The sequence below is a fragment of the Eublepharis macularius genome, chromosome 12 (genome assembly GCF_028583425.1).
Source record: "Eublepharis macularius isolate TG4126 chromosome 12, MPM_Emac_v1.0, whole genome shotgun sequence".
In the NCBI taxonomy this organism is placed as follows: domain Eukaryota; kingdom Metazoa; phylum Chordata; class Lepidosauria; order Squamata; family Eublepharidae; genus Eublepharis; species Eublepharis macularius.
Window position 1 is genome coordinate 80,180,280 of NC_072801.1, and position 122,002 is coordinate 80,302,281.

The window sequence follows — 122,002 nt, forward strand, 5'->3', positions numbered from 1 at the left end:
CTCTGTACGGGGGTCTTCGGGCGGTGACTGGCCCAGATTTTCCATTCATGGATGTTACTTTAAACATTTTCACCCGCCTTTCCACCCCGCGTAGGGTCGCCAAGGCGGCGAACAATAAAGGCACTCACGCAAGATCAAAAGCACACCTAAGTGGGTTAAAACAAGGCAAGGGGCGCCGAGGGGCGGGGAGGGAATGCCAGACAAACCCCACGGTCCCCCCGCCGGCGGAAGGCAACGATACGAGGGGACAGGCCGGCCGGCCTCCGCCCCAGTTTCAGCCCCGTCCAGGCGCAGACGGGGCGGGGCCCCTCCTACGGGAGCGGGCAGCCCTTAGCCGCGCCGGCCCCAGCGGCCTCGAAGCGACCCGGCAGGCGTCCGTCGGCGGCGCAAGGCGGGAGCGAAAGGGCCCTCGGGCCGCGCCAGCCAGACCCAGCGGCCCGACAGTCTTCAAGGGCAGCCCCCACGCTGGCGCGGCAGCAGTCCAGCCCGCCGAGCTCCTCGCCCAGGGGCGCCCCGGACGCCGCCGCCGCCGCCGCCCCCTTGCCGAGCCCGAGTCGCGCCGGCCCTCCCCGGGCGGTGGGCGCGCGCGTGCTGCGCGGGGCCGTGCCCGGGATCGGGGTGGGAGCGCCTGCCGGGGGGGGGGGGAGGGCAGGGGCGGCGCCGCCTGCGGCTCCTGCAGCTCTCGCGGCCGGCCGGCCGGCCAGGCGGGCGCGTCGCCCCTTTAAGAAGCGCGGCTGGCGGGCAGGGGCGGGGCGCTGGCCGTCTCGCGACATTCCCTGCCCGCGTGCTCCGCCCCTGCCCTGCCCGGCGGGCGCCGGCTCCCCAGGCGCCCTCTGCCCCGCCGCCCCCGGCCGGCCAGGATGCCGCGGCAGCCGCCGCGCGGAGGGGCGCGGAAGGAGGAGGCAGGTGGGTCGCCCGGGCGGGGGGGGGAGGGCTGCCCGCGCCGGGACCTCCCCCGCCCGCCCGCCCGCCAGCCAGCCAGCCAGCCGAGCGCCCGGGCCGGGCCGGGCCGGGCCGGGCCGCGAGCGGGGCCTGCGTCCGGGAGGGGTGGGGTGCCCTCCCCCAGCCCCGCCCCCAGCCCCGGGGGCCCGGGCCGGGCCGGGCTTGGGCCGCCAGGAGGCCCGACCCCGGGCGCCTCTCCCCGGGCGGCATCGCGGCGCTTGGGGCCGCCCGGGCGGGCTGGCGCTGGCCCCGGGCGCCTCGGCTCCCTGGCTCGAGCTGGGCGTGTTTTCCGCCCGTGGCCCGGACGGGGCAGCTGGGCGCGGGTCACTTTCCTCCTCTCTGCCGCGAAGGGTCCCGGTGGTGGCCCGCCAAGCAGAGCTGGTCCCCGCGTGGATCCCTGGGTTTCCCGGGCACGCCTCGCCAGAGTGACTGCGCCTTCCTCGGGGGTCTGGAGGCGGGCGCCTCGGCTCTCAGGAGCTCCTGGCCGCTCCCGGACGCGCGTCTTGCCCTTGGGCTGCAGGGCAACCCGGCTACCCGCCCCCGCCCCGCCGCTGGGCTGCCCAGGGTGGGCCTCAGCTGCACGTGAGCAACGATGTGGAAAGGACTGGGAGCTGCGGAATAGATCCAGGGCAGCGGAGGGAAGCAGGTGCTGAGGAGGAGGAGGAGGAGGAGGAGGAGCTGTTTTTGCCCCCCTCCCTCTCACGAGGAAAGGGGCTGCAAGGACCCCCTTGGTAGCGAAGAGGCCGGATCCCTCTGCTGGTGCTGGACCCCCCCCCCCTCACGCTCCTGTATGGCTTTGGGTTCCCGGCACTGGAGAGGTGGGGAGGGCTGGACGCGTAAAGGAGGAGTTGCTGGTCCCCTGGCTATTTTTAGAGGGGTGACCTGTTCCAGCGTTTGATGGGAGTACATAGAAACGTCCCTGAGCTGTGCTGGAGGTGGCAGAGACACACTTACTGTGTTCTTCTGTGGAGGACGGGCTGTGGCAGCTCCCTCCTGGGATTATCAAAGGGGGGAAATGACCAAGGCTGATGCAAATGTCTGCCGGACTCTGGAGTGGCACAGAAGCCAGAGCCTCTAGCATAGATGGAGCGTGCAAGGGAGCAAGGGGCAGCAGCACGTGTGGCTCTTGCCGGTTGCAAACCCCTTCTGAGGCTCGCTTGAATGCAAGGAGGGCAACGGAGACAGCCCTGTTCTGGGGAAGGCGCGTGGCAACGTCATGAACACGGAGGGTGCGTCTTGTCTGGGGTCTCAAGCAACTGTCTTTGTCCCTGGAAGTTCTCACCCCGGCCTTACAGGCTGCCTTTGTTGTTTAGATTTCCGAAGAAGGGAGCAGTCCTGAGCGCCGGGTGTCCAGAGATGGCTTTTCCTCTTCACCCTGCCACAGGCTGATGTGTTCAGAGGCCATTGCGGGCATCCCAGGCCGTGGAGCTGGTTGTCTGGAGCTGGAGGCTGGCTGCCATTTGGGAGAAAGGTGAGAGGAGGAGGAGAGCCGCGTCTCCGTGGGGAAAAGGGCAGTTTTAATTGCATCATTCTCACATCTCACAGTTCTGGGAAAAGCCCCCCGGGGCCATTTGGTGCCAGGGGGATATCTGACGATTCTTTCGTGGTGGTGCTTCATTTCTGGCTGGCTTATTTATCTACCATGTTCTGCTTTTCTCAGGGAAGCTCAAAACAGATTACGTAGTCTAATTTGGTACAGCTCATATGATGAGACGTCGAATGAGCAATGTACTAGGAGCAGGATTACAGCAATTTGTGCAGCATCTGCCGTAACAGTAACGAAGGAGGCATCCAATAATAACACATCGATAAAGCAGTGTTATCGGAGTTGTGGACTGACACAAGAGGTTGGGATACAGAACCATAACTACACGCGCATACTTGATCTTAGCCAAAAGGCCAAGAAGGAATAAACCAGTCTTGTTATTCTAAGCAAAAGTGTTGAAAGTGGGAAGGGTTGGTCTCCCCTTTTGTCTTGGTCTCCCCTGCAGGGACCAGATCTGCCTCCCTTCCAGGTGGAGGCTTGGAATGGTTCCATTTTTCAGTTTGGCCTCTGAGGCTCCCTGGCTCAAGTTGCCTGGAAGCTGTTCTGGCAGGGCAGTTGGTGTCGGGTGGTCTTTGGGACAGGGGCTTGGGGCCAGGGGTCCTCCTGAGCATGAGCTGTTTGTGCTTCTGAGTGGGGAAGCAGAGCTGGGCTCCCAACCGTTGCTGGGGAAAATAGTGCCCCCCCCGCCCCTAGCCTGTGCCCGCCTGTGATGAGAAGGCAGAGCCAACTCTTTGGATTTTTCCTCCTGCTTTGCGTGTGTGTGTGCGCACGCGCCGTCCTGTTTTCAGCAAGTGTTCCCATCTGCCCTCCTGTTCCTGCCCTCATGACTGCTCGTTGAGGTCCAGGCAGCTGATCAAATATCTCCTGCTTTGCCAGGGGCCCTCAGTGACCCCCGCCCCCCGGGGAGCTTTGTGTCAAGGGCTGAGCCTGCCTAGGAGGTTGCTGGTGACCTTCCAGCTGTGCCCCTCCAGCTGGTTCTGCAGGCCCGGGATTTGGCCTGCAAAAGGCCATTTGGCTTGGGTTGCTCAATGCAGGGAGAAGGGCTGCTCAGGGACTGGCCACAGTTAGAGGGGCAGGGAACGCTGCGAGGCTTGCTTGCCTGCTGGGTCTGGCTGGCAGGACAAGAAGGCAGAAGCACTGCCGGCCTGCTCCACAAGGCAGGTCTCTGTTGGCTTCCTTGTGAGAGCTGCACTGCCTTCCCCTTCCCCTTCGGCCTTGTGGGCTGGCAGGCCCAGTGCTCCCTTGGTGTCCTCCCTTCCTTCCAAGGACTGACCTCAGCCCTTTTGGCCTCTGGGCCCCCTGGGAGGGGTTCTTCTTGGCCGCTTCATTCTTCACCTCTGGGCAGCTCCAGGGCCCACCCGTCCCCCTCCCTGCTCTGCTGCCCTGCTTCTGGTCACCTGAGGCTGGAAGCTGCTCACTTCCAGTGCCTTTCCCAAGCCTCGGTTTCCCTGTTTGTGTTACGTAAAGACGGGGGTGTTCCCTTGTCACAACACTCTGTGCTGCTGTAGAAGTAGCCACTCTCCAGCAAAAGAACTTCAGAGGGTGAAAATGTCAAAGTAGAACTCATTAAGGAGTTTGATACCATCTCCCAAAGAATCGCCGAGGATCTGGGATTCCGTAGCTGTTACAGCGGCTAATCAGGTTAGCAAAACTTGGGAGACTGCAATATTGCCAATTATTTATTTGAAACATTTGTATGCTGCCTTTCTACCCAAATAGGGTTCCAAGGCAGGAAACTTTAAAACAGTAAAAAAATTAAAACAAAATTTAAAATACTGTAAAAATAATTCAGTAAAAACTCACACATAAAGACACAGTGCCAAGAACAGGGAGGAGGGCTAACAACAGTTGTTAGGGAAATGCCAAATGAAACAAAAGTCTGGCAGAATAGAGGGGGACAGGCAAATCTCCCTGGGGAGGGAGTTCCAAAGTTTGGGTGCCACGACTGAGAAGTCCCTTTCTCACCATCTGGCCGCAGATGGTGAGGGCTCCCGAAGCAGGGCCTCCACAGGTGGCTGGGGTGGATGGATAGGGAGAAGGTGGTCCGTAAGGCAGGCCCGGCTCCTGAATGGTTCCTTTCCTTTCCTTGATTGCTTTTGCATTTTGCATAAGTGCCCCTCGCTTTGCCCTTCCCCTGCCCTTCCCATATTTCATGCCCCTCCTCCAGTCCCCTTCCCAACCTTGAATGCAGAAGTCTGCCATGGGAAGAAGGCCTGCTTCACACCTTTGGCCAAGTGGGTTCTCATCCAGCATGGCAAGTTGTGCTAGAATGAAATCTTGATTGTGAGATGCCCCAAGACTCCTGTTTATTTTACTGTGAGACGTGGACACAGCTCCTCCTCGGGAATTGTTCCCTCTGTTACTGGTGGGGTGTCTAAAAACAGGCCTTAGGAAGATGGTGGCAGGTTGAGCCTCATGGGACTGGTTGGTGAGCTGTACTGGCAGCCCTTCCAAGGGAAAAAGAACTTGCGAACCTCTTAATGGCTGCTTGGTTTTTTGGATGCCTTTCAAGCGTGCGGCTTTTTGCTTTCTCTAAATACTGGGTGTGCCGGTTCTGTCGGCATGCATTCATGAGCCGAGAGCGGCAGGACTGGCTGCAGCCGCATCCCTGCCTCAGCAGTGTCTGCCTGTCCGTCTCTCTCTCTCTGCCTCAGCGGCCACCACTGGTTGCTCCTACACACTCCCCTCCTGCGGGAGACCCATCCCGCCTTCTCGTCCCTGCGTGTTGCCCGAAACCAAGAGAGGTGGGCTGGAGGTCCTTCGCAAAGGACGTAGATCCCGATGGAGTTCTCACACCTCTTGACAGCCTGTCAAACACGCAGCTCCGGATCTGGGCGTGGCTGTCGCCCATCCCCCTTGCCCGATGCTGGGGCTTCCCTGCAGTTGCTGCCCAGTCGGGCTGTGCCATGAGGCAGGTGTGGGCAATTGGCAGCCTTGCCAGCATAAGGGGCAGAGTGTTGTAAGCGGAATTCCCAGGGGGGGGGGGACGGTGGCTCAGGGGGTGGGGGTGGGGGGTTAGTGCTTGACTCTTTGCAGTGGGAAGGTCTTGGGTTGCTGGAGAAGCGCTGGAGGATAGTTCAGCTTTCTCAGCTCCAGTGCCACACTCCAGGCATCCTTGTACTTGGGCTTTCTTTTTGCAAGGTTTAGGGCTTCATGCTGCCTGTGCATCAGAGGTAACCTGCTGGCAGCCTCTGGAGGGACGCAGTCTGTCTGGCTGTCTGCCCTGGTGGCCCTTTCTGGCAAGGCCTCTCACCACAGAGGGTCTGCTCTGCTGCAGGTTGGCCATTCCCCCCCCTGCCTCCATTGTCTTGTCCTCCTCACCCAGCTGGCTGTAGCCGTGTTGACTTGCCCTTTGACGTGGCCAGACTTCTTTGTCTCCTTTGCCCAAAGGCCTGATCAGCAGTTGGGTTATAGAACCTGTCGGGCTCAAAGTGAGTGATTTTATTTAACAGGTGCCTGGTTTTCACAGCCCTGGAGGCAAAGTGCCTCCAGAAAAGCACGTGAAAAAGAGTTCTAGGGAACTTAAAAGCACCCATCTGCTTTGGGGGATGTTTTCGCAGTGTGTGGATATGGCTGCAGCTCAGATCTGTGTGGGACGGGGTGCTGCCTGCCTCCTCTTCCTGTGGCAGGATGGATGCTTCAGCTGTGCTTTTCGCTCAGAGGTGTGTCCTTTTCTGCCAGTAATTAACGTTACGTGACGGCCCAGAAGCCTTAATGAGAGGCTCCTCCACCTTGGCTCCCCACCTGCTGCGCTGCGCTTTGGGCAGCTCCTTCGTGCTTGGGATGCCACAGAGAGACCAGCTTGATGATCAGCTCGTAGTGGCTGTCGTGCCTTTGAGGGGGCGGGGGGGCTGGTGGGTAGACCTCCGTTTGGGGGGCTCTCTGCAGAAACCGACCTTTGTGCCTGAGCTGCCCTGGTTGGGCATCTGTGCGGGCGGAAGGCGGAGGAAGAGCTGGCTAGAGGTGTCCTCCCGAGTGGTGCTTGGAGAGGGGCTGCGGTTCCGTGGCAGAGCACCTGCTTGCAGAAGGCCTCGGCCTCCCGGGCACCTGAGCTGCTGGGAAAGAACTTGCTCTGCCTCAGACCTGCGGGAGGGGACAGGAGCGAGTTGGCTTAGCTCTAGTGGCGTTTCAGAAGCACTCGGCTCAGTGCTCGTTTTCTGCCAATTTTGAGAGGCAGCGCGGTGTAGCAGTCACCTGGGCAAGCAGTTACCCAAGTTCAAATCTCTGCTGTGCCGTGCAAGTCTCTTGTGGGTGTCCTTGGGGTGTCCTCGACTGAACTTCTCAGGGTTGTTCTGAGGTGCAGTGAAGGAGAGGAGAGCCATATAGGCCGCTTCGGGTCCCACTGGGGAGAAGAAAAGGGCAGCTGGTGAAGGGCTGTGGAAACTGGGAGTTGGGAGGAGGAGCCGTGGGAGGGAGGGTCCGGAGTTGCCTGGCAGAGGAGGGAGGGGCCCGTCACCTGGTGGAGAAGCGGCAGTCACAAGGGGAGCTCGAGGGAGGCCTGGCCTGCTGGGTAAGACCTGTTCTGGCAAGGCCGCTGTTTCTTTGGAGTGGATCTCTGGGCCAGGCGACACCTTGAGGGTTTTTAGGAGTTGCAGGCACACAGAAACTGTGGAGAACGGGGCTCCTTTATTTTTAAAAAGCCTTTCCCTGCTGCTGCTGTGTGGCTGCAGGGAGCCTGTGCTGGAACACGGAGCCAGCTCTTTAAAAACCGACCCTGTGTGTTGGCTCTCTGGGCTCTGATCTCTTTCTCTGATCAGCAAAGATGTGGGGGGAGGGATGCACCCCCCCCACGTCCGTTCACAGCCTTGCCTAACGCTTCCCTTTCCGAGGAGGGCCCAGTGCAGAGTGGCGGGGAGGGGGGCTCTCTAAGCCTGCCCCCCACTGGCCATAACAGGGTTTTCGCTTGGGTCAAAAGCGGTCCAGCCTATGGAGCCAGTTTTCTTTTTCTTTTTTCAGGCTGGAGTAGGAAGTCTGAGCTTTGCAGAAATTGAAGTTTACTCTAGAAGGGAATGCCCCAAGCCAGAAAGATACTGTTGCTTCGGGCTCTCTCTGTGTCCTTTGCTTCCCCAGTCTGCACAGTCCTTTTGCAGCCAGGGGTGGCAGTCAGAGGGAAGAGGAAGGAGGGCATGTGGCGGCAGGGGGGCTCCCAGCACGGAGCTGAAGCAGCCAGTGCTTTAAACATACGAGCCAGTGTTTCTGCTGTGTGGACTCAGGAGTGGAGGATAGGGATGTCAAGGGCCCCGAGAGACTCCTGGCACTTCAAAGGCCTGCAGATAATTCAGGCAAGATGATTTTTTCCAGGCTTCAGACAAGCGAGAGCAGGAAAGGGCGTCTCCTGGCCATGCTTGGATGTTCCAAGGAGGAAGGGGGGCGGGGGGGGCATGCAGGGAGCGGTCCAGAGAGAGCCCAGCCAGTGGTGCTGCTTAGCCATTGGGCTGCTCTTCTGCCCTTGCAGCCCTTTCCCCCTCGGAGGCTTCCTGCCCCATCTCACCTGACTCCTGGCAGCCTTTCCAGGTGCCTATTTTGCAAAAATAAAGCCTTATCCTGTGGGCAGGTGAGATTGCAGCAGGTGTGCTTTGGCCGCTGCAGGCCTGGGCCCAGCAAAGACCCTGGAGAGCCCGTGCAGAGGCCCTGCCCTTGGCAGGCGCAGTTGGGGTGGCAGCTGCCACACTTGGCTCTGTGGAGAGGAGCCCCTCTCCTCCCTGCCTCTCACGGCCGCCTCCGCCTGCCTTTGGCTGAGTCAACACAGGGATCCTGGGTGTCGGCTGCTGGGGGTGGCCGGTGCCCGTGGGCTGGCCTGCCCCTCTTCCTTAGGCTTGCTTTGTGGTGAGTGGGAGGCGGTTGGAGGGGGAGGCGGTGGAACGGGAAGGGCGTGGTTCTCCAGGGTTCTGGCCCTCTGGATCCGGCTGGGCCGGGCCGGCTGCTGTGGCTGGGAGGAGCTCTCCGAACAGGAAGGATTTCTTTGTTGGAATTCCAGGGCACTTGCTCACTTTTGCAGGGCGTTCTCTCTGTCTCGCTTCGTTCTTTCACACTCACGCAGATACAGATACACACACAGCAGCACACGCCCCTCTGCAGGAGTGCAGCTCCCTGCCTGGCCGTTCTTCTGGTTTGGCAAATGAAAAGTGTGGGTCTGACGTGCCCTAGGTTTTCATTCTTATTTTTATCTTGACAAAATGGACGTTTTAAAACGGCAGCAGATACTGTTGGGCTGGGGGGTTTTCTTTAAACTGCGTTGCTTATAAAACGAAATGCCCCTCAGCCCGCAGCTCCTGTAAGCCAGAGTTCTGCAGCTGGCTCAGTCAGGCCTGCTGTGCAGGCCACTACCTGGAGGATTGTGGGCTGCCGTTGAACGTGGGGCTTGTCTTCTGGGCTGCCGTGCTCTCCTCCCAGGGCATTCGTATGTCTTTGGGCTGGTTGTCGTTGGTTTGTCCCACCCACTGGATGACAACGTTTCTGGGTATAAAAGGCATTCTGGGGTTCTGAGGCTGCTGAGTCGCACCCCCCCCCCCTGGATCAGGCCTGGCCAGCATGTGCGTGCATGACTGGAGGCTCCTGGTAGGCTCCTTTGGCGCCTGAGATGCTGCCACGAAGGACTTCCAAAGACATTCTCAGCTCCACACCTGGTCAGTGCTCAGGACGTCTGAACAGTTTCCCCAGCTGTGCACCTGAAACGCCTACCTGGTCGCTGCCTTTTATGGCCCCTCATAGTGGGGGGCGGGGGGGGGAGCAGGCCTCTCGTCTTGTTGTCTATACTGCCTGCTTCGTGTCTGTAGAGTGACGCAGCCCAAGCCACCTGATGTTTACACAGGATTATCACATGAGCTGAATTTTTGAAATAACTTGCTAGATCTCCTCCTCCTCCTCCTCCTCCTCTGGAAGCTTGCAGGGAAGAAGTGCTGACAATTCTGGGATGTCTTGGGAGAGAGCAACTCCCGGGCTCCCTTCTGAGGCCAGGTTTTTGCATGAGTCTAACAGCTTGGTTTGCTGTGCCGCCCCTCCAGAGAGGGGGTGCCATAGGGCAGTGGAGACCTATCCCTCCGGAGCGCTCGGGGTCTGAGGGTCAGGGGTTGCTGGGGTGTGGCACTTGGCATGCAGGGCACTGTAGTTCAGGCTCCAGGGAAAGGCTGCGTGGGTCAGTGGCTGTGTGGGCAAAGCCCTTTCTAAGGCTTGAGCCCTGGAGAGCCATCGCCAGGCAGAGTAGCCTGAGGCGAGCTGGAGGGACTAAGGGCCTGCCTCAGGAGAGGGCTACTCTCTGGGGTCTCTCAAGGGGTGAGGAGTGCCTGCGCCGTGTGTGGGTCGCAGGGGAGGAGTTGTGTGCCTTGCGCTGCAGCCCCGGGGGGGGGGGAGCACAGGCAGGTTTCCTCCCTCTTCCCACTCCAGCTCTGCTGGGGAGCAGCTGTCTTGGCTAAAAATAATCCCCTCTGAGCCATCGGCAGCCATCATGTGAGCAAGCAGTTTGATTTCGCTCTCCCTGCACTGGCCCTTTGATGCCCTTGGGATCCCGTTCCGGTAGGGAGGAAGTGGCCAGGCCACTGTGTGTCGTGTTTTTCAAGGAGACTCAGCAGCGGGGGGGGGGCGCTCCTTTCCCCTCCCAACTGGCCTGCATTCTCCAAGGATCAGCAGGCACGTGTGTTATTTTGGGGTATGCTGGCGTTTGAATGCGGGTTCTGCCTGTGGTGTGTTGCTTACCTTTGCTGCCCCTTTGCAGCCTGCCCCCCCGCCCCGCCCGCCCCCCAACTTCTGCTGGTGCTGTTTTTCCTGTAGGAGAGTGTTAAATGGCTTCATGGAGACGCTGCAATGAAGCTGGATGTTCAGGGAGAGGTTCATAACTCAGTAAGAGAGACTACCCTTTGCACACAGAAGGGCCTGGAGCCTTGACTATCAGAGCTGGGGGAGAGACACGCCCCCCCCCGCCTGAGACGTCCAAGGCTGTGGGGGCATCGCTGCTCCTCCGTGGAAGGCTTTGGCCTCCCCCTCATTTCCAGGCCAGTTGCTTCCTTGATGCTTCTGTGTATTGAATCCAAACGTGGCGACAGCCCTGCATGCATAGCTCCTGCATCTTTTAGGGGCGCAGGCCGTCCTGTCGGAGGCTGTTTCCACGGCCAGAGGCAGGGAGGGAACTCTGACCAGGAGGGGATGCTTTGGGTGGAAGTCTGGCTGATCGGGAGTGCTGGTTGGGGCTGTGCTTGGGCTGAAGATGCTGGCTTGCGTTTTAGGAGATGCTCTTGGATTCAGCGTTCTTCCGGGATGTCCAAGTGGCAGGGCTGGCCAGGGACAGTTGGGCTCGTGTGTCGCCTCTGCCCTGTCCCAGCCACAAGTTCCTCATGCCGTAATACTGGTGCATCGTCAGAAGAGAGCTGTGGCTCTCGAAAGCTTGTGCTACAATAAAGTTGGCTCATCTTAAAGGTGCCACTGGACTCTTTACTCCTTTGTAACTACAGACTAACACGGCTGACTCCTCTGGATGGGTGCCTGGATAGGCTCTCTGCGGGGCCGCCTTTGAAAAGTGGGCGGACACGGTGCCTGGCTGGGAAGGTGGCTGCTGGGCGGGGGGGGGGGGGGCGGGGGGGGCTGCTCAGAGCAGGGATCTCTGACTTTGTCCCGTTGCTGCTGCTTCTGAGGGGTTCCGCAGTGCACTTCGAAGTGCTGGTTTGGGGCTGTGAAACCCAGAGAGGCCTGCAGCCAGGATCTCCCTAGGACTGCCGTCTGCCCTGTGGACCTGCCTGGATGATCTTAAGAGGCCCTTCTTCGTGTCTCCAAGCGCACTTAGGAAATTCCCTGTCGGCGCAGGTTTTCGTCACTCCACGCTGTTGGCTTTCTGGCCCAGACAGCACCTCTGGGATGTTTCCCCATCTGGACAAACAAAGCAACTGTGGACTGTGTGCGTGTTGGAGAAGTCATATGGTGAAGGCCCACTGTGGGCCTGATCTACCTCCAGCCCCACAACTACTATAGGGATAGGAAAATGGGCCGTGGATCGTCTGTGTGTCCTCCAGTCGCGGCCTTGTTTTTCTGGCCAGCGTCTGCAGCGGCTGATTCTGCCGGCTGGCTGTGGTCCGCTGGTTGCTGGCTGCCCTGGGAGTCCGTTTTGGATGGAAGGCAAGCCTTTGTGCTTGTGCGGGGGGGGGGGGATACCTTTCCCTCCCTGCTTAGTAACTGCAGCGAGAGGCTCTTGTCGTGCCAGCTCTCCTCCAGTCAGGAACTCCTGCCAGGCACCATTGGTGCTCGCTGCCGCTCTTGGAAAGGTTAATCCGGGAGCCCCCTGGATGTCAAGTCGATCCAGTTCTCCTAGAGTGCAGCAGTGACCAGGGCTAGAGAGCAGCGCCGTTGCCTTGCCTTTGGCAGTCTCTGGTTGCATGTTGCAGGCAGCCCAAAGCAGGGTTTCGGTTTAGACTTGGCTTCTGGCTTGCAGAAGTCAAACGTTGGTGAATTCAAACCAGGCCTTATAATCCGGCAGCACCAAAGGACGCCGCCAACAGGTGCCTGGGTGTGAAAAGGGAGGCGGTGAGCGCTTGGCACTTGCTGTGACTCATGGCTGGCCTTCACTGTCCTACGGCGTGCCAAGCGGTTGTTTTCCCCCAGGTGGCTTGTACAGACTCGCTTGTTCTCTCCACCTTGATGCAAGCGGCCACTTTCTTCTGTGGCTTGTGATGCTCTGGAGCTGTGTAGAGTCCTCTGGTAGACTCATAATGTATTAGACTACAGGAAGCAGAGAGGAGGCGTGAATGGATAGTTCCCACGATGGAGGGAAGTGAGAACGGGGTCTCCCGGAGCTCCACTGGGCTGATGCTGTCTAAGTGGTCCGCAGTTGGGATCGGCAGCCAGGAAGCCCAGCCCGTGGATGGTGACTGTCCTTGCCCCAAGCGTCCAGAGCTGAAGTGCCTCTGGCTCACTAGGAAAGGGATCTTGGGGTCATGGGGGAGAGCTCCGTGTTTGCTCAGTGGGCAGCGGCGGCGGCGGCAGCAGAGAGCACGAACTCCACAACAGGGAAGATTAAGAAGGGGACTGAGAACAGGCCCACCAGGGCGGTCCTGCTTTTGTACAGGCCTGGGGGTGGCCGCCTTTGGAACACCGGGCCGGTCTGGTGGCCATCTCTCCAAAAGGACGTGGCAGAGCTAGTAGAAAAGTCTCGGGGAAAGGGCGGCTTGGATGAGAGAGGGCTTGCAGCACTTCTACTGTGAGGAAAGTTGAAGGAGTTTAAAGTGGGCTTTTGGGGGCGGATTTTCTGCTTAGAAAAAAGGAGACATGGGGGGGCAGGGTAGAGATTTGCAAAATTTTGCCTTGGGTGGAGAGAGTAGCCCGAAAGCTGTTTCTCCCTCACCTACAGTACTGGAACACCCAATGCAATTAATTTATTTGATTTTTACCTGCCCTCCCTGCAAGCGGGTAAAACCTGCTGTGGGTTTGGAACAGTCAAAAGGAAGCGCTTACGTAACTGTGGAACTCATTGCTCCAAGACTTGGTGTTGGCCACTGGCTCAGACAGATTGAGTGAATTTGGTGGGACTGGGGAAATCGACCCCCCCTCACCCCCCCCCGGTCCTGGCTCCTCATGGCGTTCCCTTCTGCTTCACGGTGGCCCCCTTTCTCTGCCCTCTCGTCTAGTTCTGCTTCCTGCTGACACCCCCCCCCCCAGTTCTTTTGCCAGCTGCTTTTTTTGCCTTCTTCCCTCGCTGGCGCTCCTTAGCCGTTGTCTCCTGGCTCTTCTCCATCTTTCATCTCTTTGCTCCCCCCCCCACTTCCACATTGCCTCTTCCCCCATTGCTGGGGGCCCCCATGGCCGTGCCAACTGGTTTTTTGATGTTTTGCGTTGTTCACACGCCTGCCTTTTCCAGCTGGGGCTTTCTTCATCTGGCTGATTCCTCACCCCGCCACACTCCTGCATCTCTCCCCCCCGCCCCCATCACTCATCATTGGCTATTGGGTTTAGGAGTTTAAACGCCAATACTTTAAAAAAGAACTTTACATTTTTCCTGAAAATCTGGGGCTTGCCCCTAGTCTCCAGTTCCTTCCTTGCCCACGTGTGTTGATCCGCCAGATGGGGGCCAGCCAGCCCTTGCTGTGAGCTCCATGCCTAAGTCTGGGGGGACAGAATGGCAAGCCACACTTGGCTTCGGGAGTAGATTTGCCCTTTAACTCCTGGTGGGTTGCTGAGGGAGAGGCGCTCAGCTTGGCTTGTTCTTGGGTCATTATGATAGCCCGTTCAACACCTGCTTGTTTGGGTCTCGGAAGCCCCTGGAAAAGGAGCCCCACGCTTTCCTCCTCGGTCAAGGAAGGGTCTGCTGTCGGTCTCTTCTGTTTAGTGCCCTTTTAGGTCATGGCCCCAAAATGTGCACGGGGGGGCCCTTTTCATGGGAAGGAGAATTGGTAGCCTCAGGGTGTGGGTGGAGACGTGTGGCGTTGCCTCCCCCTCCCCATGGCCAGTTCTCAAGCCAGGAAGCCAGTTCACGCAAGTTGCGTAGATTGGCTTGAATTGCCGAATGATTCCCCCTCCAAAGTCTGGAGTCTGTGAGCTCCCAGCAGGGGAAGGCCTGAGAGGACGGAGGCAAGAGCCCAGCCCCAGGCACTGGTGGGAGGCACAGGTGCTTTTAGCCGCCAGATGGCCACGTGGCTAGCTGAAAAGCGAGGCTGGCCCCTCTTTGGGTGCATGGGCTGCTCCTCCCAGCTGTGTTGCCCCCCAACCCGCCGGCCCACGTTTCCATGCCCGTGTGCTCTTGTTGGGCGCTAGGGTGGCAGCTGCGCTGGGGATCTTCCGCCTCATGAACGTTCTGCAGCTTTCACATCAATGGTGGTCACGGCATCACAGCTCAGGAAGGGCTTTCTCCCTCCCCTCTTTCCAAATGGGACTTGTTGGTGTTGCCTGTGGGGTGTGGCTTCCCTCTCTGTCTTAGATCCAGAGGAGTTAGCCGTATTTGTCTGTAGTAGCAAAAATGCATCCGACGAAGAGAGCTGTGGTTCTCGAAAGCTGATGCTGCAGTAAAGTTGGTTAGTCTTAAAGGTGCCACTGGACTCTTTTCTCTTTTACTCTCTGGCTGGCATCCCCTTGAGGGATTCACTCTGCAAGTGCCTGGGGTTGTGGCACAGTGGATGGGGGAGGGAGGAATTTGGGGGGCTGGAGCTGCCCTTGGGGTCAGGTGGTCCCTGGTCCTGTTGTGGCTCAGCGTGCAGAAGCCCCCCCTTCTCCTCCCCACCTTTGCTCAGCCCTCCCTCCCTTCTGTTGAAGACTTCTGGAAGGAGGTCTTGGAAGATGAATCCCAGGGCACGCGTTAGGGAGTCGAAGAGGCCTTTGGGTGGCCCTCCTGCTCCTGCCGCTGGGGCAGGGAGATGGCGAGCTGCCGTGGAGCGCAAAGGGTTCCCTGAGTTTCAGAGCCACCTGGCCGCCTCCCTAAGGAATGCATGCTGAGAGGCTAGTGTTGCCCAAAGCAGGCGGAGAATGTGCCTTAGCAGGCTTTGGGAGCTGGCCGTACCTGTTGCGGGAGGTGGAAATGTCTGGGGCCAGACGCCGGGTAGACAGGGGAGGGCTGTGGCGAGCCATGTGTGTGGGAACCGTTGAATATTGGCAGGTGTATGCCCACTTGTGTGTAGTAGTGGGCAGAATTCTACTTCTGTCAGCTGGATGGCATGAAGCGGAAATTCTGTGCCCTGTCCAGGGAAGCCCTGCCGCGTATCCGATCCCGCCTCTGCCCTGTCCTGTCCACCGAGGCATGTTCAGCCCTGGGAGCCGCTTCATGTTTTGTGCTTGCCGGGCGTGGCTGAGGCTCAGAGCCCACGGAGGCCGGGCTGCAAAAACGCGCAGGCTGTGCTCGGCAGGTAAACAGCAGCTCAGCCGATTCCTCCGCAGTGTGTGGTTCGCGTTTGCAGAAGCGGAAGGTTTGCTGACTTCAGAATATTTGGGCCTTGGGAAGAGTGGCTGTGAGCCGCTTCCGGATACTGCAGCTGTCATTAGCTTCTGTGGCTGCCGTGTGCACTGACCCCAAGGAGCGTTGCGTGTGGCTTGCAGGAATTCCTGGCGGCTGGAGTTCGAAGGCGTGGCGTGCCCGCCGAGGTTCTGCAGCCCCGTTTGCTGCCCTGGAATGCAACGCGCCATCTGCTGCTGTTGTCAGATGGCTGTTGCTCAATGTTTGGTTTCAGAAGGGAGACAAACCTGTCCTTAAAACCTTGAGTGTTCCTCCCTGGAAACTGTTTTTCTTACAGGCCTCCTCACAGGAACTTGTACCTTCATAGGAAGTTGCCTTGGAGCATGTCCAAAGTGATTTTGGCTCACTTCTGAGTAACCCCAGCGATCTGATAGGTGCTTCTGGATCCCTCTTTCTTTCAAAAAATTGCCCCTGCCTGCCTGACTGTTGCTGGGGGACAGGGAGGAGGCTGGGATGTCCGGTTCTTCGCTGCGGGAGCAGCTTGCGGCTGGGGCCGGGTTGCCTGTGGCGGGGCCGTTCCAAGGCCTACTGAATCCATTCTGCTGCCGCTATAGGGAGCCGGGGTCTTTATCATTCAAGCAACAAAGCCAACTGGCCCATTTATTGTGGCAAAACACTTCCTTGGCCAGAACCCGCTTCGTGCCAAGTGCGTAAAAGTTTTACTCTCAGCTGGAAGACGGGATATAAGCCCTTCAGGCATCCGGTGCTCATGTCACAAGAAACTTGCCTGTCTCCAAGGGGCACGCGACTCCCTGCCGTAGTCTAGCTGAGGCGGCTTTCTGGGATGTTTTGTATTCTTGGGTTTTGTCCCTCTTCTGCAGCGCTCTGCCTTTCCTTTAATTGGAAGTGCCTTGAATGGTGCAGCACCAGACTTTCTATGCGAAACTCAGCCGTCCTTTACAGGGGAGCCTTGGAAGGAGATAGGCCGTGCACATCTGTGTCTGACTTAGGGGGGTGCAGCAGGCCAAGCTCTGGGTGGAGCTAGGAATGTAACTTTTCTTCTTCTTCCAGAAAATGGACATATTTATTTATTTCTACTTTATTTATAGTCCACCTTATAGCTGGTGTTCATGAAGTGCCTTGTACGCTTCCTAGGAAGTTGGCGCGAAGTACCTGAAGGCCTTTGACTTGTGAAGGTCTTGGCAGGTGACGTGGCACAGTCAAAAAAGCCTGTGGGGGAAAGTAGGGGGCGTTTTGTTTTTCTGAGGAATATTCAGTTTTTCAGTGGAAGAAATGGACATTTTTGGCAAACACTGAGAGAGACTATGCGATATTTCCCTTTGAAATGGATGAAATGCTTTTAAAGACCAGGTTTTACATGCTCAAAATGAGTAATATGAAAACTATATGTAAGGCAACGTGCAGCATTAGTGAATGATAGTTTTTGCGTACATTGTCGGCCTGCACAACACACTTTCAAGCATATATTGTTCAAATGTGACTAATTTTGTCATATGCCCAAGTGGTAATGCAGAGATCACTTTGTTCTGAAGATCGATACGCTTGATACCCAAAGATGCGGCTAGCTCTGCATTGACTGTATGGAATGGTTTCTGTCTGATTAACACCCTTTCTTTTCTTTACTGCAAAATATATTCTATATAAACGTTTGTTTCTTAACTGCCTCTCAGATGGCAAAAACGAAGATAGATGTCCTTAGGAAGCAGGTGCAGAGTTCTCTCTCTTTGGTATTGGGTTATATTCGCAATTTTGCTTGTAGAAACCCAAGGCATTTATGCTTTTAAGCGTCATAAGTAAGCCAAATAGTACAAATGTACATATTAAGTTATCGTTGATGCATTTTATGTTGTTAAAGCAGTAAATTCATCTTAGGATTGATAAGACAGTCTGTATTGTATAGTGATTCCAAATGTCTGTGTTTTTCCGTTCTGGGCGGGAGGGGAAAAAGTCTCTCTCACTCTCTCACTCACGCACGCACGCACGCACGCACGCACGCACACGGGACAAGAACAGAAGTTGTCAGCCGAGGAAGAAAGAACAGTTTCAGCAGCCCCGCCTCCTGCCGCAGACTCTCTCGGCTTTTTCCTGCTAGGATTGGTTTAAATTTGAGCACTAGAGCAGGGACCCTGACCTGGATAGCCCAGGTGAGCCTGATCTCATTAGATCTCAGGAACTAAACAGGGTCGGCCTTGGTTAGTAATTGCTTGGGAGACTTCCCACGAAGACCTGGGCTGCAGAGGCAAGCAACGGCAAACCACCTCTGTGAGTCTCTTGCCATCCACCAGGGGTTGCCATAAGTCAGCTATGACTTGACGGCACTGCCCATCACCACACTAGAGCAGGGAGCAAGACGTCGCCTCCTAGCAGCAGCTGTTTGCCCGCTGAAGCTGTGCTTCCAGGCCTGCTCTGGCCCTGTCTGGCTGTCTGGGTGGGGGGAGTGGAGTGCGGGAGGCTGCTGGATGGGGGCACCGTCTTGTCTTCTCCCGAGGGGGAAGAGGCAGAGCTCTGACCCAGCAGGATCCATTTATTTACTGACCTCATTGAGACCCTGGTGGGGATTCAGAGTGGCTGGCAGCATTCTCTCCTCCTCCATTCTCTCTCTTATCATTTACTTGAGACGGGGACGCCCTTTGTGACGCCCTTTTTAAAGGAACCCCCCAGCACAGTTTCAGTGGTCCCAACAGCCAGCTCCCCCCAGAACACGGAGCAACAGCTAGAAGCCACAGGGAAGCAATGCGGGCGCTCGGACGTGCAGCAGGCGCGGCCGACTGGCAGAGGCGATTGTACAGCCAGGCCAGGCTCTGGCTTATCTCCCGTGGGGCTGAGCCGTGTGCCTTGCCTGGGGCTTGGCATGGAGTGCCCCCAGCCTCACTTGCGCTCATGGCAAAAGCGCTGGGCCCTTCCTGTTTGGTGCACAGGCCGAGTGCCTGGAGCTCTTGGAGTGGCTCTGTTACGGTTCTTGGGCAGAAACGTTTGTCCCTTGAGCTGGGGGAAGACTGTGCCCTGTGTCACCTGCCTGTCAAACTGTCTCCTCTCTTCCCTCCCCATCAGGTGAGCTGCAGCTGAGCCTGGCCCAGAATGGCTGGTGCTTCCGTCAAAGTGGCTGTCCGGGTACGGCCTTTCAACGCCCGCGAAATCAGCCGAGATGCCAAATGTGTGATCCAGATGCAGGGGAAAACCACCTGTGAGTTGCCTTACCCGTCTGTGCCTGTCCTCTTTTGCTTTATTTATTTTATTTAATTAATTAATTAATTGCACCCCGCCTTTCTCTCCAGTGGGGACCCACCCAAAGCAGCTCACGTCATTCTTCTGCCCTCCATTTTACCCTCACAACGACCCTGTGAGGTGGGCTCGGCCGAGAGGGTGTGACTGGCCTAGGGTCACCCAGTGAATGCTGGGGAAGGCCTTCCTCTGCCGGAGAGGTGCTGCCCCTCCGAGGAGACACTGTGGAGCTGGCTGGTCCCCAAGGGGGCCTGGCTTGTGAGGAAGCTGCCCAGGCTCTGGGTGTGGGGCACCCAGGTCAGCTGCTCTCTGACGAGTGAGGCTTCTCTCAGAGACCCTGTGGAGGGCTGGCCTGTTTCCACGGCGGGGACTGGGGCTCAGGCCATCACCTGGCTCGAGATGCAAGTGGTGGGTTGAATCCCTGTCAAGTGTGTGTGAGGTCGGGGGCTTCTTCCCAGCTGTTGCTCCTCCTGGTCAGGGAAGCTGGTGAGAGGCAGGCTTGGAAGGAGGGGGAGGGAAGGGGGCACGGCCTGGGAGGTGGCCAGGAACTCCGCCTGCCCCTCGTGCTCTTCCTTTGCAGGAGTAGTGTGGCAGTGGCCCCAGTTCTAAGAAGGGGGCTGTCAGTGGAGCATCTAGTCTGGGCCTCAGCACAGAAGGTGACACCCTCTCGGCCTCTTTGCTGCTGCTCTTGATTAGTTGTAGACCATGCACTGAACACGAGTCAGCAGTGTGATGTGGCAGCTAAAAAGGCAAGTGCGGTTTGGGGCCGTATCAGCAGAAGCAGAGTGTCCGGATCACGCAAAGTGATGGCATCGCTCTGCTCTGCTCTCGTCAGACCTCTCCTGGAGTACTGTGTTCAGTTTTGGGCGCCAGAATTTCAGAAGGATATAGACGAGCTGGAGCATGTCCAGAGGAGGGCAAAGAAGAGGGTGAGGGGTCTGGAGACCCAGTCCTAGGAGGAAAGGCTGAAGGAGCTCGGAATGTTTAGCCTGGAGAGGGGATATGATGACCATCGTACTCGAAGGGCTGTCGTCTGGAGGGTGGCACGGAGTTGTTTTCCACTGCCCCAGAAGCTCGGTCCAGAGCCAACAGCTTGAAATTAAGTCAAAAGCACTTTTGGCTAAACATTTGGAAGAACTTCCTGACAGTGAGAGCAGTTCCCTCAGTGGAACAGGCTTCCTCGGGAGGTGGTGGGCTCTCCTTCCTTGGAGGTTTGTAAGCAGAGGCTAGGTGGCCACCTGACAGCAAGGCTGATTCTGTGAACCCGGGCAGATCGTGGGAGGGAGAGCAGGCAGGGGTTGCATCAGTGTTCAGTTCTCGTGGCCCTTCTTACACGCCCAGGGTAAGGCTGATCACCCCCTTGGGGTCAGGAAGCAATTTCCTCCAGGCCAGTTCGGCTGGGGATCCTCACGGCGTTTTGCTGTCTTCTGGGCACGGAGCAGGGGTCACTGGGGGTATGGGGAGGGGAGGCAGTTGTGAATTCTGTGTGTTGTGCAGGGGGTTCGCTTATTTAAGGGGAGGGGCCATAGCTCAGTGGGAGAGCCACTGCTTGGCAGGCAGAAGGCCCCAGGGTCAGTTCCCGGTATCGCCAGTTGGAAGGACCAGGCAGTGAGCGATGTGAGGGACCCCCATCCGACCTCTAGAGAGCCGCTTCCAGCCTGAGCACGGAGAACGGGCCGTGGCGGACCAACGGGCAGCTTCATGTGTCCAAATCAGTTACAAGTAAGAGACCGCGGAGGAGATGAAGCGGAGTACCTGGCTGAGCTGAGGGAGGTGGTCTCCGATGCGTTGCTGAGGATCCCGGGGTGATGGCCCTTGGGGACTTCCCCGTGTGCTGAGGCGGCCTTGTCAGATCCGGCCCAGGCTTCAAAGCTGCCAGGGCGGCCGCCAGTCTGCCTCTGATTGCGGTGGGCCCCACACGGGAACAAGGGCCTGCCCTGCTCGCCATCGAGCTCGCCTGGGAGCTGGAGGTCCACGTCCGATCACTGCCCCGGAGAGAGTGGTTGAGCTTGCTGCCTCCTCCGTGCAGCAGGGAGGGACTCCGGCCCTCAGGGAGGAACGGATCCTGATGGTTTCCAGAGGATTTCAGGAGCCTCCCCGGCCCCATGGAGGACCTGGTAACTGTGTGGAAAGTTGGGCAGGCTGGCCGGGGCTGTAGGCAGCAGCGCCGCTCCTTGCTGTCCTCTCCCATGCTCTGGGGTGCTCCCGGCTCTGTGGTTTCATGGGTTTAAAAACCTGCCCTGGCTAAGGGGGAGGCAGCCAGTGGGGAGCCAGTCTCCAGATGACCTTTTCCTGGGGAAGGTGGCAGCATGCGGTGGGCAAGCAGCTCCAGAGGTTCCTGGGTGGCCCGTCTGCCCAGGACCCGTTTCGCCATTTCAGTCCCGCTCCAGGCTTGGCTTTGGAGCCAGAACAGCTCCGGTGGCACTGGGGGACGATCCTTGTCTGGAGCTGGAATACAGAGTCGGCCCTTTGGGAGCCACAGTCTTGTGTGGCTGGTTGAGCACGCAGAGTTTCCGTTGGGGGAGTATCATCTGGGCCAGATCGGACCTTGGGAGCCACAGGGTTCTGTTCTCTTCCCCATACTCTTCAGTGTCTCTGAGGCCGCTGAATCGGCTCCTCTGGCGCTTCGGGGTTGAGTGTCCTAAACTCGCAGATGACTCCCAGCTCCGTGCTTCATTATCCAGACCCCAGACGCTCTCGTCTCGGTTCTGAGCCTGTGCTGTGAGGCTGTGGCCAAGTGACTGCAGCAGGTGAAGTCGAATCCAGACAAGACAGTGGAGCTACTGGTCAGGAAAGCTGACGTTGTATACGGGGATCGGATCTGCTTGTGCGGGATGGAGCGGAGGGGGCTCCTGCAGAGAAGGTTGAGGGCCTGGGGGGTGCTCACAGACCCAGCCTTGCCGTTGGAAACGCAGCTTGGCAGAGTGGCCGGGAGCGCCTTCAGCCAGCTGCTCGCCTTTCCCAGACTCGGCCAATAGGGCCATTCTGACCTCTGCTTTTGCACCCGTGCTGTTGGATCTCTCTACCATGATCTGCTTTCGGCTGCCCTGGAAGAGAACCCGGATACCGCAGCTGGTTCCGAATGTGGCAGCCTGATTCTTGTCCGGTGGCAGCCAACGAGAACCTTATCTGGCCCATCTCAAGGCAGCTCTGGTGGCTGCCAGTTCGTTTCAGATTCCAGTTCAAGCTGCTGGTGATGACCTGTGAAGCCCCTCGTGGCTTCAGACCCACACCTGCAGAGTCTTCAAGCTGCCACTGGCTGGCTGTTCCCCCTCTTAGGGGGCCCGGCCTGGCCTTGACCAGACCCTGGGCCTTTTCCACAGCAGCCCCCACTCTAGAATAGGCTCCCTGGTGAGGGGCCGGGGGGAGGCCTCTCCCTGGAGGTCTTCAGGCGGTGCTGCAGGTTTTGTTTGTGTGCCGGGGCTGTCAGTGGGTTGTAGGCAGCTGGCATCTTTGGGGGATATTTAGAGGGGGGGGGGTGGTATTTGGTTTTAATCTGTAATGTTTTAATTGTTGCCTGTTAAGTTGCCTTGAGCAGAAATGCAAGGTACCAATATTTTAATAAATAATTAAAAAACACACTAAAATACAGTTGTAATTGCCAGGAGTCCTTTTGTGGCAGCTTGCGACAAATCCGCTCCTGTTTATATCGCTTCCTTCTTTCAGGGACCTCAGCATGGTGAGAGCCAGTTTGGCGTGGTGGTTAAGAGCACGGGACTCTAATCTGGAGAGCCGGGTTTGATTCCCCACTCCTCCTCTTGCAGCCAGCTGGGGGACCTTGGGTCAGTCACAGCTCTCTCAGAGCGCTCTCAGCCCCACCCACCTCACAGGGGGATTGTCGTAAGGATAAAAATAACATGCTTTGTAAACTGCTCCGGGTGGGTGTTCAGTTGTCCCGAAGGGCGGTATAGAAATCGAATGTGATGTTGGTTTTATATGGCTCTCCCTCCCCGCAGTTGTATTCCCACAAGGGCTCTATAAGGCAGGTCAGGCCAGGAGTGCAGTCCGGCCCAGGGGCATCCGGGAAACTTCACGACCGAGTGGGGGCTTTAACTTGGGACTCCGAGCTCCTAGCCCAACCCCTCTGACCGCTGGGCTGTGTTGGGCTCTGCGGAGGTGCGCTGCCTTTCTCCCCACCCCTCTTCCGTGGTCTGTAAGGCCTGATTTGGACACAGCACTGGGGGGGGGAGCTGCCCGCTTTCGGCAAGGCGCTGGCATGAACAGTGGGCGCTGCCGCTTCATCGGTGTCTTGTTGCAGCTGGGCCTGACTTGGCCCCAGCCGGAGCGCGTCCGGAAGGCTTTACTAGCGAGGAGGGGAGGGAAATAAAACGAGGGACGCCTGAAACATCGATGGTGAGTCCTCTTGCAAGGGAAGGAATGCGTGGACTCGTACTCTGGCTTTACGAAACGTGTACTGAGAGGAAGTTGTAGGTCCAGAATCCTCATAAAAGAGTTCTGGCTTTGTTTTGATTCTGGTTGGCTGTGCAGATTTACAGCTTATAAAAACAGGACTGTAATAACAACATTGGGGATTCAGTTGAGTTGAATTAATCCCATTGCCCGGTAATGGGGGTGGTGGAGCGGATGGGTGTCACAACTGCCAGAGTCCAGGGCGGGGGCGCGTTGTGTCAATACTGCGGCCCCCCCCCGCTCCAAAACTACTTCTGCTTCAAAGCCTGCAAAAGGGTAATTCATGCAAACAACTTTTTGAAATCTCAGCCATCTTTGCTCACGGGGTGTAGCTTTAAACTGAGCCTGTCTGCCAGAAAAGGCGGGGACTCTTTCAACCCCCCCCCCCCACTTCTTGACACAACTTTTGCCTCAGCATGATCTTGTTGGGGCTGGCCTTGGAAGCCACGGCTGCTTGTCCTCTTCTATATTTAGTGCAGCAACAGCTGAGAGGCCTTTGCAGGGGGTGCAGCCCGGTCACACAACGCTGTCTGAGGTCTCTGAAGTCAGGAAGGGACATCTCCGCCCCCCTCCCCCAAATATGCCCTCCCCGATTGCATCCGCCCGCCCCCTCCAGTAAAGAGGGCGGCTTCAAACCTGCAGCTATGCGAGTTATGCCGGGAATGTTTTTCCTCCCCGTGCGGCTGCTCCTTGGTCTCCCTGGGAAGCTACAGGTTTCCTCGAAGGCTTGAGGGTGTGTGCCGGTCGCCTTTCCCCTCTGACACCTTCCTGTCCGGGCTCCCCTTGGAGGGGGCCTTGCAGCCTGTTCCCTTTCGGCCGTGGCAGGCCCAGCCCAGAGGAGCAGCCAGCAGAGTCCACCATTCAGGCCAGAGTGACACAGAGCCTCCCCCTGCAGCGCCAGCCACCAAAGGAGAGACTTCGGGAAGACCGCGGGGGCTTTGGTGAGCCTCCGTGGTGGGGCTTTTCTCATGCTGCATCCGTAGGGAACATAGGAAACCAAGCCTCTGGCCCCACCAGGGGAAAGCGCTTTGAGCCAAGGGGGAGTGCCACCGTTTGCGGGACAGTTCTGTGGGATTTCTCTCCGTGGCGTCTGCAGAGTTAAAGATTTGTGTGGGTTGGAACCAGGCTTCTCTACCTTTCCATCTGCCGGCTAGTGTCGTGATTAGGGGTGTGTGTGTGTGTGTGTGTGTTCCCAAACATCGAACAGTCTCTCTCTCTCTCACAAAGGTGATTCTGGGGCAGACAAGAAGAATTCTTTATTCGTTTATTTATTTATTGGGGATCCCAAATGGCTTACGTGGTCTTCCTCTGTTCTCTAATCCTCCTTTCCGCTGGGAAAAGTGGGAGAATCTGGTGCACGCATCCTAGAAGCTGAGAGACGGAAAACAAAGCCCCCTACCCACAGTTTTCCATCTGTGTCTCTCCCCTTCCTCCCCCTGCGTCTCCACATCTTCTGCGACCGCCGGTGGTGAGGGAACATGGGTGGCGGCTGGCAAGCGCGCTGGCTCCCAGGGGAAGCCGGCCATGTTGCTGAGGAGCCCCCGTGGAACTCCAGGATGGTCTGGAGCTTGGTGCGAAGTGCCGTGCTGCGCTCCGAGAGGGGAGGGAGGGAGCCTCGTTTGTGGGGCAGCGCCTGAAGGGCGGGGTCTTTGTCAGCATCCATTGTCAGGGTCATTTGATGCTGGGTCGTTACAGTGCTGGCGTTTTTGCTCTGTGATTATGAGGAGGCACCAAAGGGCAGGGGGAACCCTGAAGCCATCCACAAAGTATCCAAAGCAAGAGAATCGTAGAATTTTAGACTCACAGGATTAGAAGGAGCCTCCGGGGTCATCTAGTCCAACCCCCCGCAGAGTGCAGGACATTCACAACTGCCTCCCCTCCCCACACCCCCAGTGACCCCTGCCCCATGCCCAGAAGGTGGCAAAACATGGTCAGGATCCCCGGTCAAACTGGCCTGGGGAAAATTGCTGCCTGACCCCAAGGGGGTGATCGGCCTTACCCTGGGCATGTAAGAAGGGGCCACGAGAACTAAGCACTGATGCAACCCCTGCCTGCTCTCCCTCCCATGATCTGCCCAGGTTCACAGCATCAGCATTGCTGTCAGGTGGCCATCGAGCCTCTGCTTAAAAACCTCCAAAGAAGGAGAGCCCACCACCTCCCGAGGAAGCCTTTTCCACTGAGGGAACTGCTCTGTCAGGAACTTTTTCCTAATGTTCAGCTGAAAACGCCTTTGATTTAATTTCAACATGTTGGTTCTGGTCCAAACTTCTGGGGCAACAGAAAACAACTCTGCGCCACCCTCTATACGAGAGCCCTTCAAGTACCTGAAGAGGGCTATCCGATCACCTCTCAGTCGTCTCTTCTCCAGGCTAAACATTCCGAACTTCTTCAACCTTTCCTCTTGGACTTGGACTCCAGACCCCTCACCGTCTTCGTTGCCTTCCTCTAGACACGTTCCAGCTTGTCTATAGCCTTTTGAAATTGTGGTGCTCAAAGCTGAAGACAGTTTTGAGGTATATGTGTATGTAAGTGCTAAACTATAAATCCAGTAAATAAATCATGACGCCCATGAAGTTTCTTTCTTTCTGAATAGAGAGCAGATCTAAGAGCATTCGAGGATGAAACTGAAAGACCAGGTGGCGGAGTGGAGCATGGCTAGCCAGGGGGCAGCGCTGCAGGAGCAATAGACTGAGGCAGTAAAGCTACTTGAGGCTCAGTTTCAGGAAAAGATAAAAGAAATAATAAATTGTTGGTGGAGAGGCTGGTACTGGAATCAATCCAGAGAAACAATTTCAAAATAAGGAGGCAGATAACCAGCGCTCAGCAAACAGAGAGCCGGAGTTTTAGGTTGAAAATGGATTAGAAAAAGGAGGCAGAGATTGTAGATGCCGCCACCCAGGCTGTTTCCTTCGGGCGCAATCCGGAGAGTTATTTGGAGGGGGAAAGGGATCACGGCCTTGCAGAGTTAAGGGACGTCTTGAAACCAGGTTGTCAAGAAAAAAATGCGCCTGACCTACACTTCAGAGTTGTCAAAGGCAGTGCAGGAACCCCAGGCGTAGCCCCCAGGGCTCCTTGTCATACTGCCGGATCTGAGGCAAAGACGCCGTTTGCCTCCTGGGAGGCGACTTGTGGCCCTTCCTTGGTTCACAACATGCCGCTGCGTCCCCTTCCTGCAGGATTCCGGAGTGATCACGTTAGGATCTCGATGCAGCCGTTAAAGGACAGCCGGGTCACACGTGATCCCTTGTTTGGAAAGCTGGACTTGGTTGTCAGTGAGGCAAGAGAGGAGCAGCCAAAATGGCGAAGCGTCGCCTGGTCAAAGCTGGGGAAGAGCGTGCCCTGCAGTAGCTGCTCGGAGGAAAGCTGGCCCCCCCCGTCCTTCAACAAGGACTAGAAGCCAGCTGGGAAGAAGTCAAGGCTGCGTGGAAGCCGAAGTGGATCTTCTGAAGCCAGCTGTTCAGAGTCCCAGCCCAGGTTCTCACTGCCGAGGCGGAAGAGGTGGCTGGGTGAGTCGGAGGTCTGGAGAAGGAGCGTCTGTAATCATGGATTCCTCCGTGGAAGAAAGAGGCACAACCGGGCTGGGTGCCGCGCAGCAAGGGCGTGCCAAGAAAGCAGTCAGGTGGGAAACGGCAGGTGGCCACTCCAAAGAGAGCAGAAGGGGCCCACCAGGCCCACAGCCAAAGGCAAAACGTACTGAAAGCACCCCATCGGAGCGGGGCGGATGGATCGACACAAACAGGGCTGGGTGACGCGAGGGCTGCTTCTGCCAGCCATCTCACTCCTGAGAGAAAGGCCGGAACGTTCCACTTGGTGGGAGAGAAACGTTGCGTGCTTTGGGGGGGGGCGTCAGTCTGTGCGGGTGGAAAAGAGCCTCCCAGGAGTGTCCCTGGGGCAGCTGGAAGAGCAGTTAACAAATTCACGGGAAACTTGCATTGAAGGCCCCGGACGAGAGCCCTGTACCCTACGAAGGATGGATTGACGACCGATTCCAGGTGCCGCCCCCTGAAGAGGTCTTGACTGCCCTGTCGTTGTTAGCCACACAAAATGGAAAGCGGTGTCATTGAGGAAGTGGTCCAGGGCCACCGTAGCGGCTCAGCCCGTGCAGTGCCTAAAGCCCCTCCTTGCAGTCGAATGAAGCTCACATTACCGCAGGTTGACACGAAGAGGTGGTAGAGACCCTTGAGACCCTTCTCCGAGGTCAAAGTCCTGCTCAGGTCTGTGGACTTGAGGGTGGAGAGGGGGCCGCGCGGCTCCCAGGGGAAAGACGGTGCCTGTCGGGTGAGGGCTCCACGCAGGGCCTGGCCTGGGAAGTCTCATGACTGCACTCGGACCTCACCCGAAGGCCTTTGCACGGAAGGTGCTCTGATCCGGCTGCCAAGTGAATCAACCTCAGCTTCTGTTTTTGGGGTTGCCAAGACTGTGATGGGGAGGAAAGGGGGCCTGGTGTAGCCCGACCCTGTCCGATCGCAGAAGCCGAGCGGGTTCAGTATCGGCTGGGCAACAACCAAGGAAGACAACGGCAAACCTCCCCTGCCTTCTCCCTTGCCTTGAAAGCCCCTTGCTGGGGTCGACTCCCCATAAGTCGGTTGCGACCTGACGGTACATACGACCACAAGATTGGGATGCCACATAAAAAGGGGGGGGGTCTTGGCTGCAGGCCCTCTGAGGGTTCATCTGGCATTGCACCCAGAAGACGGAGCTTGGAGTGCCTGCAGGGCCGCTTCTTTGCCAGCCCATTCTGAGCCAGTGCGTCCGCCTGTCTCTTTTCTCCTTCCTCCTCTTTAGCCTCACAACAACCCCGAGGGGGAAGTGAAGTGGAGAGAGAGTAGCTTGGCTGAGGTCGCCTGGTAAGCTCCCATGGCAGGGTGGGCATTTGGACCTGGCCTGATCGGGCACAGTAACAGCCACACACTGGTTCTGGCCTGGCTGTCTGCACCCAGTGGACCTTTAAGCAAGAAGGTTTTGGCTGCACCCCAGGGGAGGTGGCCAGACTCTGTCCCTGCCCTCTTTAGGGAGGGAGGAAGCAAACTTGGTTTACCTTTACAGTTCCTAAGAACAGTGTGCGAGGAAACGGGTTGTATGGATTGGAGGGGCTGGAAAGGCTGTTTGGGCCAAGCCTTCCAATCAGATTTTCAAACTTCCATCCGGGAAGAACCTGTGTAAATGCCGCCCGTGGGTTGCCAGCCAATGCCTGGCTGCCTGGTTTTGCCGTTTTTGGCTCCCTGCCCGATCCTGCATGAATGGGACGCGTGTCTCTGATGAAAAGCCACCATTCTGTGCGAGCCGAGCCGGGCGTGTGGGGGGGAAACCCAGGGCTTGACTCCTGTTGCGCTGCTTCCCGTGTAGGGGAGGGGTATTGTGAACCGCTTGTCTCCGTGGAGAGTTCTCGCTGGCTCCCTGCAGGGGTCGAGTGAATCGGAGCGGCCCCCTGTGGCTTCAGGCCCAAGCCAAGTCTTGCTGTTGCAGCTCTCTGCTTGAGCTGTTGCGGGCGGGTTTGCCTGAAGCATGTGGGAAGAGCTGGTACACTCGGGTGGTGTTGAATGTCTTCCCCTGATGACTGGCATAAACAACAGAATAAGAAAAGTGGCCACCTTACCATGGAGCTTTGTTTTAAATTCTTCTGGGCATGTACAGAGTGCATTTCCTTCAACATCAAGTAGACATTCATTGCATTCCAGGGGAAAGGTTGTGGCTTCCAGACAGATGGCAGGCCCTGTGCCACTTACCTGCTTGCTGCTCAGCCCTGGGAGGAGGAGGGGGATGCCCTTGGGCACAGCCTGAACACCTGGGGCTGTCCAGTCTACCTTTCTGGTTTAAACCCATTTCTTGTATTAAAAAGGTCCTTTCTTTTCCCACCTGCCTTCCTTTCTCTCCCTATCCGCTACAAGAACCGGCATCACGCTTTGTGGCCATGCCTTCTCACAGAGTTCACAGACTGGTCTTGGGTTCCAAACTGAGTAACAGGCTTGGGCTACGAAGGTGCTGTTGGCATAAGACAGCCACCCAGGAGCTAGGAACAAAGCAGGAGGCTGGGGTGGGGCGTATGCGGACAGGGACAGAATGCTCTGCTCGTGGGTGTGTCTGATGTTTGCGCATGAGGGTGCATGGCCCCTGACCATAACTTTCACGATCAGAGTGCTAAAATTGGAGGGGACTTAGAGGCCATCTAGTCCAACCCCCGCTCAACGTAGGAAGTCCAAACTGGAGCCTCCCCACAGGCTGCTGTCCAGCTTCCATTTGTCCTCCCCAAGAGGCAGGTCTACAAAGAGCGGACGTGGAGTCATGCTTAGAGAGCTCCGAGTGTGGGTATTAATTGTCCTGAAGGGTGGTATATAAATCGAATGTTGTTGTTATTAAATCTTCACTGTGGAGCTTGCTAGGTGAACTTGGGCCAGACACCTACTTCACAGGGTTGTTGTGAAGAAGAATAAGAGAAAAGACAGGGCTCCTGGGCAGATCCCCCAGGTCCAGCATGTGGCCTCTCCCCTTTCCAAAAGGGGTCAGGTTGTGGGTGACGGGAAAGACCTCTGCCAGGGGTGCTGCCTGTCAGAGGAGATGCAAGACTGACAGCCTTCACTGAGGGTGGGGCACGCCCGCGGCGGAATGATCCCTGCACCTTACTAGGCAGTCTGTATACCTTGCCTTTCTCCTGAGACCGAAGGCAGGTGGCAACAATACACACAAGACAAAAACGTTGATATTAAATTCATGAGTACACGCTTAAAACGGGTAACTAAAAAAATAACCAAAGCAGAGTGATGCAGTTAGAACAGCTGAGCCTGCCCCGTAAACTCTTAAACAATTCTGCCTTGCGGAGGGAGGCCCGAGGGGAGGCGCCTGCCTCGCCCCTTCCGGGGGGCTGTTCTGTAATGCTGGGCAGCAGGACAAGAGCCCCCGCAAGAGCAAGGGGACCCCACTGTGGGGAGCGTAACTGCTGCCCGGAGCCATCCGCCTGCAGGCAGCCCCAAGTTTGGCCCCTGGCACCTGCAGCCGAAAGGATCAGGTAGCTGCTGATGTGAAGGATCCTGAAGAGCCACCGCCAGACAGAGTGGGTGAGCCTGGCCTTGCGACACCGAGGAGGGTCCCGCCTGGGAGGGAGAAGGCAGCTTCACACATCCTCCGAGTCTCGCCACAGTCTTCTGGCTGACCTCGAAGCCCTCCCTGAGTGCTGGTTGGTTGCTAAAAGGAAACTCAGTTATGGCTTCACAGGTGATGCGCAGAACTCTGCAGGCTGGAAGGGGAAACTGCCAAGTGCTTCCTTCTAAAGCTTAGCCTCAGTCCTACCCCCACAATTTAGTGGGGTTAACCTTTGTTAGCAGTTAAGGCTTCACTCGGGTGACCTCTCCATGAGCTGGATGGAAGCGAGCGGCACTGTGGGAAGGCGGCCATGTCCCGTCAGGCTGCTGTCACGGCCACTGTGGCGCTCTCTCTCTCTCTCTGTCACGCACGCCCCCCTCCTCTTCTTCCATACAAGGGATTTTGCCATGCTTGCAGTGGCACGTGAAGGCAGGCGGCACCGGGGTGCCTTTCCTCTGGACCACTTCACACTCTTCATCTGTTTTGTTCTCCTCTCTGCAGGCATCACCAATCCCAAGCAGACAAAAGATGCCCCCAAGAATTTCACCTTTGATTATTCGTACTGGTCTCATACCTCCGTGAGTGGACTGAGCTGGGCTGGGAAGGAGGCGGGTGAGGTGGGGAGGCGATGAGACGATGCCAGGCCAAGGTCTGGTTGGTGCAACAGCTGAGCTGGGGCAGGGGCAGGGGCGGGGGTGTTGGCCGTAGCTGGGCTTGGCGCCCCAAGCAGAGAACTGGAGAAGACGGCGGACCCCGTGGGTGGGCCCCCTGGCAATGATGGCCTGCCTCTCGTAGGAGGAGGACCCCAATTTTGCACCCCAGTGGCAAGTCTACAAAGACATTGGAGAGGAAATGCTGCTTCACGCCTTCGAGGGCTACAACGTCTGCATCTTTGCCTATGGGCAGACGGGGGCCGGCAAATCCTACACCATGATGGGCAAGCAGGAGGCGGGCCACCAAGGCATCATACCCCAGGTACAAGTGGGGACGGGGTGAGCGCCAGGCGGGCGCTGGGGAGGGAGCCGAGGGGCTCTGTCCGAAGAAGGCCGGTCTGGCCCAGCTGAGACTCCTTTGAAGGAACGGGGGTGGGGATTGCTTCGGATGGCCCTTCTCTTTCTGCCGGCTTCCCTCAGGGTCTGCTCTCTGGGGCGGGTGATTGCGTTGCTGAGTCGAGTCGCTGCTGGCTGCCTTGGGGACCCATCCTCTAGCCTAGTTTGGCTTCATAGTTGCTTTCCTGAGGGGCTCTTCCGCTCGGAAAAAATAAACTGGAGCCTTGTGCATGCTTGAAGACGGGCTAGCGTTTCCCCCTAGCATAGGACTTGGGACCATGAGAGCCAGTGCTAGGCTCCAAGCCTGCCAGCCAGAGGGATGGTTTCTGCCGCCCAACTAAACCTGGCTGCCCCTCTGAGCTCCGGGCAGCGCTGCTCGTTGCGGCCCGAGTTGACTGGGTTGATCAGGAACCAGGGGGGTGTCCTCCCCCCCCCCGTCCACCTTGAGCCACGTCCCTCCTGCCAGCTGTTGGCCCCTCTGCCTAGCGTGCTCTCTTTCTCTCTCTAGCTCTGCGAAGACCTTTTTGCCCGAGTGAATGAGAACAAATGCCCCAACCTCTCCTGTTCCGTGGAGGTAAGTGCCGAACTCTTCCCCTTGTTCTCAGCCCCATGTTTGCCGAGTGCCCCTTCCATCACTTTCTTCCCTGGCCCTGCCTTTGTCCCAGGTGAGCTATATGGAAATCTACTGTGAGCGTGTCCGTGACCTCCTGAACCCCAAGAGCCGCGGGAATCTGCGTGTACGAGAGCACCCCATCATGGGGCCCTACGTGGAAGACCTCTCCAAGCTTGCAGTCACCTCCTTTGAGGATATTGCTGACCTCATGGATTGTGGCAACAAAGCCAGGTATGCTCCTTTGCTGGCAGAGACTGCCAGGAGTCCTGGTGCCCACCAAGGGGTTGTGTGGGAAACCAGGGCTTGGTGGTGGTTCCTGTTTGGGGCTCCCAGTATATCAGCAGCAAGTACGGTGATGAGCCAAATCCTCCAGTTCTTCCTACACGTGGAGGGGGTGACCCACCCAAGTGTTCCTGGTGTTTGACGCTTCCGTGACGTGGAAAGCATCCATGGCTCAGTGGGGTGGGGGGTGCTTCTCGTGCCAATGCGCGCCTGCACCTTCCTCCAGGACTGTGGCTGCCACCAACATGAACGAGACCAGTAGCCGCTCCCATGCAGTCTTTACCATCGTGTTCACTCAGCACCGGCATGATGAGCTCACGGACCTCGACACGGAGAAGGTGAGGGGGCGTGGCAGTCGTGGGAGGGAGGGGCGGCTTGTGCCCACGGGGAGAAGCAAGCGCTCCTCCAGGCTGGGTGTTCTCTTGGCTTGTGCCTGTTGCTGCTGGGCAGGCTGTGGCACCTCCATGCCAGGAGACCCCAGTGGAATCCAAAGCAGGCCGGTGCCGTGCCTGGAGTGCTGGCTTTGACCACCTTTGGCCATGAGGTCGGGGGCTGAGCCTGTCTGTTCTATGCACTAGGAGGCAGAGCAGTGCAGTGGTTAGATGGTCAGGCTAAGAGCTGGGCGATTGGCTTCAAGTCTGCATTCTGACATGCAGCCTGCTGTGTGGCCTTGAGCTGGGTGCTTTTTATGAGCCAGACCTACCTCACAGGAATGTTGTGTGGATAAAGCAAAGGAAGGAAAAGCCACGTTTTCTGTCCTGAGCTCTTTGGACGAAATTTTTTATCTTGGGAGCTCTTTGTGATAAAAATGTGTTAAATAAAGGAGTAATCTTGATTTCCTCCAAGGAATTCAGAATGGTGCACGTGGTTCTCCTGCACCCATTTTATCCTCCCAGCAACCCTGCATGGTAGGTTAGGCTGAGTGTGTGTGATGGGCCCACGGTCACTCAGCAAGCTTCCATGGCACAGTTGGGCCTGGAGCCGGGTCTCCCAGAGCTTAGCCGTTACTGCACCCTGGCGCCGACTGGCAGGCCTGGCATTCCGCCGTGCGTCATGCTTGAGCTGTGAAGAGGAGCGCTCGGGCTGCTGTTACCCAGAGTTGGAAATGGGGCCGTGATCTGGGTTAGGGAAGGCCGCGTCCCCCAAGCGCTTCGTGCCTTTCAGGTCAGCAAGATCAGCCTGGTGGACCTGGCTGGGAGTGAACGTGCCGATTCGTCCGGAGCAAAGGGCATGCGGCTAAAGGTGGGCAGGCCTGGCAGGATCCCGAGTGCCGTGCTGGGGGCAGGGGGGTGCCTGCCTGTGCATGAGACGGGGGGATGGTAATCTCTCCTCCTCCCTCCCTCCCTTTCCCCCCAGGAAGGTGCCAATATTAACAAGTCCCTCACCACCCTGGGGAAAGTGATCTCGGCGCTGGCAGAGATGGTGAGCAGGCGCTCTTCCGGGTCTCGACAGAGTTCCGGGCTCCTCCTCCCTCCCTCCCTCGGGCAAAGGGGTGTCCGGTCCCTGCAGGGTGGAACGGTGATGCCTCACAGAGAGAGGCGTGGCGGGGGTGGGGGCCAGCCAGCTCCCAAAGCACCAGACTTCCCACAGTCCCGAGGGATGCCTGGAAAAAGGTTTCTGGGGAAGTGGCTCGTAATGTCTTGCAAGGCTCCTCTAGAAGCCGTCGCCAGTAGATGGGCCAGAAGTTCTGGAGTTCTCCTGCTTTGCTGCTGGGTGGTGGGAAGGGGAGTCCCGGCCTGCCATCTCACCTCTTCCAACTTTGCCAGCAAAACAAGAAAAAGAAATCGGAATTCATCCCTTACCGGGACTCGGTGCTCACGTGGCTGCTGAAAGAGAACTTGGGTGAGTGTGTTGGAGGCGGTTTGGGTCGAGGCGGAGGCTGGAAATGCAGGGAGGGCTGGAGAGCCAGGATTCGGGCCACCCAGGCAGCTCAGGGGGTCACAGAAAGGGAAAACAGATGACGGGGCAGGCAGGACTGAGGCTTCTAAAGCGATGCCTGGGGTGGGGAGAGCGGCCGGAGGGGACTTCCTCTCCCGAAATACGAGACCTTGGGGCACCCAGTGAAGTTTCTGGGCAAGCGTTCAGGCGTGGGGCTGGGGAGAGGAGCGTGGGTGCAGGTCCTGGGGGGGGAGCGGAGGGTTCCTGAGCTGAACGCCTCCCGAGCCCCGTGGTGCCACCGGAGGGGTTGGATCAGGGGAAGGAGGCTGGAAGGAGCCTGAGCTCTTGGACGTGGCTCCGTTCACGCCACGCCACAGCCAGAGGGGAGGACCTGGGCATATTTCCCCTTGTCCTGACTCTGCCCCACTTGCGCCTCCTCCACCCGCTTGTCTTCCCTGCTCCCCAGGAGGCAATTCCCGCACGGCCATGATTGCTGCCCTCAGTCCAGCTGACATCAACTACGAGGAGACGCTGAGCACCCTCCGGTGAGCCCTGGGCGGAGAGGGCAAGGGGAGGGCAAGGGGCGTCAAGAGGAAGGGGCCCGGCTGCCTTGGCTTGGCAAAAAGCAGCCTCGTCGCTTACTCCCCTTCCCTGGGCTGTCTCGCTCTCTCCCAGGTACGCCGACCGCACCAAGCAGATCCGCTGCAATGCGGTTATCAACGAAGATCCCAACGCCCGGCTCATCCGCGAGCTCAAGGAGGAAGTGGCCAGGCTGCGGGACCTCCTCTCTGCCCAGGGCTTATCGGCCATCACTTTCCGTGGTACGAGCGCTGGAAATGGGACAGAGGGAGGGGGATCAGCACACGCTGTGCCTGCTTAGGAGCCCCACCTTCTTCTTCCTTCGTGTGGCCCAGGGCTGAGCAGACACAGGCGAGCCCAGAATGAAGTCCCTGCTAGGTTCCTGCGAGCAGCGGGCCAAGACTGGGGAGCCCGCCCCCCCTGCAGAGCGGGAGACGTTGGGGTTGGCTTCCTCCAGCCACTGCCTTCACCGTGGTCTGATGGGAGGCGGGTGCGGCTTCTGACTCGGTGTGCTTTTCAGGTTCAAAGCCCGATGACCTGGACGGTGGCGCCAGCCTTCCCCCTTCGCCTTTTGTGCCCACGGCTGAATCGCCCCTCTCCCTCAATGGGGAGTCGGAGCCCTACTCCAGCCTGGAAGATCAGATTATCTGCACAGAGGAGGCCATGGAGAGGCTGCAGGTGGGTTGGAAGAGGCTGCCCCGTGCGGCGCCCCAAGGCCAGTCATTCGGCCAAAGTCTCCAGCCGGCATATCCCTCTCTTTGAGAAGGAAGGAGGCAGAAGGTGCCATTTGTTGAGAAGCGGCCAGGGCAGGGATCAGGGCAGGATCGTTCATCTCGTTTCCCGAAGTAGAGCGCGCCATTTTATGCGTGCATACACGCGAGGAGGGCCCCACGAGCTTTCAGCTGCACTGGAGTCACCGCTTGTGTTCTGAGAACGCCAGAGGAACTGGTTGGGGCCTGCCCGTCTGGGTGGCACTCCCCCCCACCCCCAGCAGGATTCTGCAGAATTTCCTGCCTCGTGCTGCACCCACCGTCTAGCAGGACAGCGACTCTGGTGCTCCCGTAGGCGCACTAATGGTCCCAAGCGCAGTCCCTGCCCTCTCCAGTTGAGAGGGTCCCTGGCTGAGGGAGCAGCCGTTTTGGAGAGCCTCTGCCTGCCGGGGTGGGCAGTGTGGCACTGAGTGGTTTGCCTGGGTAATGGCTCACATTCCTCCGTAGCACCGACGATCTTCCTTAGGCCCTTTCTGCTCTCTTGCAAGCTACCAATCTTGGTGGTTCAGCTGCCTGGGTGGAAACTCTCAGCAGGCCAGCGACGCCAGCTTGTCTTTGATGCCCTTTCCGGAAGTGCAAGCCAGGCAGCCTGCCTCACCCCAGACCTCTGAAGCTGCCTGGTAGCGAGTCCTTCCCGCGGTCCATCCAGCCGAGGACACCCTTCTCTGAGCGGTGGTTGTGGGACATCTGCAGATGGAACCGAGGTTGTCTGCACACCAGGCAGGGGCTCAGCCACGCAGCCTCGGCCCTGTGGTCTCCCAGCCCCCCTCACCACCAAACGTGGCTTCAACTGCGGGTGAAAGTCCCGGATAGTGAAGGGGTGTGCGTGGACCCAAGAGGAATGAATCCAGGGTCACTTCCTTGTTTTTGTAGGAGACAGAGAAGATCATCGCCGAGCTCAACGAAACATGGGAAGAGAAACTGCGCAAGACGGAGGCGATCCGGATGGACCGGTGGGTGCGGCTGAGGCATGCCTGTTGTGTGCGTGCGCGGAAGCAGGGAGCGTGCCTCCTCCTCAAACGCCTGAACGGATACAAGGGGGACTCGTTTTCTCTGGCTTCAGCCTGGAGCAGAGGCCCTCATTCCTGCCTCGGTGCAGAGCTGCATGTTCGGGGCAGTCCAAGTCTGCTTCCGGGGGGGGGGGGGTGCGTTCCTTCCGAGTTCCCGCCTCGGGCGTGCCTGGGCTTCCCTTCCATCCCTTGGCTGAGGGGGTCGCGTGCGTTGTCCTTCCTTGCAGGGAGGCTCTCCTGGCGGAAATGGGTGTGGCTCTCCGAGAAGACGGGGGCACCGTGGGAGTCTTCTCTCCCAAGAAAGTAAGTATGTGTAGCAGGGGGGCACAGCCCGGTGGCCAGCCGTGGCTGCTTTCAGGAGCCAGAGTGCGTCTTCACACGTGTTCCTCTCGGGCAGCTGTCTGGCAGGCCCTGTAGGACTGCTGTCAGAGTGAAATAGAATTTAAAAGTTAGCAAACTTTGGGGAAAGGCCAGTTTGTCCCAAGATAAATGAGAAGTCAAACAGCATCTTCCAAGACTTAACGACGTTTATTTCCTGGTTTGCTTCTGAGAGGCACAGCTTGTTTCTTCTGAAGACTCACGAAAGTGCATCTGGAAATAAATAGTGTTATACTTTAAAGTGCCCCATGGGACTTCTCTTTTATTTAGCTGCAACAGAGTACCCCTTTGGAAGCGGTTTGTTCTAGGTCTTTGTGAAGAAAGCTTGCTCTGAAATGTCTCTGTGGGGGTGGTGACCAGCGATGCAGTTCTCCATAGTACCTTGCCAGGTGTTCTAACACTGTGGTTAGAAAGGAGCAGGAGGCGGGGGAACACGCACACACGCGCGTGAGAATGGGCCACCTGCAGAGGCAGCCCCCCTCCTGCACCCCCACCTTGATTCCGTGTCCTTTGCAGACTCCACACCTGGTTAACTTGAATGAGGACCCCCTGATGTCGGAGTGCCTGCTCTACCACATCAAGGATGGCATCACCCGGTGAGAACTTCTGGGCTGTGGCTGGTTGGACGGTGAGCGTGCTGTGGGCCCCTCTGAGCTGTCCCCAGTTATTCCTTTGCGCCTCCCCCCCAGCTGCCACCCCCTCTGGATTCTTCTTTTTGTGCTGCAGAGTTGGCCAGGAGAACGTGGACATCAAACTGACGGGGCAGTTCATTAAGGAGCAGCATTGCCTCTTCCGCAGCGTCACCACAGAGTCGGCAGAAGGTAGGTTGCGGGCCTGGGGGACGGGGATGTTGAGGCTTCGGTATCCGCAGCAGCAGAACCAGAATAACGACTTTTCCTCTCCCGTCTCTTATGCTTGCGTGGAGCAGAGTGGCCTGGCTGCAGGCGAGTGAGCCAGCAGGTAGTAGGAGGCGGTTGGTGGGGCCTGGGGCTGCGTGACCAGATGACGCGCGTCCTGCTCCCGCCTCTTTGGCCTCCCTCCTGTCTTGTAATTCAGCCTCTGGGGTGTGGGGCTGACTTGAGGTTAGCTGTAGCGCAAAGGCTGAGTGGATGCAGGACCTTGTGCCCCACAGCTGGCCTGGCGCCGGGGGGGGGGGCCTTCCAGAGAGAGGCTGTGCTGATCTCCGGCTCCTTCCCCTTTCAGTTGTCGTCACTCTGGAGCCGTGCGAGGGCGCAGAGACCTATGTCAACGGGAAGCAGGTGACGGAGCCGCTGGTGCTGAGATCAGGTAGCGTGCGGGGTGCCCGCTGGAATGCCCGCCAGCCCATCAGGAGGGGGCCTGGGCTTGGGCCGCCTTTGGCCAGCAGGGGTTGGTCTTGGCCGAAAGACCAGACGGGCAGGCTCCCTTTGGGTGACCCACCCAAGACAGCCCTCTCCGGTGGCAGGTCGTGGGCCGCCCCCCCCCCGAAGGTGGCCAGACCCGTGAAAGCTGGCGCAGCTTTGGTCCACTGCACTGGGCCAAAGAATCCCCCGCTGGATCCTGCCATTTGGGACCGCCGCCTCCGGACGAGCCCTCGTCCCGCCCCCTCGCGCCTTGCTCCGCCCTGATGCTGAGCCCCTCCCCCGCCTCTTGGTTTTCACCTCTCAAGGGAACCGAATCGTGATGGGCAAGAACCACGTTTTCCGCTTCAACCACCCAGAGCAGGCGCGCATGGAGAGAGAGCGGAACCTGCCCCTCGAGAGCCAGCCGGAGCCGGCGGACTGGACCTTTGCCCAGCGGGAGCTGCTGGAGAAGCAGGGCATCGATATCAAGCTGGAGATGGAGAAGAGGTGCGCGCGTGCGCGTGCCCGCGTGTGCTGCAGACGCGGAGGGGAGAAACACGGCGGCTGCCGGGAGACCAGCCCTCACAGCAGCCGCAGAGCCTGGAGGCCCCGCGTAGCCTGCGAATGCCAAGGGGGGTGGGGGCAGGGGGGCTCCGACCGGCCTGCACACCCTCCCGGAGCTCATCCGCTGCAGGCCCCTCCACCAGGTGGTCACACGGAACAGCAAGGAGGAAACGGGCTTTCGGGTGCCTCTGAGTGGGGCATGCAAACCCCAAAGAGCTCGGCTGGGAAAGTTTTTAGGCTGCTCCCGGCACGAGTCTTCAAGGTGGCTAACAAGCGGGCTAAGAGCAAATTGTTCAAATGAAAATATTACCACCCATCTAAAATGAGCTGTTATCAGGACACACAGCCCCCCACCCCCATTTCAGTCCAGTTTTGGAAGGCCACCTAGAAAAGAAGTGAGGTGTGGGGGCAGCCAGAGACGGCCCCCATCTGGGGCAGGGAATGCCACAAAGAGCCAGTGGGGCTGGTTCCTGGCCGGCTGGGCTGGCGGCCAAGCCCAGAGTTGTAGTGAGGCCTGCTTTACCGTACCGTGACAACGGCTCCTCCTCCTCTCCCTCCCCCCCCCTCAGGCTCCAAGACCTGGAGAACCAGTACCGGCGGGAGAAGGAGGAGGCCGACCTTCTCCTGGAGCAGCAAAGACTGGTACGGGGCGTGGGGGGTCAGGATGGATCCCCGTGCCCTGCTCAGAGACCCTTGCAGGCGCGGGACCGAAACCTCTCCCTTTTGTGTTGCCCCCTGAGGGTGGCTGCCTCTGAGTGAGGCTGTGTTGTGGTGGGGGGGGGTGGCGGGGGGGAATCTGCCCTCCGTCCAGCCCTGCCCTTTCCCTCCCTGGCAGTATGCAGACTCTGACAGCGGTGACGACTCGGACAAGCGCTCGTGTGAGGAGAGTTGGCGGCTCATTTCCTCGCTGAGGGAAAAGCTCCCAGCCACCAAAGTGCAAACCATTGTGCGCCGGTGTGGCCTGCCGAGCTCAGGCAAGAAGCGGGAGCCATTGCGTGTGTACCAGATCCCGCAGCGCCGACGAGTGGCCAAGGACCCCCGCTGGCTGACGCTGGCCGACCTCAAAATGCAGGCCGTCAAGGAGATCTGCTACGAGGTGGCGCTCAATGACTTCCGCCACTCCCGCCAAGAGATCGAAGCCATGAGCATCGTCAAGATGAAGGAGCTTTGCCGCCTCTATGGGAAACGTGACCCCAATGAACGGGACAGTTGGCGGGCCGTGGCCCGGGACGTGTGGGACACTGTTGGGGTGGGTGAGGCTGATGGCACTGCTGGCAGCAGCGGCACTGGGGGTGGGGCCTCCGATGGCCGAGCCAGCACCCCCGGCAGTGATGTCGAAGACCTCCGAGCTCACATCGACAAGCTGACCGATATCCTTCAAGAGGTGAAAATCCAAAACAACATGAAGGACGAAGAGATCCGTTCCCTGCGAGATCGTGTGGTCAAGATGGAGCGCGTTATACCCATCTCTGCCCAGGTGAGCTGCCCTCCGTGATGCCTCACCGTGGCCCCGTGCCGTGCGGGGGACTACAGCGCACTTCCGTCTTGCACCCTCTCTGGCTTCAGACTGAATGGGAATGAAAGACAATTGCAGTCCTCTGGCTGCAGAGCAGATTTGCGTGTCTTTCCACCTCAAGAGCCTCTTGTGATTTTGCTCCCTGCTTGAGCGTTTGAAGGGAGGTGACCCTAGTTCATGTTTTGCAGATGGGGGTGGGGTAAAGCAGAGGGAATGCGTCGCTTAAACCCCACAGAAGCAGACCTGAGCCCTTGTCCTGGTCGTTCGCTCTGACTCGGACATGCTGGCGCTTCAGGTGACCGAGAGCAGCTTCCCCTTCGACCCAGTTTCTGGGGCAAGGACTCGCACGCTCTGCATGCAAAGACCTGTGTTCTGCAGTGTGTAAATGACATGCACACAGGATGGGGATGCAGTATTGGTGTGTGTGTGTGTGTGTGTGTGTGTGTGTGAGAGAGAGAGAGAGAGACCAGAGTTGTTCCCTGGGTGCAAAGGGGTTCATTTGCTCCCCTCCCACCCGCTCCATGCACTCGCATGGCTCATCTGGGAAACGGCCCCTTCCCCACGGCCCCTTCCCCAGAGTATCATGGAGCTGAGGGTAGGGATCGGGGAGGAGGCTGCAAAGGGGGGGGGACAGAACAGACTAGACTGCAAGTGCCTCTTTCTCTGCCCCCTTCACTGCAGGAGGATGAAGACCTAGAGAACGAGTGGGGCTCCTTGCTGCTTGCAGAAGGCCTGGTAGCAGACAGGGAAGCAAAGGAACAGCCCGGCAGCCAGGAGGAGGCGGAGGCGGCTTCTTCCTACGACCGGGTCTCCCGCCTGATGGAGAAGGACCCTGCCTTCCGGCGGGGGCGCCTCCGCTGGCTTCGGCAGGAGCAAGCCCGGCTCCAGAATCTGCAGCAGCAGCAGCAGCTTAGTCGGGCCCTGCGCCGCACCCAGCCGCACAACGCAGCTCCTGGCAAGTTCATCCCCCCCCAGGACTGCAAGCTGCGCTTCCCCTTCAAGAGCAACCCCCAGCACCGCTACTCCTGGGGGCCCAACTCCGCCTTCATGGTGGGGGGTGGCAGTGGGGAGAAGGCGACTGCGGCCAGCGAGGAGGCCCCCCCGCCTGCCTGCCAAGGGAGCCCTCAGCCTCCGCGTCAACGCACGGCCCGCCCTGCCCGGCGCAACTCCCTGGAAGGCGGGCATCGAGGCAGGCGAGCGCAGGGCCAAGAGCGTTGCCAAGCCCGCAAGCACACCTTCTACCCCCTGCAGCACCAGCCGTACCCCCAGCACCGGCCTAGCAACCCTGGCAGCAGCACCCCACCACGCATGCGCCGGCAGAGATCAGCGCCGAACCTGCAGCAGGAACAGCGTGAAAGCACTGTGTAATGGGGGGCGGGGGGGGGCGGGTGATGCTGAGGCTGGAAGGAAAGGGGAAGGAGGGGCCCCGGATTCCCCCCGCCCCGCCCGGCCCAGCCTGAGTGAGGGGCAGCTGCTGTTGGACTTGAGCCTCTCCACCTAAAATACTTGTTGTGATAGGGCGGGGGGGGGGGAGATTTGGGGCATGAGGAGGTGGTGGGTGAGGGGGAGTGGAGCCTGCTGGGTGGTTTGGGAGGGGGCAGTGGAAGGAGGAGGGACTATTTGTGGGGATGCCAAAGATACTAGAGTAGGAAATGCAGGAGGCCTTGAGGGGAGGGGGGAGCCTTGTGGTGGCAGGAGGAGGAGCAGGGGCCTTTGTGATGAGGGAAATAGGAAGGAGGCTGGAGAAATGGGGGGGGGGCTAAAGAGGGAAGGGCTGTACAAAGCATTTAGTAGGTTGTGGAAGTGCGAGGGAGAAAGGCCAGGAATAGAAGCCAGCAGTAGGGAACTGGGACGGCGGCGGTGAGGGCTTCAGGTGATCCTCTCTAGGAGGGTGGGGGGAAGAGGCTATAACTGCTGGGGAGCAACACACACACACACACCCCGCACTGCTCTGTCTTGCCTGCAGTCTTGGTTAGGACGATCCAGCCCGGGGGGAGGCATGAACTTCTTTCCTTGCTGGGGTTTCGGCTGGACACCACGGCTTCCTGCTTGCCTGTCCACTGGTAGTTTCAGGTGGGTATCTATGTTGGTCTGCTGTAGAAAAACAAGATTTGGGTCCAGTAGCATCTTAAAGGGGTATGAACTTCTGAGAGTCACAGCTCCCTTCTTCAGATACATTTAGAAGTGGACATACGAAGGGTTTTATCCAGCCAGAAAGTGGAAGGAATATTTAGAGTAAGGGCGTAAGGTATAATATAATACTGTAATGAGCTTGATAGAGTTGGGGATGTGAAAAGCAGGAAATTGGCATCTGTAGTGTGAAATAAATCCTATTTTCCTATTAAGCCCAGGGGGTGGGGGGGTGTCCATTGTTTTGCATTTGCAAATAAACTCCGTTTCCACAATCTGACTTTGTGATTTTCCTTTGGTTTTTTTTTCTGCCTGAGAACTGCTACTCTTAGGTCAGCGATGGCATGTCCTAGCAGATTGAATCCCCCCCCCCACACACACACACACTGGTCTTTGAACGTTGTGACTTTTGATAGCAGATTTGTGTCCGTTTGGTCTTCCGCGAAGGGGCTGGCCTGCTTGTCCAATACAGAGAGTGGGAGGGCACTGCTGACGCCTGATGGCATACCTCACGTTGGAAGAGGGACACGTGAAGGAGCCCGAGCGGGTATCGCTGGTGCTGTTAGGGCCAGTGATGGTGGTGTGGGAGTGGGCACGGGGTGGGGGTGGGGGGCGAGTGGGCACCTGGGTTTATTGCAGGCCCTGGTCCCAGAGTGCCTGGCCGTGTGGGGAGTGCGTTGGTGTGAGTGAGGGGTTGTTTCAAGTGGGGGGGGGCTGCCTGTGGGCAAGAGGAGGTTTGCCTCCCACTCCCTTGGGATGCTCTGGCTGTGCCGAGCTGTTCAACTGATGAAAGGAGTGACTGCTGTGAATACCTCCCACCCTTCCTTAATATCCCACCTTCTGGCTGGATGAAACCCTGCCTGCTTCTCCTTTGGAAGGGATCTTGCAAAGGAAAGGAAGCTTCGACTGTCAAAAGTTCATACCCTGAGAATCTAGAGGGATCTGCAGGGTGATTCTGGACCCAGACCTGGTCTTTCAGTGGGGAGCACGGAGCAGCAACGGTGCAGCCGAGCGGAGCAAGGCAGGGGGGGCCTTCCAGTGCCCAGAAGATCAGCAAAATCCACGCCCCCCCCCGCCCCCCCCCCCGGAGTGACAGGCGGTGGTGCAGGCAACTCCGGGAGCCCCCGGGGAGCATCTTGGTGTAGGGCTTCCTCTGCTGCAGGGGGCAGGTCGGGGGGGGGGGGTAGTAGCTGTCTGCTTTCACCAGCAGTGCCTGGGATGGGGGCTCGGGGAGACTGGCGGGAGGGGGGGGGTCCTGCTCTTGCAGCCGCATCTCTCCAGGGTGGGCTGCGGCGAGCCCCCCCCCAGGAGTTCCTGCAGACCTGAGTGAGCCTCAGCGAGAGTTGCCAGCTCGGGGGGGGGGGGCGGTGATGCCTGGGAGCCCCGCCCCTCGCAGCTGGTCTCCTGGCCGGGCGCGCCGCTCACTTGCGCCTGGAGACCAGTTGCAGCGCTGGGCGTGCTCCAGGGCCCACCTGGAGGCTGGCAACTAGCCCTGGCCCGGGAGGGGGACCAGCCTGTTGTGCCTTCGCACGTGCTTTTCGGGGCGCTTTGGGATCCCGTGGTGTGTGTGTGTGGGGGGGGGGGGGAGACATGGTGCCTGGCCCGCCCCCTGCCGGGTCGCGGCGCCTGCAGGATCCTGTCGAATAAAGGTGACTTCTGCCTCGCTCCCCGCTGCGCTGTCTTCCTGGGGCGGGGCGGGGCGGGGCGGGGCGGGGGGATCCGCTTGCTCGCCGCGCCCACGAAGGGATGCGCGGGGGTCCCTCGAGGCCTCGCTTTGGCCGGCCAGGGAAGCCCTCGGCGGGGGTGGCGCTCTGCGCGTGCTCAGAGGCGGAGGGCGGCCTCTGTTCTCGCCCCCTTAGCGCTGCCGGGGAGGTCGACCGAGAGCGGCTGGCCCCGATTGGCCGCGCTCCGCCGCCCGTCATGCGCCCCGTGATCGGCGCGAGCCCTTCTCGCAGACCGAGCGCCTGCCGTGCGAGCCCCGCCTCTCGAAAGGCGCCGTGGGCTGAGCCCGATCGGGGGCCGCGCTCTTTCGGGTCCGCTGCTCCCGCAGGGCCGGCGGCAGCGCCGTCAATGTCAAGGACATTTCCGGGAGCCGCGCAGTTGGGCGCATCGGTGCAAACGCGCAGGGGGTGCAGCCCGCAGGAACCGAGCAGAGCTGGAGAAACGCTGAGGTGGCGAGTCTGAGACTGACACGTTACGCGACGTCGAACGACCCGGGAGGCGCGTCCCCGGCGCGACAGCGAGGCTCGCTCCGAGGGGCGAAGTCTGCGGGCCCCAGCTCTGGGCTGGCGCGCCCTCTGAGTGCGGCCGCTTCCCGGCAGCGCAGCCTCCTCCCCGAGTCAGGAGCCCGCCTGAAGCCTTCGGTCGGGCATCCTTTGCGGGAAGCCGGGGGAGTGGGAGCGCCCCCCTCCCCCGCCCCGGGCCTCCTGGTGGGGCGCCGCCCCCTCCCGCTTGCGACTGCCCGGCGGGACGGGAGGGGCTCTGCGGCCAGGCGCAACCAGCGCGCCCACGGGGGGGCGGACGTGGGTGGCGGGGCGCAGTTCGCGCTCCTTGTCCCGAAGAAGAAAGAGCCGCTTAGCACGAGGGCGGGCACTTGCGCTCCTGCTCTTCCCATGTTAGTTATTATTTATTACATTTCTGATGTTATTCGCCATGCGACGATGTATGCCACCCACTAAAGTTGCCAACCGCCAGGCGGCGGCGGGATATCTCCCGGAATTGTAGCTGACCTCCAGGCTACAAAGATCAGTCCCCCTAGCGAAAGGGGCTGCTTTGGGGAGAGGACTGTGTGGCATTGCCCTCCCCAAGCTCCAGGAATTCCCCGATCTGGAGGTCGCAACCCTGCCACCCGCCCAACTTTCTCGGTTGCTCCCGGCCCCTCGGTGCTGCGGGATGCCGGCGAGCGGAGGCGTCGGGCCGGCCTTCCCCAGGGCTGCGGGAGGGGCGCCGGAGGAGGCGGCAGCCCTCGCGCTCTGCACGTGTTCGGAGGAGCCCCGCCCGCGGCGGACCGCAGACTCCGGCGGCCCGGCCCGGCCCCCTTGGAAGCAGCTGCCTCCCGCCCGCCTCTTCGCTCGGGCGCCTCCAGTTGCCTTTGACGTTCTGCGCGGCGCGGCAGGAGCAGCTCGGAGCCCGGCTCCTCGTCCGCCCCGTCCAGCCCAGCCCGGCGCAGCGCCGCGATGGGGCCGGCCGCCCTGGCCCCCCTGGTGCTGCTCTCGCTCCTGCAGCCCAGCCCCGCGCAGAACCCCACGGCAGCCCCCGCCGGCAACCACTCCAGGTACTCCCCCCCCCCCGCCCCGCCCCGACGGCAGCCGCCTGCCCGCGCGTCCGTCGGGCGCCCAGCCGAGGCCCGAGCCGAGCAGCCGCGCCCGCTCCGGTTTGTGCGGCGGTGGCAGTTCTCGCCCCCGCGCCCGTCGCATCTGGAAGGGCTTAGGCGGGAGGCTGCGCGGCTGCCAGGAGCGAGGCGCGCCAAGCGGATTCCGGGAATTCTTGCGAAAGGCGTCCGGCGCTGCAGGGAGGGAGAGGGAAGGCCCGGCCAGCCCCGAGGCCGCTGCTTTCCCGGGCGGCTGCTCTCCCGGAGACCTCCCTGCCCGGCGCCAAGCGAGCGCTACGGCCCGAGCCCCCCTCTCCGGCGAGGCTCCCGGGACGCCCTGGCCACGCAGCCCTCTCTCTGTCTGTCCGCCCAGGCCTGTCTTCCTCTGCGGGGGCGACTACACCGGCGACACCGGCTACATCGCCAGCGAGGGCTTCCCCAGCCACTATCCCGCCAGCAAGAGATGCACCTGGACCATTACGGTAACTGGCGGCCTGCACGGGCCTCGGGGCCTGGAGCAGCGCCAGGGCTGGGCGAGTCCAGGAAAGCGCGGCCAAAGGGCTGCCGGCTGCTTGGCACCGCAAAAGAAAGCACTCTGTGCTTGCTCAGGAGCACTCTGGCCTGGGGCCACGGGTGCGGTTGCTGCATCACGGGGGGGGGGGGGCCTCAGTGAATCCCTTGCCAGTCTTCCCCAGAGGAGCAGGGTCGCAGGGAAGGGATAAGGCTGCATGGGAGGGGCCCCCCTGCTCACCCCAAGATAATGTTATCCACAGTCGGAGGAGAGGGGTGGGGTGTTTATTGCAAAAATCAGAGGAGGGTGACACGGGGGCTCCGCAAATTATCCCGAGAGGGGCTGAGTCCTGGCGGCTTCTCTTCCTGGGCTGCTGGTCCTCACCAGGCCTCTGGCCTGCTTGCTCCCCAGGTGCCAGAGGGCCAGGTGGTGATGCTGTCCTTCAGGGTGTTCGACGTGGAGCCAGACCCTGTTTGTCGCTATGACTACCTGGATGTGTACAATGGGCACCTGGCAGCAGAGGGGCAGCGCCTGGGCCGTTTCTGTGGCACCTTCCGCCCAGGAGCCATCCTCTCCACCAGCAACCGCATGATGCTGCAGATGGTGTCGGATGAGGGGACCGCCGGGCGAGGTTTCCTGGTGTGGTACAGTGGGGGACTTCCTCATGTCAATGGTAAGGGGGCTTCCTGTTGAGGCTACAGAGCCTGGCTTTAGGCTCTCAGCCCCCCCCCCCCGTTCCAAAATGCCCAATGTCCCTTCAGCACCTTTGCCAGGGGAGAAGGGAATGCGGGGGGGACGGACCTGCTCAGTTCCATGGGCTCTTTTCCTATTAAGTAGCTTTGAAATAAGGTTTGAACTCAAGTAATTCGGAAGGTCTTGATGGCTACACGTGTTCAAAACAGTTTCCCTCTTTGCCCCCAAGTGACTCAACACCTGACCAAACGTAGCTGGTCTGTGAATTCTGGAAAGATGTTAATACCAAGCCTACTTAATTGATAAGCCAGCAATTCCGTTCTGGGGCAGGAAGGTTTTGGAATCTCTCACCAAACAGCCGTTGGCACGTTCCGTCTCTTTCTGGAATAGTCCAGTTCCCTGAGACTGGCTTTATAAGTGTCACAAGAAACTCCCATGATTTCCTCCCTCCCATATAATTGCATAAAATCAAGTCCCTGGTGTAGGAAGTGGGAAAATTCAGCTCGACCCCTTAAGGAGAACCCCTCCCCTGTCAGTACTTGGGACAGGAGGTCTGGCATCCGTGCTCAAGTTCCGGGATCTGCAACTCCGGCGATGTTGGTGCTCCCTGAAGCCCTGCTGCCTGAAGCCTAAAATGGAGGGGAAGGTGGGGTGGCAAGTGGCCCCACCCCATCACATGCCGCTTGCTTGCTGCCGCCACGCCAAACCGCAATGTACAGGCCTTTTTCTCGAGTGCCCGCTGGGACAAAGGAAGCAGGCGGCCCATCACAAAGATGAATAACAACATCCAACAACTTAACACCCACTGAGAGCTGTTTATAAAGTGTATTATTACTATCCCCACAACAATCGCCCTGTGAGGTGGGTGGGGCTGAGAGAGCTCTGAGAAGCTGTGACTGGCCCAAGGTCGCCCAGCTGGCTTCAGGCAGAGGAGAGGGGAATCAAACCCGGTTCTCCAGATTACAGTCCTGCTGCTCTTATCCACTACACCAAACTGGCTCTCAATTCCTGGGGGCTATGGGACCATTGGGGAGGGAGGCTGAGACCCCAAGGGACTTGCCACACTTTCGTGCAGGACCCGTGTCTCCTGGCAAGGTCTAGGGGGGAAGGCCAGGACTCTGTAAGCTTGGGGGAGGGGGTGGTCCTGAAGGAGGCCCAGCTGTTGCTCTGAATGTGGGGTGTGTGTGTGTGTGTGTGTGTGTGGAGGGGCTTGGGAGCTCCGCTGGGAGCGAACCATTGCCAGTGTAGGTGGAAGGGACTGTGGGGCAAAGCTGGGATGCCAGCTGGCCTGCTGGCCACTGCCTCCAGAGATCCCCTCCCTTCTGGGCCAGGCCTGTCCTGCCTGCCCTTGGTCCCCCAGCAGGTCCAAGCTGGACACTTCAGTGCTGGATCCTCTAAATCTCTCTTTCCTTGTAACCCATCATTAGCAAGAATTCTGCGGTCTCCCAAATTGCTGCTTTGCTGGGCAGGATTCTTCCCCCTTGGGGGCCTCCCCCAGCTGCTCATCGCCCCTCCCCCGTGGTTTGCGGGCCAAACAAGATTCACCCATTGGCTCTGCCAGTGCCCCACCCCTTCCTTCCCTGCCTTTCCCTTCCAGTTACTGGCTTGGGGCTTTTCACTAGTGAGCAGCGGGGGGGAGCCCTGACAGCTGCCCAGTCCCTCACCGCCACACAACAGGCCTGGTTTATGAGAACAAAACTGAAGAAGTGTTTGGCCTGGAGATCTCCATTCTAAAAAAGCTTTAGCTGGAATGCAAGACCACAGTGAAAAAGAGTTGCACGCTTGTGCATGCAGAGCATGCAGCCATTTCCCAGCTTGCACGTGGACGTGTGGTGGCAACCGCTTGCACGGGAACGGAGGCGTTTGTGTGGAAGTTTCCAGGGTCTAGTTCTCTGTGCTCATGTGCACGTGGGAAGGCAGGCCGGCAGAACATTTGCCACAAGGGGCATGTGATCAATTGCACACACCTCTTCTTTTGAACCGACACTGCAACAAGATGGCGACCCAGCTCTCCCCTCTCTGCCTTCTTGGGGATGTGAGAGCGAGCAGCCCGGAGGCCAGGGGGCATGCATTGCCCTGGCAGACATCCTCCCCCCGCAAACAGTTCCTTGTATACAGACACCGGCCTCCTTTTCTCTTTGACGCAGCAGCATTTGCAAGGGTGGCTCAGGGGCTTGCCCACATGAATTCTTTCCTGGGGTCTCTTGGTTGATTCCTCCGGCTCTGACTCCACTTTCACTCTATTTATTAATTTTTGCAGAGAACCAGTTCTGTGGCGGAAAACTGGAGAAGCCCCAGGGCACCCTCAAAACCCCCAACTGGCCTGAGAGTGACTATCCCCCTGGCATCAGTTGCTCCTGGCACGTCATTGCCCCCAAGGACAAGGTGACCTAGCAAGCGGGAGGGAGATTTGGAGCCCGCCCAGCCCTGGCCCCTTAGCATTGCCTCCCCACCCCTTGCCCCCAGTCCCTCGAAACCCCTTTCACCCTCCCTCATGTCCCAAAGGCTTTTGGCGAATGCATTGCAGAGGGGCGGGCATTTGATGCCTGCTCTTTTTATCGCCTAGGTGATTGCATTGACCTTTGGGAAATTTGATGTGGAGCCGGACACATACTGCCGCTATGACTACGTTGCAGTTTTCAATGGGGGTGACCAGGACGACTCGCGGCGAATTGGCAAGTTCTGTGGGGACGCTTCCCCCAGGTATGACGGCACTTTTGAGGGCCCAAACGCAGCTTGTGGTGGACTTCCTGCCCGCTCTGGAAGGCGGCTTCAGCCCTCCCTTCTTGGTTCATAATGAGAAACTGATCCAGGAAAATCTGATATTTATATTGGTTTTCAGTGATGTGAACAAAACAGTTAAATTCTAGCCCCTGAGGTGCTTGGAGGAAATTAACAGGCAGAAGAGATGGTCTTGCAAGGAGCTTTGCACTGGACAAGCAGCCGAGGTTTGGCAAGCTTGTGCTTCTTCATCAGGGCGCCTAAACAGGGGAGGAGACTTCACACCTCCTCGGGCCATTAAGAGATTTGAAAGCCCTGACAGTTCAAGTGCTTTAAGGTGGTCTCCAGAGGTGGGGGAGTCTCTTCATTCCTCCTTCTCTCTTCAGCCCGGTCTACTCTGACGGCAACGAGCTGCTGGTCCAGTTTGTCTCGGATCTCAGTGTCACGGCTGACGGCTTCTCTGCTTCTTACTCGGTGCACAGCCGCAACGAGCTGGAGGACAAAGCGGTTTCCAGGCCCCCAAGCCGCGTCTTCCCAGGCACCCGGCCAACTCAGCCGGGAAGCAAACCTGTCCCATCAAAGCCCAAACCTGCCAGCAAGCCGGCAGGGCCTCCCAAACCGGCATCAGTCCCAAAGCCGAAACCTCAACCTGGCGCTGCGGTGCCCACAGCAACAAGCCCCAGTAAGGAGCTCGATGGGGGGCACCGGCAGTGCCCAGCTAGCGGAGACGGGGCTGGGATGTCACAGGAGACGGGGCACCCTGGTGGTCCTGGCACCGTAGAGAGGGGGCCCCTGAGCATGTGCAGAGCACCCAAGTACGCTTTAGAGGGAGAGGGGCGGGGGGCTCTCCAGGAAACAAGGAACCAGGCGGTGGGGGGGGGGGCTGAAAGGGGTAATGACTCTGCCCCTCCCTCTCTCGCTGCCCCCAGGCGACATCGCGTGCCCTCAGAGATGCCGCCGGACAGGAACTCTCCAGAGCAATTTCTGCGCCAGTGATTTTGGTAAGATGTTTGGGTGCACCGATGTGCAGGGGGCATGTGCGTGGCGGGGGGCTGTTTTGAGAGCCTTAGGGTAGACTTGCTGGCATGAAAGTGCACCCCCACCCCTCAGTTCTGCCAAGAGCCACCAGAAGAACTGCACCGCCAGCACCTGCTTCAGGTCTGGCTTTCCCGAGGGAGCTCCCCCCCCTGCCCGTCCCCCCAGCTTCCTTTGCAGCTTTGGCTGTTGCAGATGGCGACTTCACGCACCCCTCTTCTCTCCACTTGCACAGTGCTCACAGGCACCGTGAAAACGGCCGTGCGAGGCGCCGGGGACAGAGTCACTGCCACCGTGACACTCATCAACACGTACAAGGCGGGTGCCCTTAGCCTCCCTCCCACAGGAAGCGATGCCACCCTCCGCCTGGAAGTGCCCTGCAGGCAGTGCCCCATCTTCAAGAAAGGTGAGTGCTGAGCAGGCCCCCTCGGAGCCCCCCTCCATTCTGTGCAGGTCCCGTAGTGCTCTTGGTCTCCTCCACAGGCCTCTTGGTCGCTCTTTTGCCCAAATTCTTGGGGTACTAAAGGGGCTGCAGAAGCCCCCAGCGGGTTGGCTGCGGGTCCAAGGTTTCTCCAGAGTCCAACTTATCCTCCCCCAGAGGAAATTAGCCAGAGAATCTGACGCACTCTGGTGGGTGGGAGGGGGCAAATGGGGAGGCAAAGGGCCCAATGGGGCAGGCGCTGAAGCAGCCTTGGAGCAGGCTGAGGCCCTGGAGCTGCTCGGGCTGGCCTGGGAGGGTCTCCCCGGCCTCTGCTTCCAGCCTCCAGTGACTGTGTGAGGCAGGGTCTTGGTGGCCGGCTGCGGCTCCTGTGGCGAGAGCCACAGTGCCTCTCGCTGGCCTCCCTGGAGCATTGTGTGTCTCGTCCCTTGCAGGCGGCAGCTACATCTTCATGGGCAAGGTGGATGCCGATGGAGTGGGGCTCCTTCTGCCCAGCAGCTTTGTGAGTCCTTTCCGACAGCAGCAGCAGCACCAGATCCTCACCAACATCAGCAAACGCCCTTGTGCTGCCCCTGCGGCCAGGAACCGGACCTGAGCTCGCCTTTCCGTTGGGCCTGCTGGCCTGCCAACTTCCGGACACAGCAGCCCTGAAGAGGGGCTTCTGGCACCCACGCCCAGCTGGAGCCGCCTCACTATATCCAATAAAAGGGGGAGGCCCTGCTGCCCACTCCTTGTGCTCATTTGCTTGCAGCTGTCTCCTTGTGCTCTTGCCCGGGGCCCGCCCACTCCCACACCCCTTCCTTCAGCTCTTCTGTCCACAGCCGTGCATGGAACATGGAAAGCACCAAAGCGGCGGCGGGGGGGGGGGGGGACCATCGCCACAGCACATTCCGGAGCATGGCACAGCCCTTCATGCCAGGCCCTGGGCTTGCCGGTTGGTGGCCCCCCCTTCAGCGCCTGCCCAGAACTCCGCAGGCTCGGGGCGGGGGCGGGCGGGGGGGGCTCCTTGGGGGCGCGGCTGGCCCAGGAACCCGGGTGCTGCCAGGAAGCGCTGGGCTAGCAGTGCCCAGGGGAGAAAGGGGGACGCAAGTCCCTGGGTGGGTGCCGAGAGGGGGGCGCCCCCCTCCCCCGGTCCCGCGGAGCTTTCCGGGCCTGCCCGAGCCTCCTTGCTCCGCAGCGAAGCCGCCCGGCCGCTCGGGGCTGCTGACGCAGGCGCGGGGGTGGAGGGGCGGGAGGCCTCCACGTGGCCGGGCGCCTGGCAGCTGCCGGCCGCTCGAGGGGGCCGCCGTGGAGGGCCTCCCCGCTCGCCTCCGAAGCCGCTCGCCAGAGGGACCCGAGAGCGGGGCCTGCGCCGCCCTTCAAGGCTGGCGGCGGGCGCGGGAGGGGAGGGGAGGGGCCCCCTCGGGCCTTCGGAGTCCGGCCCTCTCCAGAGGCGCTTGCCGCGTCCTGCCCGCCCTTCCCGTGGCGCTCCCCGCTCGCGAGCCCGGAGCAGCTGCGAGGGGGCCCGGCTGCCTGGCTGGCGTGCTGCGGCGGGGCGAGGCGGGCAGCAGCTCGCGGAAGCCAGCCTTCGCCCGAGGCCCGGAGAGCCGCGGCCGGGCAGAGCGCGGGTTGCCGCCGCTCGCCGGCCGGCCGGCCAAAGGCTGGTCTGGGGCGCCCCCTCGTGGCTGCGGCCGGCCTCGGGAAAAGGAGGCGGCGGCGGCGGGGGACGGGGGGCAGCAGGCAGACCGACCAGCCGCTGTCCCGACGCGACCCCTAGGCCAGCCGGGCCGCCAGCCAAGCCGGGGAGGCGCAGGTGGGCCGCTCCGCTCCGCACGGCTCGGCCGCCCCTTCCTTTTCGGCCGGGTCTAAGTCTCCGCGGGCCCAGGCGCGGGAGCGGCAAGGTCGGCGGGGCGAAGGCCCCCGGGGCCCTGCCCGCTTGGCTCCAGCAGCGCCCCCCAGCCCCCCGCCGGCGGCGGCGGCGGACCTGTGGGTAGAAGGGCCAGGCCGGCCGGGCAGCGGCGCGGAGCAGCGAGGCGCCGGTCCCCGCTGGGGCTGCCGCAAGAAGCCGGGCGCGCGTCAGCGCCGCGCGCACCTGCGCAGAGGCCCTTCTCGGCCGCGGCGGGAGCGCGCGCGCGGCGGCGGCGGCGGGACCGGAGCGGCCGGCGCAATTGGCGCGGGCGAGCCTCGGGCGGGGCTTGGACCCGGCGCCCCTCGGCGAGCGGGGCCTCGGGCGGCGCCGCGCGCCACCTGCAGCGGCCGGGCGGGGGGAGCGCCCTCCGGGACAGGTGGCCGCGCATCTCCGGCCGGCGCCCCGCAGCCGCAGCGCCGTCCCGCATCCCGCTGGCCCGGCGGCCCCTGCTCTCCCGTCGGTGCAGAAGGCGCGGCCGGCCGGGAGAGAGCCCAAGGCGGCGGCGGCGGCGGCAGCGCGGGCAGGTCTCCGCCGAGCGACCCGCGGCGCGCCCCCTCCGTTCTCCTCCCCGCCGCCCAAGCGGCGGCGTTTCCCTCCTGCGGCGCGATCGGGCCGGGCCGAGGGGCCCTTCGCTCTGCGCCCGGCATCGCTCCCAGCCCCGAAGCGACCGAGCCGCCGGCGGGCCGCGGGGGCCGGGCGCGGCCCGGGAGGCGGCGGGAGATGCGGCGGGGGGCCCGCCGGCGGGGGGCCTCGCTGCTGCGCTCCAGCGAGGTGCCCCCCAGCGTGACGGAGAGCTTCATCCTGAGCGGCTACCGCTGCCCCGGCTCCACCTTCGCCCAGTGCCTGCTCTCGGCCTTCCAGCCCACCAACGAGACGGGCAACTTCTGGACCCACTTCCTGGCCGTCTTCGTCTTCGCCTTCCACTTCCTGGAGCAGTTCTGGAGCGAAGGGCCCGGGCCCCGGGAGCTGCTGGACCCTTTCTACTACCCGCTCTGGAACTACTTCCTGGGCGTCTGCGGCCTCCTGGTAGCCAGCAGCATGGCGCACCTCTTCAACTCCATGTCCCTGGCCATCCGCGAGATCTGCTTCTACATCGACTACGGCACCATCAGCGCCTACACCGTGGGCTCCTCCTTGGCCTACTTTTACTACATCCGTCCGCCAGGCGCCCCAGCACGGGTGCCTGGTGCTGCCAATCTCTCTTCCAGCACTTGGCTGGGCAGGGAGGACGTTGGCTGGCTCTCTGCCTTGGTGGCTCAAATGGGCACATGGTTCGAGGCCTTGTATGTGCCCACAGCTTGCCTCATTGCCCTCTTCTGTACACTGGCCTGTTGCAGCACCCGCCACCAGTGGCCACGCTACCGCTACCTTATCCGCACGCTGGTCTTCTTGCTGCCCTTTGTGGTGGTCTCCATCCCGGTCTTCCACAAGCTGTGGTGGGCTGGCGGAGGCCAAGGAACCGGCCGCTTCTTCCTTCGCCACTGCTTCTGGCTGCTGGCCTCTGGGATCTTCAACGTCAGCAAGATCCCCGAGCGCTTCAGCCCTGGCAAATTCGACATCTGGGGCCACAGCCACCAGTGGTTCCACTGCTGCACCTTCATGAGCATTTTGGATGAGCTCTACATGATTCGAGGGGAGATCCAGGAGCTGGGCACAGGACCCCCACTTCTGCCCAGGGTGCCAACCTTTCTCTCCACCTTTGGAGTGATGCTGCTCCTGCTTGTGCTCCTGGCGAGCGTCGTGGGCTGGTTTGGGGTCAGAGCCTGCACCAGCCAGCAGCACAGCAAAGGGGACTGATGGGCCGAGGCAGGTCTTGGGGGCCTTCCTGACTTGCATGGGCACTGGGAGCGGCGCAGGGACTGGCAAGGCTGGGGGCCTCCCGTTCCTGCTCTCGACAGCGTTCACTGGATTGGACTGGGGAGTGGTTGGGGCAGATGTGAGCAGTGGAGAAGCAAGAAAGACACGCGGGGCGACTTGGACTGAGCAGCGACTCTGGAGACGTGCTGCTCCCACCCTCTGTCGGATGAGGCGGGTATGTGATTGGAGCCGACAGGCAGATCTCTGCAGCATCCCTGTGCAAATACTGCTCAAGCAGGGAGTGGAAGGAAAAGCAGAGATTGGGGCGGTTTGTTTTTCCAGCAGGCAAATCTGTGGCCTTCAGTGGGGAATGCTAGAGGGAGATTTCCATTTGTGTTTGGGAGGCGCACCGGGTCAGCGGGAGAGCGGAGATGCCACTGAGGAGCCAGGGTGTGGGGCTCTTCTGGGCAGCCGAGGGGGTGGTCAAGCCAGACTGACACAGTGGGAGGGGCTCCCCTCCTGGCTTGGCCTGGGCCCTGAAGCCCTGCCTTCTGGAGAAAGGCTTGGTGTGAGATGGGGCATCTGGGCTTGGCAAGGTGGTTTGGAACGGTGTTTCCCCCTGCGCCTCTAGGAGAGAGGGTCTGCTTTAAAAAGACAAAACACGGCTTAAGGTCTCCTGACAAAGTCCCCCCCTCCTCCTGAGCCAGCCTCATCCCCCCCCCCCAGTTCCCAGGCTCACAGACCAGGTTTTCATTCTCCCTAAATATATACATGCACACATGGCTCCGTTGTGTGTTTAATGCACAAAAATAGGGAGTGGGGGGAGGGGAGAAAGCTGCAGTAAAAATAGCTTGAGTGGAAACTTGTGCTGACACCTCCAGACAGGCCCGCTCAGCGCCTGGTGGCCGTTCTACAGCACCAAGGGGTCACTCGCCCCTTCCCCAGCACTCAGGCTAGAAGGCCATCTCCACTCCTCCCCCCAACTGAGAAACTGAGGCCCGAGCTCAGTAGTGCAATGGCTGCCAAAGGACAGGAAGATGGGAGGGTGGCAAGCCGGTGGGGCAGAGCAGACCACCCCTCACTTCCATGTGGAACTGGCCACAGAGCGGGAAGCGGCAGGCGTAGAAACACAGAAACATTACTAGGGGCCAGCATGGCTTGCTCAACAGGTCATGCGGGACTTTCCGTATCTCCGTTTTTGAGAGAGTGACTACTTCATTGGATCAGGGGAATGCTGCAGAATAGTTTATCTTGATTTCAGTAAGGCTTTTGATAAGGTCCCACTTTCTGGTTGACAAGTTGGTGACCTGGGGTTTGGATCCTGTTACTGTTAGACGGATTTGTCGGTTGATGGATGGCACCCGAAGAGTGTTAGTTAACGGTCCCTCATCCTCTTGGAGAGGAGTGACAAGGGGCGTGCTTCAGGGATCGGTCCTGCGCTGTTCAACATCTTTATAAAAGACTCAGATGAGGGAATAGAGGGAATGCTTACTGAATTTGCAGAGGATACTAAATTGGGAGGTGTTGCAAATAGAAGAGTCAGGAAGGATACAGAATGATCTTGACAAGCTGGAAAACTGGGCTAAAAGAAAAAATGAATTTCAACAGAGATAAATGTAAAGTTCTGCATTTAGGTAGGAAAAATCAAAGGCATATAGGATGGGGGAGACTTGTCTTGGCAGTAGTACATATGAAAAGGATCTAGGGGTCTTAGTAGACCATACGCTGAACAGGAGTCAGCAGTGTGATGCAGCAGCTAAAAAGGCAGATGTGATTTAAGATTGCATCAACGGTAGAATAGTGTCCAGATCACATGAGGCGATGGTGTCACTTTATTCTGCTCTGGTTAGCCCTCCGTTGGAGTACTGTGTTCAGTTTTGGGCACTAGAGTTTAAGGAAAATGTTGACAAGCAGGAATGCGTCCAAAAAAGGGCAACCAAGATGATGAGGGGTCTGGAGACCAAGTTTTGTTCTATGAGGAAAGGTTGAAGGAGTGTGTTATGTTCAGCCTGGAGAGGAGGCGACTGAGAGGTGATAGGATAGCCCTCTTCAAGTATCTGAAGGGCTGTCACAGAGAGGACTGAGCCAGAGGTGTTTTCTCTTGCCCCAGAGGGTCGGACCAGAAATAACAAGCTAAAATTAAAGCAAAAGAGCTTTCGGCTAAACATCAGGAAGAACTTCCTGACAGTGAGAGCGGCCCCTCAGTGGAACAGAGGCTTCCTCGGGCGGTGGTGGGCTCTCCTTCCTTGGAGGTTTGTAAGCGGAGGCTGGACGGCCACCTGGCAGCCAGGCTGCTTCTCTGACTCCGGATGAATGCAGGGAGATGGTGAGCGGGAGGGCAGGAAGGCCTGTTGTTTCTGGTCTGCCTGGGGTAATGCTGGTCCTCACTTTGAGGTCAGGAAGGAACCTTCCTCCGGGCCAGATTGGCTGGCGGGCCTGGAGTCCGTCTTTCTCTGGGCATAGGGCAAGGGTCCGTGGGAGGGGTGTGTGTGTGTGTGAATTCCCTGCACCGTGCAGGCAGTTTTAGATGACCTTTTGGGACCCTTCCAATTTAATGTTTCTATGGGAATAGGAATGCTCCTTGCACTCTGGCGTCCAGATTTTTAATACGCGACCATCTGCATATCCCATCCTTTCTTGGGAGAATCCAGGGTGCAGCACTTGATTTTTGAAAAGGTGCGGAGGCTCCACTGAGAGAAACTTGGTGCTTCCAGGCAGGCTGAGCTGAGGCATCAAGCACTGGCCTTCTACCATCTGTCTGAGAAACACTTTCCTCTAAATCTCAGGTCCTTGGAGTCAGAACATGGCTTCTGGCATGTGCCCAAGGCACAGCTCTTTTTTTGTTACTTCCCAGGGCAGAGCCAGGAGCCTGGCACCAGGACACCGAGCGAGATCTGTTCAGGAGAAATTAAGCTCTTGTTGGTTCATTGCTCAAGGCGGACGCTCCTTGCATTGGGGAGCTACTGGGAGCCGTGACGCCTGGGCGCCCCAAGAGCGAATCCCGGGCTGACGCTTCACTGCACTCCTCCTGCAGCCCCAAGAGCTTCCTTCCTTCCCCTCTCACCTGCCCAGGGGATCTGGTTTCCTGGCACGGGATTGTTTGCATTTCGGAGTCCAAACACTTGTCTGTAGAGATTCTTGAATCGATATGCCTCGGCAGGGTGGGTGCCACCTCTGCCAGGCTTCACACAATAGCTGTAGCCATCATCTCAAACCTTGCGCTCACAAGAAGTTTCGCCCCTAAGCCGCTTTTCAGTGGTGGTGTTCAGCACTGATGAGGACTGCCTCTGAGCCTGTGCAGACTGCCCTCCAAATTGTCCTGGGGTGAGCTGAGCTGCTTAGTGGTGCTGGCTGAGGAATGACAGCCTGAAAGTTCTCTGCACGAAGGGTCCGACTGCTGGGAATGTTTGGCTTGTGAGGAAAAAGAAATGCAGTGGAGACTGGATCGTTAAGGAAGGATCGTTAAGGGAGGAGTCCGACGACACCTGACAAGACTCGTGAAATTTATTCTAGCATGAGCTTTCACGAGGAGTCAGAGCTCACTTCCTCAGACGCATAAAGTGTCCATCCACGGCAGCTATCATTAAAGCTATGTTCCCCCACCCCTTTTCTATTGCTTGTAGCTTTAAGTAGACATGTATCTGGACAAGCAGTTCACTCATCTGATGAAGTGAGCTCTGACTGATGAAAGCTCATGCAGGAACAAACGGCGGGTCTTTAAGGTGCCTTTAAGGACTCCTGTTTTATGGAGGATTGTAAATTAATGATGAGTTGTGTGTGTGTGTGTGTGTGTGTGAGTAAAAGAAGAAATATATTCACAAAATATCAGTGTTAGCCAGGGCTTTTTTTCTGGGAAAAGAGGTGGTGGAACTCAGTGGTGGAACTCAGGACCGCACAATGATGTCACCAGCTGGAACAGTTCAAATTGCCCTCGGCGAAAATGGTCACATGGCCGGTGGCCCCGCCCCCTGATCTCCAGACAGAAGGGAGTTTAGATTGCCCTCAGCGCTGCTGTGCGGAGGGCAATCTAAGCTCCCCTCTGTCTGGAGATCAGGGGGCGGGGCCACCGGCCATGTGACCATTTTCAAGAGGTGCCGGAACTCCGTTCCACTGCGTTCCCGCTGAAAAAAAGCCCTGGTGTTAGCCACTGAAACATACAATAGGGTGGGAAAGAGCAAAAGAAAGTCAGTCTGTGGAACTCGTTGCCCCAGAAGGTTATAATAGCTTTTTAACTATACAGTACATTTATGAAAGGATTAGATAAATCAGTAGATGATGGGGTGTATCTGCGCTCACCCGCCATGATAGCAGAAAACCACCTTCCTGTTCTGAGGCCCTGTGCCTCCAGTTGCTACAGATTAACGTAACAAAGAGGGACAGGTAGAAACAAAGGAAATAGAAATAGCCAATAGCCGGGCAGATCTCTGGTCCGCCTCGCCTGGCTGGCAGAGGGGCTTGAGCAGAGGAAGGCCCTGCTCGGATTGCCCTAGGGCTCTTGTGCCTTCAGGGCAGGTGCTTTGCCCCGACCCCTGGCCCAGCCCCCAACGGAGCAGGGCTGCAGGGCTGACCTGATGGCCTCTCCCGCTGCCTCTGAATCCCCCTTCCCAGACAGTGGCTCATTTCCACCTGTGCCAGTATCCCATCTCTCACTGTGGCGCCACAGGTGCACTTTCTTTGAACATGGAGAACCAGCCTGGCAAAGATCCTTCGACAGCCCTCCCCTCCTGCTCTATGGGTCTTGGGGCCCTTTCGAAGCCATCTGAGCTAGTGGCTAGAAGTACATCCTATGGCAGTGAATGCCAAGCGTTCATGATTTCCCTTGTCCATCTCGGAAGCTGCCCTGGGTGCCATGGGAGAGGGGCAGAAGGTTCTCAGGAGCCATTTCCCTGCCTCATGCATCATCCGTTCATAAACCTCTGCCTTGTCCTCCCTCAGGCAGTTTTCTGAACCAAAAGCTCTTTGGCTTTTCCCTGCTGGGACGGGGCTCTGCCCCCGCCCGCCCGCCCGCCCGCCCGTAACTCTGCTTGCCCTTTCCTGAAGCGTGTCCTTGGGCTGAGCACCAGGTCCAAGGAAGCCCTGGAGTGGCCAGTCAGAGCTAGAGAGCAGCAGGAGGGCTGGGGGCAGAGCCACTCCCCCCTAATTCAACCTAACAATGTTTGCCAGCTGGCCAGTGGGGCAAACTGTACCTGGCCATTCCAAGTCTGCCCCCTGTCCTCTTCTGATGGGAGTTATTTAGCAGGGGGGGTGGGGTGGGCTATACACTCGGAGGTGGCCCAGCCAGAAGCCGTGGTCCTCACCTGCCCTGCTCCAGCCCCAGCCCCTCCAGTTCCCAAAATCAAAACATTCCGCCCCAAAGACTTCCAGGCAAAACGGCAATCTGGTTCCGGGCGGGAGGTGCTGGAACTAGCCAAGCTCAGCCCCGTATGCCCGTGAATTGATCAATGGTTCGTCATGCCCAGACTGGCTTCTCTGGTTTCTCTAGGTTGTGATACTGTAATATTATTAATGTTGTTACCCACCCTGAGCTCACCCGTGGGGTGGGCGGGCTAGAAATGCAATAAATGCCATTAAATTCTAGCCCAGCAATGCCCAAGAGCCACTTGGAAGAAGAGCACAACCCGTGGAAACGGGGGAGCAGGTAAGAGCCGGGTCTCTGGGGCTTCGTTTGGTCCCTCGCCTGTGCCTGTCCCTTGCAGAAGACGGGCTCCACTTCAAGCAGCTGCTCTGCAGCCTGCGGGTGCTTCTGGGGCCACAGCCTCACGCCCGTCCCCTCCTGCTCCACGCTCCCCGTCCCCTCCCCCAGTGAATGCTGGGAACTTTGAACCCTCAAAACTGCCAGCTGTCCAGAAGTGCCTGCCGGGCCCTTGGGCACTGGGATCAGAGGGCAGTTCTCGCAGGGCCTTTGTCCTCGCTCTTAGAGACGTGGCGCAGCGGCAGGCCTTTTAAGCGGAGAACGCAAGCACGCGTTGAGCAGCTGCTGCTGCTGCAAACAGTCCCCTCCCCCACTCTGCTGGCCGGAAACTGACCTATGAACCGTCCATCCCTCCGAGGGCTGCCCTCTCTGAAGGAGGAAGATGGTTGATGTGCTTCTTTTATGTGCTGCGTTTCTCCCCGGTGGAGACAGGCAGCGGCTCACAATGCTCCCCTCCCCTCCCCTCCGTTCTCTCCACAACCCTGTGAGAGGGGCTAGGCCGAGTGTGGCTGGGCCAAGGCCAGCCAGCGGGCAGAGCGGGATTTGAACCGGGGCCTCCCAGATGCTAGACTCGCATCAGCACTCACTGAGGGAGGGGGCAGGGAGGGAGGGAGAGACCGTGCCGATACCTTTCTTCTCCCGGCTGTTAATAATTAACTGGCTGAAGGGACTCCAGAAAAGGTGTGCCAGTGATGGGGAGGCGGGGAGGCCCCCCGTGCCAGTTCTGCAGGGGAACCCTTCCTCCTCCATCACATGCCAACCGTCTGCTGTCCCAGGGTTGCTGTTTGCCACTTACCCCCGTGTGGTCCAGTGGAGGCTGCCCGAGATCTCTGCTTGTGCTTTATTTATTCCCAGTGGTTCCTTCTGAAGTCGTCTCTATCTGTAAACATGATCCATGATATGTACAGGGGTGGGGAAAAGGGACAAGGGGAGTGGGGAACAATCCATGGGCTAGCTGGAAGCAGGGGGCTCTGGGAGCTCAGCTGCCCGCTGGATCATGTCCAAAGCCTCCCAGAAAAAATCCTTCTGGAATGTCATGAGGGGCATGCTGCCGACAGCTTCCTTCATCTTGGCCATGCGCCCCGCGAGTGTGGGGCACTTGTGCAGTTGGCTCAGGTACTCCTCGCATGCCCGGGCAGCCATGGCCTCTGCGTCACTGGCAGGCACTCCTGCCTTGCTGGCGGGCAGCTCACGATAGGCAGGCATTTCCTCAATGTCATGGCTAGACAGCATGTAGAGGCACTCCCGGGTGGAGCAGATCCGGCGGACGCACGGAGGCACCTGCAACAGTGGGGGGGGGACAGTGTGAGAGCAGCGGGAGGGGCGCTCTCCAGGCCGGGAGGTGCTGGTTTCGGGGATTATGAGCAATTATCTTAAGCAGCACGTAGTCCCCTGGGCCCCATAGGGAGCTGTGCTTTGCAAAAGCGGATGACGTTTTTCTTGTCCAGTTTGGAGGAGTTTTTATTTAATGCCAGATTATGAAATCTTTGTCCAGTTCAGTGGAACACAGAGAAAAGCTTTGGGAGTAATTGCAGTGAGGGGGCGGGGGAGGTGGTGAGCAGAACGTCTGAGCCTTCCGACCAGCAGCACTCAGGCCGGCTGTTAACTTCTCAGCCTGTAACAGGAAACGCTCTGCTTTGCACTTGGAAAGTGGTTCTTTGCAAAAAACCAGAACAGAGAGAGATTGGATCAGGGACGGAGGAAGCCGGAAAGCCCAGATCCCGAGGACTGCCCAGTCATGCCCAACTTCTCCGTCAGACACTCCGGCATGCCCGTGCCGGGCTCCCAGTGGCCAGCCTCCAGCCCCGCCCCTGCCCTCACCTTGATGTGCAGCCGGACAAAAGAGGCACTGCCTTTTGGCCACCCAGGAAGGCGCCCTCCAGCACCACAGCCACAGCCCATGAGGTCCTTCCCAAGGTCTCCGCTGTGGCTCAGCACCAGCGTGTGGTTGAGTCCACACCAGAGGTCCACGGGACACTTCAGGTAGTGAACCTGGAGGGAAGGGGAGTAGAGGGGGTGTCTGAGGAGGGCAGAGGGTTTCTGTTTTCCCCTCCCCTCCGAGATGCGACTAGAAAGGGGGTATTGGATTGGATCACTCAGGACAGGACTAGATCCCAACTGTTTTTCTGTATGATTTGGTATCTATTAGGAATATTCATTTGTGGTTGCACAGCCCACAGCATGGGGTTGGCTTTCCCAAGCAGGATGAGCCCCAATTAATATGGGTCATGATACTGTGGTGAGAGGCGGGGCCAATACTAGAAGACGGACAGAAGAGACTCACAAGCCCCGCCCTCCTTGTCTGAGTTTAGGGCCACTGGGCCCTTGGGAAACGGAATGGGGAATGGGCAGTCTGCACTCCTCCCGCTGCATCTCACTTTGGAGGGGTCTGCTTTCCCCCCCCCACTTCACATCTCACCTGAGCAGGCTCCCCACGGTCAATCTTGTCTCCTGTGCCAAGCTGACCGTAGCGGTTATTACCTTGCATGAAGATCCTCCCAAACTCATCCACTAGCCCCAGGTGGTTGTAGCCAAGGGCACAGGTGAGCACCTGGAGGCAAGCAGAGGTGAGGCACAGGGCTGAGGGACTGTTTGATCGACACTTGGGCTTGACTGGGGCGGGAGGAGTGAGGCATCCTAGGCCTTCATTTGAGCCAGGGCTAACCAGCACTCAGCCCCAGCCTGCTGCCAATGCCAAGCCTGGCTCCTAAAAAACACCTGCCTGTGTGCAGAATGCAACTCCTCAGAGGCAAGGGAAAGCAATCAGGAATGTTAGGGGATGCCAGCGCCCCCAAACCTTAAATAAGGAGGCCAGAGTGCGCTGTACAGCTATTTGCTCTGGCAGTACTGATCAGCTACGCTGTGGGGCTCACCCAATGTCAGGCACACACAGGGACTATATGGCTGCCCACTGCTCGTGATAATTGCTGATGCCCGCGTTCCTGTGTTGTAAGGAAAGATAGCAGCCTGCAGCTGGGCACCCACAACTGGAAGGCACATGAGCAGCAAGGGCAGAACTTAGCAAGCCTACTGAAGAACAGTCATCTAAACTTTCGTTTTCAGAATCTGGAATTCCTTCTTCTCCCTTCGGCGTCACCTCCTCAGCCTGGTTCCAATGCCCCAGTTCATCGCACTGACATCTCAGAGGCCCGTCTCACTGCTACTTCCTCTACTGGTGCTGCCTAAAGCTTGGGGTGGGTGGGATGACAGGACAGCCCCACCTCGCGTTACCTTGGCTGGGAGAGAGAGGGCGAGGGGCATCTGTTGATCCAGCGGGTCGAAAGCATGGAGGGTGCCAAAGAGATCACGGTACACACCAGGTGAGTGGACCTCCAAGTACACGGCACCTTCACCTGCCAAGGCGAGAGGGGACCATGACTGAAGGAAGCCCCCTCACCAAGTGCAGAAGGCAGGGGGCAGAAGAGGCAGCAATTAGGGGGAGGTTTCTCCTCCCTGCAGCCTTAGTTCAAAGTACAGTGAGCCTCTACCGTGCTTAGCATCAGGTTCATGCTTCCAGCCCTCCGGTTTAAATCCACTCCACATTGTATGGCCTCTCCGCCTGTGCCCCCTACTGCTCTCTGCTCCCCCTACTCAAACAATGCTGCCTCCTGCCCCAACCCCCCTCTCTGGCTGCCTCCTGCCAGGCCTGGAACAACCTCCCCCCCTCTCTCTGTGTGTTCTTCAAGCTGCGCCTCTCCTCCTCAAAACCCATTTGTCCTGCAGAGGCGTTCCCTCCAGCCCCTCTCCCCTGAACCTGTGGTGCTGCCTGAGCTTCCCCTACTCCACCGGCCACTTCTCAGCCCTCGACTTCCTCCTGTGGAGGACGCAGCTGCCGAATGCTACATCGCACCTGCCGCTAAATACAAGAGAACCTGCAGCGGCGGTGGTGTGGGTGAAGGTGCAGCCAGCCAGCCAGTCTGGCTTTGCCTCTGGGATGAGACCAGCCCTGCCAGCAGGGCTCTGCGTTACCTGTGAGGTAGACAGCACTGCTTTGGTTTGAATGCATATTGCGGATGGAGACGTGGGGGAGGCACTTGGAGACTTTACGCAGCGCCAGCTGCACAGTGTAGGAGCGTGGCTGGTCTAGCTGCGTCTCGTTCACCACCAAACTGTAGATCTTCCCTTCCTCTGCAGAGAAAGAGTCCACCCCACGAGGTGGAGAATGTTAGGCTGCAGGTGCATGGGCGCTTGTTCCAGGAAGGGCTGCACGTGCAGTTGACACAAAAGCATGGCTGTATCTTCCCCACAAGTCATGTGAGGAAGTCCCAGGCCTCTCCAATGCCAAGTCCTCTCTTGGGTGGACGGAGGCACTCTGGAAAAGGATGAGGCGTGTCCCAGTCTGGGGACATTACGCAACCAAAGGCTAGGGAGGAAAGGGGCCTCTTGGAAGAGGAGTTCTTCTTTCAGGAATGCCTCTCTCAGAGAGAAGAGAGCCGGAGTAAAAATGCACCCGAGGGGGCATCTGTGGGAGGGAGCGGGTTGCTCTCTGTCCCAGACCTTGGCTGACTCTGTGCCTATGAGAAGCAGCTGCCCTCTGGCTCTGCCTCCCCTCACCTGTCAGAAGCAAGAGGGACCTCTCAGTCTCCTGCCCCACCAGCACTATCTGCCTGAACTTCATGGAAAAGTGGAAAGTCATCTTGAACACTCGTTGCCCGCTGGATTGCAGATAGACCTCCACGCAGTCACAGAGGCGGCTGCTGGTGGCTGTTCCAGGGGCCTCACTGCGCCCCATCGCTGTGGTGACCGGCTGTTCCCGGGTTGCCAGCACGTACAGGTATTTGCGGTACACAGTGTCACTCCGGGGGTCTGTGGCAAACTGCCGGCAGAAGAAGAAAGGATGCAAGGGAACTCAAGACATGGCTGCAGTAGCTGGCGGGATTGTATTTAGTGTTGCTCTAGATGAGGAGCAACGGGAGTGTGAAGGTCACCCTCTGCATCTGATGGCATTGGAAGAGCCCCTTCCTCTTGCCCACCAAGCATGTACTGAGGAGCCAACTGCTGTGGCTGGGCGTCCTGGTCACCCCACACACTTTTACTGCAGCACGAGTCTCTGTAGGGGCACACAGCTACTCCGTGAAGAATGACACTTCCCTATGTACTTGTCAATTGTTCAACATTCAAAATTGTATTAAACGTGATGTCCCAAGTCTCTGTCCAGGTCACAGTCCCTCTCTCGAAGTCAAGGCAACCAAAGCCACCCATTTTATGCAAGGGCAGATATGGGGAGCTATGGGAGTGATCGTGTGCTGGGAGCTGCCAGTGGAACCTGCGCCTTAGACTGTCAGGGCGCTGATCCATCTGGCCCTTAGTGCCAGACTGAACCTGGGACTGCCAGCATTCCCCAGAGGGGCCCTGCCCTCCAGCTCAAGAATGAACTGGCAGGGGCATAGACCAACCCATTTCTCAGGCTCCATCTACCATTGGCCTTATGGGCTGAGGCAAACATGGATCCTAGAGCACATCTGTTGTTGTTTTTTTTTAACCATCAGGACACAAGACTGGGGTTTACATAGTCCACCTTCAAGGCTTGCTAGCTGAACACGTTTTCTGATCTGCCCTGCTTCTAGTTTCACTCTTAACTAATTTGCTGTTGAACACTTTGGCCATCTCTTCGGTTTCAAGTGGCCGTACTCCTCCATTGCCTGTCATGGCCTACAGACATGGAACAGGCAAACCATCTGGCAAATATCTGTAGGTAAGGTTGCCAACAATGGCTCAAAAAAAGGTGTCAGCTCTAAGCCCAGCACAGCCCCCCGTTTTTCTTTCACAGGAAGACAATGCTGTCCAGGAAACCCCAGGAGAGGAATCAAAACGTGGTGACGTTTGCACTAGAAGTGACTGAAAAAGCAGCAGGTAATTGGGGGGCAAGTTTAGGGGCGCAGGCCAAAACTAGCAGCAGCAGGTCAGCTCCGCAAGAGGAGGATGCGAGTCCTGGAGAGCTCCCCCACCCCTTTCTGGCAGGCCATGGCCACCACCTGTCCTGGCTGACTCTGAAGAGGGCAGGGTCACCGGGAAAGGGGTCCCACGTCTCTGAGATCCTTCCACGCTAAAGAAACCCTTCTCTTGATTTGCAGGTAATAGATCTCAGAGTTGGGAAAGGAGCAGCAAGGGTGCCGTTTCTCTGGAACAAGCTGGCACGAGAGGCTCCCCCCACCCCCACCCCTTCCATCACTTGCATCTTCAGGGCCCATCCTGTGTGTTGCCCATGAATGCAATGCTGGGATGAAACACTGTTTGGAACCATGCTCCCCCTCTTTTGGCATCTGTTGCAAGGGTTTCCCCTCCCAGGCACGTACATCCTTGGCACTGCGGCACAGCACCATGTAGCGGCAGGCACGGCGCCACTGGATGTGTCCCATGGAGGAGGAGACCAGGGCGTTCTTGAGGAAGAAGAGCGTGCCACTGTAGTCGAGGATGAAGACGTGGTCCTTGGTGGGCAAGAACTTCCGGTAGCCATGTGAGAGCAGCGGGGCGACTGTCTTGCTGACGACGTGCCGGCGGCCGCTAAACATCTGGAAGTACAAGCCCTTGGTGTCTGTGGGACAGAAAGACCCCAGGGCAGGGAATTGGGTCTCTCTGGAGAAGTGGACTGAGTAACACCTTTCCCCTCCCTGGGCACGTAGGGGGGCACAGGATGAGACCCACTTCATATTTCTGCTAAGCATTCTTTTCTCCAGCTTTCTGTCTCCCCCTGCCCCCCTCATGATAATGCCACTCTCTCCCATGCAAGCATAATCGTTTTTCGTGCATGGGATTCTCCCATGTGCAAATCCCCCCCCCCAAAATTGGGCAATGTTCCCCTTGTCCTCAGCACTCCATTTCACACCAAGGTATACTGACAGTTGAGGATGGCCGATCGCTTCCAGGGCCGGCTACCATTCAAGTTCTCATCCCGCAGCCGAGGGGACAGGCGACGACAAATCTTCTGCCACGCTCCCTCACTGTCGCACACTTCATAGAAGTACCGGCAGGTCTGGCCCAGGGCGACCATGTCCTTCACTGGCAAGAAGGAAATGATGTAGCACAGCTGGGGGTGGGAGGGAAAGAGACTCCGTCACCGAAGAGCAAGGGCTGCTGCCCGTCATCAGGGCACCTCCCTGTGTCCCACTCCCCCCCCCCCAGCCCTGGCTCACCTACCAACTCTGGAGGGAAAATCTGGATCGAGGCCGCGTCTCCTCTGCCCTCCTCCTCCTCCTCCCCTCTCCTCTGGGCGGATGAGCTGCGGGGCTTCTTCTTGGGCTGCCGGGGGGGGGGGCGGTGGAGGGGGGAGAGGGTGAGCATGCTGGGGCCACCTGAGTTCCATGAGCCAATTGCTGCCTTGTAAACACGTTACCTTTTGTTCAGGGCATGCCAACGAAGGGCCCTAGTGCCTGTGTTCTTATTAGGGGGTGTCGTTTGAGGTGCATATGTAGCCGGCTCCTCCGGGAGCCGCAACCGAGTTCTCTTGCAATAAAGCGACTCTCTCGTGGGCGGAACCCCCACCGCCTGGCTGACATCCCTTGGGCACAAGGCTCCAGATCCACGGGGGGGGGGGGCGAGGGCGGGGGCGAGCAGGCGGAGGCAGCCCGAGTCCCAGGGCTTCGGTTAAGGAAGGAAGAGGGCCGGAAACCCCCCCCCACCTCCGAAGGGCGGCCGTTTTTATTTTGCTGGCACGGCAGGCAGCATTTCAACGGGTGCAGACTAAAAGGGCGTCGCCGGACAAGTTTCTGGCGGTTGGGCATCTGTTAAAATGACCACCTGGGGCGCCAGGAAACCCCCGGATGGGGCCCAGGGGCGCCCCCGGCCGGCCAGCTTCGTCGCTCGGGTACAGGCAGAGGCGGCGAGGCCGGCGGGCCCCTTCAGCGGGAGCCGCGCGGGCTGGAAAGGCCCTTCAGAGCCGGACTCGAGCCCAGCGCCGCCGCCGCCTCCCGCCGCTGCTCCGGGCCCCCCCGAGGCCGCCTGGCAAGCGGGCCGGGAGCGGAGCGAGCGACGCCCTCGGAGGCTCCCGCGGTTCATTCGCGGCGTGGCTTGGCGCCCTCCTCCCTCGGGGCCGGAGTCCCTCCCCGGCCGGCCGCCCGCCCTGCGCTGGGCTGGGCTGCGCCCGGGGCCCGAGACGGCGCTCACCGCGCGGGGCTCGTCGGGGCGGGCGGCCCTCCTGCGGCGCGCCCTGCGGGCCGGGCGCCCGTCGCTCATGGCCGTGCGCGCTCTGCGGGGCCTCCGCGGCGGCCGGGCCGGGCATGGCCGGGGCTTTGGCGGGCCGGCCACGTGGGCCGGCGGCGGACGCGGCGAGTGTGACGAGCGGCTCGCCGGAGCACGCGCCCGGTCGCCCCGGCAACCGCCCTCTGTGACGACGACGCCCCGCCCCCGCCTTTGTGACCGCGCCCCCGGCCCCGCGCGCCGCGCAACCGGTTGGCGGGCGGGCCTGCCCGTCAGGACCCAACGGCCCGCTCTCCTCTACGGACTGGCCAGACCGCCTGTCGTTCAAGCGGCAGCGCCCGCCTCCTCCTCGCCTCAGCTCTAATTGGTGGGGGTGTCGAGGGCCGGAGCTCCTCCGTCACGGCCTCGGCCGCCCGCTCTGAGGCGATTTCCCTGGGGTTCCGCTCGCCCCGGCGCCTGATGGAGGGGCTCCGGCTCTCGACACCCCCATCCCGGTCTCCCGGGCGCTTCTGCCCGCAGGGCGAAGGAGGCCCCCTCCACATCCCTCAGTGTGAGTTTTTCAATTGTTGCCGCTGAAAGCTCTGGAAGGGCCCGCTTCTTTTCTGATAGGTGAAAGTGCTTGTCGTTCAAACTTGTAGACACGCCTACACCAGTTGTCTGTGCACTATATGCGTTTGGCCGCTTCACGATTGGGCAGCAGTTACATACGTCCCGCCTCTTTGAATATCATTGGCTAAGAACGAAGGGACTGTGCAAGGCGCGCGCGAGTGGGCTGGGTGAACCGCCTTCTTTGTCGGTGATTGGTGTAAATCGCAGTCAGTGCTTTTGACTCATTGGCCAAAAACCAATGAGCGTCCCGTGCCCCAGCCTCCGACACTCGATAGGAGCAAAAAGAGGAAGACCTGTCCGTCTGTTTCCACGGCATTGGCTGCCTGGTATCAACGACCCCACGCGATCTCCTGCGATTGACCACGTCCCTAGTGGCTGGTCTCTGATAGGCTGCGGCGGGGACGCACGCCCCGCCCTCTTTGGCTGGGGTCTCGCGGCGTCCGCCTCCGAGCGCTCATTCGGCCGAGCGCTGCCGCAGCGGGAAGAGCGGGACCTGCGGCATGGCGGCGGGCGAGGGCGGGGCCGACCCACTGCCCCCGCCCTCCCCCTTCCCACCGGGCCCCGAGCGCGCCCTGGAAGAGGCGGCGGCCTCGGGGAAGCTGAGCCTGGCCGGGCGGCACCTGCGGCATTTCCCCGGCGGAGCGGCCCAGCGGTGGGACCTCAGCGACACCACGCAGGCCGGTGAGAGGCGCGGTCAGGCCCCGCCCCCCGCCGGCTGCTCGGCCGCCCCGCGGAGCCCCGCCAGGCGGGCCCGGCCGGGCTCTGGGTGCGAGTTGTGCGCGACCCCCGCTGCAGCCCCCGAGGGGTCCCCCGGCCTCTGGACCGCGCAGAGCGGGGCCGCCTCCCGGGGGCTTCTCCGCCGCGCCTGGGCGGGAGGGGGAAGGGGCGGGGGGGCTTTTGTTCGGCCCCCGCCGGAGCGCAGGTGCGCCCGCGCCCCGCCCCGCCCGCCGCGCTGCCTGGAGGAGCAAAGCCTGCGGCGTGGCCGGGGGCGGCGCGGCGCTGGCGGCTGTTGCTGGGGGCTCCTTCCCGCCGCAGAACGCGCATGGGCGGCGCAGGCTGGAGGTGGGCTGCCGGCCGGTCTGCTGTGCCGGGGCTGCCTGGAGCTCAGCTGGGCGGGCAGCGCAGAGCAGGCCGGGGCGGCCAGCGGCTGGCCTTTCGGCTTCAGGGGGCCTGGCGTAGCCCGCGCGCTTGCCCGACGGCAGGATCCTGACAGGGGCGGCGGGTGAGGAGGGCCCCCTTGCCTGGGAAGCTGCCGCTCTCCGGAGGGAGGCCTCGTGGTGCTGCCTCCGGCCTGGCCCTCCGCCGCCGGCTTCCTGCGCAAACGGCCGCTGCCTTCCCGGCGGCGGCGGCGGCGGCGGCGGCGGCGGGTGCTGCTGCGTGGCCCGCGGGGGCGAGCGTCCAAGGAGCTCCGCCCGCTTTTCTGCTGGACCAGGCCCCGGCGCCCAGGGCAGCTCGCAGAGGCCTCCGATAAGCTCGCGGGCTGGGGGCCCAGCAGCCTCCGCAGCGGCCCTCCCGGCTGCGCTGGTCGAGCCGCGGGCTGCCCCGGGGCGCGGAGGCCCCTCTTCGGCCCCCCCCCCCCCGCGCCCCGGCTGACAGCCCCTGCGGCAGCTCCTCTGCCCCCTCTTAGCCGTCGGGTGCTGGATCCCCGCGGCCACGACGGGTCGGGTGAAGAAGACGCGCAGCTTCCTGCTGGGGCCTGGCGCGAGGCAGCTGCCCCCCCTCTCCTCCCCCCCCCCGTGGCAGCTGGTGCGCGCGGCTTCCGAAGCTTGGGCTCGAAGGGGGGATGGGCACCGGTGTTTGGAGGGCTGCAGCCGCTCTAGGCCTGCTTCTGCCTGAGACTTGGTGGTTTGCTGCCTTTGCTAAAAGGCGAGAGTTGTGGGTTCTCTTGGTAAGTTTAGCAAGAGAGAAAACCTTCCCGGGTTACTGTGGCAGGGGTGGGCTTTCGGCTGCTGTGGGGGGGGGGGTGCGCGCAGAGTGGTGAAGAGCTTCCTTTTTCAGTTGCTGCTCCCTTCTCCGGTGGTCAGGCTGGGTGGGTCGAGAATGCCTCGGCGCGCTTCCGTAGTAAAGGCCAGCCTGTTCCTTGAAAAGAGCCCCGTGTGGGAGGTGGTGCTGTGCCCCTTCTGTCCTGCTGGGCCCTGGCTTCAGCTTCTGGGCCGCTTCCTCCTCTGGGTGTTCCGCGGGGGGGGGGGGGCAGCGCAGCAGCCCCACCGGCGCTTTGCCAATTCGTCCTAGACTGTGGCTTGCTGCATTGGATATGGTTAGCCTTCCTGAACCAGTGTTTGGGTGTGATTTCTAGTTTACGCTGGTAGGGGAAATAAAGTTGGCCAGTGACACGGCGTGTGTATATGCTTGCTGTCATTCTCTGTATTTACATATAAAAAAGTTTTTGAGCTGGAAAGTGTTTCTTGCAACACCAGAACAAACATTTTGCCAGGGGGCAGACTTGATGCTTTTGGGGCGCAGTGGTGGATTACCCCCCTCCCCTCGAGTATCTCCCTGCCCAAATTTTCACTTGCCTGCTCTCTGCTTTTTATTTGGGGCCCCAGCGGGCTGCCCTGCCCCCGGGTCTGCTTGTCGGCCTGGGCCTGTCTCCACCCAAAGCGTGGCGGGTCCTGCGCAGCCTGGCCAGGCTTTCCGACAACGCCGTCTTTGGTTTCAAGCTGCCAGCTTCCCCTTCCGGCAAGGCCCAGCTGGCTCCTGCAGACTCATCTTGCTGACTCTTGTGTGGAAAAGCTGACTGGGGGAAGGCCCAGAACTGTGGCAAGCTGTGGCCTCCTTAGCTAAAGGCCGAGGCTTCTGGAGATCTGGATGTCTGCACTTAATGCACCCTTGACTCTTTCTTGGCTTTGAAGCTTTGAGTGAATTTCATTCACCTGGGCTGGAGACGAAAGCGGAAGGGGGCGACTGTAAAATCGGCTTGCGTCGACTGGGGGCGAGGGTCAAAAGGTCCTTGCTTTGGGCCGGGCGCGACTGCCTGGTCTTTTCCGGTCCTGGATGCCCTTGAAGAGTTCGTGTTGCTTCTGTCAGAACGTTGACTCCAAGTGCCCCGTCCCCCCCCCATCTCTTTGGCACATAAACATTTCTGAATGAGAAGCGCCTGGAAAGGCATTGCGGGGATGCCAAGTGGTCCTGGCATGCCCCGTGCAAAGTGCAAGACACCCCTGCAGGTTTCCCCTGTGCTGTAAGTTGTTCTGGCGGATGTCCTTCAAAGGAAAGTCTTGAACTAGAGAATGAGGCCCAGGAGAACTTGGAAGAAGAGGGTTGGCGCTCCTTGTCTCTCCCCCTGCTGTAAAAAGCAGGAGTGACGTGGAAGCTTGCCTTCCCTGCTCTCCAAATCTCCCTGAGAAACTTTCCATTCCTTTTTTTAAACTGCTTAGCCCTCAAGTTTCTAAATTGAGAGAGAGAGAGAGAGGTTACATGGGGAGGACTGTACAGGCTCACTTGAGTGTGTTCTGCCCCAGGGGGATAGCGTCGTCATCTTAGGCAGCCTAGCAAAAGATCCACGGGTGCCCTGGCCTGCAACACGGCATGCACCTTTGTACCGGGATGTGTCATCAGGGGCACATCCTAAATGGAAGAGTGTAGATTTCTGCAGCAACGGACGCATGGCCAACCTTCCCCTTCTGCAGAGTATCTTTGGGGGTGCTAAAATGAGTGTCAACATTTCTCATGGCCGTTGCGTTATTTCTTAAATCTGAATAATGTAAGATTTTTTTTTAAATTTTTTATGGTATCATTTTCTTCCAGTGGAAATAATTTACATGTAAAGCTTTCGACTTATTGCGGCTAACGTTTAAACTACAGTTAGTTCTTTTTCTCCTAATGAAATATTTGAGGAAGTAAAATTAACATAAGGTACTTTTCTATTTAGGAAGCAATTCCTTTAGTCAAAATATTAGATTATGCTCATTTCAGAGCGTCAGCAAACTTTGCAATTCATATTTATCCGGCAAAATAATGGCCAGCCTGATGCCTCTGGAAGAGCCACAAGCAAGGGATGAATGGCGAACAGCCCTCTCCTGTGGCTAGTCTGCAATAGTGGTATACTGCCTCTGAATTTGGAAGTTCCATTTGGGCATCGACAGGTGAAGCAGGTGGCAGGTGTGGCAAGAGAGCTGATGGGCGCTAATGTTCCCCTTTACAAGGGAAGGGGGCGCTGGTGCCCACTAAGCCCTGCTCACCAATTGAGGCTTTTGGTGTTCTTGGCAGTTGCACGGGAGCCCCTCCCCTGGGCATCCAGGAAGCTGTGGCTGCCCCCTGTGGCTCCCCCCCCCCCCGATTCTCTTCCAGGGGCATTTCATGTTGTTAGAGCTCAGAAAAATTACTTCCGGGTTGTGCCCTCTGTTCCCTAGAAGAGGCAGCTTCATCTCCTTGCCACTCTCCCTGGAAGAAAGAATTGTGGATTCCTCCTGTTGCCATGGATTCTTGGCAGCTTCCATTGACTTCAGCCCTTGGAGTGAAAAAACTGTTCAAAGCTTGCAGAAAGCTGGTTGGGCTGGAGATAGCCACGGTCCCTGGATAGATGCAAACAAGCCTTTGGGAATTTTGCACGTGGCCTGTGGACCCAATGCAGCTCGAGAGGTGTGACTCCTAAACTGGTCTCTGTGGCTGGCTTAAAATGCCTTTTGGTTTCTGTGGCAAAGGACAGCCCTTAACTGGCAACAGTTTAAATGGCTTGGTGCCCGTAATGCTTGTTCCAGGAACCCATTGCCCAGGGGCCCAGCTGCCGGCTGAAGGAAGGAGGTTGCTTGGCATATGGGGCAGGCCGTGCTCCCCCCCCCCCAAGTTCCTTCAGGCTTTCTTGAGCCACTTTTGTAGACAGGGTCCCAGAGAAGCTGCTGTGAAGTGAAGCACGCTGCCACTGGGTTCCCTTTCTGGTTTTAGAAGCGCGTCTTCATTCTGTTACTGGCATAAAACCATCGGGGGGGGGTCCCAGTCCTCCCCCCTCCTGTTTGCTCATGATCCCCCACACACACACACAGGCACACTTCAGTCCAGCTGCCAGGCAGGACAATGGAGGCAGCAGTGGGGGGGGGCTTTCTGCCTTGGTTAGCTGCGACCGACTGCTGCCTGGGTCTAGCAGGTGAGAGAGTGACTGCCAGCTCAGATGGATCCAGAGGAGTTAGCCATGTTAGTCTGCAGTAGCAAAATAGCAAAGAGTCCAGCAGCACCTTTTAAGATTAACCAACTTCATTGTAGGGTAAGCTTTCGAGAGCCACAGCTCTCTTCGTCAGATGCATGTGCCTGACAAAGAGAGCTGTAGCTCTCGAAAGCTCAGAAGGAAGCTCCAGGCAGCCCTTTGGGAGCAGCAGGAGTGGCTGTCAGCTCTGCTTTCTTGTGGTTGAAGGTTGCAGGGAGCCCAGGCTGGGGAGGAATGCAGGGCAGCCAGAGGCCCTGTTGTAGCCTTACTTTCTCTCCCCCTACATCTGTGCAGCCCTTGCCTTCCTGGCACTTTGTCTGATCTGCCCCGGGCTAGAAGAAGGGGTAGGGCGGAAGGGCGCCCTGTGGGGAGCTGCAGCTCCCTGCTGCTGAGAATGTGTCTGTGAGGCAGAGGTCTGCACCGCACCCCCTCTGCCCCCCCCCCAAGCAACCTGCAGGGCTGGCGCTGGATGAATGCCTTCAGCAGATGTGCTACTGAAGCTCCTTGGGAAGAGCCTCGGTTTCTTGCCTTCCTTTGAATTGGGGCCTGTTGGGTGTGCACACAGGGCTTGGAGCCGGAGGTGGAGGCTGTGGCTGATCTCATGGGGCCAGCCCTTGATGGCGAGGTGTTGAAGGGCCTTCCAGCCAAAGTAGTCTCTGCTCTGAAACCTGTATAGAGGCACTCCTGTTCTGATAGATGACAGTCTCAGTGGTTGGGGCTTTCCCCTGTGTGTGTGTGGGGGGGGGTCTCTTCTCCCGCTCCCCGTTGTGTTGCCCGCCATACCCACATCCGCGTGGATTTGTCCCCAAAAGGTCCTGCCAGACTAACCTCATCTCCAGGTTACTGGATCACAGGAATGCTGTCGATGTAGTTTATCGGGATTTCAGTAAAGCTTTTGACAAGGTTCCTCATGATGTTCTGGTGGGTATACTGTGGACTGAACTCTGGGATGGTTAGTTAGATAGGGAACTGGCTGGATAACCTCACCCAAAGAGTAGTTGTCAGTGGCATCACGTCTGATTGGAAGGCTCGGTTCTGTGCCCAGTGCCTTTCCGTATTTTTAGAAATGATCTGGACAAGGGTGTGAAGGAATTACTCATTAAATTTGCAGATGACACCAAACTGTGAGGAGTAGCAAACACCTTTGAAGACAGGGATAGACTTCAACAAGATCTGAACGTGCTGGGAAAGTAGGCAGATTGAAAAAAGATGAGATTTAACATGGGTGTGCCATGTTCTCCTATCTGGGTAACAAAAATGCAAAGCATGCATAGTGGATAAGGGATACGCTTCTGGGTAGCAGAGTGTGTGAACGAGATCTTGGTATATAAGTGGATCAGAAACTTAAATACAAGTAGTCAGTGCGATGCTGCAGCAAAAAAGCGAATACAATCTTGGGGTGTATTAACAGACGGGTAACATCCAAATCACAGGGTGTCGTTTATCCCACTTCATACCGCATTGGTCAGGCCCCACTTGGAGTAGCGTGCGCGGTTCTGGAGGCCTCCCTTCAGTTGGAACAGGTGCAAAGAAGAGCAGCCAGGGTGATCGGGGGCCTGGAGACCCAGCCCTGCCAGGAAAGACCGAGGGACCCGGGAATGTTCAGTTGGAGAAGAGGAGGCTGAGGGGAGACGTGAGCGCTCCCTAGCAGTATTGAAAAGCAGTCACTAAGAGGAGGGAACGGAGCTGTTCCTTTGGGTAGCAGAGGGTAGGACTCGAAACACTGGGTTTAGACTACAGGAGGGAAGGTGCTGGACGGACATGAGGAAGAACCTCTTCCCGCTAAGAGTGATCAGCAGTGGACTCGGCTGCCTGGGGATGTGGTGGGTTCCCCCTCATTGGCAGAGCAGCTGGACGAATCCTTGTCAGGGATGCTTTAGGCTGTTCCTGCATTGGGCAGGGGTTGGACTGGATGGTCTCTAAGACGCCTTCCAACTCTGTCATCCTATCCAGTGGCTGCCACGTGTTGTTATTTGTTTACTTTAACTTATTTACAGCTTCTCCATCATATTTAGTGTTCGTGGTGGTTTTAGAACCACTGCTTTCAAACTTAATAGGTACAGCTGAAATGTATAGTAGAATAGAAATGTTGGCATAGAGGTAGACTTCCGTGCTCTTTCTCCTCCCTCTCTCTGCCTCTTGGCTGCTAGCTCTCTAGAAAAACAGGGAGGGACGGGTGGCTGACCCTTCTGAACTCACCGCCCGTTCCTTGGCACTGTGCTTTGTTGGGGAGGGCCAGTGTACAGCCTGGCCGGGACGCAGACCCCTTCTTCTGCCTTCTGCAATGTGTGTTTGCTGCTCCTCTTCAAGACATGAGGGGATGAAAGGACCACTCCTGGCCAAGAGAAGAGGGGTGAGCAGGAGGATGTGGCTACGCTTGAGCAAAGCCCCTCCCGGGGAAGCTTCCAGCCCCTCCTCCCACTTCAGTTTGTGGGGAGAGACTTGTTGCCCTCTACGGCGGCTGCCTCCTGCAGCTGAGGGCTGGACCGCTGATGTCAGATGCCTCTGGAAGCCCCGAGAAAGAGGGCGGAAATCATTCATCTGTTGGCCCTGCCGTTCTCCTTGGAATCGAGGAAGCTCATATAAGAAGCAAGAAGTTGCAGTAGAAAGGAAAGATGAGTGTGTCTGCTCCCTGGCTGCCTGATAAGCTCAAGGCACACCAGCTTTTCCGATCAGTGCTGCACACTCTGCGGCCCTTAATGGCGTGGCGTGCTTCCGTGGCCAAGTGCACTCTTCGGATGGCCTCCTCCTCACTGCGCCTTCCCTTAGCTCGCTCTGTTACTGCCGGAATTGGTGGCCCTGTAAGTAGGGAGATGGCAGGGCGCTTAATTTCCAAGATTGGGTTGTTTCTGAGACCTTTTGAGTGAAGGAACAGTTGTTGGTGAATTTTGTCTTAATATGTGGTTTTGGTGATTTTATAAATGGCAATTTGTTGTATTATTGTTCTTTCTCAGGTAACTATTGGAGAAGCTGATGCTCCTGGTTGGGGTGGTGAAAATTCCCAGTTAAACTTTATGCTGTTCCCTAAAAATTGGGCAAATTCTGGAAGCACAATGTGAAGCTGATCTCTAGAAATCAAATGCCAGTTGATTTTTTTATTATTATTTTTTTAGAACATAAATATACAATAAATTTACAAATATAAGATAACATTGCTTATAAGGTATCAAATGCCAGTCTCTAAAAGCAGGGGATGGGTGAGCCTGACAGACTCCTTTAACGCTAGGAAGGAGCTTTGAGCTGCGGGGCCAGTTGTGTGGCTGCCTTTCGGAAACCGCCCGTGTGGAGGTCAGCCAGGCGCTCTTGCCGTGGGGAAGGGATGGAAGCGGCAATAGGAAATCCTTTATTGGCCAGGGCTGGGGTGGGGCTGGCTCGGCTGCTCTCCTGTGGTGTGTGCAAAGCCTGCCGGTTCTGGGCCTTTCGGCACTGTGAAGGGCTTGGGGGCGGGGGGCGGGGGCGGCGGCCGTGTGCCGAAGGCTGAAGCAGAGCACCTCCGGAGCTGAGAGTCCGAGGGGGCCGTGACTCAGTCTGAAGTGCCCCAGGCTCAGGGACACGGTTGTTCACCTGGCCTGAAGTACTTTGCAGAGAAACCTGTGTGTGCACCTCCCGAAAGGCCCGTCCTGTTCCGAGATGGAAGAGGCCTGGGGCTTGCCCGGCACCAGCACCAGTCGGGCAGACCTCAGCCATACTGGGGGAGGGTCTCCTTTAGCCGGAGCTACCGTCGAAGGGCTGGCCTGTGCTCTGGAGTTCCATCTGGCTCGGGTGCAGCCTCCTCCCAGCTCACTTCCTCCCCACAGACTGGGCCGCAGCCCCCCTTCTGCAGCTCTGGGTCCAGGTCAGCGGCCTTGTTGGTGAGGAGCTCCCTTGGCCTAATCTCCCTGCGACCTCAGTCTAAGCCAGGGAGCAGCAGAGGGGGGGGGGGGCTCGCTGAGACAAACCAGGTGCCCAGGCGTGGGAACTGGCAGAGGCGGAGCAGCCCTTTCGGCCGAATTGAATTAGCGGACCATACTCATGGGGCGTGCGTGCGTGGGTGGCGGGGGGGGGGGGGACACGGGTAGGGTGAAGCCTGACTCCAGAAACTCCCTGCTGTGCCATATGGAAGCTCTCTGGGTGGCTTTGGCCCAGTCACATACTCTCCACCTAACCTACCTCAGAGGACTGTTGTGAGGAAAAAATGGAGAGGAGACTGGTGCGCGCCACTTGGGTCCCCGCTGGGGAGAAAGAAAGGCGGGGTATACATGGAGTAAAACCAGGGCCTTTTTTCCAGGGGGAACGCGGGGGAGCGGGGTTCCGGCCCCTCGGTGAAAATGGCCACATGGCCGGTGGCCCCGCCCCCTGATCTCCAGGCAGAGGAGGGTTTAGATTGCCCTCCACGGAGGCAAAACTCCCCTCTGTCTGGAGATCGGGGTGGAGCCACCAGCCATGTGACCATTTTCGCTGAGGGCAATTTAAACTTTTAAAAACTCCCCCCTTGTTCCAGCTGACCCAAAGTGACGCCATTGTGCGGTCCTGAGGTCCACCACCTCCTGCTCAGCCCAGCTCCTGAGGGGCTCCTGAGAGGCTTCAGGAAACACCCTCTTGGCTTTTGAACAAGGACAACATCCCCCCCTTCCCTCAGCTCCCTCAGAACGGGCAAGGGAACCTCAGCTGACTAGCAGCTGCCTCCTTCCTCACAGGCCAGCACATGTTGTTTGGCTGCGGCATCTCCCCCATGTCAACTATAACAGTCTCAGGAGGAAAAACACGCAGCCCTGTAGAGACAGACACCAAGGAATGCGTGGCCCCGGGCAGCTCCAGCTGGGCTTAACTCTTGGCACCTGCCAAAATAGCTTAGCCACAGGCGGCAAGAAGGAAAGAACTGAAGAGCGCACCAGAGGCCCAGCCATGGAGCAGGAAGGCTGCCCCGTCCCCTGCCCCTCCCAGTCCCACCGGCCACGCCGTGGTATCCCCAAGGGCTTTGTTGATGGAGCGGGGCCCTCTGGTGCAGATGGGGTGTGTGTGTGTGTGTGTGTGTGTGTGTCTCCCTCTCCCTCTCCCTCTCTCTGGCTGCCCTTGTCTCCAGAGAGGGAGGCTCTTCCCCCGGGCCAACCCTTGCTGGGACCTTACCTGGTGCTGGTGTGTGGCCATTCCAGCCTGACAGGAAGGGAAGGCGTGGCTGTGTTTTGGGTGTGTCCCAGAGGATTACTTGATGACCTCTGCTTCAGTGTAGGCAAGGGCCGTGCCTCTTTGTGGCCCTCCCTGGGTTTAACGGCAGCCTTTGATGCCGTGGAGCGTGCCAGGTTCTTGTGACCTTTGGAGATAGAATTAGGGACCAAGAGGGGTGCCTGGGAGGAATCGCTCTGCGCAGATCGGCTAAGGGCCGAACTAGACGCTGCAGAGTCCCTGGGGATGCTGCAGGGCACCACCATCATGTGACTGCTAGAATTCCTTCACTTCACACATGCCACGGGGGCCTAATCCTGCTTGGGACTGCGGTGCAGGGAGGGATCCTGCCTTCTGTCCCGCTGGCATTTAGCGTCTTGAAAACAGAGGAGTCCGTCCTCCCACACCACTGGCCCGGGCAGAATTGGGCCCTCACAGTGTTTGAAGAGTGAGGGGACTCTCGCACTAAAACGGCAGCGGCATCTCCGGGGGCGGCGTGAGTGGCCTGGTTTGGCCCCCAGAGTTGCCTCCGGTGTGGGGCTTACTGTGGGGGATTCTCCACCGCTCAGTCCTCTCCTCCCTCCGTGCTGTTCGGTCTCTGGGAAATCGTTTAGGTTCGGGGAGCAGTTTGTCACTGGCCAGGCCCGGCCGGCCCCATATTTCTTCTTCCTTCCTGCTGTGTTGCAGTGGCCAGACGCAGGTCTTGCTGGTTGAAGGCTGAAGGCCAGGCTGCTTCCCAGCTTTTTTTAAAATAACTTTTTATTTCATAAACATTGCAACTGCTTCCCAACTTGGATGGGGTCCAGCTGACCGTTGCGAACTGTCCAGTACTGTTGATGGAGACGCAAGTTAGTGCAGGCAGAAGAAACTTGCTACCACCTTCATTCAGCGTAGAAGCTGCCTTCCTGCCTTAACTCGGTTGGCCTGACCCCGTGGATTCATGCCGCAGTGCCTTGAGACTAGACTTACAGTGCGCTCTAGATGGGTCTGAAGCCAACTTGGAAACTCTACCAGGCACAGAATGGTGCCGCTCGGTTACTGTTGGGGTATCCATGTGACACTCGTTCTGCAGTGACTTCAGTAGCGATCACTTACCAGGTTCACTCGGAGGTCTGGGCTATCACTTGCCAAGCTTTTCATAGGCCACAACCTGATCTCTGCCGGACCGCCTCCCATGGCAGCTTGGCTTCTGCAGGCGCTGCCCAGCAAGTGGGTGGGCTCTACGGCTGCCTGCACAGACACACAGGTTTTCTGCCTGCCTGAGAGGGTCAGGGAGGCTCCCACACCGCTGGTGTGAAACAGAATTGCGCTGTCTGTGAAGGAAACGGGGCGGCCATAGAACGGGCAGCCTTAGGCTTCTGTCACTCCGTTTGTGGGGCAGGTCACGGCTGGTAGCTTTTTGGCCTGGCTTTCCTGACTTTTGTAATCTCTTCCTGCTGCGTTATTTAGGGGAGGTCCGATGCTGTCTGTCAAATTACGCTGTCTTATATTATATAATCCACCTTGAGTCTCTGCAAGAAAGCCGGGCGGTAAATAAAGTAAATAAGTAAAAGCTGTGTCACCATGGAGGAGAGAACAGCACAAGCGGGGGCGGGGGAGTCAAAAAGCAGGGGGGGGCTCCCCCGAGAGAGAAGGCCCAGCGGGGAATAGACCTCTGCTGTGCCCATCCCCTTGAACAGGGGCATCTTTCTGGAACCCACCGATGGGGGTCTAGGGTACTGAGCCACTCCTGTCAGGCTGAGCTGCTGGTCAGGAGGGAACAGCCTTTAAGGGGCACATCGGCAGGCCCTTTCCTTGGTGAGCCACGTACGGCCTGGACAGAAGTGGCTCCGGGGTGGGAAGGAGACAGCCCTTGCCACATACTGTCTCACCCAGTAGGAAGAGGCGACTTCGCGAGTGGTCTGTGGGCTCCATGGGAATACCTTCCTTCTCTCGCCACACTTTTTCCTGTCTTGGCTTAATCATGGCAGTCCCTGCTGAAGGGTTCTGAATAAAAAAGAAGCGCCCTCCCTGACCCCTGCCCGTACCGGTGCCTGCAGCCCTGGCCTGAATGTGCTCTGAGCAGAACGGGGGAGCAGGCCAGTCCGCCTCAAGCCCCCCACCCCCACCCCAGCGTCTGGCCCCTCCCCGCTTTGGCTTCCCTTGGGGCCTGCGGCCAGGGCTTAGGCTGGGGCTGGCCAGCCTCTCCTGTTGTGGCCATTGGGCTTGAGCGCCCTTTTGTCTGGCAGACTTTCAGGCAAGGCGTAGCTTCCCGGGTGCAGTTATGAAAGGGGACCTTGCTGTCTTGGCACAATAGTTGTGGGGTGGGGCAGGGCAGGGGGAGAGTGGCGCCGGCTGCCGAGGAGGCACCAAGAGGCGCTGATCTATGGGGAAGGGTGTCTGATGGTGCATTTCCGCACTTATTAGTACAGCGACATGGCTGCAGGAGTAGGAATCTTTCTGAAATCTCCCCTGCCAGGAAACCGGATTGCCTAGTTGGCCAGCTCCTGTCCGCAGGTGACCCTCAGCCTGGAGGGAATTGTTTGTGTTGCTCTTGGCTTTCCTGGTGCAGGCAGAAGAAAGTGGGGGAGGGGTGCGTGGCCATGGCCTGTCACTTGACCCGTGTGGCGTGTTCCCGGCTGGGATCCACTCAGAGGCCTCCTCTTCTCTAGGCTGCCTCTTTCCAGGCTTCTCTCGGGCTTGTGCAGCGCTGGGCTGCCTATGATGGGAGCACCTGATTCCCGTTGCCTGCAGCTGAGCCCCCTCAGTGGGCCATGTACAGAGCGCAGGAAGATGGCGCCTGAGAGACTGAGCACCATCTCCGTGGGCACTGGTCCCCCATCAGCCCTGTTGCCTGCCTCAATGCCTTATGCATGTTGTAAAAGTGAAGATGAGACTGTAATATAATCTATTGTGGAAGCACTCTGAGCGCATGGAAACGAATAGGTGCTGTGAGAGATGTCAGACCTGGGTCTGTGGAGGCTGTGCAGTTTGGGGGGTGGGGGGGGAGCCTGTGAGCTCTTCGCATCTCTTTTGACTGTGGAGGTTTATAAAATGGTGCGCGGGGTGAAGAAAGTTGGTAGAAGTCCTGGGATTTTAGCAAGTGGTCTACGCTCAGTCATGAAAGAGTTAAATTGTTGTGTTATTTAGTTAGTCAACAGATTAGCATAAGACTACTTAGCTGTCGAGTTGGGGATCTTTATGCTTAATGAAGAAGATCCGGGATCCACTATTGGGCAACCAGTTTATTGGGAGGAGGCAGTCCGCTAGCAACCGTATATACACTAAAGATTTTATTGCCAGCCTCAGTGCTGAAACGTGACCGCCTGAGTACAGTACTAAGTCACTCTCACTACCCAGATGTAGACAGCCAGTTAGCTATTCTTTGTTTTCTCGCCAAACCAACCCTTTTACCCTGACATACAGTAAAGTATTTTTCTAGTGGTGAACGTGGGAGCCTGTTCTTACGTTCTAATGCGCAATAATCTACTCTGCTAATCAAAAGACTTCAATTTTGAGCTTTTTCTCCCCCAGCCATAACACCAAACCTCAGGGGCACCCAAGAGAATTGATGGTCAGCAAGTGCAGGACAGACGGAAGGAAATGCTTCTTTACCCCACGAGTAATTAAACTGCGTGGGATTCAGTGCCCGTGGAGGCAGGGGCAGCTGCACGCACGTGTGACTTCATAAGGGGGACGGAGGAGGAGCCGTCGATCGCATCCGTGGCTTCAAGCCAGGTTATGTTCTGGGCAGCAGACCTTTGGCTACCAGTGCTGGGCGGCAACACCAGAGGAAGGCCTCAGCCTGTCCCTCCATGCCTTGCCTGCCTGTTTCTCCAGGGCAAGCGATTGGCCCTGGGCGAGACAGGATACCTGGCTAGACGGACCCGCGGTGTGATCCAGCACCACCACCTTATGTTCTTAATAGCTCTACAATCCCCAATCACCCTTGTTCTTACGATCTTATTTGGGATGTCCAACCCAGGTTGTCTCTTGGTTGTTTACACAAACTGGAATACCAGACAAACCAGCACTAATTCTAGCATGGAAAGGTCCCAGGGTGTTCTCCCAGGTGGCTCCAAACTTTGGGGGAGTGGATGAGAGCGCGGGACTCTAATCTGGAGAATGGGGTTTGATTCCCCCCCCCACTCCTCCGTGTGAAGCCAGCTGGGGGGCCTTGGGTCAGTCACAGCTTCTAGGAGCTCTCTTGGCCCCACCCACCTCACAGGGGGATTATTGTTATGGGGATAACAGTGACATACTTTGTAAACCACTCTGAGTGGGCATTGAGTTGTCCTGAAGGGCAGTATATAAAGTGAATGTTGTTGTTGTTGTTTAATTAAAGTTTGGGATTGGGTGTTCAGTTTCAGCACTGTGTTAGGCGGGCCTATCACATCCAGCTCTGTATTCCCCAGACAGTTTAGATCGAATGAGAGGGATCACATCAGAGCTTCCAGTCTGTCCAGGGCCACCTCTGACAAACCCAGAATTCCTTTGACGCCTTCCATTTTCAAGCAGTGCCAACAGACGTGTGAGGTCGAACGCAAATACTTTTTTGCCCAGTAGTTGTGCTGACCGAGAACTGGAAGGCCACCTCAGTCACATCTTGTTCTGTCCCCTTTGTTAGGAACCTAGAACCCACACCCCCATGGATATCTTGGCTTTCTTACATCCACATTCAGTGTGGAGAAATAATTTATCTTTTATCAGATGTGGATCGGTACGTCACTCACTCAGTATAACTGTACAGCAATCACTAAGAAAGTCCATGCAAAAGCTTTGCTTGACATTTAATTTGGCGTACTTACAGGGCTTGGAAATGTTAATGCCACTCTTTTAATCAGCTTTTATTGTCTCTCACTTGCTTTTTGTTAATAATAGCATTTGAAGTATGATTTCTTCGGTTAAGGGTGTAATGGCCTTTGGCCGTTGGCAGTGAACTTCACTGCTCCCGCTGTTCCTTGTGCTGCCTTCCGTGCTGCCCTGCCCTGCCGACACCTCTCATGAGCGCTGGTGGGTGACCGGGCTTGTTCAGACCTCGTGCACCGGTGGAAGAGCTGACCACCCACACGGAGCCTCAGGCGCCCCCATGAATGTTTTCTGCTGACCAAAAGCTGCCGGGCAGGAGCTGTGGCATTGCCAGTCTCGGCTGTCTGAGCAGGAGAGGACTTCCCATTCTGCCTCTCCTACCCCCGTGCCCCCCCCCCCCGCCCCAGTAACTATTGGTCTAATGTGTCCCTTTTAGCGGGATCAGTGCTGCAGCTCCCTCTGGAGCAAAGTACGCTTCTGGCTTCCACCAAACATTTCCACCTGCATCTGCTGACAGCTGGAATGTGCAGCCAGCCAGCCAGCAATTACGGCTGGAAAACCCCTTCTTTTTATCCAAGAAAGGAAACATCTGGGTTTTTAAAAGAATTATTTTTAGCCAGGGGTCTGGAGCTGCCCCCTCCCCAGTCTGGGGGTGGTTTTGCTTTTCTCCCGCCCTGCTCCTCTGCGGTCTTGGTTCTGGTGGGGCAGGGGCAGCTGTCTGCTGTCTTTGGGCAGGCCGCTGCACCCCACGCAGGTCTGCCAGGGGTCGGCTTGCCTGCAGCCTGCTTCTGAGGCGCCTGGCCTGGCAGCGTCCAGGGAGGCTCTCGGCCCTGGGAGAACCTGCTCAGCAGCAACAACTGCAGAGCCGATTCCTCTTCCTGTTGCGGGGAGTGGCAAGTGGGAGCTTTTATGAGTTTTTCTCTGTAGATCTAATATCAAATAATTCTAGTTACGTTGTGTAGTCAGTCCTTGCAAAACACCAGTTTGTCCAGTTTGTGGGGTACCTTTCAGCTTGGGCGGCCTTAGACGTTTGAGTCCTCCCACCTGCTTGTACGACCCTTGGGGGGGGGCCCACACACACACTTAAATCTGCTGTGTCCAGGAGGCGGTAAATGCCTCCCTGAGAGAGGGGGGTGGTTGCTCCTGCCTGGGCGTGGGCAGTGGTGCCCCCACTCTTAAAGGAACCTGCTCTAGGTTATCCCAGGTGACTGGAATAACCACCTTCCGGCCTCAAATGTAGCAGTCTTGAGGCAGGGGACTGAATGAGTGGTGGCTGGCCAGCTCTGGGGATTCCTGAATGAAGTGCCTCTTTGGATCTGTTCTGGCCTGGTTCGGGGACTGAAGCAGCCTTGGTCCACCCCGGTTGGCATATGACCTGCACCAGGAGATGGACCGAGAGTGCAACCAGGTTAATTCTTCTGCATCTCTCAGCAGCTTTTGGTAACAGTCATGGTATCCTTATGGATCCCCTTTCACAAATGGGGCAGGGAGGCCGTGTTCAATCTGCGCTGGTTCCAGACTGGCACTGAGGGTGGGCTTCAGAGGGTGGTGCTGGAGGGCTGCTGCTCTGCCCCTTGGCTTCTGACCTTGGAGATGCCCCAAAGTTTTCAACATCCATGCAAAGCCCCTGGGAGAGGCTAAGTTGCCTGCCACCAATATGTAGATGATAACAACAACAACAACAACAACAACATTCGATTTATATCCCGCCCTTCAGGATGACTTAACACCCATTCAGAGCGGTTTACAAAGCATGTCATTATTATCCCCACAACAAAACACACTGTGAGGTGGGTGGGGCTGAGAGAGCTCCGAGAGCCCTGACTACTAGCCCGAGGTCACCCGGCTGGCTTCAAGTGGAGGAGTGGGGAATCAAACCTGGCTCTCCAGATTAGAGTCCCGTGCTCTTATCCGCTACACCAAACTGGCTCTCAGCTCAGCTCTCTCTTACACTATCAGCAGATCCCAGGGAGGCTGTGAGAACTGTGAACAGGTGACCGGAGGCAGTTTTGAAGTGGGTGAGGAGGGCTAACAAGTTGAAACTTAATCCCAACAAGACAGATGCTTCTGGTGGGGCGGGGGCGGGAGGGTTTGACCTAGGAAACTGGTTATTGCTGTTCTAGATGGTGCTGCACTCTGTCTTAAGGAGCAGGTTCATAGCTTGGGGGTGCTGCTGGACCCAAGCCTCTTGCTGGATAAACAATTGGCAGCAATTGGCAGGCATGCCTAGCGCCCGTTTTGGTGGGTGAGCCAGCTTATGGCCCCTCCTGGGTAGGAAAGATCTTGTACCTGCCCTGGTAACATCTAGATTAGATTACTGCAGTGTGCTGTATATGGGGGGGGCTGCCCTTGAAGATTGCCTAGAAGCTACAGTTGATGCAGAATGCTGACTGGATTGGGTCCTAGGGACCACGTCACTCTGGTCTTGTTCCATCTACACTGGCTGCCAGTTTGCTTGTGGGCCCAATTCAAGGTTACTTAAAGTCCTGTGGGGCTTAGGGCAGCATCCTTAAGGACCTCCATTTTGCACATAAACCTGCCCATCCCCCCCAGCCGTCTCTGGAGGCCCTGCTTCTGGGGCTGGACGGGGGGCAGCCTGAGAAAGGGCCTTCTCAGTCGTGGCACCCAAACATTGGAACTCCCTCCCCAGGGAGATTCGCCTGCCCCCCTCTGTTGTTTTCCATCAGCTGCTGAAGACGTGTCTGTTTTGTTTGGCACACCCCCAATAATTGTGATAGCCCCTGCTCCCCTGTTCTTGGTGCGTGCTTGCATGCATTTTTTCAATTGAGCTGTTATGCTGTTTTAAATATTTTAATTTTAAATAGTTTAAAATGTTGTTTTAATTTTGTTTTAATGCTTGCTTGCTTCCTTGGGCACCCTATTTGGGTAGAAAAGCAGCATACAAATGTTTTAAATAAATAAAATGTGCTGATGTCAGCATGCTGGAAATATCTTCTTTTTAAATCAGGTTTGTAGCCCTCCTGGCTGCAAAGAGAATTCCAAGCCACGCGGGTGGGACCAGGGGAAATTGTGGAATCCCCAGGAGATGGCAGCTGCTCGAAGCAGAACTTGCACTGCAAAGTGAGAAGGCAAGGGACAGAATTTTGCCTGATTTTGTTGAGACTCCACGAGCATTTAGATTTTGATTCCCTTCTTTTCTCCCCATTGGAGACCCAAAGCAGCTTGTAGCATCGTGGACCCCTCTCCATTTTCTCCTTGCAACTGCTGCCCTCTGTGCTCCCTTTTATGCCAGGGGCCGTGGAAAGTCCTGATTTCACAAGTGCCCCATGCAAAGCTGTGGGCTTCCAGAGAGGCCTAGAGGAGTCCCAAGTCCTGAAGCCACGTCTTGGCATCCCTGCATCTAAGAACTCATACGAACTGGACACACACACACACACACACACCGTGCGGGTTCTTGGAGCAATCCCGGGACCTGGAAAAGAAGCCAGTGAGGTCAGGCGCAGTACACAGGCAGGGAAGAACAGCTGTCTCACGTAGCCCTCTCTCTCTCTCTCCCTCTCCCTCTCCTGTGTTTCTGAAGAAGGAGTGGAAGGAAGGAAGGAAGCCCCGACGAGAGGCCTGGCAGGAAGCCCTCTGAGAGAGGGGCAGACTTTCCTCCTTCCTTTCCCTGAGCAGTTAGGACCGAAACCTCTTTCTGAAACTCTCCTTTGTTCTAATGGTTTGGGCCTGCCCGGAGGCAGAGGTGGGGGGGGGGTTACCTGCGCGGCGCGGTGCCTGCCCCTCCCACTGGATCTCTGCCAGCTGCAGAGGGAGGCCAGTGCTGCTTGCTCCCTGGGGCATACTGCTCTTGGGGACCTCCTCTGGGGGGGTCGCTGGAGCTGGTCTGCTCACATCAGTGTTTCTGGGAATGATGTTGAAGGGAACCTGACAGGTCTCATTTGGGAGGGGCCAGCTGGAGCACAGTTTGCCGTGCAGGGAAATACGGTTGCCTGCTGCACCTTAGCGTGCAATTCATCGTGAACTGCGCTGTCACTTTGGAAACCAAGGAAGCAGACTATGAAGATGTTCGACAGGGTCCTTCACCAGAAACCACGAAGTAAGCTTAGTCGCCATGGGATAAGAGGACACAGCTTAGGATGAAAATCATAGAATTTAGAAAACCAAATGCCTTAAGGTGTGATAAACTGTGCCATAAACAATATAGAAAGTGCATTACAATCATAGAAGACCATGCAGTAAAAGCAAGATAATATAATGATAATAACATTCGATTTACAGACTGCCCTTCAAGATGACTTTTAACACTCACTCAGAGCAGTTTACAAAGTATGCCGTTGTTATCCCCACAACAAAACACCCTGTGAGGTGGGCGGGTGGGGCTGAGAGAGCTCTGAGAGAGCTGTGACTGCCCCAAGGTCACCCAGCCGGCTTCAAGAGGAGGAGCGGGGGATCCAACCCGGCTCTCCACTGCAAGAGGCTGCACTCCCCTTCCATTTGGGAGAGGCCCTCCTGGACTGCTCCATTTGGCTGTGGCTCCGCCCCCTTCCTGCCACTGCGCTCCTGAGCTCTCCTGTTTTGCACCTGCTCTGGCACGGCAGGGCTGCGGGGGCCCATCCCTTGCATCCTCCGGCAGGCCCTTCCAGACGGAGGAGGCTCCTGAGCAGGCCGTTGCTGAGCTGCCTGTTGTCCGGGGGCACCTTCCGAAGGCGCTGCTCAGTGGATCGAGAAAGCTGGTCTCTGCATCCAGGCGCTTTGTAGATGATAACCAGAAATTTGAATTGAGCTGGGTAACGGACGGGCAGCTGCAGGAACGACTGCAGAGCTGGGGTGAAACGCGTGCTCCACCTAGCTCCTGGTGGTAACCAGCCTCTGTACCAAATGGAGTTTCCATGCTGACGACCAAAAAAAGGAGAGAAAGAACCCACAACCTTGCACAAGAAGGGTAACCAGAGAGGTAAATTAAACGTAATACAGTCAGATGCCAGTATATGATTTAACCATCAGACTAAAATGCAAAAATATGCTTGAAAACAGCAACAGTGTTGTTCAGCACATTAGTACCACACACTTGTATATTCAAATAGGCAACTTTAAAACATACAGGTACTTCTATCTCTGTCTGTATGGAACCAGGCGTGGTTTGGGCCAAGGGCTTTCCTCCGTGGTCTGCCTCCCTCCCCTGACTGGCAGTGGCCTTCTGCATCGCCTGCCGCCTGCCCTGTTCAGGGGGTGCAGCTCCTGCTTTCCGTTGAGCTGTGCCCCCCCCCAGTCACTCACTCACTCAGCCTCACTGCCTCAGAGCCAAACTGGATGTGGCCACGACGAGGAGCCTTTTAAAGTAATTTTCAAATGCCACAAGGGGTCAGGCCCTCAGCACAGCAGGCTGAGGGGTTCGTTCCCTCCCCACCTTATCTGTCAAGTGCAAAAGAGCTGCTGCCCCCTCCCCCCTGACTGTTTTGGCACTTGAGACGTGGGGGGGGGGGAGAAGAGCGCCCTGCTGTGGGCCCAGTCAGGATCACCCCCCCCCCTTGTTTCAAAATGGTGACGGGCTCCTGGTGGACACCTTCACGTCTAGTTTGGCCCTCACAGTCTCCTTGTGAGGATAAAAGCGGGAAGAGCCCCACGTACTGTGCTGAGCTTGCTGAAGGAAAGGCAGGGGAAAGGTCTTAAGGTAACGCGACGTAGGTGCTCCCCCCAACGTCCCACACCTGCAAAACTGCAGTGTCTGGGATGGGGGGGGCAAACCCGTTTTGCCCTGAGCCTGCTGACGTGTCTTTCTGTTTTCCTTGCAGGGCACGAGTGGCTCTGTTTTTGCCCTTTGCATTCGCAGGGGCACATTGCTTGGAAATGCTGCCCTTTTCCTCCTGCCGGGGGTGGGGGGTGGGGGGTGGGGGCTCAAAACGGCAGTCATGTGTGCTGTAGGGATTGCAGGCTCTACCAACAGAATTTTGCAAAAAAGGACAGGTGCGGTTGTGGTGGGCGGCCTGAAGGGCTCCTCTGGTGTCTGGAAGCTGAGAAAGGAAAGGGATTCAGAACGCCTGGAGGTCAGAAACTGAGACGTGCTTGTGTGCAAATGGCTCTGGTGGAGCTTATGTTACTCCGTTGCTTGAACGAGGAGGACGGGGATTTGTGTGCACAGAACCCCGCCGCATTTTGTGGTGAGTGGGTGTTCCTTTCAGTACTGATCCTTGAAATGGGAGTGGTGCTCGCATGGGTGGCAGAGCTGGGTGATGCTCGAAGGCACCTCCAGGGGACCGAGTCCCCTTCTGCAAATGGGACCCTGGCGTTGTACTTAGTGTGGGTGGAGAGGGACTCGGTTTGTGGATGTCGTCGGACTCGGCTTGAGCCACTGCATGCCTCCTTAAGCACATCTAAACCCGGCAGACCCTGGCTGAGTTGGAGAGGGGTTGCCTGAAGAGAAGCGTCCGTCCAGCTGCCGCCTTGCTTTTGGGTTGTGACTGTGTGTCTTGCTAGCTGCTTGCTGCTCTTCTCTCTCCTTGGGCTCTCATCAGGCTGGCCTGAAGAGCAAAAGTGCTCCTGAGAAGCCGTGCGCTGTCCTCCCTGGATCATATGGCTGGCGGTCTTGTTGCACACAGTTGGCCTCTGTCTCCAAGGAAGGTCACATGGGCCAGCCGTTCAGGCACTGTTGTGATCTTGGGGGCCAGGAGGGAAGGCAACCTGGCTCCGTTCCACCATCTGCCAGGCAGCTGAATCCTGCCCCACCCCCCAGAAAAGACTGCCCTCAGTTCCTGTGGTTGTGGATGGGGAGCGTAGCTTGGAGCAGCCTTGAGTTGCACTGGGGGCACCTAGCGTTGCCATGCAGTGCCTGGCACAGTGTCGTCCCTTCACTTCCACCCCAGGCATCTCTTCTGTTTCTTGGTGGCTTCCCAGTCTTTGGGTACAGCTGCTGCCGTCAGTACAGCAAAGCCTTCAGGCTGCGGATTGCCGCTTTCCTCTGTCAGCCCCCTGCTTTAGGTTGCGCCCCAGCACCTGCCAGACCAAAGGCGCGTCTGCTGCGGCGACCTGGTGGGGCACTAAGGTTGGCAAGGCCGCGTGGAAAGGATCCCTGTTTGCGTCATCCTGCGTTGTGCTCCCTGGTTCTAGGCCTGTGTGTGGGGAAGGGCTGACCAGTCTCTTCCTCTTCTTCTGAACAAGCCGGGGGGGGGGGTCTCTGTGATGCTTAGCCTGTGCCTCCCGTCTTCTTTTCCTCCTTCAGGGCCTATTTTAAAGCCTAACAATAACAATAATAACATTCAATTTATATACCGCCTTTCAGGATGACTTCACACCCACTCAGAGCGGTTTACAAAGTATGTCATTATTCTCCCCACAACAAAACACCCTGTGAGGTGGGTGGGGCTGAGAGAGCTCTGACAGAGCTGTGACTGCCCCAAGGTCACCCAGCTGGCTTCAAGTGGAGGAGCGGGGAATCTAACCCGGCTCTCCAGATTAGAGTCCCGCGCTCTTAACCACCACACCAAACTGGGTTACCTGCTCTGGAATTTCCAGCTGGCTGGTTCTTAGGTGCCTCTTGTGGGGCTGGCGTTCAGAAAGCAGTTTTGGGATGTGTATGCCTGCATTTTATTGAAAGATCTACAGTGAGAGACACCCCATCAGGGGAGCAAGGGCACTAAGACCTCCTCAACCTCAGGAGGTATTTTGGGCTGGAATTAGTAGTTCCCACACGGAAAACGTCTAGCTGCAGCTTCTCCCGCTGCGCAGTGAGTGAGCTGGAAGGGAAGGAAGCCTGGGACGCTCAGGAGCCCGGCCCCTCCGCCTCTGGCTCACCTTCCCAAGCCCCCTCCAAGTAGGCGCCAGGCACCATCAGCCGTGGCTTCTCATGCTGCAGTTTGCCGCAGCTCATCTTTTCTGCCTTCCCTGGAAAACCCAAGGAATGGCAAATTCCTGCCCAAGTGTTGGCTTTGAAGTCCATCCTTCAAGATTGCCCCAGACTGACTCACTCTGTGGTGCTGCATGTACTGGGCATGTATATATTTAGCATATCTCTAGACTGCCCTTCAGCCGAAGAACTGAAAGCCCCTTTGGAAACGGGGTGTGTGGCTGGAATGGCCGTCCCCCTTTTGACTTTGTGCTCACAGCCCCTTCTCAGTTTGCATAGCTGGAGGAGGACAGATCTGACCTCTGGAGGCACGGTCTAACAGGAGATACACTTGCCCGAGTCCCATTGAAGCGGCCAGGCATTGTTCCAAGAGCGCCGCTCCCACTGGATCATGGCCCATGTTGATTTGTGTGCGCGCGCACGGGTGGTGGTGGGTGGGGAGACTGGCTAGATTTCCCACCTGAGGCATCAGAGTACCTTGAAGCAGCATTCGTTCACATGATAGCAGTATTGCAAAAAAGTTATCCCATAATGAAAGAAGCAAGCAAAGAAACCCGCTGTATGACAATGTGATACTTCTCTAGACCCCTTTTGCTGTGTGGAAAAACGGATTCCAGTTGGTTCCTGGAAACGGGGCCAGCAGTGTGCTGAGAGCGCACCCCCACCCTACCCACCCCCGTTTCCTGACTCCCTCGTGCTTCTGCTCCGGGCACAGAGCTCTCCCAACACCCACTCCTTGTGGTGCTGCAAGGCAAAATGGTAAGTTTTGTCTCCACAGTCATGACCTGAAACAGAAGTCCAGCGGCACCTTTAAGACTATCAGAAATTATTCCAGCTTCCGTGAGTTAGAGCTGACTTTATCAGACGCCAGTAGCGTGGAAAACCTTTTTGCAGTGCAGTTTTAATAACCCAGATCCCAGAAGGGAGGGGAGAAAGAGGAGGAGCCATACCAGAGAGCCCCCTCTCGTAAAGCGCCCAGCTGTGCCAGCTGTGCGTCCGTTTGGGTCCCGTGCAGCTGGTAGGCACAGTGAGTGATGAGGGGCCAAAGGTTCCAGCATCTCTTCCACAGGGACAGGGAAAGAGTGTCGCAAGGTTGGATAAAGGGCGTCTCATCAAGGCAGCCTGAAGTATAAGGGAAGAAATGCAACTTCTGTAAAGAGTGAACAGCATGATGATGATAACGTGGTAAGGAGAGCCGTTCTTGTGTCTGAAGAGTGAGCGATTGCAGTGAGCTGTTAGCGGTGAGAGGGAGGGAGGGAAGCAAGCCCTGGGAGCAGAGAGCGTGTTGGATTTCTTTGTGAATTCTGATTCCACGTGTTCATGCTGAATTCACCCTTTGAAGATTTTGTAAGATAACAGCGACTACAACGGTATATCCAGAAAAATATAAAATGTTCTTCTGCTGGTTTCAGAATGTTTCAATTTTCGATGTCACGTGTGTGCCTTTTTATTGTGCTGCATAAGGACTGATCTGTTTGCCCAGAGTAGAGAGCAGAAGGGTGCGTGATGGCATATATTAAACGGGAAGAAATGCTTTAGGTGGTATAGCTGATGCTATTAGGAGCTGGGGTCCCCATATGCAGCTCCTCCCCCCCCAATAGCTGCATGAGGTGATAACAATGAATGGCGCCTGCAAGTGGGGACTCCAAAGAAGAGGTGGGCCTGTGTTTTCTTCCTCCCCACAGTCTCTCATCAAAACTGCTCCTTGATGACTTCCTAACTCTTACTCCATTCAGGATGGGGTACACTGTTTTCTGTCCCTGTTTTAACCTGACACCAAATCTGTGAGGCAAACCTGGTGGAGATTGACTGGCCTGTGCTCAGCTGGTGAGCTTCATGGCCAACTAGGGGTTTGTACGTGGCTCTTGCCAGTCCACACGAAGCGGTCCACTGTAAGCACTGCGCTGCAATACTCCTCAGGCTCTGGCCAACGTGTTCTTCGCGCCCACATGTGTTGGAAGAGCTTGCGTCGTGAGCTAGAAGGCTGGGGCCACAGGCGGAACCTGTGGGTGTTCTTCCAAGCCTCCTCCTCGGACAGAGTTCTTGAGCTGGGTGTCCCCAGACAGGGGGTCGGTCTGTCTCTCTCTCTCTCTCTCTCTCTGCCGTGCTGGTTGGTCTGTGTGGCCCCTGGGAATGGGATGGCCATTCAGTTCAACAGAGATCCGTTTGTGGCTGCGACTTAGACACTGACACCCCACATTACCCAGTGAACTTCACGGCAGAGTGGGAATGTGAACCCCCAGCTCTAGGCTGGTACTCTCTCACCACTACCACGTGCTGTTTGCTACCTCTTGGTTGTGCTTAGACCTTCCCCGGCCTGTCAGTGGGGCTTGTGCAGAAAGGAAACGGTCTTGGTTGCGGGTCGGGCTTCCTCCAGAAGTGCTGCAAGAGATCACTCGCCTGTCTCTCTCTCGCTCGCCCTGCAGACCTGTCTCGGAACCGTTTTGCGGAGGTGCCCGAAGCCGCTTGCCACCTGATGTCCTTGGAAGGGCTGTGTTTGTACCACAACTGCCTACGCAGCATCCCCCCAGCCATCGCCAACCTCCAAGCCCTCACCTACCTGAACGTCAGGTGACATGTGGCGGGAGGGAGGCCAAGCTCTGCGATTTGGGCGGGGAGGGAGGAGGGCTGGCGTTCCCTCCCTGCTGTGCCAGCCTCCTCTGGGCTCCTCTCCCGTGTGTGTGTGTGTGTGTGATACCACCTCAGCAAGCTCTGGCTCTCTTCCACCCCCAGCCGAAACCAGCTCACCGCTCTGCCTGCCTGTCTTTGCCGCTTGCCCCTGAAGGTCCTCATCGCCAGCAATAACAAGGTGGCCAGCCTGCCTGACGATATTGGCGCCCTCCGCAGCCTCCGCCAACTGGTGAGCCAGGCAGGGGTCGGAGAGTTGGGTGGGGGGGAGCAAATCCCACAGGCAGTCCCCCCCGCCACTTCTCTCCTTTGGTTCAGCCTGGCTAAAACTGTTGAGCTTGGCAAAGCTCAAGTCCTGCGCACAGGGGAGTCCCTGCCCTGCCTTTCCCGGGGCCTGCTGCCCTCCTGGCCGGGCTTCTTGGGCTGTGGGCATTGGCTCCAGCATCAGCATCGCTGCCCTGCCTCCCCTCGGCCTGCGTCCATCTGCTCAGACAGCCGCAGAGTCTCTCTCCTTCCTCCGTTGGGGGGGGGGCTTAGCGTGCAGAAAGATTGGAGTAGCCTCAGCCAAAGGGCAGGAGCTTCCCTCACCCACAGCATTTCCTGCTTACAACTAGGATGTCGGCAGCAACGAGCTGCAGTTTCTCCCAGCGAGCATGGGGGGCCTGGAGTCTCTTCGGGACCTCAGTGTTCGGAGGAACCAGATTGCCGTCCTGCCTGAAGGTCAGTGCGCCTGTGGGCCGCCGGCCTCTGCTGGGCTGAGGCTTCCTCCAGTTGCCAAGGGGCTGCTCCTTGCCAGAGGAATCTCCCGGTCCAGCCGGCAGCCCTCTTCCCTGTCTGTCCCCCCCCCCCCCCCGCCCCCTGGGCTGACAAGCGGCTCCCTCGGTTTGGTTGCCTTCGCAGAACTGGCTGAGCTCCCGCTGGTGCGGCTCGACTTCTCCTGCAACCGTGTTGCACACATTCCTGTCTGCTACCGTCGCCTGCGCCACCTGCAGTGCATCCTGCTAGAAAACAACCCCTTGCAGTCCCCACCGGCACAGGTAGGCAGGGCAGGACCGGCCCCGTGGCTGTCCCTCTGCCACCAGGCACAGGGTGCACGGACCTTATCCCTTCGGTGGCTCTCCCAGAAACCCCCCTCCTCTGTCCTGCTCGTTCCCTCCTCAGGCCCAGGCAGGGAACGGCCACTTGCCGCCTCTCACCAGGGCTTGCAGGAGAACCACCAGCTCTGCCTGGAGCTCCGCGCGCGAGAAGGGCGTCGGGTCACTCGAGGGGGCCCCAGGCCTCTGGTTCCCCTTTGCCCGGAGGTGTCTCTGCGCCCCTGTTGTCTCTATAGCCCTGTGCTTGAACGCACTGATGCACCTCGGGGAGACTGGCACTGGGTCAGGCAGTGGCAGTTGAGCAAGCGGTCCGGGGGCAGGTCAGCCTGCCCTCTGCCTTTGCGGTTTCCCCTGGGCCAGCTCGGCTGTCTTCCCGCCGGGGGGCACAGAAGGGAGAGCGTCACCCGGGGTTCTGGGGAGGGGCCCAGAGGGACATCCCCCAGGCTCCTCCTCACCTTCCAGAAGGGGAGCTTCAGACGCTGGCGCCACCCAGCTGGCCCCACCCTTTTGCGGGGGGCGCCTGCCAGTGGGTGACGTCGTCCATCTCCTGCAGGTTTGCTTGAAAGGCAAAGTCCACCTCTTCAAGTACCTCCACCTCGAGGCCTGCAGCAGGGCCAGGCTGGACCTGGGGGAATTCGCCCGAGGAAGCTGCCCCACTGGGTAAGGAGTTTGCCTGGGCCTGGGGATGCCACCCACCCCCTCACCCCCTCCGGGAAAAGAGTGGCCTACTGTGTCACCGAGTCTGGGCCAGTTTGGGGGCAGTGTGACGGGCGGGAGAGGCTGCCCTGGGGATGCCCTCCCTCTCTGAGAGGGGTGGGGTTGGGTCTCAGCAGCAGGAGGAACGGGTGTGTGGGGGGAGGCAGGGGCGGGGGCGGGTTCTGCCCTCAACAGCTCTGCTGTGCTGTCTTCCCAGTGTCCTGGAGGAATTCTACCCTGTGCGGCACTACGGTGGCCTTGACTCCGGCTTCAACAGTGTTGACAGTGGAAGCAAGCGGTGGTCAGGAAATGAGGTACAGGTTCCCCATACGTCAGCTGTGGGAGTAACGTGGCCCTTCGGGGCGGGGCGGGGTGACCCTGATCCCCCTGTAGCTCGGCCCTGAGGGCACCCTTCTGGGTTCCAGCCCAGCTGTAGGAAATGTCCTCTCCAAGTTCTTCCTTCCTCTTTTCTCTGCCCGTCAGTCAGCGGACGAGTTCTCGGACCTCTCCTTCCGCATCGCGGAGCTTGCCCGGGACCCCCGGCAGCTGAAAGAGAAGTGCAGCGGGGGGGCAGGTGAGTGGCAGACCTGGCGGGCCGGGTTGGCAGGACTGGGCGAGAGCTGTCCGGGGCTGGAGTCCTCACTGGGCATTGCACCCCTCCTCTCTGCAGCTGATGCCCACGATTGGGAACAGATCGACTATATTGACAGCAGCGTCAACGGCGAGGAGGAGGAGGAGGAGGTGAAAAGAGCGGCTGTGGGCAAACTGGCGGGCGGCCTGCTGGGCACAGTGTTTGGGGCTGCCCGGTCTCCTGGGGCCTTGTTGCTCCCAGCTGCCGGACCAGCCCAGCAGGTTCAGAAGGGCGGGTCGTGCTGGGGCGGGGCATCCCAGTGGCATGGAGAGCTCCTGGGGAACAGTGGCCGCTGGGCTGGGCTGGGCTGGGCTGGGCTGGGCTGGGCTGGGCTGGGCTGGGCTGGGCTGCAGAGTCGTCTGGGAGGGGCTTCCAAGTCCCAGGGCTGGGTGCCAGGGGACGGCCCCGGAAGGTGGCTGGCTGGCTGTTTGGGCAGGAGGCCTTTGAATAAATATGGAGGGGCCAGGCGCCCCCCCCCTCCTTCCGCGGCCTGACTCCGCCTCTCTCTTAGGAGCTGCAGAAGCCTGGAAGGAGCGGCCTCCAGAAAGCAGGTGCTGCAGAGCAGGGCCAGAGCGGCAGGTGCGCAGCGCCCCCTAGTGGCCTTCACTGTGGTGGGCTGCCGGAGGGAGGGAGGAAAGGAGGCCTTCCAGAAGGCCTCTGAGGTGCCCGAAAGGCCTTCTTTATGGACTGCTGAGTCTCTGCGGGGGCACCTTTGCTCCCCAGATCTCCTCCTAGCAGCTGGTCCTTGTCCCTGGGTGCTGGGCCTCAGCAGTAGGGGAAGCTGCCCCCGCTGGGAGAGCTTTTCCTCCTGGCCCTGCTGGGTTGTGGCCCGCCCTCCCCCTGGGCTGGCTACGGGGCCCTGCTGTGCCGAGTCCTGCGGGCTCCTTTCTGGCTTGCCTGCTTCCTGCTTGGTGGCGTTAGGTCCAGGCAGGCGTGTTGAGCCTGTTGCTCTCCCTCTGGGATGCATGCAGGGCCTGCAGTGGAGCTAGCTTGTCCAGGCCGGAGCCGTCTGGAGAGGAGCGCCGCCGCCCCGAGATCTTGCAGCTGTGGCAGGAGAGGGAGCGCCAGCAGCAGCTGCAGCAGCAGCAGCAGCCACGGACCCCGTGGAGTCAGGGACGAGAGAAGCGGGACAGGTAGAAGGGGGGAGCCATTCCCTGTTTCCCTTGGGGCGTTCTCTGTGGGGGAGGGCTGAAAGCAGAGTAGCACCTTCCCAGCCAGTGAAAGCCGCCTAGCGGCTGGAGCGGGTGGCTTGGGGTCGAGGCAGCCTCCAGCACCTTGATTTTAGCTGGGTGCCCTTCTCGGCAAGCGTGGTGCTTGTCTGGCTCTGCCCAGTAACCACTAGAGACCGTTCTGCTGCCGAGCACTTTTGGATCCCACAAGTTGCCTTGTTGTTCTTCCAAGGAGTGCCGTGCTCTTGGGATGGGGGATGCGCACTTCCCAGCGTTCCTGTTCCCCTTGGCACGGGCATCCGAAGGGCAAAGAGAGTCCTTTGGAGGCAGCCTCGTGCCTCCCCTGTCGTGACGCCCCTGCTTTCTCGGGACGGCCCCCTGACCCAGAGTTTAACACGGCACGTTGCTGCTTCTGCTGCTGCCTGTGTATGGGGCCGAGAGCTGCACAGTCTTCGCCCTTTCCATCCTTCCAGCCACCCTGCAAGGTGTGGGTTGCCTTCCATTCCTCATGTTATGGGTAGGAGGAACTGCAGCTGAGGGTGAAGGGGCCACACGGTACCTGCCGGGGGCAGAACGAATACAGATCTCCTCCATCCAGTTCCCATTGCCCCCCCCCCTTCCCGGATCCTGTTGGGAGTCCTCGGTTTCACTCCTTTTTTTAAAAAAAAGAAAACGTCACGCCTGCCATCCTCCCAGAACCCCTGGCATTCAAAATCCAGAGGCTGAGATTGATGGTTGGGGAAGACCGGAGGAGTAACCACGCAGGCCTGTGCCTTGGGGGCAGCTGGTCATGTAGCCAGTGGAAGGAAGGCAGGGCACAAGCTCAGGATTCAAACTGCCGAGCAGGAAGGGTACCACCAAATCTAGGAAGATGCTAGCGTGGTTAATGAAGAAAGTCAAGAAAACCATAAAGGGCAAGGCCACTTGCTTGAAAAGTGGAAGTCTTGCCCAAAGAAGGTGAACAAGGAAGAGTGCAGGCTCTGGCAAAACAAATGCAAGAGGAATGGGGTGCTGGCAGGAAGGGAAGACGAAGAGCAGAGGGCTAAATCCATTAAGACGCCGGCAAGAAGGAATTCTTGAAAGGCAGCCGCCGCAAGACACTGCCCAGGGTGGCGGTTCAGCTCGGGAAGAGGCAAGGGGTGAATGGATTGCTGGAGGTGGAGACGGGCACCTTTACGCTCCGCTTTCAGGAAGGCTTGTAAAATGGTCTTAATACAAAGGATGTTGGTAGAGGATACATTGACTGGGCAGGCCTGGCTGGACTGTTCGGCTCTTGCTGCTGGAGGGTTTTGTTGTGTCCTGTGATTGCAACTGGTTCTTGCTTTGTTAACTGCCTGGGCGGTGCCACTTGGGTCTTGATTGTGGCTTCTTCCCCCCCCCCCTCCCAGCAGTGGCCTGGCCGAGAACTGCAGCAGCCTCTCCCAGCTGAAGCATCGCAGCAGCCAGGTAAGACCACCGAGTGAGGGAGAGCCTGGCACGCAGGGCCTTGCGTGCGCTTTTCGGTGCCCTCTGGTCCGGCGTGTGTTTGAGAGCAGGCCGCTGGCTGCTTGCATCGCCTGCCCTCATTCAAACCGCCTCCTCCCCACAAGTCCTGCATTTCTGGCACAGAGAAATTGCCACATCTCCCTGGGTCTCTTGCAGGGAGCTGAGCAGCTGGCTGGTTCCCCCAGACAAGCCCTGCACCATGGGGGTAAGTCCAACACAGGGCCTGGCAGGGAAGCTGCCGCAGGAGGGTCCCGTAAGAGAGCGCCCGCGCTCAGTGCATCCTGGCAAAGAGGCTGACAGGGACAGGTGCAGGGGCCCTTTTCCCTCCGACTTGCACAGGAGGGAGGAGGGGGGCAGCCGGCCGAAGGGGCAAGCAGAGGGGGTGTCAGTGAGTGGCAGGATTGGGCCAAGAAGAGGTGCTGGTTGGGTGGGGGGGGTGTCTCTGGGCAAGGCCGGGAGCTGGCTGGCTGTTTCTCTGGGCCCCTCGCAGCCGCTGTCCTCCACTCTACCCAGAGAGAATCCCCCACTCCAGCCTCCCTTCCCCTCCTCCTCTGCAGACCCTTCTCAGCCACAGAACTCTACAGCTGCAGCCTACCCATCCTCCCGTGAGCCCAGCTTCATGCAGAAGCCCACCAGCTTCCTTTTCCGCTCCTCGTCCCGGAACAGCGTCCAGCGGGGCTCCGGTAAGTAGCCACACTCCCCTTGGTGCTGGGGGCTCCCCCTTGGAGCCCCCCTGGACAAAAAGGCAGGGGATCAAGGTGAACCTGGGTTGCGTTTGAGACGGAGCAGCTGGAGGGTTGCAAAGCAGATCACTGGAGCCTGGCTGGGCATGAGTTCTGCCCAGGCCCAAAGGCAAAGCAGGCCCAAGTCAGAACAGGGCTGACCCAGGAGCCCCCCTCCAGCGGTGGAGTGAGAAGTAGCCAAAGGAGGAGGAGGAGGAGGGAGGGCCTGGGTCAGCCCTGTTCTGACTTGGGTCTGCTTTGCTTTAACGTTTGCCTTTCTCTTCCCTTCTCCTGGCTGGTAATGTAGCGCGTCCTCCTTTCGTGAGGCACTGGGGTGTTTGGGGGCACAGGGAAGGCCGCCCCTGGGTCAGGCACTGCAGTTTTGTCTGTTGGCCCTGGGCTTCCTCTCTGCCATCTCCCCTGTCAGAGACTTCTGAGAGGAGGGGGACCCAGCTCTGCATTGGGTCGTAGCTGGCAGGAGGACCTCTTTCTTCTCCTCCCCCCACCCTAAAATTGGCTTCTCTGTATTTTTCACAAGGGTGGAGGAGGACACCCTGAAGTGCTCCTCATTTCCTTCAGGGAGGAGGGAGGCATTTAGGGCAGTGGGCAAAGCTCCTCGTCCTGCCCGCTGTGTGCGTGCTTGTGCCTGGGCGCAGAGGGGATGCATCCGCCACTTTCAGGAAGGGGGCCGCCCCCTAGCAAGAGGGTGTTGAGCCCCCCTGGGTGCATGGAGATGTTACGGCAGGAAGCTGCTGAGCCTCAGAGAGGCGGGCAGCCCAAAGGCAAGTGTTCCTTCTCTCATAGATCCCGGCCTGCAGGTGGACAGGGTTTGTGGCACGACATGGCTCACACGCCACAGTTGGTGCTTCCAAGCTTTCCTGCTCCGGGGAGGTGTCCCGCAGATGGAGGTGTCCTGCCAAGGGGGTCTGTGAGGCACTGTGGCCCAGGCTGGGAGCGGGCGAGCAGGCAGAGGGGTCCCCCCGTATCCACAGGCAGGGTCATGTGGAATGGTCTTTGACCGGGTTGCCCTGGAGAACATAAACAAGTTAGCAAGTTCAGGGGCACGTTTGCACCTAATTGAAATGAGCTGGAAATCTGCCGGTAGAATTTCCTCTGGCACTGGCAGAGGTTCTTCCCACCTTTGGGACACGTTCCGTCGCCGTGATTTTTGACCTCGTCTTCTCTGCCTCTTCTGTGCTGGATTCCTGGATTGTAACAGGAAGTACCTGAAGGGCAGTCTGCTCTGCCCCTGTGCCTGGGGGGGGGCTCCTCTTCACAGACCCCCTTCCCTCCCCCCCTTTTTGTTCTCAGGGTTCTCCTGGTCTGAGCCGTACCCTGCTGAGCCCAACGGCCCTGTGAGGCTGCGTGCTGGATCACAGGCCCTGGAGGAAAGAGCGCTCACCCTTCAGCTGCGCCAGGTAGGCCGAGCGCCTGCCAGGTTCTCACAGCCACTGAGGGAGGCCATGCTTGCCACACCCAGGTGTCCCGGGCAGAGGGGCGGGGTGTGTGTGAGGGGAAGGACAGGAATTCTGAGCCTAGGAAAGTGGGAGTGGGAGGGGGGGGGTGACGCAAGCGCCTGCGTGCCCGTCTGCTTCTGCTTTGGGAGGCTCTGACGGGCAGCACACTCCTCCTCGCCCCCCAAACTCCTCCTCAGCTGCCGAGACTTGCCAGGCTCTGCCCAAAGCAGCGAGCGTTGGTTGGGCCCCTTCTCCTGCTGCTTTCCCCTTCCCTTTCTCCAGGCAATCGAGTCCCGGCTGAAGATCACGCTTGCTGAGGACCTGGGCGAGGCGCTGGCCAATGGGGTGATCCTATGCCAGCTGATCAATCAGCTGCGCCCACGTTCGGTGCCCTTTGTCCACGTGCCCTCGCCAGCTGTGGTGAGCCTCTGTGTGATGTGACCTGCGGGGCGGGGGCGGGGGCTAGTTTGAAATGCTGCCCACAAATAAATAGTTAGCCGGCCTTGTTGGTTTGGCCCTGGGGACTCAGCTGGCCTGGCCACCTTCTGAGCCTTCCCCTTTTGCCCATGGAAACAGTGCCTGGGGAGGTGGGGGGGGGCAGAGTTTTTCTTCCGTGTTGCACCCAGTGGAATAGATGAGCAGTAGATTTGGGCCTGAGAACAGCACGAGTGTCTTTGTGCGTCCTGGTGGAATTCTCTGCCACAGGACGTGACGGCTTTGGGTTCGGATACGTTCGGGGAGGAGGAGGAGGAGGCCACCCAGGGACTGCCTGCCTCGCTTCTCAGTGAAGCTTCTTGCTCAGAGGCTGGGGGGGGGGGCAGGGAGGGGTAGCTGCTGCCCCCCCCTGCCCTCCTGGCAGCCATCAGCCGGAGGGTGGTGCCCCCGTCCCTGCAGGGTGTTTCTGATGCCCCATCCCCCCCCTCCTCCTCGGCAGCCAAAACTGAATGCCATCAAAAGCCGGAAGAATGTGGAGAGCTTCTTGCAGGGCTGCCGCCACCTGGGGGTGCCAGAGGTGAGTGAAGGCCCGCTGCAGCTGGCGGGGGTGGGGGTGGGAGTGGGGGGATTGTCTGTCCTCCAAATGGGAAACCTTCACCTACGAGCGATTTCAGCGCCCCCCCTCCCCCCGCCTCAGTGTGCTTTTCAGGGCTCCTGGCTTGTGGTGCCCTCCTGCCCCCCTCGCACACACCCCGCCAACACCCCCTTCAGCCACCACCTGCTCTGTTCCCTTCTGCTGCTCCTTTAACACGTGTGTGCGCTGGCACAGCCTTGTATCGTTCTGTGTTCTCTCTGCCCGCCACAGGTGTCCCTCTGCTCTGCCTCTGACGTCCTGCGCGGCAACAGCCACAGCTTGCTTCGCCTCCTCCATGCCCTGCCGGGTCTTGGTCCAGGGGTGGGGGTGGCGCCTCTGGCTGCCGCCCCCCTGTCTGAGCACCTGGCAGGCTTCGGCGTCTTCTACGTCTCTGTCATGCTGCTGCTGTATCTCGCCTATCGCAAGCTCTGTGGCTTCTGAGGGGCAAGGGTGGTCTGTGGCCCAGACGTTGCTGGCCCTGGGGGGCCTGCCTGGCTCAGTGGCCTTCAGAGGAGGCGGCTGTCCTTTGGGAGCCTGGCCTTAGATGGAGCCTGCCGGTGCCTCTTGCTCGAACTGGCCCCATGGCTGCTGGGGCGTCCCAGTTGGGTTTTGCCTAGACTTGCACAGGGAAAAATGGGCCTCAGGAGGCAGCAGTCCCTCAGCACACAAAATCCCCCCTCCCTTTGCTAGCCAGGAGGGGCTCTGAGCGATTGTGCATCGAAAGCACTTATTGGCTGTGCCCCCCCCCTTCCAGGCCAGCTCCCTTGCAACTGTGCTCAGGCATATCTGGGCCTTGTCCCTTCTCATTCCAGGGCTGGGCCAGGTCAGATGCCATAAATCTTCTTGCCCTAAGAAAGCTGCCACAGGCGCTTCTTCTCTCAACCAGGTGCACTTAAGTTGCATTGCACTAATTCATGAGTGCCTGCAGTGTGGGTGTGTGTGGAGGGGTGTCGTTGTGGCAAGGAAACCGGTCCCCAATTGTGGGCACTTGCGTTTCCGGGAAGCGCAGTCCTGCCTGCCCATGCTGAACTGACTCACACCCCACCCCACCCTCCTTTCCCCACGGTAGCTGAGCTTCCTTCCGAAGGCCGGCGTTCTTGGGCCTTGCCTGGACAGCCACAGGCACTCCACTTTTGACTGCTTGAGGCTGCTGTCTCTCGCTCAGGTTATAACGGGCCTCAGTAGTTGTTTCATGGTTCTAAACCAAATAAAACCCTCTTTGGCCGCAGGAAGTGGCCCCCTCCCATGCTGGGGGAAATCTTTATAGATGTTGCGGGTTTTCTTCAGGCGTTCAGGGGTCTCTGCTGTGCTAGGCACTGACTGACCGGCACCTTCGGCTCAGTTCCCACTCTTCACTGTCCGGCGCCAGCTCGTGGAGTTCGCGTGGTCAGGGCCAAGGGGTGTCTCGGGGTGGGCTGACACTGCCCGCCTTGGTGAAAAGTCCCCCCCCCCGTCTCTGCCATCTCCTGAACACTCCCGGCTGGCACTGCCCTACAGTACTTGGCTGCATTACAGGCCTCGATGCCAACTCGCCACTGTCATTTAAATGTGCAATTTAGAGGGAGCAGAGGAGAACGGAGGTGGCAGGGACACGTCTGAAATGGCTTGAGGGGGTTTAGCTCCACCTGAAACCCTTTTGCTGTGCTTTGCAGCTACAGCTGCCCTCCGTCGGGGCAGCCCTCTGTGCTCCTTTGTTGGCGATGCCCCACAGAGCAGCCACTGAACAGAAATGCCTTAATCTGCTCCCAAGGAGAAGCTTCCTTCCTCCAGGAGGGCCTCCCAAAGCTGCTCTCTTGTGGGTCTTCTGGGTCCTCTTTCCAAACCCCGATCCCGTCGCCCCCCCCTTGCTGCCTTAAACACACTAAATTATACATATATATATTTTATATATACATACATGCATACATACATATATATATATATTTGAAGAGAAGAAAATTATGGGCTATTGTAAAGATTTTATTTTTAAGCATGTACAGAATTGTAAATATGTTGATTTCTATTTATCCTGTGTTCCTCCTTTCAGGATGGAATTCTTCTAAAGGGCTCTAGTTTTCTTTTCAGTTTCTGGCTGTAAATTCACTTTCGTGTGTGTGTGTGTGTGTTGGCTTCTGTTATGTTCTTCTTTAAAAAGTTCATCTGTTTGTTTTGCTTCTGTACATTGTGAAATGCAAAGAAAGAATTTTTTCCAAAGCCGACATTGTGTTGGGTTTGCTGTGTTTGCTTCCCTTTTGCTGCTGGCAGCTGCGGAGTCAGTCCCCCCTCCTTCCACTTCTGCTAATGGCCGGGGGCTCTTTGCTGCCGGACAAGCACTTCTGGCTGTGGCCGAGGAAAGGGAGAGGAAGCCCCAGGATCTTGTCCCTGTGCCACCTGCCTCTTCCAGGCATGTTTACTCAGAAGAAAATCCCGCTGTGTTCAAGGGTGCTTACTCTCAGGGAGTTGGGAGTAATTGGTCTCAAACACACTGTTGAGTGAACGTGCCTGGGTGACCTTTACAGTGGGTCGTCAGCAGGTGGCGGCTCTCCATGAAGCAGATGAACTTGAGCCACTGCTTCCAGGCACAGCCAGGGACCACTCAAGGAAGGCCCCGCTTGCCACCTCGCGGCACCTCTCGCTGATACTTTGCCAATGGTAGGAATGACACTATCTACATACAAACCCGGGGGGGGGGGGGGGATATACAATATCAGGGTTTTCTAAGTAATTTTTATCAGTTTTTTCTAAATGTGCAAAGTGCAAAGGCAATTACTGTGCAATTAAATACAATGAGACAAAGTTACAACATTCAACAGGTAAAGTCAAAAGTCCATGTAATAAAAGTCCAACTGGTGAAAACCCTACAATTTCCAATTTTTCACATTCATTGACAGATTCAGTGGCATAGACCATCACATAGTCTAGAAGAACTAGAGCTGAACGTTCCTTTAAACATACAGCCTCGTACTCTTGCTTCCTCACAGGCATGATTTTCATGGATGGTCACCAATCAAATTCACACGCATCACTCAGCTGGAAAAGGACGGAATCGTACCGTACTGTGAGGAAGCAAGAGTACGAGGCTGTACGTTTAAAGGAACATTCAGCTCTAGTTCTTCTAGACTATGTGATGGTCTATGCCACTGAATCTGTCAATGAAAGAAAAATTGGAAATTGTAGGGTTTTCACCAGTTGGACTTTTATTACATGGACTTTTGACTTTACCTGTTGAATGTTGTAACTTTGTCTCATTGTATTTAATTGCACAGTAATTGCCTTTGCACTTTGCACATTTAGAAAAACTGATAAAAATTACTTAGAAAACCCTGATATTGTATATTTCCCACCCCCCCCCCCCCGGGTTTGTATATAGATATAGTGTCTGACTTGTCCGGGGCATCCCCTGTTGTTGTTGTTGTTGTTAAAGGTAGGAATGAGGCAGAGGGCGTTACCTGGGCCTGCATCATAGGATTGGTTTCCAGGTGGCAGACAAGTCCTTTTTAAAACATCGTAGTAAAAACAGCTGAAACCCTGGAATGGCAGCTTCCAGCATTTGTATACTGCGTGAAAACCAGCACTGAAGTCCCCATTCCCCAGTTGGGGAACCTGTGCAGCGTCAGACGGCTTTGGCGGAGCTAGAGGAGGCCAGCACTAGGGGCCACGGCAAGGGCGCTGGAGTGCCTATGGTGGGGGGGTCGAAGGGGAGGCAGAGATGCCAGTCTGTCCCAAGTAGGGGTTTTTGAAGGTGCCTTGGCCTGTCAGCCCGGGGAGCCACGGCTCGGTTGCAGGCCCTGTAAAGAAACGGGGACGAGTCGCGGAAGAAGTGGCAGAGACCAGGGCTGCAAGGCCAGGCCCGAGAAGACGTGCCTCAACGTCTGGGAAGGCCCCCTGGCTCTTCCGCTCCCTGGGCCAGGTCCTCCTCAGAGTCCAGAAGGGCTATCGGGCCTTTCTTCTCCTAACTGTCGCCCTCCCTGCCCTCCCCAGGAGTTGCTCTGCTCTGCACAGCATGTGTTGGAAGAAGAGGGTCTGCCCTGCTTGGCTGCAACTGTCCAGGCGCTGCTGGAGACGGCCAGCACCGCCCCAGTGGGATCTGCTCCACGGACTTTGAGCTGAAATCTGCTGCCTGGCGACACGAACCTCTTAACGTTCTTTGCACAAGGCTCTTGTTAGGACCCGTTCAGGGCAGGCGGCGGGGCTGGCCAGGGGAGGACTGGTCCCTAGGCTTCGAAGAGGCTGCCCCCTTCCACTCAGGCTAGGTGTGCCCCCACCAGAGAGCCTAAGTGGTGCAGGCGTCGGGGCCAGTCCCCCGCGTGGCCATGCTGGCTGCCCTTGGCCCGGCACACCTTAAACTGCCTTCGGATGAGTCTGCTTTGGGGCTTTTCCAAGTCACTCTTGTCTCTCCTGAGTGGCAGTGGCTCTTTTGGGGTCTTTCGCATCACCTGTGTCCGGCATGGGCTAACCCTGGGCTGGAGGGGGGGGGCTAGTCCTCCCTTTCCCTTTGAGTAACTTGGGCTGCGGCAGAGGGAGGTCCCATCCCGATACATTTTCTTCTGAGTAAACGGGTGCGAGTGCTACCAGCTAGGGCCTGTGCCAGCCGTTCACCTCTTGTGGGGGAGGGGGAGGTGCATTCCAAAGCCGCCACTAAATGTGTAGGAGACGGGCGGGGAGCGTCGTCTGGGTGCCAGCTGCACACCACCATGCACTGGGCTAGTCTTCCACCATGAACGAGGCTCTGGTGTAGTGTCCCTGCCATGTCTCTCCCATGTCTCAAGGATTCCTGGAGGGCAGGGAAGCTGTCCAGCCACATGTGAGAGCAGACAGGGCCTTTCCAAGAACTGCAGCAGGTAGCAGGAGGGTATTCCGTGGTATGTGGGATAGCACAGAGTTAATTTTTTTAATGAATGATGCAAAAATTCACGACAGCCAGCTGGGGAGGGGCTGTCAGCGGGCTCCACTTCTGGCCCTTCGAAGCAATGGCTCCATTTGCAAACCGAAGCAGAAAGTATCTCTGGGTTCCTGTGGGGCCCGCTTCAAGGCACTAGAGGATCTCAAATGTGTAACTGTTGGTCTACAGAGAAACTAATACAGCTCTTGCCACTAAAACTGGCCTCCTTATCCAGAAAGAAGTCAACATAGCAGTGATTTTAAAAGCAGAATGTGGCGGGGTGGGGGGGAATCACAGGCCACCCAGCCTGTAACGTCTGTTTCAGGTGAACTGGTGGGGACTGCTAGTAAAGCGGGAATAATCCATTGCCTAGAGGAGTGAGCCCACTCAGCCAGCCAGGCTTCAGTAAAGGAACATCCTGCCTCGCCAGCCTTCTGAAGTTCTCCAGGACGACGGACTGTCCACACTTGGCCTCCCAAAAGTTTGTCAAAATCTAAATATATCTGTTATGGGATAATACAGAGGACAGGCCCTCTCTTGGATCAGAGCCTGACCAAAAGGGCAAGACCCTCCGTGAGAGTCCTGCAGCATCTGCCAGGGGTCCCTCCAGGCCAGCGAGGTCTTCTCGTCTGGTGTTGCCTCCCAGCGCTGGGATCCGAAGACAGGCTGCTGTTGGGGGACCTGCCAGCACAGATCTGTCTGCCTGATCCCCTTTCAAATGAAGATGTGGTCCATGAGGGGGGTAAGCAGTGGGGATCCACAAGCGGGGGGGGGGAGGGGACTGGGGAGCCAGCCTGCAGGTGCTTTTTGTTCAGGACCATGAAAACCAAGGCGCGCTCCGAAGAGCTCCGGGACGATCTCTCTGCCTTGGGTGCGGGTGGCAAAGGACGTCCACGGTTGGTTTTGTCCAACGTGCTGTACACAGGAACCAAAGATCCTGAGTTTCAGCATATGCTGGGGGTGCCTGAATCGGCTAGGACTGAGAGCTCAATGGAAACGACAACTCAGTCTGCGGCAGGGGTGATAAAGGCAAACTTCATGCTAGGGCTTGCCAGGAAAGGGGATTGAACATAAAACAATTTTTTTAAAAATGTACGTTATTCATAGTCTGCCTTTCTCACGGAGACTCGGGGCACACTGCAGTGTAAAGTCACAAAGCCAATACAATCAACATTCAATAAACAATACAACACAGTGGGCATTGCAAAAATCTGAAAAGAAGCACGCATTTGAACACAGGCATACGGAGGTGAAACCTTGCTAAAAAAATTAGCAATTTGATGTGACACATTAAACAACACAGGAACTACCCAGTAGGAGCCTATCTACATCAAGAGACAGTAGCAGAGTCTACAGTTCCCGTCACTTTACCAGAGTATTTCTCTGAACTCTCCTTACAGCACAGCCTTATTGTCTATAAGTAGAAAGCCCTCCTGAATAATTCAGTTTTGCAGAGTTTGCAGACAGCCAGTTTGGTGTAGTGGTTAAGAGCAGCAGGACTCTAATCTGGAGAACCGGGTTTGGTTCCCCACTCCTCCACTGGAAGCCAGCTGGGTGACCTTGAGCCAGTCACAGCTCTGTCAGAGCTCTCTCAGCCCCACGCACCTCACAGAGGGATTGTTTTTGTTGGGATAACAACAACATACTTTGTAAACTGTTCTGAGTGGGTACTACATTGTCTTGAAGGGCGGTATATACATTGAATGTTTTAAAAAAACGTTAAATATTAAAGGCAGCCAAGAGGGTGGGAGCTTTCTTGTCTCTGAGACAGGCCGTTCCATAAGGGGGGCACCAAAGATAATGCAAGTATGTGAGCAGCTGGTGGTTTTGCCCACTTGCAGAGTGGCACCTGCAGAAGGCCGCGTTCGGGTGGAGCATAGGGAGAGAGGAAGACCATGGAGTTGAGGGACCGAGCCCATGAAGGGCTTTGTATGTGATAGCCAATACCTTGAACTGAGTTTGGTAACTGATGGTAGCCAATAGAGTGACTGCAGAATGGGAGCGATGTGCATGCTCCGTCTAGCTCCTGAGAGCAAATGAACTGCAGCATTCTGCACCAACTGGAGTCTCTGTGTTGATGGTTTTTGTGGGTTTTCCGGGCTGTATTGCCGTGGTCTTGGCATTGTAGTTCCTGATGGTTCGCCAGCAGCTGTGGCTGGCATCTTCAGATTTCAGCAGCCAAGATGGGCAAGAATTCAGTACTCAAGGATTCAGTAGCCTTCACAGATGCCAGGACCCTACCATACCTATTCCTGTAACTGTGCCAGACCAGGTGTTCTATTAAGCATTTCTTCCGCCTTGCCTACATTACAGCTGGTATCCAGATCGCAGGCTATTCATGCTATTTTATCTTCAAAACATTTGCAAAGGTGTCACAGCTGTCTGTCTGTCTATCCTTGAGATTGTGAAGGTTCAGATTTAGGCCTTAGAAGATGTCAAGCTACCCGAAACAATTTGGATGGTCTTGAACAAGCTAAAGCCATGGTTGTAGAGGAGCAACATTTCTTTGCCCCTCTCCCTGTAGCTTCGTAAGTGGGCTCTATCAGATTAAATGCATTTTTTCTGCCAGCGTCTTTCCAGACACCCTCTAGCCCTTCACAGTACACCAGGTGCCGGCTGCCACGGGGCAGTCTTGTCAAGGGCTCCAAGGCGCTTCCTCTTCTGTGCTTCCACTGCAGCATCAACAGCGCCTGTGGCTGGGATTCCCAAATCGCGTCCCCCCCCCCGCCCCGGAGCATTTGGGAATCCAGAAGGATCCCTGAGCCTCTTTGGGGAGGCGCCATTTGAACAGGTCCTCCCCTTTTGCAGGCTGTTGTCCGGGAACAGCAACCCGCGACAGTCCCGGCTCAGGCCTTTCCCACGCCCCTCCCGTCCCGTCCCGTCCCGTCCCGTCCCTCTTGGAGCGGGGCCCCGGCTTGCCCCGGAGGCGGTGAGTCCCGGGGCCGGCCCTCAGGGGGGGCCATTCCCACGGGCACCGAAGCCCCCCTCCGGCGCCATCAGCCCAGGCGTCTCCGGCACCGCGGCCCACAGCGCCTCTGCCACGGGGGGTTCCGGCAGCACCTCCGAGGGCAGCTCGCCGCGGCCTCGCTGGCAATCCCGGGCGCGGTCCTGGTCAGCGCAGCCCAAACGGAGGCTGTCGGGACGAACGGGGGGCGGGGGGCGTTGTTCGCCCAGGATTTGGGCCGGGGGGCCGGCGGCGCGGCGAAGGCTGGCCCGAGGCTGCCCCGCAGGCAGCGGGACGGAGAGGCGCCCCGGGCTCCCCCAAGCGGCGGCCTCGCGCGCAACCGCAGGGCGCTCCGGGGCTCGAGGGCGGGGCGGAGCCTCCCCGCGCAGCGCAGGCTACCTGCGGGGGGGGGGCGGTGTCGGCGGCGCGGCACCGCCCCTTGAAGGGCTGCGCGTGACGCGGCGTGACGCGGCGTGCGGGGCGGGGCCGGGCGGCGGCGGCGGCCAAGATGGCGGAGCTGGACCTGCTGGGCTCCATCCTGCGCGCCATGGAGCCGCCGCCCGCCCGGGGCCGCCGCGAGGCCCGCCGCGCCAGGGGTCAGTGGGGCGCCGGGCCGCGCCGGGCGGGGGAGGGGGGGGCCGAGGGGGAGGGCGGCCGGGCCGGGCCGGGCCCCCCGTGGCTGTCGGAGGCGAGGCCTCGAAGGCCTCCCGGCATGGCGGGGCCGCGGCAGCTCCCTCCGGGAGGCCCAGGGGCGGCCCCGCCCGTCTCCGCCCACGGCTCGGCTGCCTTGGCCGTCGGAAGCCCCGCAAGGCCGTCCACAGAAGGACCCGCCCAAGGCCGGCCTCGCAGAGAGGCGCCCTGCCGCGGCCGGGGAGGGCCCGCCGCGTCCCCGCCCTCGCTTTGCCCAGTGCCCTTCCGAGGCGAGCGCTTCGGCCTGACGCTCCTCTCCCCCGCAGAGCAAACGGCCCAGCTGAAGAAGCTGCAGGAAGAGGACAAACGGCAGAAGGTGGAGTTCCGCAAGCAGGTGCGCCTCTGCGCCTGCGCCTCTGGAGCCCGGCCGCCGCGGGAGGGGGGGAGGGGGAGGGGAGGGGGTGTCGGCCCCCCCCCCCCCGAGCCAGGCTCTGACTGTCCCCTTGGCCTGTCCGCTGCCCCAGATGGAGAAGGAGGTGTCTGGCTTCATTCAGGACAGCAGCCAAACCAAGAAGAAATTCCAGCCCATGAACAAAGTGGAGCGCAGCATCCTGTGAGTCCCTGGCGCAGGGGGTGGTGGGTGCGCCTGGGCCCTTAATGGCTCCAGGGGAGGCACCGCACGGAGGCTGGCCCTGCCCCTGAGCCCTCTCCGCCTTCCCGTTTCAGGCATGACGTGGTGGAAGTAGCAGGACTCACCTCCTTCTCCTTTGGCGAGGATGAGGACTCGCGCTACGTCATGATTTTCAAGAAGGCAAGTGGAAGCGGGATTTGTGGGCCGGGACTCCCGGCCTTGTGAAAGGGCGTGGTCAGTGTGCAGCTCCTCCGTTTTCTAACCACCATTTCCTCCCCCCCCCCCAGGAATTTGCCCCCTCGGATGAAGAGCTGGAAACTTACCGCAGAGGGGAGGAGTGGGATCCGCAGCAGGCCCAGGAGAAGCGTCGGCTCAAGGTGAGTGATGCCGCGACAGGCACGGCTGCTCCAAGGCCTCCAGCAGCCAAAGAAGAGGAGGTCTGGGGTGGATCTGGAGAGGAGGTGCACGAAGGCTGGCTCTCCGTGGCCCTAGCTAGCTTGACTCTGGAGTCAGGATCACTGCCACGGGGCCCAATCCTTAGAGGAAGGGGGCCCTTGAGCTGGTAGCCGTGGGCACGTAGCCTTGCCCTGGTCTTTCAGCCAGAACTGGCTTTCCTCTGAGCGCTGGTGGGGGTGCCCTGCGCTCCCTCTGGCGTCTTCAGCTGCTCCCCACTGGCTCTGAGCCTGCCCCACTCATTCCCACAGGAGCTGGCCGAGAAGCAGGCTGAAGAGGAAGCCCTGAGAGGTCCCGCGGTGGTGAGCCCCAACACAGACTACAAAGACAAGTATAGCCATCTCATCGGCAAGGTGGCTGCCAAGGATGCTGCCCACACCATGGAGGCAAACAAGGCCTACGGCTGCGGTGAGTTTTTGGGGAAGGCCCCTCGGCTTCCAGTGGAGGGTTGTCCCCTGCGGGATCTGGGGAGGGGCATCTTTGGCCGGCCACTTCTAGCTTCCTTCCCCATCACCTTCCAGTTCCTGTGGCCAACAAGAGGGACACGCGCTCCATTGAGGAGGCCATGAACGACATTCGGGCCAAGAAGCGCCTGCGCCAGACAGAGGAGGAGACCCCTGCGCCGCCTGCCAAGAGCTCCTAGGGCGGGGATTGTCACCGCAGGGCACACGTGTGTGTGTGTGTATCAGGAACTGTCTCCAGAGCTCCTGCTGCTGCTGCTATTTGTGAGTCCCGTTTGGGAGGCTCCAGTGTGGAGGAGGAGGAGCAGCTGCGGCCCCCCTGCCCTACTCTCCCTTCTCCGTTGCACTTCTCAAGTATTTAACCAATAGTTTAGGGTGGTGTTTTGATTTTAATACTGGCCATGGAGGTGAAGGTGATCCGTTCTGCCCCGAGAGAGAGCCTGGGCCGAGCTGAGAAGCCAGGAGGGCTGCACCCTCCGTGTGCCTTGGGACAACTGCAGAGGGCCAGCCACATGCCCTCTCAGCCCCTCCCTTACTCAAATGCAGCCAGCCCTTCTAGCCCATGGAGGGAGTCTTGCAGGCCCTGCCCTCACCCCCGCCATGGAGGCCTGTTTGGCTGTAGCATTAGAGGGCTATTCTCCCACCAGAGGGAGCGGCAGCTAGTGGTGTTCTTCTGCCCAGGAGCACTGTTCCCCTTGCTCTCTTTTGTGTAGCTGCTGGCACTCCTGGCCACATGAGCCCAGATCACCATCTCTCTTACAGCACAGGAATGGCTCTGTGGGATTCAGGCCAGATCACGGCCTGGGAGGAGGCATGGCTGGAGTTGGAGGGTGTCACGCCTGCTTTTCAATTCCTGGCCTCGGCTGGAGGGTTTTTATTAAGTTGTGCTTTATGTATCTCCTCCAAAGTGGACTGGCTGTGGGCTCCCAACATCTCTGCCTGTCTGTCCAGTCTCCCATGATTGTGAATTCTGGTGCAGGAGGCGGAGGTGGCAGCCGCATAGAGGTGTGCAGCATTAAAATCAGTTTTGAATGCTGGTTGTCTTTATTTGTTGTAATACTGCATGGAAGAGTGCCCATTTCAGCAGAGAAAAGGGAAGGAAAGGGGTCTTCTGCTGGGGGGGGGGTGGAATTCGTCAGGCAGGGACTCTAGTATGAGCTAGTAGGGGGAGCAACCGAGGGGGCCTACCTTGGCCATGTTCAAAATCACCAGATTTGGCTTCAAAAGAATGCAGACACAAAATTGCCACTTGCCCCCCTGTGGGGCTCATTTAATGTACCTGCTGACTCACGAAGCCTAGATCCTTGAGAGACGGTGCACTGAGCACTGGAGTGTGTGGTGCTTAGCCTAGGACAGGGGTAACCTGGGCCCAAATCCTGACAGACAGACAGACAGACAGACAGACAGAGAACTCGAGCTGCTCAGGTACAACTGTCTTTTTATTTAGCACCCCAAGAGGGGCTCCCCGGGTGTTCTGCAGCCCTCAAAGCAGAAAGGTGGTGGCTTCCAGACGGCTGTGGCCCCTGTTGGAACTCCACGCCCCTGGCAGGGACGGCACGGTGGAGGTTTCCTTTACTTGGCTCGGGGGTTCCGGAATTTGCGACCCGCGAAGTGCGCTTTGTCTCCCAGCTCTTCCTCAATCCTGCAGAGGAGAAGAGAACAGGCTCCTCAGCACCTGGCACCAGCTGCCCCCTCAGCCTCTCCCGGCTGGAAGCAAAGGTGTATTGGCTCTGCTCACCGCATCAGTTGGTTGTACTTGGCCAAACGCTCTGACCGGCAGGGTGCTCCCGTCTTGATCTGCAAAAGAGCCCCCGGGTTTGGTCAAGGGGTGTGGAGGGAGGAGGGCAGGCAGGGGGGGGGTGGCCACGGCCACCAGGGCTCGGGTGCCCCCGCTTCTTACCTGTCCTGTGCAGAGTCCCACCACCAAGTCCGCAATGAAGGTGTCCTCTGTCTCCCCCGAGCGATGGCTCACCATGACCCCCCAGCCATTGCTCTGGGCCAGTTTGCAGCTGCCGAGGAGGAGAGGAGGAGAGCGTGTCAAGCCCAGGAGAGGAAGGGTGCCGGAAAGCCCCTCGGGCAGGCAGGGCTGAGGCCTACCCAGGCCCCCCAGGACTCACGCTTGGATGGACTCTGTGACCGAGCCGATCTGGTTGACCTTCAGCAGGAGGCAGTTGCAGGCCTTCTGCTCCACCGCCTTCTGGATGCGCTTGGGGTTGGTGACGGTCAAGTCGTCCCCCACAATCTGGATTTGCACCTGAGTCAGAAACTTCTTCCATGTCTCCCAGTCATCCTGGTCGAAGGGATCCTCGATGGAAACCACTGGGGGGAGGGGAGGGGAGGGCTGAGGGGAGGGCCAGCCAGGGGCTTCCCCTCCCGTGCCCCACTGCCTGGTCCTCCAAGGGGGAAGAGGCCAGCCCCCTAACTCCAGTGCCTGCAGAACGCAGGTGCCCTGCCAGCCCTCAGGGCTGGGGGGGGGAGGGCTCCCCGCGGGGCTGGACTCCCCCACCCCCGCCCCGGGTCAGCTGCAATGCCGTTCCCTCACCAGGGTAGTTTTTGATGAAGCTCTGGTACAGCTCCCCCAGTTTCTCGCCGCTGATGTATCGGTTTGGGTCATCGGGGGACTTGAAGTCCAAGTCGTATTTTCCCTTGCGGAAGAACTCTGAGGCGGCCACGTCCATACCAATCACCACCTTGTCCGGGTAGCCTGCCTTCTCGATGGCAGACTTCAGCAGCTCCAGAGCTTTGGGGAAGGGAGGAGGGAAGAAGGGTGACCACTGGAGGCAGCCCCAGCTCTGAGCCGCCCCCCCCCCCCCACCTCGGCAAGATTTGTGCTGGCCCCCCAACAGCTAGGGAGGAATCCCTGGCCTTGCCTCATGCAGAACGGTCTCTGGGGCAAGAGTCCGGGAAAGGACTGGTGTTCTGTTTCATAAAAGGAGCCTTCAATGCAGTCCTAAGAATGCTATCCTGGGAGGAAGCCAAGCAAAAAGGCTTGAGTAGGATTCTGAGTCGAGCTGCTTAAGATTTTCTAGTTTGGTTTATTTGAAGCTCCATCCCGTGAAAGAGTCCTGTGGAACGGAGAAGCCTGCATCCAGCTCTCCCCGACTGAAACAAATAGACCTTTTGCGGGACCTTCCAGCAACCCTGGAGTTATTTCCCTTTACAGCCCTTCTATTGCATTTTTACGCGGCGCTTCATCCCAGTAGCTCAGGTGGCAGAATGCGCTCCCCTCTAGCTGAGTGAGGGTGAAGAGCATCATGAGAACTTAGAAGCTGGGGGGCTCCAGGCACCGGCCAAGGCCCGACCCCTCTGCCTTGCCCACTGCCCGAGTGGGGGGGGGCCTGGGCTCAAGGATCCAGTGAGCCTTAAAGGACCCCGTCTGTAAAGCCTCGAGCAGTTGTGTGTGTGTGTCTCCTCCTCTCCCAGCAGAAGGGGCCTAGCAGCTCTTTCGTGGCCTTTCCATGGGGCTCCGGTTACAGCCTCTGAGCTAATTCTGGCCCCAGCATTTAAAGGGCGGCTGGGTTTGGGGTGGAAGGGGGGGCTGTCCTGACATGCGAGACGCTGCAGCTAAAAGCAGCTCCCAGTTTCCAGCGGGCACCCCAGCCTCCGCCCACGTCTGGCTGTACCTTCGTTGTTCTCCAAGATGTTGGGAGCAAAGCCCCCCTCGTCCCCCACATTGGTGGCGTCCTTGCCGTACTTGGCCTTGATGACGGCTTTCAGGTTGTGGTAGACTTCGGCCCCGATCCTCATGGCCTCCTTGAAGTTGCTCGCCCCAACAGGGAGGATCATGAACTCCTGCATGGCCAGTTTATTCCCCGCGTGGGAGCCGCCATTGATCACGTTGAAAGCCTGGGGGGGGGGATATAACCTAAGCTGTTCTGCTCCCCCCCCCCGTTCACACATGCAGGCTAGCCCCTTCCCAGCAGCACCTGGCACCCAGCCACATAGGCCCCGGGAATTCCTGGGGGCCAGCAGCCCCGCCTCTTTTGGGGAGGTTCCTGGCCCCTGCGGCCCCCTTGAGCTCTCAAGCCAGCAAGGCTTCCATGCCTCCCCCTCCGCCCCCCCCTCTGCTGCTGTGCCCACCCCACCCCCATCACTCACAGGCACAGGCAGGATGAGTTCGGCATTTCCAGCCAGGTCTGCAATGTGGCGGTAGAGGGGGACCCCTTTCTCGGCAGCACCAGCCTTGCAGACAGCGAGGGAGACCCCAAGGATGGCATTGGCCCCAAACTTGGCTGTGAGCAGGAAAGGGGGGCCAAAGGTGAGCCTGGTGTGCCAGGGAGGAGGGCCAAGAGGGGCGGGGGGGGGGCTCGCGGCTCAGACTTACACTTGTTCTCTGTGCCATCCAGATCAATCATCAGTTTGTCGATCTTCTCTTGTTCAACCACGCTGAGTTTCTGTTGTGTTTGTGATATTTGGGGAGGGGACAGAGGAGGGTGAATTACTTCCCCAGTACGGCTGACTAGCAGACAGCAGGATCCCAGCTGGAGGCAGAGAGGGGCACAACGGGGCTTGCAGACCCCCCCCCCCCCCACAATCCGTATTTGAGATCAGGTGCTGGACTCAAGTTCTGCTTGTGAAATTCTGAGCCGAGAAACCTTATCGATAAACCTTATCCTCTTAAACGTCTCAGTATTAACTTGCTAAGTTTAGCTACTGTAATCCTTTTTATTTATTTTTCTCTCAACTGAGTAATTTAAAAAAAAGGAAAGGGATGTTTTTGCTGGGAGAATTTGCACCTGAGCTGCTTTCCAGGTTCCCTTCTGTACAGTCTTAAGAGCTCCCCAGGAACTCGGGAGTGCGGCATCTCGGCATGCCTGGCTCTGCCGCAGGTCTTAGGAGAGAACGGGGGAGGGTTGACTTGGCTAACTCTCCTCCGCCAGGGCAACACGTCCCCTGTGACGGAAGGCTAAGGTGAAAGCCCAGCATCTGAACTGAAGGAACGGACAGGTGGTGGTGAGGGGGCCTCGAAACAAGCGCAGTGGGTCTGCGGTACAAGTGGGTCTGTTAATGTCCAGTGCAGCCCTTGTGGAGGACGGGGGTTAGTTTCATCCAGACACTCCTCTTCCATGCTCGCCCCCCCCGCCCCCCCGCCACTGGACCAAGCGAGGGAGTCTTGGGCTTCCCTACAAGGCCGGGCTCGGCAGAGTCTCTGGGACTGACTGAGCCGGACCTGCCCCTGCTCTCTGCTGGTGGGTGCACTGGGGAGGGGGCTGCGTGGCCTGGTGCTCGGAACGGAAAGGGGCCTTCCAGCTAGGCCTGGGGCAAAGCTCCCCCAGCCCTCTCACCTTCTCAAGGAGAGCGGGAACCAGGGTCTTGTTGATGTGTTCCACAGCTTTCAACACCCCTGCAGTGCAGGCAAGACAGAGATTATGGTTAACGGTGACACAGTCCCCCACCATTGGGACTAGTTGGGGCCAAGGGTCTATTCTGGACCAGTTGAAGGAGGAAGGCAGAATTGCACAAGGGGGGGGGGCGTGTAAAATCGCCAAAGGGAGGGAGGCCTTCTGTGGCTCAGGGCCAGATTGCTTGGGGGGGGGGGCTGGGAGGGTTTGAGGAAAGGGAAGACGGACGTGGCCTGTGCCACAGAGGGAAGGGCTGAAGGGCCACTGGGCGAAACCTCCTCCCCCCCTGGTCTGTATGGACCCTGTGGCACTAGTCCCCCCCCCATGCTCAGATTCTGCCTAAAGCTGTCCCACGTGCACCAGCTGCCCTTCTGCCACCCGTCTCCCCCTGGCAGAGCGCTCCTGAGGCCAACACTGGCTTCAGGGTCTCCTTTTCTTCTCCTTCCGCTGGCCCCGAGGGGCCCCCTCCACCCTCCCGGCTCACCTTTGCCCAGGTACCGGGCCTTGTCCCCGTCCCGAAGCTCCAGGGCCTCGTAGATGCCGGTGGAGGCTCCGCTGGGCACGGCGGCCCGAAAGCGACCTGTGGAGGGCAGGAGGGCATGAGGGGCCGTTCCGGCAGAGCCCTCCCCCGGCAGGGTTGCCCCCGCGCTCTCCCCGCCACTCACCCTTGGCCGTGTGCAGATCAACCTCCACGGTCGGGTTTCCTCGCGAGTCGAGGATCTCTCGCGCGTGGATCTTCTGGATAGACATGGCTGCGAAGGGAAGGGACGAGGTCAGACGGGCCCTCCCGGGAGCCCAAGGTGTCCTTGGCCACCCGGCGCCCATCGCCGGAGGCCCGGGGAACCGGCGGTTGGGCCGGGCAGGACCGGGCGGTCGGGCGGGCACTCACCGGCGGGGCTGCTCGGGGCGCGGCGGTCTCGGGTGCTGCGGGCAGTGCCGAGCCGGGCCGGCCGCCGCCTTTATAGCCGGGGCGGGCGGGGCGTCGGCGGCCCAGGCAACCCGCCTCTTGGCCGGGGGCTCGTGCGCGGATCGGGCCGGAGGCAGCGCCGCCTCTGTCAGGCCGAGGACCGGCGGCGGCGGCGGCGCCTCTTCTGGCCGCCCCGGAGCCGCAGGCGGGGGCCCGCCAGGGCACGGCGGGAGGAGGTGGCTGCTGGCGGGGCGCCCGCGCCCCTCGCCCGCTGGAGCCCCGCGCGGCCCCGATCCCCGCCGCCCGCCCGCGGCCTAAATTTAGCCAGCGCTAAAGGCCAAAGGGCCCATTCCAAGGCGCGGCTGAAAGGACACGCCGTAACCCGAGCCGCCCGCCTTGCGGGGCTGGGGGGAAGCGCCGGGCGGCCGGGGGCAGGGCTGGCGGCGGCTGTGGCTCCTGCCGGGCTCCGTGCGCCCCGCGAAAGGACGCGAGCGAAGCTGCTGCGGCGGGGCGGGCGCGGGCCGGCGAGGGTGCAGGGGGCGGGCAAGGCGTTCTCTCGGGCCCGGCGGCCTTGGGGTGACCTTCAGGCCACGGCCGTCGGGCGAGCTTTTGCGCTTGGCCCCGCGCCCAGCCCAGTGGCAGGGGGTTCCGAGGGCCGCCTGCGGGGAAGGCCTGGCTCCCTCTGGCGGCCGGCTGGGACGCGGGATAGAGGGCAGGTTTGAGGGAGCGGGGCGGGCGGGGGTCCCTCCCAAAGCCCCGGCGCCCCCGGCTCGGAGAGGCGGCCAGGCACGGCAACCTGGGCGCGAACTTCGTCCGCTCAGTTTCTTCCTTCTGCCCCATTTGCGGCTGGGCGCACCAGTTCAGCTTGGGGACTGGTCGGACTGGTGGCGCGGCGGGCCAAGAGCCCCGCCCCTGCTCTAGTGCCAACCTCCAGGTGGGGGCTGGAGCTCTCCTGGCCACCGAACTCCGCTCCCCGGCGAAACGGCTGCCTCGGGCGGCGGGCTCTGGGCTGCTACCGCGCCCTCCCGGCGCCACCCCCAAATCCCCAGGCGTTTCCTCCCCCGGAGCTGGCAACCCTCCCCGCCACCCGCAGGCCTACCGATGGTCCGCCTGGCTCCCGCTCACCGGCCCGTTGCCGTGGCAACCCCCGCCCCCGCCGCCCCCCCTTTGCCATGGCTACGCAAACAGGCCTCCTTGGGCCCCTCCCCTTGCCGCTGCCCAGCGCCACGGAGGCCTCCTCGCTCGCTAGCCCCAGCCCGTCGCCTCCGGGCTCTTTCCCGAATAAGCGCCCCGTCGGTCACGGCCACGGGGACTTCCCTTCCCCCGGCAAGCCGCAGCTCTGCCCGGTAGTGCTTGGAAGCGCTTCACAGACACGCGGTCCTCCCAAGCGTCGCAACAACCCTTCGGGGTAGGCCAGTTTTATTAGCCACGATGAGGGCGAGGGTGGGGGCCTGTTAAAGGGATTGGGGACAGCGGAGAGCGTTGCACCCCATGGGCAACACAGGCTCCCGCCCAGCGGCACCTGCTCCCAGGCCAGAGAAAGCGCTTCTCCGCCTGGCCTGGCACCTGCAAGGCTGAAGCCCCACCGCTCTCAAGGGAGCATGCCCAAACGGTGGATGAGCGGGAGTGGGGGGGGGGCTGCTTTGGGTTCACGGAGCCTGGACGGCAGCAACACAAGGCAAGGCCTTCTTGGAGGTGGCACCAAATTAAGGAATTCAACCCCAGGAAAATTCACCTGTCCCTTCCTGTTGCCATCTTCTGCCAGTAGGGAGGGCTTTTCTGTTTGGCCCAGCATACCGGCCATCTTGTTTATTGCCAGTTTTATGTCTGTCTCTCAAGGACCCTCATGGGGCAGACAAAGGTTTTCATGGAGCAGTTGATTAAAGCTTCCATGCAAGGGTGCTGTGTGACTCCTCCCAAGAGGGCCCAGGCACCAGCCCCCAGCAGCCCCCCTTCCTTTGCTTGCCTGGTGACCCTTGCTGGCCTCTTTAACCCTCTCCCTGGTGCCCCACCCCTACCCTGAGCTGAGCAAACCCTCCAGGCCCAAGACTCACCTGTTGCTCTGGGGTGTTCTTGTCCAGCTGATCTTCCGAAGTGCCCCTCCTTTATTTCACCATTGCCCCACCCCGCCAGCATCTCCCCAGCATGGTGTGTGTGTGTGTGTGTGTCACTGAAGCCCTACCAAGGAGCAGGACACATCATTGTGATGTTATCGTGTCCTGGCCTCTCCCCCCCCCCAAACCCACACTCCCACCAGGTGGGCAGCCCCCTCCCCAGGCGTGAATTCTTAAACCTAGGAACCTCTTTGTCCATAAAGAGGGTTAACTGCGAGCCCATCCCGGAAACAGGAGGGAGCACAGAGGAGCCCCAGTTCCCAGCCCACCCCCAATCACACTCACCTGTGAAGGGTCCTGGGTTTGTTTGAACTCACTTTGCTGAGCAGGTAACCTCACCTTGCCAAGAGCTGGCCTAGCAGCATGTGTGTCTGCTCCACATCTGAGCCCCAGGACCCCTCGTCTTCCCAAGTGTGTGTGTGGGGGTGGGGGGGCTCCTGCTCACCCTCCCATCAGGCACTGGTAATTACATCTCTTGATGGTCTGTGTCACCCAGAGGCGGTTAAACTTGCAAATAGTGACCTGCTTCTCAGGAGCTGAGCTTCTGGCCCTTCCGTGCCCCTCCCCCAGCCCCACTCCACAATGGCTTTCCGGGCTGCAGCATTGCAGGTGCTGGGCCCACTAGAGGGGTCTGAGAACACAGATGGAGCGAGGCCTCTTAGCTTAGTGTCATGTCCAGGATGCTCCCTCAGCCCTCCTGTAAATCACAAACCTGTACTTTAAGGTTCATGGGTAAATTGAAATCACTTGTTTCCTTAATAGTAAGTTACCAGTCTTTCCCCTTCTTTCTGCCTGATTAAATGTTCTGTGAAACTCCAAAGCTTGCTAAATGAGTCTA

The 122,002-nt window shown here is 58.7% G+C and overlaps 6 protein-coding genes across 12 annotated transcripts; 4 read left to right on the forward strand and 2 right to left on the reverse strand.

Moving 5' to 3' along the window:
• The first annotated feature begins 793 nt into the window (after window positions 1-793).
• Window positions 794-42,448, forward strand: KIF1C (kinesin family member 1C). Of its 4 annotated transcripts, none has more exons than XM_054995102.1 (23): window positions 794-906; window positions 2,256-2,413; window positions 18,420-18,552; window positions 30,579-30,655; window positions 30,873-31,052; window positions 31,635-31,700; window positions 31,792-31,970; window positions 32,248-32,359; window positions 33,186-33,263; window positions 33,378-33,443; window positions 33,788-33,863; window positions 34,366-34,444; window positions 34,575-34,720; window positions 34,999-35,156; window positions 36,122-36,201; window positions 36,486-36,561; window positions 37,153-37,232; window positions 37,363-37,457; window positions 37,840-37,923; window positions 38,285-38,465; window positions 39,092-39,164; window positions 39,358-39,999; window positions 40,720-42,448. In XM_054995102.1, the coding sequence occupies exons 3-23, from the start codon at window positions 18,447-18,449 to the stop codon at window positions 41,404-41,406; spliced, it is 3,321 nt and encodes a 1,106-aa protein (XP_054851077.1). In that variant the 5' UTR covers window positions 794-906; window positions 2,256-2,413; window positions 18,420-18,446; the 3' UTR covers window positions 41,407-42,448. The 4 variants fall into 4 exon arrangements, with proteins under 4 accessions (XP_054851077.1, XP_054851079.1, XP_054851080.1 ...); XM_054995104.1 differs by lacking the exon at window positions 794-906 and adding an exon at window positions 1,145-1,524; XM_054995105.1 differs by lacking the exon at window positions 794-906 and adding an exon at window positions 1,570-1,588.
• A 2,796-nt stretch (window positions 42,449-45,244) lies between these two features.
• On the forward strand, window positions 45,245-51,617 carry PCOLCE (procollagen C-endopeptidase enhancer). The gene is made up of 9 exons (XM_054995156.1): window positions 45,245-45,442; window positions 45,852-45,960; window positions 46,401-46,662; window positions 48,943-49,067; window positions 49,249-49,385; window positions 49,790-50,085; window positions 50,333-50,404; window positions 50,674-50,844; window positions 51,312-51,617. The coding sequence occupies exons 1-9, from the start codon at window positions 45,345-45,347 to the stop codon at window positions 51,470-51,472; spliced, it is 1,431 nt and encodes a 476-aa protein (XP_054851131.1). The 5' UTR covers window positions 45,245-45,344; the 3' UTR covers window positions 51,473-51,617.
• An 8,212-nt stretch (window positions 51,618-59,829) lies between these two features.
• On the reverse strand, window positions 59,830-67,535 carry FBXO24 (F-box protein 24). The gene is made up of 9 exons (XM_054994562.1): window positions 67,392-67,535; window positions 67,095-67,281; window positions 66,551-66,789; window positions 64,809-65,070; window positions 64,224-64,382; window positions 63,486-63,607; window positions 62,674-62,805; window positions 62,076-62,246; window positions 59,830-61,535 (listed from the first exon to the last, which is right to left on the reverse strand). Exons 1-9 carry the CDS (start codon window positions 67,533-67,535, stop codon window positions 61,206-61,208), a joined length of 1,746 nt encoding a protein of 581 aa, XP_054850537.1. The 3' UTR covers window positions 59,830-61,205.
• Window positions 67,536-69,476: 1,941 nt separating this feature from the next.
• LRCH4 (leucine rich repeats and calponin homology domain containing 4) lies at window positions 69,477-108,414 on the forward strand. 4 transcript variants are annotated; one of them, XM_054995133.1, is made up of 18 exons: window positions 69,477-69,680; window positions 94,297-94,441; window positions 94,604-94,730; window positions 95,113-95,218; window positions 95,399-95,535; window positions 96,146-96,252; window positions 96,506-96,602; window positions 96,772-96,862; window positions 96,959-97,030; window positions 97,429-97,498; window positions 97,891-98,052; window positions 99,477-99,534; window positions 99,730-99,778; window positions 100,131-100,256; window positions 101,607-101,713; window positions 102,035-102,172; window positions 102,687-102,764; window positions 106,782-108,414. In XM_054995133.1, the coding sequence occupies exons 1-18, from the start codon at window positions 69,500-69,502 to the stop codon at window positions 106,908-106,910; spliced, it is 1,980 nt and encodes a 659-aa protein (XP_054851108.1). In that variant the 5' UTR covers window positions 69,477-69,499; the 3' UTR covers window positions 106,911-108,414. The 4 variants fall into 4 exon arrangements, with proteins under 4 accessions (XP_054851108.1, XP_054851106.1, XP_054851104.1 ...); XM_054995131.1 differs by lacking the exon at window positions 106,782-108,414 and adding an exon at window positions 103,053-105,019 and having other exon boundaries at window positions 99,480-99,534; XM_054995129.1 differs by lacking the exon at window positions 106,782-108,414 and adding an exon at window positions 103,053-105,019 and having other exon boundaries at window positions 96,959-97,029; window positions 97,431-97,498.
• Window positions 108,415-111,088: 2,674 nt separating this feature from the next.
• Window positions 111,089-113,833, forward strand: SPAG7 (sperm associated antigen 7). Its single transcript, XM_054995211.1, has 7 exons — window positions 111,089-111,222; window positions 111,583-111,650; window positions 111,781-111,869; window positions 111,983-112,067; window positions 112,175-112,264; window positions 112,592-112,748; window positions 112,862-113,833. Exons 1-7 carry the CDS (start codon window positions 111,135-111,137, stop codon window positions 112,981-112,983), a joined length of 699 nt encoding a protein of 232 aa, XP_054851186.1. The 5' UTR covers window positions 111,089-111,134; the 3' UTR covers window positions 112,984-113,833.
• Window positions 113,834-114,222: 389 nt separating this feature from the next.
• Window positions 114,223-119,134, reverse strand: ENO3 (enolase 3). Its single transcript, XM_054995161.1, has 12 exons — window positions 119,033-119,134; window positions 118,809-118,895; window positions 118,628-118,723; window positions 118,087-118,145; window positions 117,126-117,195; window positions 116,900-117,033; window positions 116,425-116,647; window positions 115,344-115,541; window positions 114,919-115,120; window positions 114,702-114,810; window positions 114,540-114,598; window positions 114,223-114,443 (listed from the first exon to the last, which is right to left on the reverse strand). Exons 2-12 carry the CDS (start codon window positions 118,891-118,893, stop codon window positions 114,374-114,376), a joined length of 1,305 nt encoding a protein of 434 aa, XP_054851136.1. The 5' UTR covers window positions 118,894-118,895; window positions 119,033-119,134; the 3' UTR covers window positions 114,223-114,373.
• Window positions 119,135-122,002: the final 2,868 nt, after the last annotated feature.

Coding starts and splice junctions, on each gene's coding strand:
- KIF1C (XM_054995102.1), top strand. CDS start 18,447: ATGGCTGGTGCTTCCGTCAAAGTGGCTGTCCGGGTACGGCCTTTCAAC. Junction 30,656..30,872: donor CGTACTGGTCTCATACCTCC/GTGAGTGGACTG, acceptor TGCCTCTCGTAG/GAGGAGGACCCCAATTTTGC. Junction 31,701..31,791: donor ACCTCTCCTGTTCCGTGGAG/GTAAGTGCCGAA, acceptor CCTTTGTCCCAG/GTGAGCTATATGGAAATCTA.
- FBXO24 (XM_054994562.1), bottom strand. CDS start 67,535: ATGCTCACCCTCTCCCCCCTCCACCGCCCCCCCCCCCGGCAGCCCAAG. Junction 65,071..66,550: donor TGTGCCGCAGTGCCAAGGAT/GTACGTGCCTGG, acceptor TTCTGCCGGCAG/TTTGCCACAGACCCCCGGAG. Junction 61,536..62,075: donor TTGTCCGGCTGCACATCAAG/GTGAGGGCAGGG, acceptor CCACTGTTGCAG/GTGCCTCCGTGCGTCCGCCG.
- ENO3 (XM_054995161.1), bottom strand. CDS start 118,893: ATGTCTATCCAGAAGATCCACGCGCGAGAGATCCTCGACTCGCGAGGA. Junction 115,542..116,424: donor CATCTTGGAGAACAACGAAG/GTACAGCCAGAC, acceptor CCTTCCCCAAAG/CTCTGGAGCTGCTGAAGTCT. Junction 114,811..114,918: donor GTCACAGAGTCCATCCAAGC/GTGAGTCCTGGG, acceptor CCTCCTCGGCAG/CTGCAAACTGGCCCAGAGCA.
- SPAG7 (XM_054995211.1), top strand. CDS start 111,135: ATGGCGGAGCTGGACCTGCTGGGCTCCATCCTGCGCGCCATGGAGCCG. Junction 111,651..111,780: donor AGGTGGAGTTCCGCAAGCAG/GTGCGCCTCTGC, acceptor CCGCTGCCCCAG/ATGGAGAAGGAGGTGTCTGG. Junction 112,265..112,591: donor AGGAGAAGCGTCGGCTCAAG/GTGAGTGATGCC, acceptor TCATTCCCACAG/GAGCTGGCCGAGAAGCAGGC.
- LRCH4 (XM_054995131.1), top strand. CDS start 69,500: ATGGCGGCGGGCGAGGGCGGGGCCGACCCACTGCCCCCGCCCTCCCCC. Junction 101,714..102,034: donor TCACCCTTCAGCTGCGCCAG/GTAGGCCGAGCG, acceptor CCCTTTCTCCAG/GCAATCGAGTCCCGGCTGAA. Junction 102,765..103,052: donor GCCACCTGGGGGTGCCAGAG/GTGAGTGAAGGC, acceptor TGCCCGCCACAG/GTGTCCCTCTGCTCTGCCTC.
- PCOLCE (XM_054995156.1), top strand. CDS start 45,345: ATGGGGCCGGCCGCCCTGGCCCCCCTGGTGCTGCTCTCGCTCCTGCAG. Junction 45,443..45,851: donor CCCGCCGGCAACCACTCCAG/GTACTCCCCCCC, acceptor CTGTCCGCCCAG/GCCTGTCTTCCTCTGCGGGG. Junction 50,405..50,673: donor TTTCTGCGCCAGTGATTTTG/GTAAGATGTTTG, acceptor CCACTTGCACAG/TGCTCACAGGCACCGTGAAA.